Source organism: Ostrinia furnacalis, unplaced genomic scaffold (assembly GCF_004193835.3).
Source record: "Ostrinia furnacalis isolate ACB-3 unplaced genomic scaffold, ASM419383v2 OfSCF5354, whole genome shotgun sequence".
In the NCBI taxonomy this organism is placed as follows: Eukaryota; Metazoa; Arthropoda; class Insecta; order Lepidoptera; family Crambidae; genus Ostrinia; species Ostrinia furnacalis.
This window is the reverse complement of record NW_021135593.1, coordinates 1637-145815: the sequence shown is the minus strand read 5'-3', so window position 1 is coordinate 145815 and position 144179 is coordinate 1637. Positions and strand designations below refer to the sequence as shown.

General features: G+C 37.1%; 8 protein-coding genes and 1 non-coding gene across 9 annotated transcripts; 6 read left to right on the top strand and 3 right to left on the bottom strand.

Annotated features, from left to right (window-relative positions):
- Window positions 1–20994: 20994 nt before the first annotated feature.
- Window positions 20995–21086, top strand: TRNAI-UAU (transfer RNA isoleucine (anticodon UAU)). Its single transcript is given in 2 exon segments — window positions 20995–21032; window positions 21051–21086. It is a non-coding gene; the product is annotated as a tRNA-Ile (tRNA).
- Window positions 21087–68282: 47196 nt separating this feature from the next.
- Ccm3 (programmed cell death protein 10 Ccm3) lies at window positions 68283–72052 on the bottom strand. Its single transcript, XM_028315868.1, has 5 exons — window positions 71981–72052; window positions 71719–71896; window positions 71448–71580; window positions 70600–70761; window positions 68283–69281 (listed from the first exon to the last, which is right to left on the bottom strand). Exons 1-5 carry the CDS (start codon window positions 72050–72052, stop codon window positions 69197–69199), a joined length of 630 nt encoding a protein of 209 aa, XP_028171669.1. The 3' UTR covers window positions 68283–69196.
- Window positions 72053–73556: 1504 nt separating this feature from the next.
- On the top strand, window positions 73557–75289 carry Arpc5 (Actin-related protein 2/3 complex, subunit 5). The gene is made up of 3 exons (XM_028315873.1): window positions 73557–73792; window positions 74249–74321; window positions 74881–75289. The coding sequence occupies exons 1-3, from the start codon at window positions 73653–73655 to the stop codon at window positions 75118–75120; spliced, it is 453 nt and encodes a 150-aa protein (XP_028171674.1). The 5' UTR covers window positions 73557–73652; the 3' UTR covers window positions 75121–75289.
- Window positions 75290–76883: 1594 nt separating this feature from the next.
- LOC114360974 (uncharacterized) lies at window positions 76884–78877 on the top strand. Its single transcript, XM_028315867.1, has 2 exons — window positions 76884–77112; window positions 77534–78877. The coding sequence occupies exons 1-2, from the start codon at window positions 77101–77103 to the stop codon at window positions 78164–78166; spliced, it is 645 nt and encodes a 214-aa protein (XP_028171668.1). The 5' UTR covers window positions 76884–77100; the 3' UTR covers window positions 78167–78877.
- tim (timeless) lies at window positions 78422–103232 on the bottom strand. The gene is made up of 17 exons (XM_028315866.1): window positions 102946–103232; window positions 93117–93226; window positions 92479–93029; window positions 88884–89037; window positions 88323–88573; window positions 87191–87495; window positions 86739–87099; window positions 85865–86056; window positions 85690–85790; window positions 84625–84823; window positions 83859–84076; window positions 82903–83372; window positions 82615–82815; window positions 82227–82410; window positions 81968–82075; window positions 80913–81098; window positions 78422–80188 (listed from the first exon to the last, which is right to left on the bottom strand). The coding sequence occupies exons 2-17, from the start codon at window positions 93211–93213 to the stop codon at window positions 80002–80004; spliced, it is 3765 nt and encodes a 1254-aa protein (XP_028171667.1). The 5' UTR covers window positions 93214–93226; window positions 102946–103232; the 3' UTR covers window positions 78422–80001.
- A 5048-nt stretch (window positions 103233–108280) lies between these two features.
- Window positions 108281–123534, top strand: LOC114360982 (cadherin-87A-like; the record flags this gene model as incomplete). The annotated part of the gene is made up of 18 exons (XM_028315874.1): window positions 108281–108411; window positions 109251–109404; window positions 109823–110020; window positions 110696–110935; window positions 111567–111757; window positions 112667–112853; window positions 113561–113778; window positions 114278–114475; window positions 114784–114943; window positions 115413–115548; window positions 115707–115897; window positions 116873–117049; window positions 117944–118056; window positions 118722–118885; window positions 119325–119482; window positions 119792–119897; window positions 120613–120799; window positions 123376–123534. Coding segments are annotated over 18 exons (3068 nt in total), but the record flags the coding sequence as incomplete, so codon positions are not given.
- An 885-nt stretch (window positions 123535–124419) lies between these two features.
- LOC114360972 (WD repeat-containing protein 55 homolog) lies at window positions 124420–127562 on the top strand. The gene is made up of 5 exons (XM_028315865.1): window positions 124420–124648; window positions 125142–125503; window positions 125821–125938; window positions 126606–126774; window positions 126886–127562. The coding sequence occupies exons 1-5, from the start codon at window positions 124546–124548 to the stop codon at window positions 127382–127384; spliced, it is 1251 nt and encodes a 416-aa protein (XP_028171666.1). The 5' UTR covers window positions 124420–124545; the 3' UTR covers window positions 127385–127562.
- Window positions 127563–135337: 7775 nt separating this feature from the next.
- On the top strand, window positions 135338–137271 carry pofut1 (protein-O-fucosyltransferase 1). The gene is made up of 5 exons (XM_028315869.1): window positions 135338–135511; window positions 135664–136116; window positions 136226–136511; window positions 136592–136951; window positions 137185–137271. The coding sequence occupies exons 1-4, from the start codon at window positions 135403–135405 to the stop codon at window positions 136890–136892; spliced, it is 1149 nt and encodes a 382-aa protein (XP_028171670.1). The 5' UTR covers window positions 135338–135402; the 3' UTR covers window positions 136893–136951; window positions 137185–137271.
- Window positions 137272–141472: 4201 nt separating this feature from the next.
- RpL35 (ribosomal protein L35) lies at window positions 141473–143665 on the bottom strand. The gene is made up of 3 exons (XM_028315870.1): window positions 143555–143665; window positions 143118–143254; window positions 141473–141722 (listed from the first exon to the last, which is right to left on the bottom strand). The coding sequence occupies exons 1-3, from the start codon at window positions 143555–143557 to the stop codon at window positions 141491–141493; spliced, it is 372 nt and encodes a 123-aa protein (XP_028171671.1). The 5' UTR covers window positions 143558–143665; the 3' UTR covers window positions 141473–141490.
- Window positions 143666–144179: the final 514 nt, after the last annotated feature.

The window sequence follows — 144179 nt, the reverse complement described above, 5'->3', positions numbered from 1 at the left end:
TGGCTTAGTTATATTTACAAAATTTGGCAGCAATTTAATTTTTTTTAATTTTTTTATTTTAAAGTCCAAAATGACAATGTTCCGAAGATTTCCGAAATGCGACACTTGGTGATAACATAGCTTATATGTTGCATTACATAATACAAAAGTCAATTTCTTAAGAAAACTTAAGAATAACGAATAAAATAAATATAAATGTTGAGCTCCATACAAAAAAAAAGGAAATTGTCAATAACTTATTAAATAATAACTTTATCAAGAAACGTTACATAACATAAAATATTCCTTTTTGGTAAAGGAATACATTGGCATATTTATTTTTTCAAAATTCGGCACTTGATTTTTGAGCGACGCTAAGTCTATGAAGCTCTAATATCAGCCCACCGTGCGACCGCGGCGATGTTTGTGCTCATAAAGTGTCATTACGGTAACAGTACCTCATTGTTGTTTTCGGCGATGCCCGTCTCCCTATTTTCTCCGGCCGTGTAAAAGTTCGCCGCGTCACGGCGTGTTATAACCCAAATGGGTTACGACTCTTGCGAAACTTTTACGGGCCATCGTCTCCGAAATCTCGTTCCGTTTAATGGCCTTCGAATTTTAAGTGCTAAGGAAAGGTAAATCACATTGACGTGTCTTGAACTTAAATTCGTGATTTGACGAGGACTCGGACTTAACGCTGCGGTGTGTGTACCGGTCATTATTGAAACATAATATTTTACACTTGCATAAATTGAAGCAATTAATGATACCTAATGGCTCTTGTTTAATCAAGGAAAACACGTTAATGGATAAAATAAGACAAAAACAAATATAAAACTTAATTCTGTCTTCAATAACGCCTACTAAATTAGAGGAGTATCGTTTCGTTTTTACCTTTCTCTAGACGGCGCAGTAGAGTCTCTAGCGGATTTACCTAAGTAAACATAGATGAGATGAACTGATGGCAGTTCCTGTTTCTGAACACTACTATGACCTACCTATACAGTAGCAACTGAACAGGTTAAAGTGTGCCCCAAAGCTGTTTCCGGAAGCATCGCGATTATCAAATAGGTAAACCAGTATCGTCATGACCAAGAATCGCCAAGAACTAGTTGAAAGCTTACTCTGATTTATAAAAGTTACCATCAAATTATATTTAACTATCTGCATTCTACATTCATATAATTAAAACAACACAGCCAGTCCAACACTAGCACCGTGTGTGGAACAAATGATATGTGGCAGCAACTTTTGAAGTCAGGTCTTACCTCTTGATTGTATCAAAATGCCTTAATGAAGGTGTTTCCAGAATTCACCTCCATAAAACTGTCGAGAAACAATGCATAAAGGATTATTAGGTAATTGTACGTAATACGATCACGGCTCAAGCATTAACTTTGTTTATAATAAATAATTACATAATCGTTCCATTTCGTTTGCCATTGAACTCTTTGACTTTTATTGAATAAGGGGTTTTGTTTCACAGACCGGTGGCGGAATCGGTGTTAAAATTGATGCCAAACTTGTGCGAGGGTATTTTTTCTTGGTATCCTATATCTGTTTATCATTGCATAAAATAATGATGAATTGAAACATTTTTATTACGTAATGTTTGAACAGAAAATATTTTAATAAATTACTGAAACTACGCATTTAAAAATTGTAACTTACATCCGTGTACCTATTTCTTTTTGAAAATACGCAGTTATGGTATAGGTACCTACTATTACCACATAAATTATTATTATGAAAGAAATTTAAAGTTGGGTAGGTACATTTATGTTATTAAGACGAATTCATGTGGGTAAGTTTTAAAGCTGAGAATGATTTAGTGCTTAATTTTAAACTAATTAAAGAGAGAGGAAATTAACAGTTAATAACACAAAGAACTACTATCTCATATAATAAACAAAACGTTTACGTTCAAACAATGGAATGAAAGTTACGACTTTCTTTATTCGTCCTACGTAAACTCTCATCCTAATAGCTTTCAACGATCGCAGGGCAAATTACAGATTGTAATGTTATTGGCATTATGATTACGGCTATTGTTTGTGACTCATAAAACAATGATTATTGAAAATCATTATGAAGATGTCAGCCACCGATCAAAGTTATAATAACAAACGATAAAATCACGCTTGGGCAAGCAAATATAATGGCCTTAATGATATGAAAACAATGGGTTCCCCGGGCGCTGGCGCTGTCGAGTCGGCTACGCGCGCTCCTATGCGTGCCACTTGACTGGAACTTGACTGGGCGGGCTGGCCACGTCAACGCGCACTTTGTGTTTTCTACGGGAAAATATTATAATATCAAACAATAATATTTACAAAGTTTCATGATAATAATTTCGATGAAATCGATAATCTTAAACTCTTTATCAGGATAAATATTGTCGGTGGGTATAAGATATTTGTGGTTACAGAACTAAATAATTCAAACACTCGTAAATCGTAAATAATTTAGTGAGCACAAACTGTTACTTTGAAAGAACATTTATTTTCTGAATCATATAGGTGGTGTTATATGTATACAGGTAGAGATTTGAAAGGAATAAACCTCTTTCCTTTGAACAAACGGAAGCGGATGCACCGAATGCATACGTTTAAAATGTAACCGAATATCTAAATAACTACTTCAGAAGGTGGAGTGGCAATCGTTTCATTGTCCTGCCAAGAAATTGTGTGCATCCTTCGGAAGTATCCTGGCAGGAACTTTATCAAACAAGTTTCGAATTCAATCATCTTGATAGAGATAGAGCTATCTCCAAAAGCTCTATATTACTTATTATATTAGGAGATCATACTTCACAATATAAAGGGTTGAAACCATAAATCATATTAAAAATATATTCAGGCGCTGATACGGATGAAAATTGGAATAGTCTCTATATTTACTTAAATGTACAGAGATTCCTTTTAATTGCTACCTAATCAGCTACTTAATAGAAAATAGAAACAGTAACTTCAGTCGCTGTATTATTAAGTTCGTCAGAAATCAGTTAACGGTTTCAATTAAAATCCAACAGATGAGTTATTAGTATCGGGTCACATTGTATAGGAACAGGTTGTCCAGGTAAGGTACGCGTTGAATGGCGGTGCAATCAGCGCTATTCAGCTAGTCGTCACCTGTGGAACTCGTATTGTGGGCCTGAATGACGCCCTGGGGCCGCGCCGCCCTGGCTTATTTACGGTAATAAACGCTATATGGAAAAGGATAACATACTATATAAGGATGGTAAATAATGCTTTACTTTGTTTGTTTTAAAGCTTCATGGTCACTGAATTAAGCTCTAAATACTGACATTAACTTTATTAAGTTGTGTCTACGATATTGTGCCACCATTGCAGTTGGTGCGTCATAATCACGTATCAACAAAAAAGTTTGTAGTTAAATTATCATTTTATATAATTTGTATCGTTTCCTTGTCTGTTATTCATTTAATATTAGCACCTTTATTACTTTAATACTCTACTTATTTTCGTTCATAAGTCATTCAATGAAATATCCCAATAACAAATTATTTGGTCAAACACTTTGCACGCAAGTTGCACCTGCACTATTTAACATTAATAGGCAATTAACCTCTAACCAATCATTATTGCAACTTTGGTTCTATTGCAATAAATAGGCAACACGAGTACCCAATTGTAATATAAGTAAGTAGGTAAACAAAAGTAGTATTTTGTAAAATAACATAAAACAAATACGAATTTGACACTTTATTCAAGTGCATCACAAAGGAATATGTGTGTAGAAAATACGATCAATCAGCATTAATTGGTGAACTTTATTTAGTTCTCATGATTTCACTTCATAAATCTACCTTCCTATCAACTACCGTGTAGGTAGTTATAGTTACATGAATGCAATGCAGGATTAATGAAATACCTATCTAAAGCACATAATATAATAAAAGAATACATAAGTATTCAGATGAGTTCTTTTATTAAAAATGGAAGTAGGGCCCGACGGATACGGTCGTCCCCTGACCGGAAACACTTGTTTGCGCACTCACAGGTACGTTCCCATAGTAATTGCGTCTCAGACATAGCCCAAAGAAAACAGCAACTCAACTCGGTCCGTTGCATAAGTCCGTAAAAACCTAAAAGTTCAATGGTGAAATCGGCACAAAAACAATTTTTGCCGACTAAATAACTACGAGTACGCCTTCATTTTTACATATTTGCATTTATACCAAAGTTCTGAAAAATCCTCATCTGTTGAAAAGAAGGAGATCATGATACGTCCATTAGTATTGGAAGAAGCTCAAAATAAAATGAACTTAGATACTGCTGTTTTACAGGCTGATTTTTTTTTTATTAAAATAAGATTATATGATACATATTACATTCCCCAAATATGAGAGAAATCATGAGTAGGGCCTAATATTAAAAGGATGCTAATGATTTAATTCGTACAAGAAACTAAAACCAAGAAAATATATAATTTTTCTAAATGTAATTTCTGACTACCTTCTCATGACAGTTAGTAGTCCCATTATCTTCTCCCAATTTATCCGATCATCTCTCTACCAAAATGTATTGACTGTTTTTGTCTTGCTATGGCTATTGCGCCTCAGTCTCCGAGGACCCCAGCACACGTGCAGTCGTCATACAGGGCGAGCCCATTCAGGCCCGGATCTTATTGCGCCGTGATCATTCAGATTACAATTCAGGAGATGACTCATCCTGGACAATAAATACCCTACTTCCATTAAGCATTATACGAAATTTGAGCAAGGGTACAGAAAAGGTTCATTAATGAAGACTTGACACAGATAAATCTTTAGGATTCTAGCTTATTTTAACTACTTACATCATGATTTTCAGAGTCGTGAAATACAGGGAACTTTGAATCCCTTTAGCCACAATCTTGCTCTTGTATGTGTACCTACCTATGAAAACTATAAACCTATAGCAAGTACCTAAGTATTCATTTTTAAAGGCCACTTTAATACACACATCCATTGGGAGACAAGATGAGAAACAGTTGTGTATCATGTTTGATTCATGGCGCATTGAAGCTGTTGAGATATGTATGAAGCACGTCAGCGTGTCCGCGCATTTACAGATCTCAACCAAATCCAGCCCAGCCCTTACTTCCTGTAACGAAGCTTGCTCTAGCTACCTTTTCTTCTCCACTTTCCACTATTCTACTATCGGTTTTATAACGGAGATAACTGTGCGATAAAGTTAAAATTATCGGCATCATTCTACTAAATATCTAATATTATTTACCCGATATCTAATCGTGATACTAACTGCCGAATTAAAATCTGATAATAATTGCTTGTTAAGTTTCTGCGATGTCAAGCACTCACTTGAAAATACTTGAAGTAGTTTCCTGATATCGCTGAGATTATTAATCAAACAATAGACATTCCGTGAAACAGTGTGTCGGCTAGATGCGCGATAAGGGCCGGTAGCCGCCGCGCAGTCGGCCCCTGGTGCGCCGTGAGTCAGGCGCGAGCGCTACCACTCCGTCTTCATAGTTGAATGGTTCAGAATAATTGAAGAAGTTATTTATAAGTTTCCTCCTTAGAGGCGAATCGTGTGCGCGATCGTAGCCGGATGCCGCCACCCTTCGAAGGGCATGCCTTCACAAAGGCATTTAGTCTATTTAAAGACATCCTGCTTAGTGCGGGGGCCCAAGTCCGCTCGCACGTGCGTCAAGTGTCCTGCGCCCGCGCCGACCTGTCAATTAATGTCACCGTCGCTCACCTATCGCGCTCCTGCAGCCTCCGCTGATACGCTAAATGTATGCGCCATCATCTTGAATCTAATCTCGCCCATGCAGCGAAACAACTTGCATCGCCGCGACGCGACGCGCTGTCACATTGAGGAGTTGACGCCGCCGCTGTTCTGATCTGACCACGGATTTACATCATTTGTAGTAACTATCTGCCGCTATTGTACGTATATCTTGATACAGCTGGGTAGGTAACCAAAGTAAACAAAGTAAATCTGAACCACTTTATAAAATGGAGCCCAACTTTACTTTAAATCTTCATGACTAACCAAGTAGCAGTTCTCAAACTTATTCTTCAAGGAATAATTTCAAATTAAAACAATACAACAAAACGAGTGCCTTCCAATCATGTAAACATACTCCTCAGGAAATTGAGTAGGTATCATGTTCTGCTCAATCAAACATGATATTGCTCCACGACGACTAAATTTATCGGAGGAGAATATCTGACAATATAATGGACTCGAAAACAATACGGAGCGATTATAAAGCGCAGTGGAGCGGAGATTATGAGTCGCGCAAGACGAGCGGCGCAGGCGCGGCCTCCTTGGAGCGCGGCGGGTAATGGCTCGGAGCCACTTGTGGACTCCTACCTGAAACTCCTCAGCCTTGGCTTGTACCCTGCCTGAATGCCAGCTACTTGACTCCTTGTTTACTAAAAGACAAGTTGATTGCATAATCGATCGAATATGATTATCTCTACATTCGTGAGCCCACACTCAATACGTAGGAGTTTCTCTAACCTATGGCACGGTGCAATGGATGGTCCAAGATGTAGTTAAGATTGTAGTTCCAGTTAGATATAATCCGTTTTGTTAAAGTAAAAGTTTACAACAATAACTCCTGTACTCTCTTTAAAGAATCAACAATACAATAAATTAATGAAAAGCGGAAACAACAAAGTAGTAGCGGCTTTGTCATCTGATAACTCCACAATTTCGCAACATAAAGAAAACCAGTTATTTTTTAACGCATTACAAATTCAGTTTCAGCTCCCGCATTTTGTAAACAGTTAATAATTTGTATAATTTTAGAAATATTTGCTATGTAACACAATAAGAATTGCTCTAATTTAGCAACACCAATCGGAGGCAAAGCATAAAATTAACAAGTTCAGATGAAATTGCGTTATTTGTTACTCTAATACTCCCGGTTACATAATTGATTATTTCCGTTGTACTGAACCATCTCGACCTGTAATTATTGCGTCATCGACTATTAGCAAGTTAGCAACAAAAATGGGACTCAAATCCATTAGTCATTCTGACATCAATGTAAATAACTATTATGAAAGGAGTTATTTTATTGTAGTTATTTATTATTATGTCTGTCACGTAAAGGATTCGTTTGGAGCAGTTCTATAATATTAACATACTCGTACGTTACAATAACAAAGATTTGAACCTTTTGTTTTAACTAAGTATGAGGTACTCTACATCGATAGGTTAAGATTTAAATAAGTTTTTAGATTCCAATTCAAATAGAGTTCTTATTTTCGGGTACGTGAGCACAAGAGAGGTAAGGACGTTTTTACACAACCCTCACCTGCGCTCCCGGGGTGCGCCCGCGCCGCTCGACCCTCCTCACATATCTCACGTAACGCGACATTCTCCGACGCACCGGTGACAACCCTCCTTTTCGACTAACAGATCATTGACCCCACAAAGCAAGTTCCCCTCACTCTATTCAAAAATATCGGAACCACATGTTCTTGACCTTCCCCGTACTTTTTCTAAGCAGTTGAGTAATGTCGACTTCCTATCTGCATTTGATTTTAAAACGGATTTCGAAAAAACTAATATCCTTTTTCTTTTTTCGGGTTTGTTTTCGTCAATTAATGTTTATGAAGGTGGTCTTAATTTCATCAACGCTGTCAGTCGAACATCGTCGTAGATCAAAATTAAGACGTAGTATACGTTGTAATTTGTTAAATGAAGTAATTGAACAATACATCTCAATCTAAATGTACAATTGTTAGTTACGAACATTTCAATTAAGTCATTAAAACACGCTCTATTATTAAATTTACGAATAACTAGAGTGAATTACATATACACGAATGGTACGATAGGTGTAACTTGAGTGGTTTCTTATACAAAATTGAAACAATGATAAATGTAAACAATGAACAGTAATTTGTTGTCAACGCTGCCTTTGTTTCCGGCACCGATTACGTAAGCAAATCAATCGAGCCGGAGTATCGCACGAGCCATCTTATTTTCTAGCGAGCCACTTGCATCACTGGAGCGATTTGCGCAGCGGCCGGCCGCCCGACGTCGCGCTGTTGCGCAACTAAAGATAATCGATGCTTTGCCGATGAAACAGTGAAATCAATACTTTACCGACATCAAGTTACCGCATCACTTGCTCTACATTTCATTGAAAGTAGGCCCTCATTATCCATTAACTCTGGGCTATCAAGAAATGATTATGTTATCCTGCACTGTTGTTTTATTCGTAAACGTGAGTAATCGTGTCCCAATGTACTCAGTAAGCCAGCTATTGGAAGCAGGTTCGAGTCCCCAATACGTCATACTATTTCTTTCTGTAATGTGTAACACCAGGTGTTAGCTGACTAACGTAAGAGATTATATCTGAAAAATTATTTTGCTAAGTATCGAAATCACCATAAATCTTCAATGAGAACAACAATACATTTCACTCTCAAACTGCTAGAAAATAGAACACCGATCTCTATCAACTAATTTCAATATAATATTGTGCTGGTGGGTGTGTTTATTATCGTTCGGCCGTATTTAAGCGCAGCGCGCTTATCAATGTCCAACAAAAATATTAATTAGAAACCAGATACAAATGTAACAATGATAGAATAGGCTGTTAAGTTGTAGCGCAGGGTCAGCCGCGCCCTCGGGAGCTGCGCAAGCGCCGGTCGGCGGCGTTATTTCATGATTTAATTGAACTACACTGTGGCCGACTAGCGATGTGCTAATATCGACTGATTCGTGTTTCTGGAAGTATTGCTGTATTAAGGGAAATTATTTTAAAATTTGTAAATTAAACACCGCACTGCAAATCTAATACTATTAACTTTGTTCTAATTTTTCTTTAGTAGACTAGGTATACCTACATATTAGTAACTTCTCGGCCATACTTTTATAATATACGAGCTACTTATATGGATGTAGTAATTTTATCTTCAATTTAATGTTGCAATATATTTTTTTTCTTTTCACCGGTGATAAGCGAGCACAGCACTACGCGGACGTGGCCGGCCGGCCCGCCTGGCCGCGCAATTTCTCGCCACTTGGCATCTACAAGTGTATGCAAACCTACACTATTTGCATGTCACATTCAATCACCTCAGTGCATTCGGGCTCGCTGGCTTGTTATATGCTATTAGAGGTAATTAGACCAATATCTTGGAAGATAATAAATTTCGTGGTAACCAATGTTGCAATCAAAGCGTAATTTAATGCCGAAAACTAGCGTAAGTGATTAGGGTTTTTAGTTTAGTAACTGATTAGGTTTATAAAATGACATTTATCGTGCCACTAACATTGAATGTTCGTTCATGTTTCCTAAGACATTATTTTAAACGCATTACAGCATTGTTATTTCATGATGGCAAGAATTACAATAAGTAACTTCAGGATGTAACTACTCATAGTACGGAACCGGGAAATTATATTGTAAATTGGAAACATTAAATAAATGTAGATCGGCGCTGTGTCCAGCAGAAGATAGCGCACTAATTGAGACACTGCTACAATATCGGGTGCATGTTTATGGCTCCCATATACCGAGCTATCAAATAAATTCCGAACATGCAGGAGATACTGCATCGCGTGTAGCGATTATAAGAGCCCTCATTTTGTTATCTCAGCATCTCATAGTCATAATGTAACAATATACATACACGTTGAGTTCGGACCGGTAGTCCGTAGTACTAAATAGCTCGGAGGTAATGCGTCAGACACTGTTCCGTAGGCAGTAGGTAGTAAGTTATTAGGGTTGCTTCGCGGATTGCGTGAATGCGTCCTCGGGCCGCAGCCTTTGTGGCTGCCGCGCTGGGTGGGCTGATCTATCGCATGCTCCATATTGCACGCCGCAGGTACACCACCACCGCTCCGCCGCACCACACACCACGAACATATTAAACACAGACAATTCATTCTTGTGCAATTTGCTCCGCTTTTGGTCCTGTTTACTTAAAGGATTATGACCGATGAACACGAAACCTTTTCGGGTCTGAAATCGCATTAAATAGTGCGGACGCCTCGCGCGAATGTCGATGAAAGCTCTATCTTGATAGAGCTTCGCTAAGATACATCTTATTGGATAACGCTACGAGACGAAACTATGATTGAGACGTATTTAACAAACTGAGTAGTGAGTAACTATATGGACTTCGAAACTCTAGGATTACTAGACCCAGGCAGTAACAATTTGTGAATAAGCCGCAACAATAGTTACGAGTGAAACTTGTAGGTTGCGAAGGTTAAAACAACTATGAAATATGCTATCGGAGCAACATGGCGTTTTGTCTGAGAAATAAACTAGACAAAGATAATTTCTGTTGTCTCTATAGGCAACCGGTATTATGAGTCAGACGTGATTGTTTAATTCAGTGCTACCAAACACGTCGTGGCGCATGCACCCAGTCACAACAACAAGCTTGATTCATAATACGCGACCGATCTCAGCTTGCATCATTTACTTTTAACTTTGATTAATCATTTGTTCTTTAATGTTTCACAGATCATATTCTCAACTGGCAAGCGATTTTTATATTTTCAGTACAATGAGCATAGTTAAGCCGAAGATTTGAAAAGAAACGAGTGCACGTCATCCAAAGCAGTAGATAATCGCGGGGGCATGTACCTGTTGCGTTGCGCGTTCCTTTCATGGAATATTCTTCTTGTTATAGAGAGCACACGACACAAAGCGGGTTTATCTGGACGCATTATGAGGAGCATCTCCGCTCCTAGATCGCGCGATAATGCTCGTCGTCGTGGAGTCACAAAAGTGTATTCTGAGGCGCGCCGGCTCACGACGCATGCATGGCGCGGTGGCGGCGGCCGCTGCAGCGCTGCGGGCCCGTAAGGTGATACGAGCGGGTTGACCTTTGTGCGCTACGGGGACGGCCGACCGCGCTCGATCGCTTTGTGCCGCGGATCGCTTGTCAGCGTCCTCTCGACCAGGAACTTTGTTGTCTTTCTCCAAAAGAAAGTAGGTAGATATCGAAGGACGCATTGTTCGAGCTTCAAGTTAATTCAATATAGAGCTGCTGTCTATCGAACGCCATTTTTGTTTAACATTTGAATAGGCCTTATTGTGCTCGCCGTTTAAAGCTCTCAATGGTGAACAGGTGCGACTCGGTTAGTTTACGGTGATGGGTTTGATTTGTTCTTCGATATGAATAATGAAGTGAGAGAAAATGTAAGATACTTATCAAGATATCAGCAATACTATACAGTGTTATATTCATAAGAAAAGGCCAAACAAACAAGGATAAACATTATTCATGCATTAATGCACTTCATTTAAAATTCGTATTGCCCGCCTGTTCGGGAAAAATCACTGACCTGAAATATGCTTAAGCCTATTGTAGATGCGTAGTATACCTATATCTACCTGAATTGTAAATCAGGAGTGAACTATTAACACCAGTATCCGATAGAAAGCGTGGCGATAGCTAAAATTGAAGGAAGTTAGTGGACCATTGTGAAATAATAAAACGATAAAATACCGCAGGAGATTATCATTTACGGTCACCCGTTTCAAAATGGGCGATGAGGAGTCGAGATGTGTCATCGGAATTCTCTATAGAGAGCGACATGTTTGTCAAACGCCGAGACTATGTCGCCGTGAGATCGTCGCCGGATTTCGTGGACGCGCATTCGAATAGAGGCTTATTAACTTCATTCACATGCATATCAGTGTAGCCTTTATTTGTATTGAAATCAGAGGTAACATCATTTGTTAATCAATTACCATTATTATTGTAAAGTATGTCATTGTGATATAGGTCGCACATGAAAAAGTGTGGTGTGCCCAAACTCCCGAGTTTATCTACACCTTGCTTTGTTTTCTGTACCTTTGTTCCACTTGGACTAGTTCGCATATGGCGTTATGGCCACCGGCTAGCGGGCCCATTGTAACAGATGCGCCAATTTGGAGCGTGTCACCTCGGCCAGCGAGGAACAATTAACGATCCAGTGTAGGAAGCGGTCAGCTGGTATATTTTTTTAAGTTATCTGGATCAGTTGGCCGCCTTTATGCGTCTGTTGACCCATATGTTTCGCGATCGTAACGGATTTCGTCATACCACCATACAGTATCAACTTATACCTATTAAGTTCTTCTTGGGTAGGTACATGGTGTTACTAAATGGAAATGATTAATTTTTAAAATTGTAATTTAATAGATCATTTGCAGTTATTAATTTATCTACATACTTACAACCCAAATTTACTTATGCAAAAAATCTACAAATATTTGTAAACTATGAATGTCTACTTACATGTTTCTATGTAATAAATTACATAAAAATTATACAAGTGAAATAAAATCATGTAAACGGTGTTATGAGTATGGTCACTTTCTTATTGATACGTGATCTGAATGTGAAGGACATACTTCAGCAAACACCGATAAGTCGCGTATCTGATAAAAACGATCTTTGCTTAGTTAACAAAAACTTGTGGTGTGGGCCGAGCAGATCGAGCTGTAAACATGCAGTGCAGTCTAATCAAATATAGAGAGTCAATAAAATAGCTGCTGGCGCTATCAATAGCGATCTATGTACACTAACGCCATTTTGTATGCAGGTACAGGTATATGTCCTTCATTGTAGATAAGTATAGCAAACAGGAAAGATTTTCAAACTTAACAAATGTGTGCAGTAAGTAAGAACATTACATAATATTACGAATTTAACATTAAATAAACATAACGAATATGATATTAAATTTTCGTTCCGTATCTGTCAGAGCAGGGCTCGGTTTAGGCCCCACCCTGTAAGAGCGCGGTTAAGGCCACTTCTCCGAGGAGCGCAAAGTATTCCATGAATGTGTAATCAGAGAGTTTATTGATCGCGGCAAGATTAACACCACTCCGCATTGTCTGAGTTGGCACGTCTTAAATTTTCCCTTTTTGTGCCAATAACTTAAGGAATTCACGAATTAATTTTTTTCTTCACCTTTATGAGTGTCGCCGTTTATCACACCGGAGAGAATTATTCCTTCTTATGTTGCGCTTTCGTAACCGCTTTTCAATTGTAAATTGTCGTGCTTTATGACTATCGCGCGTACCCAAAATAGAATACCTTTACGAATTTATAAATATATCATTCGTGACCTCGCTGACACGAGGAGGAAGTGCATTACTTTAGAGGGTTTTCCGTATTTTGACTCTTTAGAAATGCAAATAGTACATTGTATGTTACAAAGAAGTTCTATTGACACAAATCGTGGCAAGAATCTGTTTCGGTATATTCAACTAACGGTCTCAATGTAGATACATTTTACATTATTGTAAATGCATATGCTAAATAAGTTCCTACCAACCGACTCGCTAAGTGTATCAAAAATCATTTTTAGAGCAAAAAGGGAATTGACCAACGAATCAGTTTGGCCATTTAGCGCGGAAATAAAGCCAGAATTCTGGGCACCATGTAGCGTTGTTTGGACAGCGATTTGGGACATATTTTTTATTTGTAAATACATAATATTTAGTTTTGCTTAGTTTTCCGTAACTATGGACTCGTAATAAAATTATACCCAATACGGTATAAATCATGAATAACCAAATAAAAAGATGAGAACTATTATCGGATGGTCTCATTGTGGATCGCATAATCTTTTGACGTGATTCTGTCTGATGTCTAATTGCTATTATGGCATGCTAAATATAAAACATTGCGCAATAGCTGACGCAAGTGTATTTCAGGTCATTCACAATTTTATACGCAATTTGTAAGTAGATTTGTACAACGCTTCATAGAGTCATCGATAACTGATCCGAAATTCACAAATCACAATAAGGCAGAGATGTATGTATGTACAAAGCATTTGATGACAATACATAAAGCTATCTATAATATATAAAAAAAAAATTACTCGACAACGCCTGGACCGATTGGTATTCTTTTTTTTAAATGTTCGTTGAAGTCCAAGGATGGTTTTTACGGCGAGAAAAAATCGAATAATTTTCGGGAAAACCCAAAAAACAGTCCTTTTCTTTTTCCCATACAAACGTTTTCTAACTAAAATGTAGAGTCGACGCGTATGCTTATAAAAATAGTTGAATATTCAAATTCACATAATTTTGCTGACACTTACAAAAACATGGAGGACGCTTCTAAATCGGTTCTTCTGCTTACTGGCATATGACTATGAGCAATAGATATACACAAGAATAATCGATGCTATATTTTTTGTGTAATTTAGCGATAGTGGAGGGTGTCCTCGCGCATCGCATCCTGCGCCCGCACGTGCCCGCCACGCGGCCGGAAGCGTCGCGCCATCGCATCGGCACACTTCGCGCGACCTTCCAACTTTATGTACCTCTCCCATACATCTCTCAATCCCCAGCGCTATGTAAACAGACTTTCGCCACTCAAGTAGAGCACGAAAATATATTGTGTACCGGCCGGTGGTCGGTCATTCGTAACCGACCGCCAATGTCACTGTCGATACCTGCCACCGCCATCGGCGACTGCTATAAACAAATTGGACCGCGATTTACGATACGTTGACGAACTCTGATGTTTATTGTTTCCCGCAACGAACATTTCTCGAGTACAGCTTTCTTGCAACATTGGTAATATTCTGCTCTCGGTTTTTATTTCTTATTCCTTCGCGATTATTTTACTGTTCCGAGAAAGAGCTGACTCGTCGCAGGTGCATGCGTATATAAATTTTTACTGCTATGCCATTGTGTTGGAGCAGTCAAATTTCTCAAGTAAGAATTAAGAACACCTTACATTGTACCTTTGGTGTGTGCTTCAGCTACACACAAATATGCTCTTTGACTGCAATAAAACGTCAAATATTTTATTTAGCCTTTTTCGATGGTGTTTATTGCTTTACATTATTATCATCATTTCGCACGGAAACGACTAAACGTAGTCTTACATGCCACTGAATATAAGCCACCTCATTTTTTTTCAGCCGGCCTTCATTCAAATTGGTTCCTGAAACATGGACAGGATGTAGGTATTTTACCTACTTTTTTACAAATAACACAGTATTTACACATATCGATAGCATATTGCACAAAATATCATGTTTATTCAGACAAGGACTTTCGTTTTTCCCGATAATAGTTATGATGTCTTCATGATATTTGCATAGGCCTAAACAAGTTTTGGTCGGGTGATATGATAAGCGACAGGTTGCGGTAATCTCGCAGTGGCTTGGAGTGCAGTTGTAAAAGTTGACCACAGGTTAAATTATTCCGTCAGCTCATTTCACCGCATTTCCTTTCCTTGGCATTTCTTAAGGTATCATTTCCCAGTCCGCTAATTACAATTGCTCTATCTATGGAAGCTACTTTAATGAGTTTTTTCGTTACATACAACACTTTTATGCTCAAAAACAACTTTGAAGATTCATATGTGTAGATAAGTAAGTAATTTAACAGTTCCATAGAAAACGTGTATGTTCTCTTATAGGGCTGCTCTATTTGGGATGTGTACCAAGTGGACTGCGCGGGCGCCGGTCGCCGGACGTGCTCTATCCAAATAACACACATTCGGATCTCTCGCGCTGATCACGATCGTGCCAGGATATCGCCACCACGTGATAAAATGTTAAAAGTGTATTGTTATATTTTAAATAACTGACATTATCAATCGATTAGGAATTTACAATGTAGCCTATGACTTTAGTTTGAACGAAAATACAAAGTAGTTCAAATGTTTTCCGAAACTAGGTAGGGACCATATTATTTTGATGTTCCAATCAAATAAAATATTATAACAGAAGCAAATGTCGCCCTGCGTTTATAAATAAGATGTTACTGATATGTATGATCTATAAAAAAGTTATTTTCTATCCAAAGATCATAAATGATCCCCATTTATTTTAAAGGTACCTATGTAGATAAAATATTTTCTGTGAACATCCCACATGTTCACAGAAAATATTTTAATGCCAAATGTATCATTCGATTGCGATTATGAAATCCGAATGATTTATTTCGACTAGGTTACAGAATTTAGCAAATCCACGTTCCAAAAAACGTGCAACTTATTTTTGCGTTTGTTCTCGCTTGTACTTGAATCAGCAGCGCCGCGGGTCCGGCGCAGACTAAGCACTTGACCGTGCGTGTGTTGCAAAACTGAGCGCACGGGAACACGTGATTCGTTTTGAGTTCAAGCGGCCTATGACCCCAAACTACCTTAGTAACAGTTACATATAACCCACTTCATCTGCATGCATTGAAAACAGCTGAAAGTTCAAGCACCGAGAATATAGAGCATTGGCTCTTCCTTATACTAATGGCTAATGGGTCCAAGAAAATTTTCATAATCCAGAGTTTCATGGGATTCTCTTGATTGGGATCGGGATTGATTTGATTTGATTGACACTTATCTAACTGTACACAAAAACCTTTAAATAAGAAGCACTTGCTGTTTGAACAAACCACATCATACTTGTAAATAAAGAAAAGATGAAAGATTAGTTTTATGCAAATACATGACTTCGAATCATACAATACCTTCGTCATAATCTAACTTCTACAATACAAGCTGTCTTCTGTAACTGCATTATTAATTAGGAACAACAATATTAAGGATAATTACGGACTGAAGAAAATAAAACGGAGCCACAGGTACGCAGTTTGTCATGGTCTCATGGTTAACTGGAAACACAACAGCGCGATTGTTCCTCTCCAAAGCTTGAACAATAACCTGTTCGAGAGCGGCGAGGGATTTTTTCCAAAATCTCCTTTTATTCGTATTCAAAAAGCTTAATGGAATTTTGCATTGCGCCATTCGGCGTATTGTACAACGGCGCGGAATGTGGATAAAATCAACAACGCACTAAATCACACATACCCGATTTTTCAATAGTGGCGAGAAAGAATATTTGCGCGCCGTCTCGTGTAAAAAATTTCAAAGATATATGCATCTCGACAAAAAGAAATTAGGTGAAGTCGTGAAGCAGGTATCGTGCGTAGGGTAGACGTCCTGAGAATTGTAGTGTGGGTTTCGAGTGCGATATAGGAGGTGGAAGTGTGCGGTACAGGTAGTGTTGCGAGACACGTGCATAAATCTGAGGCAAAGCGCGAGCAGCGCCGCAGCTCGGTGTTCACGCCTACGGAGTGCACCGCTCCACGTTCTTTGCATATCTGAATCTGTGCACCGCGGCGGCACAGCACCGCTGCCAGATATGGGCAAAAATTGAAACACGGAACGTACGTATCTGAGTGGGCCCCGGCCTACACATAAAACGTTTCGTGCTTTCTTTATGTTTCGCCCCTCTTTGGTGAGGAAAATAAAATCTTGACGACAATCTGAATTCCTCGCGGTATCAAAAGGTTGCCCAAATCTTCAATTCTTTTTATTGCTGGCGTGACTTGATATGGCACCCACGTGAGGTTTATTTTCTCAATCAAGGACAAAGTAGGCAATTCTTGATTGATTTTATTTGATAAGTTCTAAAAAATCGGTCAGTGTAAGTTCATAGCCGCAAGTACAAAGAGTGGGTTTTTGCGCATCTCTTTACCTGGCTCGTCCCACGGCCTCGGCGCCTAAACAGGTGCGCACCTGAGAGCGAATGCGCTTTTTCATTAGAGCGAACAAACAAACAAAACGAGCGATATGCTCGTTTGAGAATGATGCCCCGATTCATTCATCGCTCGACATGGAATGCTTTTATGCTCAGTCGAACCCGGTTTACATTTATTGTCCCGATCCACCTTGCTTTGATGATATGTGGAGTGAAGAATCGAGCGCTCTGGCTCAGGGTAGACAACTTTAGTAAAATTATTTCACTTAGGATATTCTCTGCTTTACGTATAGCTGTCTATAGAATATCCTATGTACATTTTAAGTCCTAGCAAAATTATATCATAATGCTCTCATGTAATTACATAAGTACTTACTACTAATTGATGGCCGAGTTGGTACTTCATGCACAAATCTTCAATGATTCATTATTGATTACGTGATTCCAACTTCGATTTCCGTTTAACTTATTATTATTGTCGACACGTGACATTTTGGTCTGTTGTTCATTGTTTTAGTTATTTAATTACCAACATCACGTGCCCAAAGCAACCTTGATAAAGTGCTGGTCGACACATTTTGTGCAGGGCGTTGCCGCATACCGATGGACCATTTAACCTGACACTTGACACACGACACTTTGCTGTCAGCTGCCAGAAGACAAAAAAACATCAGCGAAAGTGTAACGATTACTCTTCCGTCTTGCATAATCTTGCATCCTCAAATATTAAACACAATTGAATCATAATGAAGGAAATTCTTAGTTTATACTAAGCAGCAACATTCATTTGAGGTAAGATATGATAGCAATAGGCTGATCACCGCGATGATCTATTAAAAATGATAGATAAAATTATCCCTCTATCATTCCTAGAGTGCTCTATTATAAAGTTCAATATTTAAAGTAACTTTGACGATGATTGCTCTGTTAGATTTTCTGTACTTGAACAAATCAGCACTATTACGTAAATACGAGTAATATACTTAGTAACTTCTTCAGCATAACAGTAACCTATTTCAATGCCAAACGTTAAAACTCTCCTTGACACGTTTCCGTAGAATCCGAACCAAATACAAGTTAACCTTGAACAATTTGGATGAGATAGGTGTAGGTAATGTTTGTTCTAGATATTTACATACTCATAGATATCTGGGGAATATCTTACACAAACACACCAACAAGTCGCACTGTTAGCTTTATACCGCTTTATCGATGAATTTGTTCTTGATTTACAGTGCCCATAAAAGATAAATGCAGTCGTAACCTTGATCTACACACGTCTATATGAAAATGTTGGTAAATAAGGGTGCGTTCCTTCTACGAAACTTTTCAAATGTGTGAAACGCAATGATTGAAGGTCTTGGCTTATTCCGTATCCGAACACCGGCGCACTTTCCCATCGGCCGCGAAATTAGTTCACACGAAACGTCGGATCATTGCTTCAAATTTTCTTCAAATGGATGCACCTTATACAATTTCTTTACCTGCATCAGCTGATTTTCGTTTACGTTGATTTCGTTCTATTGTACAAGATCGAACGCCACAAAAAATAATGGTTAAAGTATTTCTTGCTCTACATCTCGCCAGCTTATTGTATTGGGATGCGGATTGCGTGAAAGTTTCTCCCGGAGGACGAAACAAACGCGTGAAAGGTGATCCGCGTCCATTCAGTTGTTTTTTTGGTTAGCTATTCGACTGTCATCGGTCCTTATTGCGCATCGAATAGGAGTTATGGATTTATTTAGTTGGTAATTAATGTCTGTGTGTAGGTTGATTTAGGCTCACATTGTGGTGTCGGCGCGCGGGTAGCGGCGGTGCGCGCTATCGATATCGGCCGATCGCGTCGTGTTAATTACTTTCATTAAGGGCAATTGTCCTGCTCAATCGGGCTGATCAGTCAGTTTGCCGCCGCTTGATATTTCCACTCGGAGCCATTAGACCGCCTCAAACGACGCGGCTGTTGCATAATTTTGATTGCTTTTAGATAGTTAATATTGAAGTGGTTAATTTAATTGAAACAGATTAATAATGTGCTTCATTTTCAAGCTATCCGCAGACATTGAAACCAGCATGATTTTGATGTGGGCTTTGGATTAATTTCCTTTCTTAGGAGAGCGAAAACTTTAAATAGGTACATATTTAATTGCTTGTAATGTCATTTTCTAACTTTAACAACTAACATTAAATAGGTATCAACTCTAAAGGAACACGTAGAAAACCCGTAGAATAGCCGTATTAATTAGGTAATTAATTACATACTTAGGTAAAAGCTTAAACACACATGAGATTAATATGGGAAAGCTTTTCAGATGATTCAAAGCTATATAACACGAAAGATGAGACTGAAAAGATATCGTCATGGTGTGCAATAGAAAACAGCGTCATTTAAAGTTGAATTTCCCGTGACAAAAATCTGCAAGACAACAATCAATCAACACAGTCTTATCCATACACACGTAACTAATATCTAGGTCCCTACCTATATAAAAGACTGACCATTACAAAATTAATACTCTCTTAATAAATCGTAAGCAATTTATCTACGCTACACGCTACAATAAGCGACCAACCTACACATTTCTCACAAGAACAAAAATCGGAAGTAGGCAAGGCGCAGGTAGGGAATGAGCAGCCAACAATAAGCAATAATTCTCGATAGTCCATTAACATATCATTTGGCTCGCGCTAATCGAATGGCTCCGGGCGCGCCGCTGCGCCCGCGCCACCGCCACCGCGATGCGCCACGTCTGCACCTACAATTAAAAACATCTTCTAATTATATGTTTGCCTTAACCTGGAATTCCAAACATAAATACGAGACGCTAATATAAAAACTTACAAATTACAGATCCCTCGACCGATCCGATGCAAGAACAATAGGCAATCAATAACAGGGTGTTGATGTGATTGTGCTGTGTGCTGTTTATGAGAAGGTGATTACATGCACTAATGATTCGAATAATATACGAGAGCAAAGATGTATTTATTGAAAGCGCATGAATAGAAGGAGGAAACGCTTTTCAGGATTTGCTTTTCAGTAGCTTACCTAAATACGTACGTATCTAACTAGTTGTTTCTTCAATAAAATAAGAGGTAAGTAGGTACTATAATATTTGTGGATTAATACGGTAAGTTATCTAATACGGCGAAGATAGAATTTGAGTACCTACATACATAATTTTCCTTAACTTCTTCAAATTGTATTCATAGCGCCCATACCTACTCATCAATAAACAAAAACGTTATACGATACTTTATTAGTCATGATCATAATGTGACATCATAACAACAAACATTTTCAGTAGATAATTATCCCAATATGCGCGATAATGGTACTATTTACAATAAAATTATGAAGTTAACAACGTACTAACTCGATGTTAACTCGTAATTGTAAAAATGATATACGTTTCATACATAATTTATGGCTTAATGATGGCGGCATGGCTCGTAGACTCGTAGTTAACTTCGTTCAGGCACTGAGGCAGCGAGGGGGCCGGCGCGGCGGGCGGGGCGGGAGGACGCGTGGGTTTGGATCCGTAATTTCGACGACTCGTCCATCGCTCCAGTGGCGCAATTGGTTAGCGCACGGTACTTATAAGACAGTGCTCGTGAGTAATGCCGGGGTTGTGAGTTCGAGCCTCACCTGGAGCATATTTTTTTTGTTCTTGTTTTCTGTCAAAGGTATAATTCTGGTTCTTTTCCTTAGAAAAAAATATCATTCCTCTATTCAAAGTGGGATTATTAAATATGCTGGTAAAACTAAAACTTTTTTTTACAAAACACTTGATTTATAAAACTATACCTAAAAACGACATAAAAACGAACTTAAAAAACATGGCCATGACCAAGTGTTTCTGTGGTTCTGTGTATAAATGTTTATGTAATGCAAAACAAACGAGTGAAGGACAAAAAAGCGTTATTTGAATGCGCATTTATTTGTATTTTGTTTGGTGAACTCTGAAAAGTCCCTGAAAATGATTCTGAAAATCACAAAACGTAGGTAGGTACTTCTCCCTTTTTGTTCATGAATTAGTTACTTTTTAGATATTCGCTGCTATACTGAGTGTTTTGCTGTATTAAGTAGGTACCTATGTATTGGTTACAATATCCGTCACTTTATCACTCCTAACTATCGAGTCAGTTGAAAATTAAGCTTTTAGTAATAATCAGATAAAGAACAAGTATTCGCTACTAGCAATCAAAAGCATGTTAGGAACCAATTAATAACTTTATGGTCTGTTAAAAATATAACTGGTTATTTTAAATTTATGATACATTTGCATACTTCTTGAAGCAGAATAGGCTTTACACAGACCGGACCATTCATTGTACTCACATTCTTTAGCCCCATGTATTTTAAGAAAGTAAGCTAATTCTTGCAATGAATACGAATTCAATTTGATTTATTATGAAGTCTTTGGTACCAGGTAGTTCCCCATTTTAAGTGATTTTCACAATAAAAGCCTTAAATATAAAGGTGCTTTCCCACCACACATAAAGTGATGGGCTAATAATAGATAAACATCAAAACAATCCGTCCAATCAATTTGCAAATAAAAAATCGTTTCTTTTACAATTTGCAATTCAAAATTAGTCACGAAGACAATGGGTAATGTGCCATTAGGTCTGTCATCAGTTGAGCAATGGGTCCGGCACGTGGGGTGCCCCGAGCCAAGGTATAGTGAGCGATATCGATAAAATGTCGATATTGATGTATCGATAATAAAATGTCAATTCGAGACAAATCGTGGTTATTATCACTTTAGTGGCACTGAAAATTCGGTAACTTCAAAGTCCAAGTTTCAATCCCATTAAGGAATAATACATTAACGTTTCGTTTTGAGTAAGCATAATCCGTGGACGTCCGGTGTTTTATGTACGGAATTTGACAGATTTTTGGCGGTTGTTATATTTAAAGAAAGATGGTGCCAGATGGTACCCAGCCTTAAAGTTCACAATCAAGACACAAAGTTATACAAAAAAGTGTACAATGGATTGCTAAAATATTCAAAAGATTTTTCAAAAACAAACATCGACATCATTAATGTTGCCGATAGTATCGATATTTCGCTAATTTGGATAAATATCGCTTATCCCTGAGCCTGAGTGCTGCCGGCACAGTAGCTGGCGGGCACGCCGCGAACCGGCCGCGCCCGCTGACCCGTGATCCCCGTAGCGCAAACATAACCACCAGGCAGCCAGGTTTCTGAACACATTTCGTTGGTTTGCAATTTGAAGTGTACCAAATTGCCGTAAGACCACACTGGTGAAACTGATTAACTCATGTTAAAGGGCTACTTGTTTTATAAATAGGTACATCTAAATTGAGAAAGAAGTACATAGGTACTTCATTGTTAAATAAATAATTCATAAGAGCGATTGTAAAAAATGGTATTGCTTGTAATACTGTAGGTAACTTATTTCACTTTTAACATCACACATATACACAATACACAGTGTTGACTTTTATACACAATTTAGCAATTAATTGATAAACTATTTAATTAGCCACTTTAATTTTTCACGCCAATTCTCTGGTTAAACAAGTTGAGGCTCGTAGCAGCAACAGGTAGAGAGCTAATAATGTAACACGTGTCTTTGTAAAATAACAATATTGAGGGCTACTCATTTCATTCACGTCCTCGTCTGATTACCATAGCAGGCTCAATAACAAGCGTGCCACTGCAAAATGTCCAACTGCGGAAAAAATCATTGATTTTAGGAATTCCTTATTTTTTCACAAACGACCCGACCCCAAATTCCGACCTCAAGTCGTGAGGAATGTAAATCGATGACCGTGCGCGAACAACCCCTGACACCATAACCCTTTGATTTTTTTATCGGTCACCTACGCACGGAGATTGAGGTCAGCGGTACGTGCGTAACGATAACAAAGTGGACGCGTACGCATCCGAAACGTCATCATGTGGTGAACTTTACGATCAAATTCCAACACATGATAAAGCGTTTCAATTAATTTATTTCCAGATTATTTGTAAACGTTTTTTTACTTGAAACTCGGTTTCATGAAATGGTATATTTAATTAAATTCGTTCGTCCGGTCGTTCCAAACTAATGTAGTCTACTGCTGGAAAAGGCCCATGGATATAATTTAATTAAATACCAAACTATTTATGCAAATACGTAGATAAAAAGCATGTTTAGAGCTCTACAAATAGCGTTAGGTACACAAGACTCTAAAAATTCGCAAATGCTATTTTTGTTGCCTATTCGTAGGTATAAAGTGTCATAGTAACGCATTTTACACCTCATTGATATGCAAATAAAAAGGTAATTCATAAAACTTATCTGAAATTCATCAATAGGTTCAATACCATCAGCGTACGGCTTCAAAGACAAAGGCATCAAGCCTTAGTAAGTCAAACGCGATGACCATACAATTGATTCAATCTTAGGTGCGTATATTTTGGTTTCAATTGACATTTAGATAGAAAGCAAACATGAACAGAGATAGAAAGGCAATAAAGATAAAGACCCTGTTGGGATATCATATGATCAGCAATAATGTAGTCTACCAGGGCAGTAAACAATGTTCATGGGATATACGTATTATATTTACAAAACGATCCGCTATAAAAAGTCAGTGCAATTTTCTTAAAATTGGCGTTTAGAATTTAGGACATAGAGTCCTTTGTACTTTTACTTAAAAATTACCCGAAAAATGGGTATCCTCACAAAACAACCCCTTGTAATACTTTCAGTACTATGACTGAAATTGATGTCAGTATATCTGAAAAAAAGTTATTTCGATATGAAAAAACCTAATTCAGTTGCAATGATGTAGATTTTTCAAATATTGGAAATAAAAAATGGAAAAAAATCTCAAACTAACAAAAACGTATGTAAAGAACCCATCCTATCTACACAAGCAAGCCTATAATATACAAGTTACCTACTTACTATTGCTAGAGCAAAAAACATCAACTCACCACGCGCACCCAATTCCTACATACTTTACAAACTCCTTTTTGTGAGACCTTCAGTGATGGTAAGTAGTAATTATCCAATCATGTTAGTTTACCTTGCAGCAAAACTCTTGCAAAATTTGAAAACTCCTGACGATGTTTCTTTTCAAAATGTGTGTTATGATTAAAAAATGGAACGACTACTTTAGACAAAATGATCAGAAATTAAGAGTACCTACAAACGAATTAGAATAACACACGGAACCACATTTGAGTCTCAGAAGATCATGAACTCGATTCAAATAAAATGATTGTCAAAATAGAAAAGAAAGGCTATTATTATGCATAGAATTCTAAAGGTCAAAGCATATGCATTGTTTGCGAGATAGTTGACATAAACCTAAGTAGACACGAGGCCGTAAAAATTCCATCACAAAGAGTGGCTTCATGACGAATTAAAATTCCTACTTAAGTAGCCACATAATCGAGTTGGAGAGATAATCTAGAGACGACTGTGTTTAGCATTGATTTGGGAGCACCGTTGATCACGAACTGGTCTGCTTTCGTCACTCTAAACAAACAGTAGCCGGCCAATTTAGATTGAGTGGAACTTTAAGTAGGTACCTACATACTTATGATAATTCAATACTAGATTCGTTTTTTTTTTTGTTTTTCAAGTAAGTACCCATAACGTAGAGCTTCTCTTGTTTTTTTTTTACCGAGACTGGATTTAAAAATTACATTACCTACAACTCGGGTTAGTGTATCTGATCTACTTCTTTAATTGAGCTAATTATTTTAATCACCACGGTTACTTCAAATTATACCAAAATTATTGCGAAAAACGTAAAATTCAGAGTTTTTCTTTAAACCTCTTTTTGATGGAAGTGTGTTAAAACTGTGATCGAGATATAATTATATATTCAAGTTTGGTCATTTAGTATCTTACGACGCTTAATTTAATATAGATGGATAGGTATCAGAGCTTAACCAACGACGCTGATGAATCAAATGTGACAGCATTCTGACAAACGTAGAGATTATAATTATCCGTACCTACTCGTACACAGTTCCTCTGAATAATGGAGTCAGTGAACTAAAAAAGGTAACCGGTTAACTGTAATTACTTTTCTTTTTGGCACAGATCATGGCTGTCACAATAGAGCAGAGCGCTGACAGTCGGCGGTGCGCGGGCGCAGATCGTATCTGTCAAACGGGAGCGTTTGTTTTGAGGCGCGTCGCCCCGCATCGCGACGCGCGCTCCGGACGTCTCGCCGCCCTCACGTCCACACAATGTCACCTGTCCATCATCCGACACAGCCCACTATCCTCGCTCAGCTTTCTAACGACAGCATGTGCGATCAATTTGCATAAATATTTAGGTAAATAATTATTCGCATCGCAGATTTATTTAGTAAGCACCTACTTGAATGACAATTGTACCGCTCGTGCACGTCAGATTACCCCTATAGTTGGAACAAAAAAAATCCTAGAAAGTAGTCCGATTAGGCTGTGACGCAAAGTGGGTGGGCTGCAACAGTACAAACCTACTTATCTATAAGTCTCGAATATCGATGTCAAATCAAATATTTGATTAGCTTTGTGCTAATTACATCATTATAAGCACTATTAATATACTTAATCATATCCAAAAATAATGTGCCCATATACCCGTACAGCGCAAATTTTCCACATACGCGTACGTTGTATTATTTTGATCGAATTTACTGAACGAATTGCAATTCCAGTCTCCGAGAAAGGCAATATTTTCCACAATTGTAAATTAGTATGACAGACTTGTAAATGCTTTATGATAATATTGTATACTTACAATTTTGTTACATAAGTCCCAGCCGCGGCACTTAATTATGATTCATGTTGATTTTAACGATACCCCACACCTACATTAACCGTAGAGATGCGTCGCGAATCGCTAATACTTAAGAGTTTGCCTAAACCGATTTATCACTTGAGTCCAGCACGAGCCATATGTAATTCATGATCCGGACAAAGAATTGAATCATAAATATTAATCAAGATCGCAATAAAATCGGTGTGGCGTGTACTACGAGAGCGCGCCAAGCGCCGGCCCACTTACGGTCACTTGCTCTGATATACATAAATTACTTTTATTGAGTGGATCCAAGCCCCGAACCTCATAAGGCACTCGGAGACCTGCGAAAGTTTAATAGTGACAAGTGATAGATGAGAAAATATGACGCATCTATAGTTTGGACAGACGCAACCTGACATTTACAAAATCATGTGTGGGCTGTGACTGGTTAATGATCTCGACCTGTGTAACATATTTTGTTACTTAGGTACGAGTTTTTGTATTTGAGTCTTACTCAATGTACCTACTTAGGTAAGTTTTTGTTTGTTTGCAATCACATTAGGAGAGTTTGTATTCGTGTACAAAGCTAATTAATGTACTCTGCTAATGCGAATCTGATTTGCAATATCAAATGATAAACCTTCGTCTTAAATTGGGTCTTACTCTCAATGCATTTGTGTATGTTTAACAGATCAATTAATTAAGCACATTATGTCGTACATGTCTGTCATGTCTAAGAAAAGCAAGTTTTAGCAGTAACGGCACATTTGCGACAAGGGCCGACAGAACAACGACGGGACATTAGGAGGGAGGTCCCGCTGACTTATGGATATTGAGCTCTCGGTACATTATCGCTTTGGTCCGCGCATACGAATGCCTCGCTCGGACATTCGTTATGGTGCAATTACTCAAACAACGCAGATACTATGGCGCGATAAGTATCTGCGCATACCTATTATACACACCTTAACCGGTAATGACAAAACAAATTATACCACAAAAATATACACCGTATATAGGCTACTATATCCTATAGAGTGAACCAGTTGTAAGAGTATGCACCTGTGCTCTACATTCCTATAAACGGTTCGAAGTAGGTCTCGCGGTAACTCGCAGACAAATTGAGCACAAAGAAACTAAGGTTTTCATTGGAAGGAACCCTAAAATTTGCTGATAAGCCTATTTGATTGACTAAGCCTGGCAGAATGGCATGTTTATGTCGTCGTCACCGTGACCAATTCAGACTTTCTAAAGCCGCAATATTGTAAGGCAAATATACGAGCAAACAAACATACAGGAAGTAGATAAGGGTATTAGTAGGAATATTATTGAAATAAACAGTTAGGTACATTGTTATACTGTTGATAACGCACTAATGTAATGTAACCATATTAGCAGCGCGCTCTGACCGATTGTGATCTTAAATGAACACGTGTTATTGTTTAATTGGAATATTTAGTTCTTCTAGAGTTCTACGAACATAAATTAGTTACAAAGTCGCTTTGGTCGGCGTCGGTAAATCAGCGCTGACATTTATCGCCAAACAGTAAGTTCAAAGACAATGCGTTGGCAGATCGTTTGGGCATAATGTTACGGTGATAGTACGTGGTATAATAGGTACAAAGCAGGAGTCCATGAGCATGAGTCAGGCGGTGAGCGGCCGGCGCTGGCGCAACGCACACACGCGGCCGCTGTGCGCAGCCACATCACCTCGGGTCACCCTTGTCCTGTGCGTGAGCTTGCGTCTAAGCTCTGGCACTGCTACAATAACTTTAGTTAAAAGTTTGCTCCGTAATGGAAAGCATCTAGAACTGGGTGCTGGATTTTCTCTAGTTTGCTCATTTTTTTGCAATATTACATCTTGACTTCCATTTGCGATTACCAATAAATGGCTAAGCAGATTTAGGTTTCATTATTTGTACCTATTTGTATTGCTGTTGGTTTTCCTAATAAAATAAAATTGTAAATAAGGTCAATTAGTATGCAATGTTCAACAATATTTAACTAACTAATCAATACTGTAATGAAAACCATACAATAATAAAAAAACATAAAACCACTCGAAAATTTTCCAACCAACAACGACTCTACATAAGTAACCCGTGATCGGCATGAAACAAACAGTTTAATCAATGATTTAATTTTGATTGCTTCTTTAAACCTTTTTTGATAAATCTCACATTCAACGGCATCATAATCGTTGAATTTCCTAATTAGTTCTTCACAAGTCCTACCAAATGTTAAAGGTAAATAGTAATACGGTTCGAATTACACGGTCATAGGTGAGTAGGTAGCATGAAATAGTAGTGCTGAGAAACAATCCAGCGGCCTAAACCAGTATTGTACTCCCATGGCCAGCGGAGCGTAATGTGATATTTATTGATTTCTGTCGGAGCGTCACTTAATGAATGCGGAGCACATTTTGTGATTTCTCACGATACGTTTGGGAACGGGGTTTTTTCTCGTTCCATTTCTCCCGGCAAACAATAGATCACAGCGCGGATGGAGGGTTGGAAGTGCGACTGCGCCGATATGCGCGTGAGTGCGACGCTTAGCATTGGCCACTGTGACGGAAATGCTCTAATAGTACAAAATTACACAACATTGATTCATCGTCATCATCATCATCTTTTCAGCCATAGGACGTCCACTGCTGAACATAGGCCTCCCCCAATGTTTTCCATGTTCGACTGGTAGCGGCCTGCGTTCAGCGCTTCCTTAACAACATTGATTGCGCAATATTAATTAACCTGTTTAAAACAATGAAAAGCTCACAACTTAGCATATCCTTAGGTACTAATATCATTCTATGCTAATATCTTAAATGAAAATGTTCATAAATTCACAATAAATAGTTTTAAGTGTCAATGGGACCAACCGTTCGATATCAATGTGGCACATATGTGTTTTATTATGTAGTTTATGCAAACATTTTTGGGCTTTGAAACTGACTGCAAAAAGTAATTTAGAAAATGGCTCAATTGAAAATACACACAGTTTTTAAATAAATATTACACACAACCAATGCTCACCCGCCACACTACAAGGCACGGCCGGGTCCCATGCTCCCGGTTCCGTCTACTTGTCGCGTGAACCAGTTCCAACGTAACCTGTCAAATTGCTTCCTGAAATGCCCGCGTTAAATATTGCACACACTGCAGTGTTACCATTACCCACTAATTTGAATGATAAAGACGTAATGAAAGTCAATAAGTGTCTTCACAAGGGGTTGGAAAGAAGTTTTTATATCTAGAGCCGTGAAAAATAGTTAACGCCTTTTGTCAGGCCTTTTTTTAAATCGACTGTTTATTCACAAAAGAAAAACAAATAATATTTATTAAAAAAACTTGCACAATGTACATAATTATTTAATAAGTTATTTTCCTAATTAACGTGAAAATTCGTAATCATGTCTTTAATTTGCGAATATCGTACCTGTAGCCACCTGCTTATTTATTTACATAAATAATATATTTTGCTTCTCTTGCTCACGAATGGCATATTAACTAGAGCCTAATGTGCTAAGTTTAGGTATGAATTTAAAAAAAATAAAGACAATACTGTCTAAATAAAGTTTCAACAGTCACGCGTGAGTAAAAAACCTTTATTTTTGGATAGATAAATTGCATAATATGTAGGTAGGTACATTTACATTTTAACAAATACTTAGTTTTGCATGCACATACATTATTATAAATTAAAATAAGTTTGTCATGCAAAACTATTTCATGCTTTATTATTTAAAGCACTATTTTTAATGTGCAAAAAAGTTCCGGGAGGATGAGGGTGCATTGATTAAATCATTTTTTAATATTCATTAACCCTTTCTTGGAAAGTCTTGAGAAGGGGTTATGTTTGGGATTAAGTTTTTGCTCTTGTCCCTTAATCCTTTGTATGCGATCGTGTTAGCAACGAAAGGNCTCAATTGAAAACTAATTATTTTACTTTTTATTTATTTTTGGGAGTAGAATTTAGTAAAAATAGAAAAATATTGTAAATCATGTTTGTTGATTATTCCTAGTCTATTCAAAGAAGCGTTATTTCAATAAAAAAACAAAATCAAAATATTGTTTTTTTGGAACCGAAAGAACCGAAAAAACCGGGGCTCCCGGTTCTTATGACCACCAGACCCGAAAAACCCGGTTCCTCAAACCAGAACCGATTCTGCATTCCCTAATGGCGAGATTTGCAAAAGCCTGATCATAATCGATCTATCAAATAATACATATCGACCCTCGGTCGATGTATCGCAATTCCATTGAGCTCATGCATGTCACCCTACTGAATGCAGGAAATTGCCAGTTCGGCAAATCGATTCCGTTCTAAGAATCGAACCGAATGTCAGCGAGGTCGGCACCGATAAGTCGGCTGTTGCAATGGGTGCCTTTGTCCGCGAGCATCACTGTCGTCCTCGATGCGCGGGCGCAGGAAACAATGCGGACCACATTCGTGCCCTGCGACCGCGCCCGCCGACCCACGGTGGGCTGATATTAGAGCTTCATAGACTTAGCGTCGCTCAAAAATCAAGTGCCGAATTTTGAAAAANTATCCAATTTGTGAGTGAGTATGTGTACGAATCTAACAATCGTGGAATGTTACCTGACCGATACAGTTACAATAATAAGCATTGTAATTATCCCGATGTTCTGATTTAATGCGCAAGCGATTCAGCGGAAGCAGCTACCTGTCTCGTGAGAATCCCGAGCGGATGTTGCGAAAGGTGCCCTTTTTACGAGAGTTTTACATATTGATGGAATGCCGGATTTGGGGGATCTGTCCCCGCGCCGCCTTAATCGGGTGAAAAAACTTACTTGGATAACAAAATTGACTGTCACATAAGAAATGAAATAATATATCAGATCACAATACACGTAACCAATTCTTGCAAAATTATTGCAACTAAAGCACGTAAAGCTTTAAGGGGTTGAAAACTGAAAACAGCAAAACAGTAGGGCTCCCAACCCTACGTTATGTTCGAAATAAACTCTCAGTTTGATCTAATTAAGTTAAATGCTACCTATAAGTACCCTTGGCTTTGTAGTACACACCACTTACAATAAATGCAATTGATATAGGTATTTTGAACAATAAAATTTCAAAATTCTGCAGCCAAATAATTTTCTTAATCGGTTTAAACGTCTAGTTGCTACTAGATAAAATCAAAATTATGGGTTACAATATCATTGTTCCTGAGTTATAATAATAATCATGCTCTTTATCCAAAATACTTCCTAAGCTTTTTTAGTATTGTCCAAGTAGGTAATCTAGTAATTGTTTAAATACACTACAAATAAATTGCATAAAATAAGTACATGTTACTCCGTGTGAAATCTGTATCCCTTACACCTGCTACTGTATCACGTACGAAAAAACTTGGAGCAAAAAACAAACGGAGGAAGAGAAACGCTTCTCGTTACAAATTAAAAAAAAGATACATCCATACACTTGAGCATTTCTTTCCCACAGTACTTAATCGATCATAGCAACGTCATCCGTACTCTATTATGACTACATAAAGCGATAGAAAGTTCAGTAACCTTGATATTGTTATCTGTATCATAATAAGGCTTTAACTCTATAAAAGCGATCTATCATTTGAAATTAATATGATCAGTGATCGGAGCGCGGCGGCGGCGGCAATATCTGCATAGCTGGGCGGAATGGCGGTTAATCAGGTGGCCCGTTATATTACATTGTGCTCTCCGTGACTTCGGACCCGCCGGAACAGGTTGCTCCAATGACAAAGGAGCAGATTCCATCGTCCGCAATCCGCGTCTGCGAGCCGCACGTTATAAATAGTCCGTCGAAATAATCCGTTGTTGCGTGTCACTCCGGCGCCCACCGGCGTAGCCTAGTTCACTTCCACGCTTAATGATATCTAAGGTTAAAACAATTCATAAATAAAAATGCGCGGAGTGAGCATTCTGATTCCGCGCACAGTTTTGACCTCAGCTTGATTAATGATCCCCGAAATTATTAATAGTTTACCCACGTAATAGCTCGGACATCGAATATTGAACAATGTTACTGTGTCATCTTCTCGTTTTAGATAAGCATAACATAATAGATCTTTATGATCACAACACATTTTGGAATGAAAGGTTTTCTCAGGGACAATGTTACGAAGGGTCTAGCGACTGTTGACTAATAACCGTAAAACAGAAACAATCGACTTTCATTTAAAACAAGGATATCTGCGCGCCACCTGCGCCGCAGCCGCGGAGCGTGCGTAGTCGGTGCCTTACTGCGCCCGGAACAATGACTCGAGGCCAGGCCTGCCATTGTTTGTGGAGCACGTGGTGGCAACAGTTCCACAATGTTTGACGGCACCACCTGATTTTAATTACTTTATAAGTGCGTTTCCTTAAATGGGACACTAAACTCAGACAGCGGGACGCTGTTCCGTCGCCGTTCACACGACAACATCTGGCTTAAGTTTTGTCTTTCTAACAAAGATTGCCGGAAATTTCCGAACCTAAAAACTGTTTTCTAAAAACAAATGACTACAACATACTTAATCCTGTTTAAAAATGTTATTGTACTGACTGCTAGTGATAGTCAATTACTTTGTAAGCAATTACTATTTACGGCAGCTGACAGCTAGTATATTAGATGATCAGTAAGAAGATGTTGTCAGTTTTTGGCAAATAAAAGAAATTCACCGAAATGGAAGGCATATTATTCTTTGGTATGAGTTTTCCTTCTTTGGATCATCATTACCACGCGCGTTATATTCGAACATTGTACTTTAATAACCGTCCAAAATACTATTTCATAATTTACACGGTTCGTCATGAGTCATGAATGACGGTCAGAAATCACCTCGGAATCACAGGTGGCGCGGCTGATAGATCCACCAGCCGATTACACACTATTATAATATAAATGCTTGTAACGCCCTGACTAAAAGGGTTAGGCGATGCGGCGGAAATTGATTTAAATTATACTATTAAAATATTAATATGATACAGAAACAGCAGCAACTTTTTGTCCCAAAAACACGACCGCAGACTCTACCATAACGGATTTGGAAACAAAAAGTTAATTGACTACGGATTGTTTTTATTGGACTTAAAAACAAATTAATTAATTAGAGTTTTCTTTGCTTCCTTAATAATTGGAATGAATTCAGAGTTTATTGATTTTAGGAATTTATTGTTTGTTAATAATTATTAAAGAAAGTAACAAACAAAAAATGAATTTAGCTCCTAGGTATTAACTACTGATATAAAAGATGTGTTTACTTAAACATAAATCGATTTAGTACATTTCATATTAACCTTCTTACATAACTTGCATTGCAGGTAATGCCTACTTGCAGAAAAAATAGAGTGGCAGTAACAATTTTTATTTACGGCCATCTAAGATAAATAGAATAGCTACATTTATCAGCGCTAATAATGTCATCAAAACACATACAGCGTGATTGATCGAAAACTCTGACTCAATTAAAACGCCTAAATTGTCTATTGACCTATTTCTAATATTTACCCATTTGTGGATATCATAAAAACTTCAATTTAAAACACTATGTCGGCGGTCAATTACTGACCCAGCAGGCGTTATCCCGATTGTGGTTCAACAGATGGTTGTTTTTTGAGGCAGGCCAGCCGCGGCCGGGCGCTGAGCGGGGGTGCGCCCTATAACCGTATAATTACACGTTGTAGTTGCGCGCGCGCCGGCACGCAACAATTGGCTTAAACGAGTGTTTGCTTTGATGTGCCGACCGCGCGGCTATCCACGTGCGGTCGCCTTAACCCGTTCTCATGTAAACTTATTAAGAAGAAGCTACTCGTTTTACGGTTGTTTATGCAACAAAAAATGCTACTGCAAAGCCGTTTCAAAGGCATCTGGATAAATGCGCGCGGCTAATTCCACTCGCTTAGTTGCGGAGATTGCCTTCTATTCTTAGTCTCAGGTCAGAGCATAAAGTAATCTAATTGTGTCGCACTTTAAGATTCATTTAATCAAATAAACCACGTCGATTCAGCAGCTCGCTAACTATCTGTGTCATCTATTTGTTGGTGTGCCGTTATATCGCACAAATGCCAAGGGCTACATCGATCAATCCAATGTTGTCGCAAGTGATTTTTAATCGACGACCGCAGTCGAAAGTTGAGTAGCGACGTCGTGATGGTGAACTTAGCCTCCTTATTTGCACCGGTATACATCGCGCGTTGTGAAAACGCGTCGTCGAGCCCGCCCGGTAATCTCGGCGACATCGCATAAAAAACAAATTATTAATCTTCCGATCGTGACTAACGTTTTCGGTTCGTCGTTTACACGAATGGAGGTTGAGGATCCAGATTAATACTGAAGCAATAATTTGCGCGGTAATGCTTTCAAATGTCACAGCGGCCGCGACTCGCGACTTGTCCCGGAGCTTTTAACTTTTTACAGTGGATGCCTGAGGAAAGCGGATACTTTATAGAATCAACAAACAGGACCAAACTTTTAGAATTCTATCTACGAGTATGATCGAAGTAAGAATGTAGAGATTCTTGTTAGCGACATCAATAATTTCTACCTACTCATCATTACACAGTAGGTAATAAATTATATTATTGAATTTTTATACTTTTCGTTTTTCAGGAAACTGCAAATGACGATGCCTAACGTGATTGAAAACAAAATAGATTCGAAACATGGTTTAGGTACAGCACTACTGAGAATCGCTACAAAGCCTTGAAATTAAGGCAATATCCAGAAATTTTTTGTTCTTTCTTCGACTTTTCACGTATATGGATCTATACTTAGATATACGTATTTAAACCATTTGCAATTTACAATGCAATTCATTTATTCCATTCACAACACAACATTTAATTGTGGCATGTTTTGGCTGAGTAATTAATATTTGTTTGTAAATATGAACGGTATCAGGCTGTAGAAGGCTAGCGGCCCGTGCGCTCCCGTTGTCATATCGAGTCACGCGCGGCCTGTCGCGATCGACTTCTTTGCAATGTACACTTTTAAGCCACGACGCATTTGCATAATATTAAATACATTTGCTTTAGTTTAAGTAGGTAGATTAAGAAAGCATTTTGGCATATAATACCTACCTACGGTCGGTAAAATGTTAAGCTCGAATGAGCTCAATTTCATTTAAAACATTTCGCTGTCTCAATTTTTTAAGAAGCTTTTTGTTAACGTAGTTATTATTTGACTTTCTGCAGCATAAAGTTGCTACGTTAAATCTTAGGCATTTCCTTGGAACGTTTTACGTATTATCACAGGTATTATATTCATCTAATCATTTATACTGTAGTAACAGTGTTCAATGCTTTTATTTTATGAATTTTCATGGTTTTTATTTTGTTATTTATCCTTATCATCAAAATCAGCACGTCATCACCATGGATGAAAACTCGGATTTCAATATACAGGCAGCTATATTTTAAAAAAAATTGTAAAATCCAGAAACTCTCATGATTTTATTAAGAAAAAATTCATCGAATTTTATTAGTACATACTCGTACATAGCTCGGCTAAGGTTTTTAATTAGCTTTTATCACAGTCATCACTTATAATGACACATTAATTCATCAAACCTCAATCATAATAAACATTTCTAATCACAAGGCCCGTAATACTTTACAGTAAATACATATAAACTACCTAATACTTAGTATATTTTGCATTTTCTTCGAGGAACATTAAAATGATGAATAGCCGCACGACTCTATTAACAGCTCTTTAATGGCTGACGTTTAAACATTAAAAGAACACCCTGTAAGTAAAGCGATGATTTAAAGACCCGATGAATGCGCTGGCACCTCATAGAATATGTTATGATTGGATATCGATGGCAGGTGTTATGGATCGATCGGCACCTTAATAAATAGACGCGATCGCCACTTTGAGTCCGAAAACGCCGGTGATTCTACTTAACACCTTGATTGATCGCTTTGACGGTAGAGATAGTTTACAACGCTAATGAAACGTAATAACTATCGATAAGTATCATGAGGTGGACCTAATGGAATTAATCATGGCCCGTAAACGTTTAGCCCGAGCCACGGCGAGTGCGTCTAATCTGTCAGTGATTTATTTTCACCTGCTACGGATCTTGCTCAGACTGTGTGCGTGCGCTGGTGACGTGCACATACGCAACGATATCGCGCTTGCGTGAATAACTCTAATGCATACCTACTTAGGCTATTTTGGTTCATTAAATCTCTACATTATCGCATCTAAAATGTATAAGTGAGTACCTACATACCATAAAACGATTATTTTTAAATCATCCATGTTGCGATTGATTGATGATACTCAAAACATAAACCTACGAGTACAAAGTAACTACTGAATGCAGCCTACATGAGACTTAAGAAGGTAAGTTGACAACAGTTTGTTCCAAGTATAACAATCTGCAATGTTTGAACTCTATCGCTATCATATACTTTATACCAAATAAATATTTTTTCTTTCTTTCTTTCTTTCTTTCTTTCAAGTGATTAGTATTCTCATATTAACCAATTTATATTTACATCTTACAATTTAATAACCCCGGGTTTATGTTGAAGTTGAACCAGCGTAAAACAAGCTTTATGTGAGGTGAGTGCGCTATTGGCAGCAGCGACTTGCAATCACACCGCATCACTGCAGCATCGCAACATCAGCACCTGTTTACGACTTTCTCTAGACAAAAGCCCGTTAAGTAATTACAAACTCTTCCCATTGAATTGTCTAACTGTTTGCCAGTTCAAGTCTATAATTAAAGGAACTATAAAGATTAAATAAAATTACTTACTTGCATAAATTATATAATATCTTTCTCAAAGTGCCGTTGTGTGATGACTCTGTAATCGATACTAATATTTTATGCGAAAGTTATAACTCTGTCCCTCTTTTACGTTTTAATGACTAAAGTGGCCAAGCTGCGGATGGATGTTGTATGTTTATGTCAAAGCTATGAAAGTTTTATTATTAATATTTTTAATTTTTTCAGGTAAAAAGATTTAAATCGTATAAAGCGCGTTAAAGTCGTTCGAAAAAAGTAAACTGTTTATTTTAGACCATATTGCCAATAGTACTGTAGGTATGTTGTTTAACATCTAGGCAACGTTATTATTTCTGAGAGATCTTTCCCTGAAGGAATCGTCTTTATCCGCTGTGATCACCTCACATACCTTTTCATAATCAAGCAGAACAATATGATAGGTATCAAGATACTGGTTCATTAATCATAAATCGACAGTTACCGAACTGAATATGCGAATTATTAATCTAACACTGACAATACCTATTACGTACATAATCGCAATAAGCATTCATGACAAAGAGGTTGAAATTGCACAACGCATTAATCTGGTTCAATTCAAGTTTCGGTAATCATTCTCTTTATTAAAAGTTTATTGTTTTACGTTTCATATTGCTACATGCGTTATTGAATACGTCCGTATGTAGGCTAAGCGAGATAATGATAGATAATGCGGCACAATGAAGCACGCGCCGCACCGGTTCGTTAGTAACCGTTGAGTCACGGAGAGTCGGAGATCACCTGATGGTACGGCTGACAGCTCACGGGGCACGCACGCCGCCGGCCCTCGACACCCAGTTCTGCTCTATATTCAAGTCACCAGACCAGTAGAGCTCGCCTGGGGAACCACACGACTAACTGAAACTGTACTGTTGATAATTTTCTAGAGTTCACAGGGCGAACTAACTGGCATAAAAGTTTCTCAGCAGCTCTGAAACCACAAAAAAACAGCTTTCTTTCAGTAACAAACAACATGGCATTTTTAAATGACGTATATTTCTTCTTATCCAGAAAATTACATCCTAAAGGTTTCCTCCTAAGCATGCACCCGCGATGATTTAAAGAGCCGACGATATGTCTATCTGAAATAGACTTGTTCGAAATACATGGTATAAAGTCGAGATATAAGTAGCTACAGACTTATCTGTAGCTACTTATATCTCGACTTTATACCATTAGGTTTTAACCCTTAGGTTAGACGATAGTGTGAACCGGTACCCCTGGTATAGTCTAATAAAGCAACGTAGAATATGTTTGACTAATCTGCCCGCGTTTGGCGCCCAGTGGCGAAACTAACTGGGTGGGAGTAAGGTTTCTAGACTTGCTGCCGATCGCTTTCTCTAATCTTCAGTTCGTAGAGCCTTTCTGAAAAAAGCAATGACAGCATAAGCGCTTTGTCGCTATTTTCAGAAATTATGCAATTTAAAATCCTAATTCTGTTACAGAAAACAATTTGTTTACTTCGCTAACTAATAGGCAATACCAATTTTTGCATAAATTTAAAAATTCTAAATGGCAAAATTAAAATTATTTTTTATTTTAAGTAGGTACCTATACGCACTTGTTTTTATAAACTAACTAATTAAATAGTGTCACTTTGGCATAGTAGAACTTTTTCGAAATAATTTAAGCACTCTTATCATTACAGTCCTAAAAATTACCTACATCATTCGAAATATACGTAAAAAAACGAATTTTCTTGCACAAAACACCAACATGAATGACGGTGTATCTAATAAAAAAATAACACTCCGTTGGAATCACCGAAACCGCACATAAATCTTACAAGACCACAGTTTACGTAAGAAACCACGAAAATTCACACCTTGTTATTCTATCCCCAGGTGACTATTATCACAAGGTAGCAATTTAGCGTTTACTCGCTAAAACAAAAAAGCCCCATTAAAAAACCTTAACAACCGAGCATTACCCCATAAAATGAGGTATGGTTTCGGATAACTATGATTGTGAGCGTGGAGTTGCTCAATTATTGGTTATAATGGAATCTAATTTTAAACATTATGTTTAACAACTCAAAATGTTTCTGTTTTAGGATACAGCAGCTCTCTGGAAAGGGCTGTCTACAGATGCTTATTTTGTTATATCACTGTGTTATGAACTTATGGCCCAAAGCTTTAATTCCTCTAAAACACTATGCAATGCAGCCGTTACAAATTACTTCTTTTAAGATATTTGATCATAATATTTTCTGTGCAGACTCCTTAGATCTCTATTATTAATTTCGCAACAATAAAGGTATTTCTCGCTGACACTGGCAAGATCGTTTGACAGGGGCAAAACGATCACCTTTCTCGAGTCGTCTTTATTGCAACCTACTGCGACCTTCGGCGGCGTGCTGCGAGTTCACGACTTTACACAAAGACTGTCAGGAATAATTAAAGTAATTACTGTTTACAGTAATTAATGACCCACATAACGTGATATGGTTTGATTGATCTCGGAACTGTGACGAGATAATTGTGGCTTGCTGGCGGTGTTGCCACACACCGTGTTACAATCAGTTTTCAATTAATGAATACGTAGCACTATCTGCACAATAGTTTGTTGTGAAACCGTGTCTTATTGGAGAGCCTCTTATAAGTATTGCAATTGTCTTAACGCCTAGGTGTTAATAGATTTTACGAAGTAGGTGCAGACAATACATTGCCATATAAGTTAGACTTGATGATTGTTTCGATCAGTCAAATTAATACTGTACCTCTAGTACGAAAAACTTTCGAGTTCGTTTCGTTGCGTATTCAAAGTGTCATCGAAAAATTTTGTATGAAAAATTAAACTGCGCCCCCTATATTATAGCCGCCCTAGGGGGCGCTGTTTAATTTTTCATACAAAATTTTTCGATGACACTTTGAATACGCAACGAAACGAACTCGAAAGTTTTTCGTACTAGAGGTACTGATCAAAGGTCACTATTTCAATGATAAATCAAATCAAGGCAGAATTAGATCCTGTTGAATTGAAGAGTGTTCTATAAACGACAAATCCATTATCCACAAAGAAACTATTGTATAATTGTACCAAGGAATGTAGAGACAATAAATCCGACAAGCAAAACCATATTGGATCAAAAAATTCTTATTGGCAGACTTTTCCAAAAATACTGACCATCACGTGCCTCTACTACTTGTAGAGCCAGAGCCAGCCTCGCTAATTAATAACATCATCCACATAATCCTAATAAGACGCCACAATCAAGTATTTTTTAGTAAATTAATTGTTGTTAGATAGAACAATATTGTTTTGTTTAGAATAGTAATTATCTCCCAAAATAAAACAATGTTAGACATTTTGGAAAGTCAGGTGCGCATACTGAAAATGGTGATTGTCCTTTCCTGATTAAGAAGGCTCTTAAAAGCACGGTGGATAAGGGTAATCGATTGTAATTCCGCGCGAGTATCGACGCGGGCTGCGATAGCCGCCGGCTCTCTTGTACATAGACACTGCATTAGGCTCCTACGCTCGCCCAGCGCTAGGGCTAACATTTAATTTTTAACGGGGATATGTGGCACTATTCTCCTCTCAATTTAACCACAATAATACAAAAAGTTTTTAAGTTACATATGTATGTAGAAAGCTCCTTGGAAAAGCTTGTGTTACTACAACGACATAGATACATTTAATAAATACATATACATACCATAAAGGTAGCAGAAAGGCGCTGGATGTAGGCCGCTACCAACCGTGCGATGTGGAAGTCATTGGGCGAGGCCTATGTATGTTCAGCAGTGGACGTCCTGTGGCTGAAATTATGATGATGATGATGACATACCATAAACGCCCAAGACTTCGGATATGTAACAAAACAAATTGTGTAAAACTTCAGAATGGTTAAAGTATTGTAGTTCGATACGTTCATCACCAAAGCAGGCTGCTGGCAAAAGTTGTATGGTGTTTTGATGATGACAAACCTGGAAGATAGGTAGTCAATGAACAACACTTTAACAGCTTTCACCAGCTAACTAGACGATGTGTCTAACTGCTAGATAGCAGCCCTAGCCGGCGGCTCCTTTGCGCCCATAAGCGCATTTAACATGTAATCTCGCTTGCATTTCTCTTTTGTGTGCGCAAAACAGGAGTTAAAAGAATCACTTAAAGGCAGATAATTATTATGGCGAATTCGAGATTATACTTATTAGACTCGGAATTGCGATTGTTTTAATTAAGTTTGGTGTTCAGGGAATTCTTCCTCTGAAGGTTTGATTATTTGCTTAATGCGAGTAAGCTGGTAGAAATGGGTTCCTCTAAGTTTGTACAATAAATGATAAATCATAACAGTGGAAAATTATAAGAGAATTATCCTTGTGTTATTTATTTCTGCACACATGCACTTCAAAAGTACTTACTATAAAAAAGCTTTCCCAATAAACTTAACTAAATGTAGCTTATCAGCAACGTATTTACAGTAGGTAAATTCTATAGATCTGGTGGCAAAATTTTAGCAAACACAATCTATTCTATTAACTCAAGCCATCACAGCGTTCGAGTAAGCAAATAAATAGCTGCTGTGATACGTACCGGTTCTCTCGCGTATTATTTTAAATTAGATTGTTAAGGAAATCCAGGGTGTTGGTAGAAGACAGCGACGGCGGCGCGGCGGCGACAGAGTGCGTGGGCGGCGGGATTGATTCGTCAGCGCTATCGGCGCACTTAGCGCATGCGCGCCGCTTTATCGCGCCGCCTGCGCAACGAAGATTCACTTAACTTGACACACGCTGCGCAAATACCTCAATCGTAATAACAACGATTCATTGTTTATAAAGAAAGTACTTATATGGCGTTCAAAACTAACAACAGCATAATGTAACTGTTTTATTAGCACGTTGTATAATAATTAAGGTGTACGATTACGTTCCTAATCGGATAATGTAAATCGTTAACCCAACCTCCGTTTTTTTTTTCATCCTTAATTAAGTCATAAAATAAGCTTTAAATGAAAATAGGATGTTTTACTTTACGTGTAAAGGTGGTAGGGCTTGTTCTAAGTCCGCCTGGCTAGCTACCACCATCTTACCTAAGTCTGTCGCCATAACAACAATGTTAACAGCATTGTTGTGTTCCGGCAGTTAGAGGTAAGATAGCCAGTTCCTCCGTGGTTGAGGATTCCGGGTGAAGCTCGCTTCCACCTTCGGCCTGATCGTCACTTACCATCAGGTGAGATACAGGCCAAGAGCTTCCTCGTTGTGGATAAAAAAAAAAAAAACTTTACGTGTAAGCGGTAATTCGTAGCTATGCTACGAAAAAAACTTACGTAGCAGACTTGTAGTTGTGTGAACATGTATGAATAAACATCCGAATGATCAACAATTATCAATTACTTAATAAATTGGACTATAAAGTAGTGTTCCATAATATAAAAGTGCAAAAATGGAATGGAATATAGAGGTACCTTAACTACGTGCCACAATGCACCGGCGGTGCACTTCGCCTCAGATTCTATTCTGGTACTAAAATAAAGCCACTTTCTATCTTTTATTTACCGTCGCAAAGCTCGCCTCTTATCTTATTTGACAAAGAACCGGGTAATAGCCATTTGTGCTCGGCCAAGAATTCATTATAATTGATACAAGTTCTGATCATTTGTTTTCTTTAAGTGGAGCGGATTTTCAATTCATTTGATATTGAACGTAATGTGCAATATAAATTATTTTTAAGAAATGCGTCAGAACACCAAATAACAATCATAATTTGGAAGTAACAAACAACATCTTTGTGTTATTATAATGAGGTACATATAAGTATTTTAAAGTTTATTAACGCTCTCGTGTTACAGTTATGTTTGGAACCTTCAGTGAATAAAAATTGCGGGGTGTTAAATATAATTATATTGTGATTTCAAAAAACACTAAGGCATTCCAATACGTGGAAGAGTTAGGTCGACCCGCAGTAATTACCTTCGGCGTCGAGTTTGGTTCCGCATAATGGCTGCAATTTGCTTTAATACCAACTTGTTTTGTCAATTGGTACCTCCAAATCGCTCTCCCCTGTGAACTTCAAGTGAAACGATTCCGAACTCTTTAAGTTCATGAGAATATTTTTATTTATTTATTATTCAAATCCCCAATTGTTCCCTAATGAGGGGATCAAAAATGTAATAATGGGTTAAGTTAACACCAAACGCACTGTACAATACAAACCTATAATGTTTAAACGATTTCGATACGTAACTCTTTAATCTTCAAAGGAAGTAGTTTTAGTTAATGGTTTCTGTTACATTTATAGCGGGAACATTGTCCTTTAAAATAACTCCGAATCGTGTAGCGACGTGAGACCGTTAACATTCCAACCTTTGATTGTTCAAATTCCAACTAATGAAAATGTGTTTTAATAAAAAAAATATTTGTTAATTTTGTTGTTTTTATCTGTATTCGTTTAATTTAGATATAATGAAATTGTAAAGAATCATCTTAACGTCATTAGTTGATGTAAATAGGAGTTGGTTAATGAAAACAAATTGATTGCGGTGGGAGATCGAAGGGGTGGTCGGGGCAGTGACGTGATGAGCGTGGCTAATCGCTCGCACCCGCCGGCTCACAGGTACGCGGTACAGTGAGAAGCAAAGTTAATCCACCACTTTCATCCTTATATCTTCTAGCATAAAGTAACGAGTAACTCTACCAACACCCTATACTGCACTGTACCTATCTTTACACATGGTCACGCACAAACATCGAAACCTAATTAATTGACAATGCTCTTCATGGTTTACGTGTTGCATGGTAATTGAAACAAAAATACATTAAAACTGATTAGATACGCAAAAAATATTTTCCATAAACGAGCTCATCTGTCCTAATTAATTAATTTGTTTTAAAAAGTTTTAGACAATAGAAATCAACATTATGCGCAAATCATACTAATATTATAAATGCGAAAGTTTGGATATCTGGATAACTAAAATAAGAAAAATAGGCAAAAACTACTGAACGGATTTTGATGAAACTTTACAGTATTATTGTTTTTAACCCAGAATAACAGGCTATAATTTATGATATTCTTTTACAAACTGAATTTCACGCGGGTGAAACCGCGGGTAAAAGCTAGTATATAATAATGTTACAGTGTAGATGCCTAATTAAGAGAGCGGTGTGGTGGACCACTCTCTTCTAATTTCCACGATCTTTCATAACACCATTAGTATAGGTAAGTACATTTTACATGAAGCGATGTGTCGTAAGCAGGCATATGACATTCGTCAGCGATGATCTGATGACGTCACGGGGTCGCCGTCGCCCAGATGTACACGTGCGCACGCAGGTGATTTGCTCCACAGTTTGAATCAGGATTTTTTTCGGCGCGAGCTCTATTGTTGAATATGAACTGTAACGGTTCCGAACACCCGGCTCGGAGTTATAGGCAAAATGCGAGATTTTATCGCGTAATAACTTTTCACGCCTCAATGTTGCCAAATTTTGCACCTCTGCTAAATCAATTTGTCAAAAACTTTAGTAAAATAACGTTTATGTCTTTTATAGTTTGCTTAGATTTGGCTATAGTTTTATTAAGTTTTTAACTTAAATAATAATACTCGTAGTCTTGGCTCGTAGTAAAAAACAATAGCATACCATACATTTTTAGTTGATATATGCCCGTTTTCCTTTGTCCAGCAGTGGACGTCATTCGGCTGAAACGAACGATGCCCGTTTTCACCATCAATCCCTAATTTTTAGGTGACCTCTATAGTATAACACTTATCAAGAATTTTGTTTTCAAAGGGGTCACTTAAAAATTAGGGATTGATGGTGAAAACGGGCAATAGTGTACTTAATTGACCAAAATACTGTGAATTCTTTAACCTTGTTTACATATTTTAGTTTAATTGATTCCTAATCTGACAGTAGATCGAAACTGTATCGGAATTTAAATGAAGACAAACAATACCATTTTATACAATAAAATAATGTACAATGGGCTCTGCATCAGCCTGACAGGCGCTGACCTCCGACCTCATAAATGGATTCTCAGATCATTCCACGTCGCATCTATCAGAGCAAAAGCTCGCGTAAAAAATATTTGCTCAATTAAAATCAAGTTACAATAGATAATGACCAGTCAATTATCCTCAACTACACACANATTTGTAGATAGAAACATGAGTGAACCATGAGAAACGTTACAAGGAATTTAGGATTTAATCGATTTTTAAGTGTTGTACCGTAATCGAGACCTAAAACCAAATCGAGTACAACAATTATGAGTATAATAAGTATGTATTTACAAAAAAAAAAGTATTTAAGTATGTTTATATCCGTTGTCTAGTACCCATAGCACAAGCTTTGCTTAGTTTGGGACTAGAAGCGCAGTGTAAAATGTCTAAGGATATTTATTTATTTTATTATTTAATTACTTTTATGTCCGTTTTCACCATCAATCCCTAATTTTTATGTGACCCCTATGTAAACAAAATTCCTGTTATTTGTTACCATAGGGGGTCACTTAGGGGAATAGTGTAACAACTGCTTCTTAATTTAATTTAGTTATCCATTCTTCGGAAAATTGAGCTTTTAAGCTGGTAAAAATAAAAATACCCCACAGATTGTTCCATCCTTGACATTGTAAGTTTGCCAACTCAGATAACATTATTATGCGTTTTCAGGCCTATAATGAAGAGAAAAGTTGTATATCTCTGTAGGTTTTAACTGTATCAAATAATGAAGGTCTTTTAAAAATCTTTGCCTTTCAACTAGTTCATAGAAAATGGTGTCAACTCAATTGTCTATTTTTTCATAACATTTCACTAGAATTCTATTTCAAAAATCTCTACGCAATTTCTCTACAAATAGGCCCATTGAAAGAGATTGTATTTTAACAGTTTGAGTGTGAGGCCCCCGCTGAGCGTAATATTAGTACTTACGCCCGTATTCACAAACATTACTATGAGGTATCACAGTGCGCGTGGACGCTCAGGGTGACACACGAACCAATCACAGAACTCTATTCAACGTTGTGCGTTTGATTTTCTGCTTCACTTGAGCAAGCATCGTTTGTGAATGCGTTAGTACACTTTGACCGGTAGCTGCGATCGACTTTCTACTCTTAAGTCATGAACACTATTAAATCAAACGACTATGACTCAAAATACATTCACTGTACTTATTAATATAATATTAGAAAAGCTCCAGATTCGCTGAATAAAATCTGTTACATAAGTGCCAAGGTATGTGGACCAAGATAGCTTTATAGCTCTGTTTTGATGAATGGATTTAGATTTTTGTTTTCAAAATAGAGAATACGTTCGGGTTGGGAGGTTGTTTGTATATGATAATAAATGTGAAACTCTCCTAGTTTGATACGGTTACCTGTGAAGGGTTTTGTTATTAATTTATTGAAAAAAAAAATTGGTTGATTCTGAAAATAATGTAATTTTGAGTTACACCTCTTTTCGTCTATGACTTTGATTAATGTTTCTATATTTGAAAAGAATTTTCATTTTTATAAGAAAAAACCATATTATTATTATAGCTAGTATTAATATTATTAGTAGGTATAAGCCATAGTAGTTACGTTGTACAAGATCTACTCGTATTGTAACGTAAAACTTTCCAAATTAAAATATTCATGAACTTCTACATTCTAGAATATAAAACAGTCTAGACCTAACTGTAACTTATCTAACTAGAACCATTAAAACATCTATTAGGTTAACATTTTAAGTAAATAAATGGTCTACTTTTAAGATAAAACTAAAATGTATTAGGTAATAGTAGGTCACAGCTAAAACTTGATTTGGAATTAAACTATGTAGGTCTGTAGGTACTACCTTTGATCAACTAAGTATTATTAAGATACGAAAATTGTGCCAATTGATAGAAGTTGATAACACATTAATCGTTAAGGAGCGTCTATTATCGACTTATTTATTGATAAGTAGCTCGTAAAATTCTTTATTATCATTGCAGTATTGCGAAATATTACTCACTTCTTGCTATAGTTACACAGAACACAAAAAATGTTGGAATTTCCTCAAAGAATTTTGTTTAAACATTGCCTGTAGTTGCTTTATGGTATCGTTAAAAAGATTGACATTTATTTTCACTGTGTTCGAAAAAAGACACATTGTGTTTTTGAGCTTTTTTTAGTTTACGCCAATCCAGCATTTTTTTAAATATATAAAACACTTAATGTTGGTAAGTAACAAAATAGCTCGAGCAAAATCATCTGTCCCAGTGTTATTAGTAATATTTCGCTTTGCAATCAAAAATAGGTCAATTACTTATTAACTCATTCAAAAGTTATTTCATTTTGTTGATTTGCAAGATTTCCAGTTTCTACTGGCAAGGACCAAAAAGTTATTAATGACAAAGATACTCGTACTAACTTTAAGGTAAAGAGTCGAAGCTGGACTTATAATACATTCAAAGTTACTCTATATTTGTCTACAAAATGGAGTGGATACCAAGTATTGTAGACAAATATAAAGTAACTTTATTCATCAAACTCCCATTAGCGTCATGATTGTCACCAAAGGTCATTTTATTGTACATCTACCCACTATTAATATCATTAATCTACAGTTGACAAGTTTACTGTCGTTTGAATCCAAACGAGTCCAGCAAATGTTATCAAACTAAAGGAATTAACCTATTTTAATAACGACTCGTTAGATAAATGTCCATTATCAATGTAAATATGACCAACGAGAATATTATATAAACATAAGAAACTAATATCAATTCAAAAAAGTATAACTGGCTAAAAATAAATTGTTGATAACAGAAAAAGTCTTATTGATTGTGAAATAGTAATGAGTCATTACACTAAAACAAAAACAAACGAATAAAGTGATAAACACATAATAATGCAATCGGAGCATTGCAAATATCGTTTCTTCCCACGGTAAAGCGGACGAAAAACTGGTTTCGATTGCATGCCTTAAGAAAATCGCCTGTGTCCGCTCCATAGAATGCTTAACAACATTGACATACCTTCAACAAACTCGAGTCCAACATAAACAGGGCTCACATAAACTCACATTATTTTTAAACTTCACTTGGTAAAAACATGCGAGAATAACTATCAGTTGTCACTTTCGATTCGAATCACACGCGGTCGCCGGTCGCGGACGAAAATCGGCACGTCCGTCCCCCACCGAACTCGACGCGAAACTGAGCTGACTTTGTTTGTGAATGTGCGCTGTTCCATTCTCGAATACTACAAGATACGGCCATTCAGGTATGCTAACAACCTCGGAGACGCGCATTTATCAATCAAAAATAAACTATAGCTATACCAATATAATGCCAATATTCCTTTAGCAGTGCCCCACTGATAAGGCTGCGTCGATATCAGCGCTGCGTCTAGGACTCCGCCGAGGGAGACAGCAACAGGATTCAGTACTGATAAAAAGGGACGGAGTTACGTAGACATCAAGATGATTGGGGCGTAAAATTTTTATATTCAGTTTGCAGCAAAAGCGCAGCATCTGAACAATAGTGCATAGTCAAGAATGCAAGAATAGCTTTGTCTCGTCACTTGTTCGGCGTTGGAAAGGGATGGAGGGGTCTCATTGTTTTGAGTCGGCTTAAAGGGAACTGTGGAGGTTTAATTGTCATCTTCGTTAGCGGTTCCCGTGGGAGTGAATAAAAATATGAGGTTTTGTCATTAATTATGTATCAGGTTTATGTCAGTAATAGGGCGACTGGGAAACTAAAACAAAAGAACGTCGATACCTGGAGTAACGAGCGGCTTTAGGCTCCATGTAATTAATGACGTAGGTACCTATCTTTTTTTACAATCATAAACTTTTGCTGTTTTGCGCTTCAGCCTCAGAAGACAACTTATTAAATCTTTTTGTTACACCACAAATCAATTGATTTATCTAAAGACTTTCTTACCTAGGAGCTGTCTGCTTGGAGCTTTACAACAAGCTGTCCACTAGTGTCCACCATAAGATTTTGTAAAACAATAATAATTAGTGACATTACTTGTTCCACAACCAAAAACTCGCCTCTATTTGTTTATTTTTCAAAGCAACTATTTACTTAAAAAGAAAAATTTTACAGTTGGGTCACTGAAAAATGAATGTGTCCAACTGTAATTATTTTAGAAAAGATATCTTGGAATTACAGGTTAAACCAATTCCGTGAAAGCTCAATACAACCAAACATATCTCTAATTACAAATAAACCATTAATTATGAACGTAAAGACACCTCACACTTCTAAATGGATTACAATAGAATTAGGGTGGCATTCCCAGAGGTATCCCTGGATAATGTGTTAGAACATTCCCACAAAATTCTCATTAACGACCCTTTTTTCTCGTCTGTAAATTCTCTGAACCTTTCCTTTTAAATACAGTCCTGACATCCCTCTATTTTCACCCTTGTAACCCTTATAATACGATTCAAACTAGCATTGGTGGACTGTACAAAACGCACTACCTGCTAGACGGCGGATACAACTCAAAGAACGATTAAAAAAACTAAACGCCGCAAAGAAATTGGCATTTAAAAGAGTATTGTTAGCGAATAGATTCGAAAGACGCAATCGAAAAGTGTCATTGTAGTTTTTTTTTATGCTGAAAAGTATTGTAATCGTAAGAGATAGTTTTGGAGGGTAATGTTAAAGCGTTTAATGTAGTCTCTCAAAAAAAATCTTACGTACTTAAGCTAATGAAACCGTGTAGTGATTGACATTCGACTATTTTAAATACTAATAAATGTTTGCTGTTTATTATGAGTATACTAGCTTTTGCCCGCGGCTTCCCCTGCGTGAAATTTCGTTTGTAGATCGTCATAAATTATAGCCTATATAGTAGCCTAGTTTCATCAATATCAGTTCAGTAGTTTTTGCGTGAAAGAGTAACAAACATCCAGACATTCAAACTTTCGCATTTATAATATTAAGTAGGATTTCAGTTTTTTCTTTTTCTTTTGTTGCATGCAACTTTTAATAACGAAAGAAATGGATTCCAAGATTACGATAAATTGTTAAATTTTTTCTCTATCACTGAAAATGTAACTAACTAAATAGGTATTCGCTTTGGTCTTACTACGGAACTGACTCTAAATGGACCCTTAATCTTCCAATAGATCGCAATTGATTTCAATCTCATAGTGCAGTGTAGCATAATCGATAGTCCTTCTTGTTAGGTTCGTACACATACTCACTCACAAATTGGATATTAAATACAAATAGTCTGAAACCAACTTATTCACCAATAACATAATTTGCCAATTCAAGCCATCAATCATAGGTACACAACACACTCGTATTTTAGAAGGCTCTCGGGTCATGGCGTTCTAGCCCGCGGTCAACGTTCGAATGCCACAAGGAATATCTTTTTGNTCATCTGCCTTAATGATTTCTGACGGTGCTAAGCTGGGCATAATAAACCCTTATAAGTAACTGAATGCTTACACAACAAAATTCTCAGAAAAAAAACATCTTTCACGTAAAACAAATCCAAATTAGCAAAAGCTTCATTCAATTCAAAACACTCAACGAAACTGTTGATGGGGTAATTTAAACAAAATAATTAAAAAAATATACTGTTGGCAATTAGTTTTTTCATATTTAGAATTAAATTAAAAAATAATATCATAATTAGGCATTTTTTTCCTAAAATAATGATGATATTGATGCTTTTTTTTCCGTTCCTCTAAATCTGCCGGTGTGTGTATAAATAGACCAGATACATTTTCTTATAGACTATTTACTCGGATTTTGTTTGCGTGACAGTCTAGAGATAGTTGTGCTAAGGGCCGGTGTAGCTACAACAAATCATGGTTTGCGTTTGATTGTGATTGCGGATGCTGCGTTTTGAGCTTTAATGTTGCGCGGTAAAGGTTGTGTTTGTCGGTTTTAGTATTGTGAGAGGTAAAGGTAAAGTTGTCGAGTGTAACTAGGAGCTTACTCACCGGCTGGCGGCGCACGTGCGCGCCGTATTGCCGCGGGTGCGCTAATCGTTCCGAGATTAGTGCCTCGCCCAAACGTGTCGATATCTCCAGCGGGTCACTCCACAAAACGATTACGATATTTCGGCTCTGAGCTCCTTCTCACTCATACGAGCTTCCCCGGTTGAGTGACAGAGATGCATGTAACTGAATCGAAACCGTTTTGCGTTTGCGTAATGATGGACAAGTGATAATTAACGTGTGTACTCGCGCGCTCGTAGCGCCTACGACTCAATGAAAAGACTTCAACGCATCACACTCTAACGAGTTAACGCTTTTTTGTTTAAGTGCCTTTGAATAATGATTGGTTAAGTTAATAATCAATACTTGCGTACATAATTAGAAAATCTTTTGTTTGTTGTAATAACTTTTTTAAGGTCTGAGTTAATCGAAGTACCTACATAGAAGTAGGTAAAATAAGTTTGCATAAACTTTTCCGTGGATATTCGTAATTAAGTAGGTATTTTAAGTATATTTATTAATGATTGATGTTACGAAACGTCATTCTTTAATCAATACAAAACAGCCATACTCTTCGTAGTCTTCGTAGCTACAATTTCGTAGTAGTAGTAGTTTAATCATTTATGCACTTATTGGTTAATCAACATTAAAATTATTTATTTTGTAAATTGGATCTTTTTTGTTCCTTTTATTACCTACAATTGATTCGATAATATCGATATTCAACTAGACATCACTAGAGCCGGCGTCTCATGCTCGTAATCGTAAATATCAGACATTTAACACACAGTGGTCTCGCCGGCCGGTGATTATAAATAGATTGTTGCGATACAGACGACGTGTTTACAGGCACTATCTGTCGATTGCCGATCCAATACCGACCACTAACCTCATGCAATTTAATTTGCTGATTCAGAACAAATGATGGACACAATTGACAAGATTGATTAAGCCCGAAGTTAGATTTTTTGTTGCTCAACTTTATTACGTTATGGTTATAATTTTAAATTCTGTTTACATATTGTAGGTATACTTAAACGTCGAATAACTGCAATTCATTACTTTCCTGTCTGGATCGAGAAATAATGATGTAACTGCATAATAGGTATTGTTAGTTGCGTGTAGAGCCGATTGTAAGCAATTCTGCTCCTATTCAAAGGCAGTCCAAGTTAAAAGCTGTAATGTTGGGGTAACTGAGGACTTAACGCTTTAAAGCAGCAACAGCCAGTTTTATTTAACACGTAACGAGTAAGTATAACTTCAAAGATAAATGAAGAAAAAGCACCCTAATATGAGAATCAAGGAGTTTCGGGGTTAACAGTTCGTACTTAATTTCCTCTGATGCTAAAAAAATCTCCAGGATTTAGGTGGAAACGGAACATATGACAGCTCAAAAACAAAAAACTGACTTATATTTCGATAAATGATTTCAAATTCAGCCTTCAACTTGTACCTAATTGAGAACGCGCAGATCGGATCGCGCGGCGCCAGCAGCCGATTGTTCTCCGGCCACGACCGACGAGCGCGACATGACGGCTCCTGCAACTATGCACTAATAGCATAACATTCATTCATTATAAACCAAAAGCTTATAACTCGTTATATTTAAAAAAGTAACCTTGATTACAGTTTTATGCTGCTTATAATCTGAAATTTTGCACAAACTATGCTGTGAATTTTTATCGAGCAACTATAGATAGATGTCTGACAAGGTTTGATAGGTACCCAACTGCTTAACATGCTCTCCGTAACAGGCTATTCTACGTGTTTAGGATCGGAAAATCATGTTAATTTAAGCCTTGCGATTCCTTAAGCTCTACCAAGCAGGGAATTTTTCAAACTATAGAACCCAAGGAGAGTACCTACAGTTTCTAGCTTATTATTGATTTAATTGTTGCTAGCTAAACTAACAACTAAATGAGGTTCATGTTAACACTTTAATATGGCTAATGAATTAACGAAGCTTACGTAGAGCAGTTGCCACTCCAGTAACTCGTTGTAAATTATTTATTAAGCCAGTGGCCGACGCCGCCCCGCCACTTGTTCCATTGTTTGCAATCAGAGCAAAATTGCGGAAGCGGTGTCCAGTTTTGATACTGCTTCAGTATGCGTTCATTATTACTTATAGGTCTCAGTTAAATTATCTTTGTTATGCGCAACTACGCGCAAGATAGCACGAATTACGCAGAATAATAGGTTTACACTTAGAAACGTTTATTAAGCAAGTTTTAGTCAGTGAACTTACTTTGTACTTAATTGACTTAAGAATCGATTTATTAGTAAAGATCAAGTATACTAAACCATTATAGCTGCAAAAACAGGAATAATCTCCCACTGTTACGGTAATTGTGGCAGGATCCATATCTAGACGAATGTGAATTTCGTAAGCCGATTGTGAGGTGGTCAAGTTGATCGATGATGTGAAGCGTGCGGGCTCCGCTTGTCAATTAGGTTAGCTGGGTTCAGGGACTAGGCTTTATCTGCCTCCAGTATCTAACGACGTTTACGCAACATTACGTTAACAAGAGAAATGATATTGCATAGAAACTTCTAATTATTCTTTGTCTCAGTTATCCCAAGATTTACTGATTTGCGGCGGCGCGCTGGCACTCACAAAGCATATTTTGCTGACAACAATTCAAACAAAAAAAACTGGCATGTGCTGCGACACAGGTAGGTAGCTTGATGCGCACAATGACATCGTTTTTTTATTGTACAAAATAAATAAAAGCTATTCACACCGAACCATGGAATACAAAAAATGTCGTAAAATCATGACGACCTTCATTCATCTTTCACGATCCCTTTTATGAAGCTCAATGAAAATAGGATCTGCGGAACATTGCAACATCGGCGCTATCTCGTTCTAACGTCAAATTTATAAGAAACCGGCTGAGATAGATACAGGTATACGGCAATGTTCAGATAGCCATACAACCATAACAAATCTCCGTTTCGGAGAAATAGCGAATGCCAACTCAGCTGATAGATCTAGAGTTGGCACTTCAAATAATGCTGCTTAATATAGAAGATAGTCAAGCCTTTCTGCATCAATTGCTGCAGTCGTACTGTATATTATGGTGATGAATAATGAGTACTGTTGTGTTATTATTGTTAAAAATAGTTCAAATTGTCGCTTGTAACTAATATTGGAGTAAAAACTAATGAAAACGTACCTATATAAATAAATATACATGTATAATATGTATATAGGTATTTATTGCGACAATCAGTCCATTTACAAGCATACACTTGTACAGGAAAGGATGACGATTTGAAAAAAGCACAGCTGAAACTTCTTGAATGGGCTATATCAATTTGTGTGCTGTCGGCGAGCATTGCACAAGCAAGCTCGGGCGGTTTATGTTGCTCTTGTGGAAACAGCTGTGCGCTCCCCTTTACATACCTGAGCATCTATGTGTATGTACTCAGACCTCAGCACGTGTTATATGCCCGCGCCTCTAATGCAAACACTCAGTGTTCGGTGCCCCTAATTCTGACTTTATTTTCTAGGATTTTCCTCTTTTATTTTATTTTACAAGCACCACTTTTCCTATTGAATCTAACAATAACATTGCTTTTTGTTTTATCATCAAACAACTTTCAACATACTATATCAAAACGATAATGAAGGCTAAGCTAATTAAACTACTTATTTTAATTCGCTTAGGTAAAATCCTTAAAATTTAAGTGAAATACGTTACCGTAAGTAAGTAATACAACGCTGTTGTCTGACACCGATTGGCTATAAAACCTGGGTACACAAGGATGTCAATACGAGAAGTTAGAAAAGCTTTCTGTATGTTTTGTTTGTTTGGTGACCCTTGCTAAAGTCAGTTATGAAGTCTTTATATTCAGAAACAAATCAGTAGATAGGCACAGAGAGGACTCTTGTGGTCAATAAGATATCTATCTTATAAATATATTTTGTCTGGATTATTTTTATATTTTATATAAGTTGAATATAAAGAATACCTAAAACGTTAAATTCGTAATGATTTTTATCGTGATAAACTATCTCTCTACAAAATATCGAAGTACACAATGAATCTATTATAGCCAACGGAAAATGGTAACACCGGGCAATAAGCATCTCCGTCTATATCAACACACCTGTCAACAACTTCCTATTGGTTGTTAGTTTAGCAACGTGATCTGTAGTTATGTAAATATGGGGTATATTTCATCCATTTATGTATCAGAGCTGACCACTTATACATAATTATCGCAATAAATTATTGTTACATACTTTTCAATTGTAGAGAAAACTACTAGACTAAGATGCGAGTCTACGCCCGTATTCAGAAACGATGCTTGCTTAAGTGAAGCAGCAAATCGAACGCACAGCGTTGAATAGAGCTCTGTGATTGGTTAAACAACCTATCTGGTATATAGGTAACGATCAAAATTGTAATTTAAATATTATAAAATATGCATATTCACCAGCTAGCAGTTTTGATTCCGATACATCTGGTGAGAAAACCGTTATTTACCATTGTTATTACTATCGTAACGTTTTATGTTAATTTCAATAAATCACGCTGTTAAAAATTCGATCGGTTATTTAACAAAAGGGACCGGATCACGAAACTAGTGCATATTTATATCGAATTAATTATAAACTAGTTTTCAATTGTGTTGTCGGTCGGTGGGTGAACTGTGAACCGAGTGACCCTTCTGAAGTCAAGCTAGCAATCGGAAGCTGCGGGCAGGTGTTCAATCCGTTCCCATACCGACGTTGGTATATTATACGTACATAATTTGTATACTTAGCTTACCGTTTTGTCGATATTTTGAGACTTAATTTAGGTACTCAACTCAACTTAATTATGAATTAAACATTGGTTTGGTCGATGGTAACAATAGGTAAGTATTTAGGGTTTTTTTATGCGTTTATTTCCACGGACTTTAAGAATACCTAAAGATAGTTACTGTCCTGTTTTATTAAGTTATTATTTCACTTCTGTTTGTAACATTGTGCATGCATAAAATTATCGTATATTCGAATACAACATGATATATTAAAACATTAATAATATATCGATGGGTAACAATAGCGCAGTGAACTTGTAAATGCCAACAACACACGAAGTGGGTGTGTGTCCCATTTTCACAATGGACATATCCAGCGCATATAATGATCCCACTCAGAGTTTAACGATGATTGTAACTCATCAGACGCGCCAGAGAGCAGGGATGTTATAGATATCCGTAACCGTAACCGAAACTATCGGATATTCGAAATAAAAAATATCCGTAACCGTAACCGAAACCGATTCAAAGGTTTCGGATAAAGGAGTCTAAATCTTAATGTTTTTTTTTTAATATTTGTTACTTGTCTGGCATTCCCTGGCACAATCTGATATCCCCATCTGTTTTACCACTATCGTAGATGCTGTCGTAGTACATAAAGTGGCTATATGGGTCGCGCAGCATCTTGCTATTTGAATTATACATTTTTAGAATTCTAATATCCGTAACCGAAATTATCCGAAACTTTCGGATAATCCGAAATGATTTCATATCCGTAACCGTAACCGAAACCGGTATAATATTATTCTAATATCCGTAACTGTATCCATAACCGAAACTTCATATCTGTAACATCCCTGCCAGAGAGCACCGAAACGAGAGTCGACCGAAGATCTGTGAATAACTCAACGATCGTAAACGCACATAAATCATAACTTTAATAGGGTGTCGTGTGTTTATGAAATAGAAGAGTATAGTTTGTTTATTTGATTCCTTATTAGGAAATAAACAAGTTAATGTTAAAACAGATCGATTTGCCATATTATACTTTAAAGTTTAACTAACCTTATGAAAAATAAAAAATAGCGAAATAATGAAAACTTTGGCACTCAACGGAAAAATACATTATGTACCTAGGTAGTCACGGAATGAAAAGGTTCGTCAGTTTTCAAATTGATTCCTTCAACGAATCGCGAGCACATATTACCTTTTGAAACTATGTTACAGAATAATCTCGAATTAGAGAAAATAATCTTTAACTGTTCGTCAGTAAAGTTCAAAATTAGTCAGATCAAAGTTGTTGGACGATTTAACTTGTCAATAAGATTATTATGATTGATAAACTAAAACCTTCTTGTTGGTTCAACCTGCCATTATCTATTAAATAAAAAAAAATACATTTTGTAACATTGCACTGATGGAATACAAAAATAAACAAGCAAAACCTTATTCGTTAGCAAACGTCATATTTATTTAAATGTTAGCAGCACTGTTTCTTGTACGGTTATGTTGGCAGGTTTGACTCTTACAGTACCTAGTGCAAGCGAAAACCGACACTAAGGTGACGAAGCTTTTCATTCCGCGACTGTACATACCATACATTTCCAGAATTATTAGTGCTTTTGTTTTCAAGAGTTAGATACTTTGGATTAAGAACACACAAGCTTAAAAGCTCTACAAATATAGTTGCAGTATAATTTGAGATCCTTGCTATATCGCATTAATATGTAGATAACCTAACCTATCCTACTTAATTATTATTCTGTGGTATTAGCTCATAAAGTAATTTCAGCCAAATACATGATTTCAGGTAATCCTGAAAAATATTACCCCGTGCGTCTTCGTAAAGCATATCGTTAATACGAAAATAAATAAAAAACATCCTCGGACATTTTACACTGCGCCTCTAGTCCCAAACTAAGCAAAGCTTGTAATGGGTACTAGACAACGGATATAAACATACATAAATACTATTTTTTGTAAATACATATACATATTTTTTTTATCCACAACGAGGAAGCTCTTGGCCTGTATCTCACCTGATGGTAAGTGAATTAAGTATTATACATAGTAACACCCAAACCCATCACAGAAATTAAAATTCATCATTTCAATTTCTGCCCGAATTTCAAATCTTCACACCAAAGGGTAGACGAGTCAACAAACGCAATGGAAACGTCCTCTATCCCCTTAACTAATTACCTTAGCCCTTATCTTATCAGTTTGTAAAAGGAGCCGGTGTGAATGCCGACGCACATGTGTTTGCGCAGGCGCACGTGTTCATTCAAGCAACTAGCCTCGGCCCTCCTCAGAAGGGAGACTTACTATACGACAGGAGGAAAATACTCTATGACTGCATTGACCAAACTCGCCACAGAGTTGCGACTGCAATAAATGTTATTAATGGAAATAAGAACATGTATTACTTTTTAAATATCGATATAAAATAAATACTTAGCACTTGGTTTCTAGATAGTACTTAACTATCGTGAGTTGTACGCTAACATTTGTTTTGTAGAATATTTTATAGAGTCACGTCGTCGTCATTCGATACTCCCTGAACTGAACATTTTCGATTTATTCTACACGATGAAATGATAGTGTTTCGTATAATTGAGAATAGTTTATAACATAATATTACATATTACTATGTAAAACTGTATGTATTTTGTATACTTTCTGAATACATAGCATGTTTGTGTATTTTTCCGTATGGTACATTTTAAAAAAATGTGAAACAAATATCTCAATCAATCACAAGTGGCAAGGCTGTGGCGTACTTATAACATTTTCAGTACATAAAAGCAAACGTTCGTGAGACCCTCGATTGTCATATCAAGTAAACATTATAATACGTCACAGGCACTGATATTATTAACAAGGAAATCTTTGTAGTATTCCCATGCATAACCTAATAAGGTGTGATAGTATGTGACCCATGAGAACCAAATTGATACCGACCAATTGGGGTAGCTGAAAAGATAAAATGACACCTGTGGGCAGGACAAAAGTATACCTACTTCTACATACTAGTCACATTTTTACATGATTGATTTCTCACAATAATTACATGACCCACTCTAATAGTTAATTCAGGTAAGCAACATCAAGTTATTGTTTTAATACAGTAATACGTTTCCATTTTTGGGGGAAACACGCACGTAACATTAGCAGTAATTTATTCGATAACTGGGGTAGCGTATCAAACATCATTCGGAGTTTTGTAATTGTTACATTTTTGTTGGTCATCCCTACAGGCCGGCAATATGGTGCGCGGCAGTTAATTTCATTAAGAGCTTATTAAGCGGGCACGCGACCGCTGACAGTTGCGCGCGCGCCGCCCGCCCGCGCCTCGTGCCGCGATCTAATCGAAAAACTTATGGCCCGTAACGCCATTCATTTGCAACGCTGATGCTACGAGTTTGCTCTCCCATTACAATTGGGTTATTACAACAATATTTACCCTGTAAAATAAATGGTGTTTTACTAAAACTAAGTATTTTTAAGTAAGTTATTGTAGTGTTACGCGAGTATTTCCACATTGTGTCACATCGCAGACGTAATCGGTGTATTAAGTACCAATCCAAAGTGTATCTACAAACTATACACTAACTAATATTAGCTATTTCAGCCGCCTAACGTTCAAAGTAGAGTTAAATACCTGTAAAATAAAACCACACAATATGATACCATGGTTCTTAACATTATAGTAACACAAAAGTAGATAATAGGTTTTGACAAAGAATTTAACAACGTCATAAATTCGGAAACAATAATTGATGGAGTTACAACATGACACACGACGAATGTGGTCACGCAGAGCTGATCACGGGCGTCAGGTGGTTGTTGCGCTCCCTCGGCATTAATAACACCCTTACTCATCCACTCATTACCGCTTTAGTAACTAGTAATAATGAAAAATTTATGAATAACATTTTTATAAGTATGTATGTATTTAGTTCATTGAATGAAGCTGAAAAAGAAAATGACTTACCGATATACCATAAATACTAGAGTACTTTAACAGGAAAAATAAAATGATTGTCTGATATGTAGGCGATTAGTTGGTCCTAGAAGACCGTCTTTGGATTTAATGGGTCCATATTGGCTCACCTAAAGTTATTTACCCGAAATTGTTCTTCCTAACGATTTAAAATCCGAATGATCACTCTTCCTAAAATTTTTCATCCTAAAGTTTTCATTCATACTATTTGTAGTGCTACTGGCGATGTTCATAACACTCATGTTTCCGAAAATTTTAATTAATAATATCATTAATGTAAATATATTTAAACTCCTACTGTTTTTTATCATAACACTTTTATCCCTAAACATAATTACCATAATATTTTCACTCATACCACAGAATAATAATAAGTACTACGTACAGCAGGTTTTCTTCGCGAAGGTAACGTAAGGTCACAGTTCTAACCTAACCTAAACCAATAATTTTATGAATAGGACCGATTCGTTTCTGGAACTTGACTGAATGACTGGAGCGGGACTCTGGCTTCGCTCGCTCGGCTCATGCGTTGTGGTCACAGTTCTAACCTAACCTAAACCAATTATTATGAATAGGACCGATTCGTTTCTGGAACTTGACTGAATGACTGGGGCGGGACTCTGGCTTCGCTCGCTCGGCTCATGCGTTGTGGTCACAGTTCTAACCTAACCTAAACCAATCATTATGAATAGGACCGATTCGTTTCTGGAACTTGACTGAATGACTGGAGCGGGACTCTGGCTTCGCTCGCTCGGCTCGTGCGTTGTGGTCACAGTTCTAACCTAACCTAAACCAATAATTATGAATAGGACCGATTCGTTTCTGGAACTTGACTGAATGACTCGAATGGTCGCAGTTCTAACTTAAGTTAAACCAATAAAATATGAATAGGACCAATTCGCTATATATACATATTATATACTTCCTCAAGTATATGTGCTAATGCCAACATTGCCAACAAACTTGAACTTGAGACAAGTAATATTATCGTCAAAGGAAGAAATCTAAACAAAAAAGATATGACTTTGAATAATAGTGTAAAAGATGGTTATGTTGAGAAAATATAGGAAAACAAATAAAAGTATATTAGATGTTTATTGCTAATGACATTATGAAGTTGAATGATTCGGAATTATGAACATTAGATACAGAGTAGTTAGGAATTGTGATTGTTAGGATGAAAAATGTTAGGAAGAACATTTTCGGATTTCCAATTTTCGGAGTTCAAATTTTAGGTGAACTTTGGCGCACCCGGATTTAATAAACATTGGACTTGAAAAAACACTGTTGAAATCTGAAACAACTCCTCTCACATTACGCAATTCAGAATAGACATCACAAATTCGCGACTTAAGTAACGGTTCTTCGTTTTTTCCTGTTTTTTAACAATAACAAATCAAAATGGCTCGAATGCATGCTGCATACACCGCTTCCGGTCAGTGTGCATCTATTCAGAGTTACCCATTATCCCACCCTACTCAAGTGCAGTTTGTTTAGATTCGGTGGGGATTTGGCGAATGATATTGTTAATTGAATGGTTCCCACAGCTTCCAGAGGGGTGAGTGCGCGACCTGCCACGGACAGCTCGTTGATTTGTGTGTTATTGTTGACGCTGCATGGTGCGATCGGTTTCCGCACGCACTCCCACGAGCGCGCGCGCAGATGCGGGCCGCTCAGCGCCTGCGCCGCCACAGCGCTGTCACTAACAATATTGTCTCACGAGTGACCCTCGTGGGAGCTCCGGGAATTAATTCCGCCCATGGGAACAGGAGCACTCGAACAATATTGCACAATGGGTTTACCGCTCAGAGTCCATATTGTTACTCGTATTATTATTGTCTAATTTATTTAATACAATATGTTATCATCTGTAACATCAAGCAGTAACATCATTAGAATGTAATATTTGGGTTACGATGTTGGTAATATTTTATGAGCAAAAATAAAATGAAGTACGTACCTACTTGGTACTAGCTCAAAACCAACTACATATTTTCCGAACTGAAGACTGATAAGTATTTACCCTAAAATGATTTTGCAGAGCAAGCCTCCATCAAATACCTAGTACCCAGTGCATAATGATAGCTGCATTTTAATCTTTACAGACGCTAAAATACCGAAACTTCACGAAACTACAAGGAAAACCACCATATTGCACCATTTTCATGAAACAAAATAATTATTATGAGATCGTTGATTTTATTGCACAATTTGAATCTAATCCATTAATGGATTTGACCAATGGATTACAGTGGAATAGGGGATCTTTTCCAGTGCGATACCTCTTACAAGTATTGTTAGTGCAGTTGCAAGTTTTCGTCACCAAAAAACGACAGAACATAATCCTACTTCCTATTAATATCCATAGAAACTTTGGCATTTATAATGCCAAAGTTTCTATGGATGTCTGGATGTCAACATGTTTGTTACTCTTTCACGCAAAAACTACTGAACGGATTTTGATAAAACTTTACAGTATTTCAGTTTATAACCCATAATAACATATAGGCTATAATTTATGACGCTGTGTGACAAAATAAATTTCACGCGGGTGAAGCCGCGGGCAAAAGCTAGTTTAAAAATATTTTTAAAGTCGTTCCTAGACAATTGCCACTTTTTGATCGCTTCGCCAAGTTTTGCCACTTGTCTGAGGGGGCAGATGCCCATAGATCGTAGAAATTCTATTCTAAACAAAGTTTTGGTTTTAAGTTAGCGTAACTAACTATATCACAACTTTAATAAGATTAAACAAATTTATCTAATTCTGTGCAAGTTTCATAATCAAATTCACTGTCTACATGTGTGACGTTATTCTGTAAAATGAAAAACACATCTTCTTTTTTAATCGGCTAAAAGGCTCATATGAATAAAATGTTTTATACATTACACGCATTATTATGTTAGGTGCTCACGTATATTTACGAGACTATTCGCATGCATTTAAGATTTAAAGTTACCATATTTTTTGTTGTTCGATTTTTAACAGAAGAAAAAAAATAGCAAAATGTAGGTAGGTATGTTCAATTTTTATTGAATCTGGAAATGATGTCAACAGGAAAAATAAAGTTCATAAGGACAATTAAATGTGCAATAAATCATATTTAGTAAACTCTTAAAATAAGTAGACGCCTATTACCTAGTACGAGTATTTTAAGTATTTCATATTATTCGTCACTGAAAATTATGAAATTCACTGAAATTGAGAGTATCCAAGATTTTGGTGTAAAATTTTTTTAAACGCAGTTTTTTTTCGAATTTTACAACTGTTGATTATTTAGTCTGATCGTTTATGTTGACTAAACTAATATTGATTGTGTTTTCTCATCTTACTGTAGTGTGAGTTACTTGAGGCATCGGGTTTTAGTGGGATTTTGGGATGTAGGTAGTGTAGGTAGCTGGTAGACATTATGCACTGTATTTGAATTTCATAGCTGAACGCAGGCTGAAATAAAATTATCAGTAATTTTCATTGAATCGCCTCATGAAAAGATGCAAGTTTGAAAGGAAACAAGGACTGGTGGTGGATTATATCAAAGCATATTTTAAGACAAAATAATATCAGAATCATTCTGGCTGGATGTTAAATTGTGATACTTACAACAAACAGACACTTGACCCGTCAAAACAGCCGTCATTATGCAGCGTGTGTCGGATTAGCATCGATTTGCCTGTTGATGGGCGGCATGAGACGCCATTGCACCGCGCCCCGGCCCGCGCGCCCTGCCGGCGCCCGCGCTCAGCAGATGCTCTATTAATATTCTATCACGCATAACATTGGACACAATTTGAGTCCGGTTGCTATACGGTCAAACTTTTCATCGAGACATCTGTCTGCTGATACATGGTAATTTATCACTTCTGAAAACATTTACGGAAATATATGTTCTACCTACCGGTGTCTATCAATATCATCCTGGATGTTCTATTTCATGAATAGAAAATCTAGACACGGCTGAATGTATAATATGAGTCTGTCTAGATTTCGTATTACGTCTCAACGTCTGGTAGGTATAGTCAACAACCGTATTTTTTAGGCTCGTTCTGAATTCATAATGATTTCTGTCGCGGAACTGACAACCTCAATTTAATTACTGGAGTTAACTACGTTACCATGTAACTAGAAACTGAAATAAAATTCCTAATTAAGTACTAATCAACCAATCGAATATCATCTATCTAAATAGTTAACAAAGGCACCTTAGCAACAATTCACAAAGAAAGAAAATGGTGACTGCTTATATTAATATTATTGACGTAAATAGGTACCGTTATTTCATAATACTTATTTTAGAAACATGCGAAAAGATAATTTGCTATTTATAGAAAGCAGCAAAGCATTTTTAAACTGCTTGCATTGCTAAGCACAACAACGAGAACAATCATTATGTCCTCATAAAAATGCTTTACGGGTTAACATCAATTTAAAACGATTGAAGTCTTCATCGCTTAAGATTTATATTCCTTTTATTATTGTAACATAAACTTCTAATGAGTTAAACAAATTTTCATGAAAAATCCTAATTAAAATTAAATTTCAGTGGGTATTTACCATGAATCGCAGGCATTCATTATTTTTATCATCATAGTTATACAGGGTGACTTTGCAATCAGTATCCATTATTTTTAATAACCTCTATGAAACAATTTAAAAAATACAACTTTATCGTAATTAATTATTCTTAATCGTGGGAGTTTTCGGGAAAAAAAAATATTGTTCTAATTCGCCGGTGCCCATGTCTTAAATTTTAAAGGATTCCTAATCCTAAGGCTTGTTTTTGCAGTTAACTGTATATTCGTATTTTTCTATGAACGAAGTAAATTATCCACGTGAGCCAATTTTGAAACCGCGCGCAGCTGATAAATATAATTAGGTAAATATAATTTTTTTTTTTTTATGTATATCGATTAAGTTACTGATTTTGAGTCATTCCTAAAAATTTGGACACTGATTGCAAAATCACACTGTAGATTATTGTGTACATAAAATATGGTGGAAAAAAGTTAACCGTGTATCTCCATGCATCGAAGGGCACGGTTTAGGTTGAGCCCGGCTATTGCAATATGTATGAGTAAGTATTTAGTATTAATTTATTTATCGCAATCAATACTACAACCAAGTCATGTTGTATGGCCCAAATCACCCCACAAATGGGGTAAGGGCCCAGCAGTGGGACATATACAGACTTAGTTTGATGTGTATAATATTCATTGAATAACTTCCAGCATGTAAATGTTGAACTTTAATTCGAATCATCTGTATAAATCACCTCAACAGTTTCGGTTACCGAATGATAATATCTTCAATAACAAATGTTTTGTTTTTGCAACAAGGACCGAGATTGATGTGTAACAATTACAGGATGCTCCAGGAGCATACATTCAAAATGTGTTGCATCGGAAACTAGCTTTTTCTGAAGTCTGCGATGCTAATGTTCAAGTGGTAACAAATCGACTCCGGAGGAGCCATCCATCGTCCCATTTATATGTTATCTCGGAATTGATTCTGCTGCATAAGGATGTACCAATGGAACATTAAGTATACTAAATTGATAACCACCTATTTTTTATATCGAACTAGCAGGATGTTTACCTATTACGTAAATTTTAAATGTGAATAGTAAAGTATAAATCATCAAGGTACATTACCTTCTACGAGTCGTACACTGAAACGCATTTATGCGTCAATTATGAGTTTTAGAGTTTTCTATAAACTACTTATTTAACAATAACATACGGTATCTTTGAAAATAACAAGTTAGAAAATAAACGAGAGCACCTCTATAATTTTAATATGACGTAAGTGCTTAAATATTATGTGAAAAATATTATGTAAAAATAATTACTTTATTCGAAAGTCATAAACAAAATGTAACACAAATACGCATCTTCTATTTGAGAATAGCGGAAAGTAGATACACTTCTAGTGGTTTTGATTCAGTTATGAGTGTCTTACGTGACTCTATTTATAGGGTTTCGTACCCAGAGCCTTGTCTTTCTGTGTCCTTCAGCAGTATTTATTTTATAGAAAGTAAACGTGAAAATCTATTTTTCTACCTCTTCACACTTTGTAGAGCAAAGACCTAATGTTTGTCTCCGACTTTTTAAACTTTTGTATACCTACGGTACCGGAATAACATGTAAGTAATAAGTCATAACATTCTTGATGTGTATTGTTTCGTATTCTTGTACACCCTGTATACAATCTTAGACATATTTTAATATTATATGTATTATGACATTTCGAGGTGCATAATGGCGACCATATCGTTCATATCACACACTTTCATCTACAACACGCGGCGCCTGCGCAGGACCGACGCTTCGGAGTTAAAATCGATTACGCCTCCACTTTCAAGCTATGAATATTTTAACTGATCCGCATGATTGACTCATTGTTGAAGCTCCGTGTCATAAGAAGTAACGTTCCGATTGATCCGGAAAGAAAGTGACCTATTGTAATGAATAAGTAGGTACTTACCTACGAACTTTAGCCGGAGATGGGTATGTATATCATTCGAATCCACCTGATCTACTAACACGAATACTACACGATTAAACTATGAATCTTTTTTAAAAAGTGTACACCATTGTTCTGACGTAGTTAGCGTTTTTTCATTCGATCGTATAAATTGACTCCTCCGATAGGAAGATTCACGTTTGAGAGAAAAAACGCTGTACGCGGAAATATGTTGAGGTCGTGGTACACGGGTACCTGTGTCAAGTGTCACGGACAGGCCGGCCGAGGTGCGAGGGCAGAAGGCACGACCAGCCATTGTCCACGCTCGCACGGCGAGACGAATCACAGCGCGGGCTTCATGACCTATTAAACGCGGTCACGAAATCATTTTACCAGCCTCTTTCACCGGCACCAGCTAGAAATGTGGTACTGCCAAAACATTTCAACGATCGATTCCCACGAACTCACAATACTACTGTGAAATTATTTTGTCACTCCTGCAGCGACGACAAACGTCAATAAACTACAACTAATTTTATGTACAAAAATCGTGCTTTGAGGGATTTGTAAAACCTGACAATAAGAGAATATTTGTATAACTGTAATAATTATGATACTGACCAAACTATTAGATTTTAGGTAACTAATATGAGAACATACATACCTTTAGAGAAGGGGATGAATTAATGTGGTATGGGGAAAGATTACTCTATCTTTTATTCTATTACCTATACCTTCTTGTTTTTACAGTTTTACGTGGTTTTACGGATTGTATTTTTGAACACCTACACGATGATCAATTTAGACCAGTCTGCTCGTGTTTTTACGTTAGAGTGGTTAGAGTTTAAAGCGACTGCTACAATGAAAATTTTACAAATAGTTATAACACTGAATAATAGGTTTATTATACATACAGGGCCGGGACAGACCAAGCATATTTTGTGGATTTCAGTTAGTCCCAAGTTATATTATAAAACTCTACATACAGTTCAAGTCAATAACCTACAGAGCTTATTTGTAAGTCGAAAGAAGACACTGACTTAAACTCGGTTTCCATCAAAGCGGAGCAGAGCGAAGCGGAGCGGAGAAATGTTTTGCAGATTTAATTCCCTAATAATGAATGAAATTCGGTTAGTTAGTCAAAACATTTCTCCGCTTGGTGGAAACGGAGCCTAAGAATTAATTGGTACTGTTTATGAAATTTAAGTTAGCAGTGTTTGTATCATAACAAAAATCTTTCAGCAGACTCAAAAAGCTGGTCGCATATTGACACTAGGTGCGCCAGCGATTTCGTGTCACGCGTACCTAGCGTGAAAATAGTTTGAATATTTTTTCCTGTTTTCGTCCCCTTTTTTCAATGAAGCTTCTATTGGTCTTATATTACTTTATTATAGCCTATAGCCTGCGTATTGGTAGTATACAGTCGGTCCGGCCATGCTTTTTTTTATATCCAGCTGAAATTACCGGAGTTCGGTTTTGCAAGGTACTTAAATATCTATGTAGATTGACATCGCCCAAAACAAGTTGTAAACAAGAACCAGCACTCTCTAAAATATACATTAATTTGTCTGCATATTTAAAATACAGACAAATTAATGTATATTTTAGAAAGTGCTGGTAGCTTCTCGCCATGTAGTGATCAAACTTTAAGGGCGCGAATGTGCGATTGCTACGCGACCGCTCTGGGAATGGGTCGTTTCAGCTCGTAATCGTTTGTCTCTTCGAACAACAATAACGTCGGAACTAATAGACTTAACTAATTTGTTTTGTAGAATAGCTCAAATACTAGTAATACAGTGCAAATAAAACATACTTTAACGACGTTACGTTTTTCTCTGAAGTGAAAAGTCATGTTTTTTTTTTACTTAAATCCGTTCTTACTCTATTAAAATGTATGGGGCTTGTGTCTGTTTTCTACTTCTACTAATAGATAATTTTGTCAGCTATTGTATGATATAAAATATTAGTTTATTATTTTCAACGTGCCCGTGCTGTTGCTTGTTTTTGAAGGAGGAGGTGAATACCAAAAATTTTAAATTTATTCTTGTAATTTCGCGAGAGGTGGGTCAAGCCCGGATTTGAAGTATTTTCGTCGAAAAAATTCCATCCATAGATCACGCCCTTAAAGTTTGGTCACTACATGCCAGGACACACTGTATAATTTATAGCGCTCTTAAACCAAAAAATATTCAAATCGCACCCGATAAACAAATAAATCTTCGTAAAAAAACAAGTACTGACTGTAAAATAGATTTATTAAAATTAAAGCGCTGCATCTACATACAACCTATGCACACTAGGTATCTTTTATTATCCTAAATAGAATTAATTACAACAGACAATATTAGCAATTTTAATTTTTTTTTTAATAGCCTTTTCAAGAAAACAAATTACGCTAGCTACAACGTAATTTTCGTAATAATGGTTAATATGATAATGAAAATCACTATAGTTTAAATGGTAGATGCATATACATAGAATGGAATATTGCTGAGAAAAAAAAATCTAAACAAACTATCCTGAATTTGAAACATGTATGAATTTCATAAAGTGTATGTCATTATTAGTGATTGATTTAATATTAAATTACAGCAGGAAGACATTCAACAAATGCTAACGAATGTTTTAAAATTTCAATGGCTATACAAAATAATTTTCAATATACCCCAAATAAAATTCCTTATGAAGGATGAAGACTATGACCTCTACATTAAATAATAAGTATAAAAATATGGATAAAACCTTTTTAATAAATGGAACTTTGTTTAACTTAAGAATGGGTGAATTAAATTGTAGTAGAATTACAAATTAACCATGATTCAATATGGAATGATACATGTTATAATAAAAAGAAATACTTCTGAATCTATTCAATATAGAGAAAATACTATGATAAAATAAGGGAGAAACACTAAAATATGTTTAGATTTTATTATTATTATAATCATATAGTACACTATGTTTTAAGATCTAAATCTTTAATAATTAATCTGAATAATATTTTTATATTGCTCTAACAATGTATCTAACATTTATAGTAAAATATACCCTCTTTAAATACTCTTCCTAAACAATGGACCTTCCTAAATTACATGGATAACATAATATGATTTAACAAAGGAAATATTATTCCTAAAACATTCAAATAATCTTATTCAGATTTGCTTTTAACTGTGTATAAAATTTGGTTCGTTTGGTGAATCAAATAAAGAGCACTTACAAACACTGCATTGGCCCTGAAAAAGAAATACATGTAATTAACAACTTGCAATCATAAAATCGTTATTTCGATCACTAATCAATCACAATCACTTCCAAAATACGAGGGCCGGCTGATAAGTCCGCGGCCTAAGGAACTTAATGAAATAAAATAAATGGTTTCTATTTTTATTTTTGTAATATAATCTCCCTGAAAAGAAATACATTTCTTAAATCTCGCATACAATGCCTTTTACCCACCCAAAATTTTTTTTTTCAAAATGACGACCAACCGCAGCTTTAATTTTGTTGTCATCTACATAAGTCCTTTTTCAAATCGAAAAACAGGAAAATATCGCTAGGTAATGATAGGTCTTGGCTATATGGTGGGTGGTCAATCTCTGAGAACCAATGTCTTTCAGGGCTTGGCCTCGCAACACGTGCGAAAGATCAATCCGCGTGTCAGTTTCCCACGTCATTTCTGTACAATAGCCTCGCGAACATAAAGAAATATTTTTCAGCTATCTGCCACGATTTAATTCTTTGGTCAGCCGGAACAATATTTGACTTTTGAACGTTTCCTTCACTCAGTATCGTGACAGGGCGGGGGTCGTTTTCACAGGTCTCTCGTCCGTGTTGAAATAGTCGGGCCCATTTTTTAACCATAGTATATGAAGGTCCAGAATCCTGAAGAACCAATGACATCTCTTCAAAAATGTCTTTCGGTCTATTTTCCTTCTTTACGAGGAATTATGTCCGCGGCGCGCGGTGTCGAAATTCCGCAAATCTCCAGATTCGGCGGGCATGGTGATGTCATTTGTTCGATAGAAATTGAACTATCAGTGCAAACTTAATTAGTGATTGCTTTTTATAATACTACTGAGTGTCGCAACTAGTGACATGAGTAACATGCTAATTACTCATAGCTAAGTACCTTAGGCCGCGAACTTTTCAGCCGCCCCTCGTAAAAAATCTAAGGAATGTTAGTGGAATAATGAAGCAATAGGTGCAGTATTATAATCAAAAGAATTCTAATACAAGCAAGATAAATGTTATCTTTTTGTTTTATTAATATCAGAATGATAACTTTATCAAATTGCAAAAAAAATGATTAGTTCACATATTTGGGGTGACAAACTCACTAGGAAAGTCATCTAAAGAACTGGTTATATGTTATAAGTAATTGATAGTTGATGAATGAAATGATAAAACACCTATTAAGATTTAAATGATATTTCTCATTTGGCATGGGACTAATAGATCCAGTAAAGTTACTAATTTGCCTCAATTTAATAATTCTATCAATACAATTAGTTATGAATGAAGTATAAAAAAAATAAAAGAGAATTAACTTACTGTCCTTCCTTGAAGTATTCTTTCAGGGTATTGGAGAATCTCTTAGAATATTTAACAAACTCCCGTTTTCTCTGTTCCAAGACTTGCTTGCCAGGGCCTGGTGTGTAAGTTGAGACTTCATTTACTGCATCCAACAGCTTTTTGATTGCAGAAGCAATCTCTCTGAAAATTATAGAACAACAATTACTGTTAGTAAAAATAATTTATAATACACTATGACATAAAAAATATAAATATTGTCATGTTTTAGTTTTATTATTACATATTGATTTTCAGAACCTACAGCAGTCTCATATCATCGCCTTAAAGTGAAAACCTCAGTAATAGATTTTAATTACTTTTTTTACATTTAAGAGGTTATCACTAAGGAGTCAACATAAAGCTTACTGCTTTCTACTCTACTAAGCAAACACTATTAGGAAATCATTCTCTGAAACCCCAAACAGTATGTAACATATTATGCAAACAGTCATAATATTAACTGTTAAATTATACAATTTTAATGGACAGTGATGACCGAGGTAGCAGAAATGTGGAACATGGCAGCAAAGCTAGTTCACTAATATCACCATGCTACTCGGCAAGCTATGAAAATGAAGGAACTATTTATTTATTTGATAGATAACCAAAATAATGGTCACTTTTATGAAATAGAATAATAAATAAAGCAAGCCTATGGTCTGGCATCAGTGTTGCAGAACTGATAAAAGGTAGAGTTAGCTGATTTTCAAGTGGCTGTCTCTTCTCACTTGATAACATTTATGTCCAAAACTGAAGACACTTAATGATATCATTTTAAATTGAAAATAATGCATTTATTTATCAAATAATAGCAAATTTTCACTCACTTAATTGTTTCAAGGAATGTCTTTCTATCAGTTATTTCATCGGGAATGCGGCTCAATATTTTTTTTAAAGCTGTGGATTTCTTGTTCAGTTCTTGGAATGCCTCTTCAGTTCTATTTAGCCTGAGATCTGCACCTAGAATAAATAAAATACATAATTTTAGAATCATTTATCATCCGTGTATGATCATTTGGTCATGATAAAACTTATGATTTATAAGCCTGATTTGACTTTTTGTATTTGGGAAAATATGGATTGCTAATGTGAACTCACATTCAGCTTCAGTGAGAGTTCCTTGAAGACGAAGCAGGCTTTCGTTCATGTTGACAGGTATATCAGCCCTTCGCATGATACCTGCCACGAGATCATAGTTTAACCCAGGAACAGCTGCTTCTGCTTTTGTTAATGCAGCACGTAATGTTTGGGATGCCCCCAAATCGTACTTTTCCAACTGAAATTGTTAAAAATAGGATTACAACCTTATTGAAATAACAAAAATAAAAAGTAAAAGTGATTTGTAATACAGTGACTGTACCTGCGTGAGAACAGGACGTATGAGAACTGGCAAAACCAATGAAGTGACTGGTAGTTCATCCCCCATTGTCATCGTGGTAATTATTTGTGTTCGGCCTAATCAAAACAATACAAACAGTGAATGATTGTTTAATCAATGTGATTTGCTAAATTAGCAAACAATGACTGTCGCGTAGGTAATTTTACAAATATTTTTTCACAATTTCGACTCCATTGACTTCCATCAAAATTTTTAATGTCAACAATGTCAGTCATGTCAATCAATCAATGTCACAATGACATTAATGACATATTAAACTTTTTTCATCACAAAGATTATACAAATACATACCTTCTCTTAGATAGATAGAGACATCGATGTAGAAAAAGAAAAACGCCGCACTCTGCTCCAAACTGCCACGTTATGGCGACAGACTTATAGTGGTAGCTAGCCAGGCGGACTTAGAACAAGCCCTACCACCAACCAAACCGAACAGAAAAATCTGCCCCCACAGGGAATCGAACCCGGGACCTCTGCGTCTGCTGAGGGCCTGAGGCAGGTGGTCTTACCACTAAACCACAGCTAGAGGCGGTTTGACAGATTCTCTATGAACACATAACGATCTTCTATGGAAAAAAAAGAACACATAACGAATGACACAACTGACACTGACAGTCAGTGACAGCTGTGACAGTGATATAGATGACCCACGCTGAACTGTCCCGCCAAACTCAATGACAGGGGGGCGCTACCATCGTTCAACTTTATGGTTTCCAACATGGCAAAAATCGGAACCAGCGATTCGGTATTGACCACAGATATGGATTAGAGTAGATACAGCAAGTTGATCGTCAAAGCGTGCCATTCCGATATGTCCAAATGGACATACATGGTCGAGTGATGTTCATGTAATCCGATTACAACAATCGGTTACGATGATTTTACGAGGACAGTAGTACGAACACGGTAGAAAGAAGAAATTATTTACGGATTGAGAATTGTAATTAACAGCACAAGTAACATATAATTAATTAGAATAAAGTAGCAGTAGAAGAAGTGTAAAGTAGCATTGTTTTTAATACATATCCTGCGATGTACTCTTAACAGTTAAAACCATGGTCCCTGTATGTGGTGCACTCATACCGATCCCAAGGAACCGTACTTACTCATAACAATAAGACACACACTGATGCATGACGTATTCATGCACTTGACTTTATGTCTTGAAACGCTGGTAGGGTAAAAAAAATAACGAGATTTGTCGATTTGTAAGAATTAATTTATTTTAAAAAGGTAAGTAAAGATGTTTTTGGTTTTGTATTTAACAAATTATCAGTTTTATCGGAATTAATTAATTTTCGAATCGAGTCACACGATATCATTCGATGACTTTGCGAATGCAGTACGATGATACGATTACTTTTACGTTGCGGCAATCACTAAAATTCGCTAAAATGACACTAATGACGTTTAAAAAGTGGCACGCTCGGCTTCATACAATTTTTGACACATGCTGCATCTATCCTTATCTGTGGTATTGACGGTGGCGCCCCGCTGTCAATGTCATCGATAGGACAGTTCAGTATTTTGGAACTATATATTTTGTATGAGAATTTCGATAGTTTGGGGTTCATATTTTTTTAGAAAAAATAGTAAAGTTTTGTTTCCAAACCTGATAAGTGTTTAAAAGAAAATGGCAAAAAATACATCTAGTTCAGCATTTCGTAAAATTGATATCGATCAATACAATGAAGACAATTTCAAGGAAGATGAAGCCGAACAATCAGTGCCCACGGGACCAGACGAAAGCGAAGTTTGCTCTTTGCTGAATCAATATCCTTTTTAAATACCAACTACAAACACTTTTCACTTTTTATTGTTCTTTTGGACATAACAGTTTATTGATATTTATTATTTATATCTTTATATGCCAAAATGGCCAATCTTATCACAGTGACTTAATAAGAATGAGTCACTAGGTACAACAGCAATGTATTTACCTCATATATTATGATGGACATTGCATGATGGTGGTCACCTACCTGCCATGAACTTAGTGAAGGAGGCTTATGTTCAGCACAGTGGAGGTTGACCGGATGATGATGATACTTATTTTTTTCTAAACTAAATAAGTTGTTGATGTTTCATTTACAAAAATGTTTATCTTGCAATTAAAATACATTTATTTATATCTACCTTCCTTATGCGATGGTTATATTTTTATAATATGAATCAATTTATTAATAATAATTATGAAAAACACCCAAAATTTCCTTAACTCCTGAACACAGGTAGACATATTGAAGCCCTCAGATTAGTTCTGAGCAATGCACCGATGGGATCTTTGAATCAACAAATCAAAGTAAGTGCTTACTATTTTAAGGTAGACTATTTAATTTTATTGAAAACAAATTTACTAATAAAAACTTCCCCATATTCATAGTACTTTATTGATAATAATAAAATCTTTATTTGGCACGGGACAAGCAATGACAATTACAAGTGTAAAAAGGTACATTAAAGAAGAAAGATAAAAAACAGTAAACAGTAAATGAATCCAGCCAGACCAGTAAAATCCCAAGCCAAAAAGGTGCCCGCTCAGCGATACTCGGGACATGTCCTGACGCTGATTTTCAGCAAGTACCCTTCCCTAGGCCTCGGCTGTTGGGACCCAAACTGCGTTATTGGTTATGGGTTATATGAAAGCTGTTGTTAAAAGTGAGATTTTTATTAACTGGTTATTTGTACAGATTGTAGGTACTATACAAAAAGATGTTGTAATGTAAACATACATTTTATAATAATTTATTAAAAATGAGTTATGAATGTGTATTTTTAGTCACATTACAGTTTTTAGTCACCTTTATGCAAATCAGAAACCTAAAGAGCCTTTTATACTAACCATAAATTTCTATTTACAGGATAGTGCTCTAGCACTGACACTAAAAGTGCTGCTTGCAATCAAATCTGCTCAAATAGAAGAAGTGGTTGGAAACCTCTCCAGGGATGATATTGATATTCTCATGAAATACATTTACAGAGGATTTGAGTTTCCATCTGAAGGCTCAAGTGGACATCTTTTATTGTGGCATGAAAAAGCATACAACATTGGAGGAACTGGATCCATTGTCAGAGTCTTATCTGACAGGATGAAAGTTTAATGTAACAGACATTATTATTTATACTTAATTAATGTTGTAAGAGCAATATTCTAAAACTTTAAAAAGAACTCTTTTTGCATTTTTAAACTAATCAATTCCAAAACTACTCAAAATGAAGTAGTAATACCCATTATGTTAAAAATACTTAAAATATAGTTACTCCAAAATATTTCTTGTGTTTTAATTCTGTAAACGACAATCTTTTGCATGCAGACCAAAAAATAAACCTTTCGTGATATTTTTTCCATGCTAGCGAACAAAATATCCTTTAACGCACGTCAGGCGCGGATCCACCGTTGTGGGCACTGTGGGGCATGCCCACAACCCTAATTTGCTTGTTTTAATTATGATCTATTGATAAGATCGATAGGCATGTATGTATGTCCGGGCATGTAGAGATCCCACTCTCACTTTGCTATTTTTTGGTGGCTGTGCCCACAACCTTTTTTGAGGGCTGGATCCGCGCCTGACGCACGTCGCCACTACGAACGCGTACAGAACATCATCTATCGATAATGACCTTATTTTGCATAAATTATGAAACCATAAATAGTTGAGGTGGATGGATGGGGATAGATCTAGCTACCGTCTGAATCGGCAGTCTATTAAAATAAAGCACTAATTTCTGAGTTGGAACACCTCATACGTAGGTAGGTACCTATCTAATTTTTCCTTTCCTATTGAGTCCAACGATTCGAAAACGAAAGTTTTTCGTGCTAGAGGTACGGAACTATTCTGTTCGATGCGACTGCCAAGGTACGACGTTAAATGAATAACCCTGATAGTCACGTCACGTCACGTCACCCCCAACCGTCACGTTGACGTGTTACGCGCGTTCTTTCGTCCTTAGGCTATAGCTGAAAATCAGTGGTTTGCTTTTAAGTAAACCAATTACTGAGCTATTGCCGTTTTGCATTGCTGCGACACACATTTCTGTATATAATTATGTGGCGACTAACGATCTACTGTATACATTAGTACTTAGGTACCTAGATTGATCACGAGATAAATAAATATAAATAATAATAAATATCCTTAGACATTTTACACTGCGCTTCTAGTCCCAAACTAAGCAAAGCTTGTACTATGGGTACTAGACAACGGATATAAACATACTTAAATACTTTTTTTTTTGTAAATACATACTTATTATACATAGAAAACACCCAGTCCAATACAAACAAATATGTTCATGCACACAAATGTTTGTACTGTGCGGGAATCGAACCCGCTACCTCCGGAATAGTAGTCCTTTTCGAACCACTACACCAAATACCTACATACATAAACAGAATATACAGACATACCTAAATGAAAACTAGTATGTAGATCGAAACGGCACCATCAGGCGGTCTTATCGCTAGGAAGCGATCTCTTCCAGACAATCCCACCTAGAAACCGGGAAACCCAGACGCTAACTGAAGAAAACAGATTCTTACGAAATCAGGATGTTAAAGCTGTAAATTGCATATTTCCAAAAACAAAGAATACTTACCACCTTACATTGCCCGCGACGATAATTAAGCTAAACTAATTAAATTCTTTCTTGTACTAATTGAAGGACTTTTTCTTATAGGTACCTAAATAAAGTAGGCCTATTTATCATAATTTGTATATGTAATAACATTTAAATTACTTAGCAAGTACTATTCAAGCTTGTTTTTATCGAGGCGGGCAATGTAATGAATGTTTATAGTTTATACAAGCATAAGTTACTGTTTAATTAGATAAGTAGGTATTAAATCTTGAAAGCCTAAAATATATGTTTGGTTACTGCTGGAGGCGCCGGAAGTAAACAACTTGAGTGCAATCCCCGCCGCTGTCAGGTCGCAAGTGACTGCAGAGGAAAGTAATTGGCCAGTGTGCGGCAGCCAGTCTCTCGCCTGAAGAGAATGCGCCATATAAAAGGCTCTCAATACTTACACTTGTCACTCGAACATTTCTTTAAGGCGCCGTGGACGTACGCTCACCCACGACACAATGGAAGTTCCGGTTAGTAAAACATTGCTCTAGCTTTTAACATTTTTTTGTTTTGTTGGAGACTTCGAAGTAACTAGAACGACCAATACTTATGTAACATCAGCGCAGCGTACATTAAGTTTTATAATACCGGAATCGTGCTTTTTTTCTTTCTAGCTTGCAGAAAAAGATTTCTTACGTCAGTGTGTTGCGCTACATTTTACATAACAATATTAATTTGTGTCACAGTTTTATTGTTAACTATTAAATTGTCAATTGATCTCAACTCATACATTATCATTTTAGGATATTTCCTCGTGTTTTTCCCACACCCTCTGTATATACAATTTCAGTACCTATTTCATGAATTCATGCAAAATAATGTAATACCTATTAATTGTTATGTTATTAATATGTTAGGTATGTACTTACATAACATCGTTTTTTTTTACAGAAATTAATAATATTACTATGCTGCACATATTACTGCGTAGCATCGCACCACCAGTCCCACATCATTCCTGTAGAAGGCTACGATACCGAACTGCAAGACCTTGGACAACATGTAGAGATACCTGAAACACCCGTGAAGGTGATCAAAATCACGAAAACCATTGCTGTTAAAGTACCAGTGCCATATCCCGTGAAGGTACGAGAAAAGGTGCCTTATCCTGTTCACGTGGCCAAACCTTACCCCGTGCCGGTCCCACAGATAATTAAGGTACCTCATATCGTTTCACCCAAATCTGGACACCAGCACGAAGGTGGCGATGAAGGCAAAGCTTACCAGGTCCAGGAAGATTCGTGGTCGAACGGAGAAAACTCTTATGCGCCTGAAGGACATTCCTTCGAAGGGGCACACTCAAGACAGGGCCAAAATTATGGCGAAGATTCTTACGGAGGCTCACCGATAAGTCATTATGATTCGCCAGCCAGCAGTTACTACGGACATTCTGGCAATTCAGACAGCAATCTCGGGAATGACTCTGATGAGTCAAAGAGTTATGATCAAGCCATAAAGGAATACTTTAATAAACATCAGCCTAGCGGTGATTCAGGCAGTTCCAACAGTTATAACTACCACTGAGTAAAATCTGTAGATCCGTTGTCCTCTGTGTACCTGAGTCTAACTTATAATGCATGTTAGACTGAATTTAAGTTACCAAAACTTTATGAAACAAAAACCGATACCCAATTGCTTTTTTGTTACTAGATGTGTACTTATGTAATATTGTTAATTTTGTATGTAAGTAATGGTAATTTATTAATAAAAGATTGTTTATAAAATCTATTTATTTCCAACATACACATAATTATATTTTTTTGATTATCACACCTTAACTAGATACTCCAAATAAACATTTACTTATTTCAAATACAACTAATAAAAGATATTCTCAAGAGACATTTAAAAACGAAGTGCACCACTTCCACACTATAAATTTTGTAGTTTTTATCTATTACTTTCATAGGTTACTTTTAGGTTTCCTTTTTTGCTTTTTGCAGAACTTTTGTTGTTTTTATCATTACAGAGTATGGAGCTGATTTAAATTGGAATAAAATTAATAACAGCAGTACAATAAACGAATAATATAAAAAACACAAAAATGTAACATTTAAAATAATTTGTATAATTTTGAAACTTAAGACTTATATAGGTACTTAATTTTATGCATTAAACCTAACTTATATAATATGGGAACTATTCAAGCAATCACTATATCTACCTTTCGCCTGCGATAGGTAATTTTTTATGGTCTTTGCCGAGACATATTATAACGACGGTGGGTATGTACTTCGTGAGAAGTATAAAGAAACAATCCAGTTATAAATAACCTTAAAATCAAATATGAAAATGGAATTTTATTGCATTAATCAGAAAAAAATACAATTAATAATATTAAGCCAGCAGCACTCTTCACAGTGCTTATCTCTCGTCGTTTCGTTGCTTATGGATATCACAAAATATCAAGTTACATAAATTTTAAAGGAAAAGAACATTAATTCGCAGGTCATTTTATGAAAATGTGAAACCAAGGCATAATTAGGCCATAATTGATTTCTAATCAAGAAAATAGTAAGTTCATATTTTTTAAGTATAATAGATTAAAATACTGATGATATGAAGCATAAATTATGAAGACTTTACACGCTACGGGTTTATAAAAGACTAAAAATTATAGTTCTGGTAATAAAAAACGTGCGTTGTATAGAGAATATTGAGCGACGTCTTTCTTTTATAAATATAATTCATTGTATTTGTTTTATGGCTTGTTCTAGTTATTATTAGATTATTACCTCAGAAACTATGGATATAAATGAGATCAAGTCGGCGATTTTCCCTAACGCTCTATGTATTGACCATATTTCAACCGTCACGCGACGTGGTAATTCGATCGATAAAATATCGAGTCTTATCAAAAATATATTAACATGAATAGTCCTCCTCCTATCATAATAATTGCGATGGCCATACAGCCTGTATAAGAAAATATCATTTATTCTTGACCATATTTTAATAATTAATTAATGTATCTATCACTGGGTACCCTGTATTAATATTGTCTGATGATATTAGTTTTTCTGGCTAAGCTATATTCTTGCTTTATAATAAGATCCTCATTATGAAAGTTTTTTATGCTTGGAAAATACTTTGAATACAAAATTCAACTCTGGTTCAGGTTATCCAGTACTTTATACATTACATTTTATTTTTTGATTCAACATAAATCATACTAATTTTGCGCCTTAGTATAATTTGTGTAAGTGACAGGACCTCAGCGATAAGATCTCAACTAAACGAGTTGGTATAAAATGCTTACTTTAAACACATACTTACATCGATTTTTATTATAAAATATATTACGTAATACGTAGCCATTGTTTATATTGTTTTAGTATATTCTAAAGTGGCACGCACATTTATAATGGTGGTGAATATTTAATTCGTGGCCGTTTACCGGGACTCCTGATTTCTGTGTCGCTGGAGTCGTCTGCAGGTTTAGGCTTCACATTTATGATCGGGCGTATCAACACTTCTGGCTTTTCGTCTTCATCTGACACGTACATTCTGGTTAGGTCAGAGGCCACTGAAGCCGTCTCACACACGCTGAAATAAAGGAATAGATTATATTAAACACACATTAGCATTTATCTAAGACGAAAACTTATGATACTAACTGCAATGAACTCTCAGTCCTATCATCCTATCCTAAGTACCTAGTAAGTAAATCCTAAAATTATTAACGAGAGTATAAAAATATCTTAAAATTGTATCTGTAAAGTTTTTCTTCAAGAAAACAGACCACGAGACGTAAGACGAGCTATTCTTAAATTATACATTTACAATTTTTGGTCGAGGGAAGCGCGGGGTGCGAGGAGTTTGATCCGAGCAAACCGAGCGTCATGTCACAAGTCATGTAGTGTGCGTGTGCACTCATGGATAATTTACCGTGTACCGACACTCAAAAATTAACGGAAGAATAGGGGTGTATTTGGGTAAAAAAACTAGTTTTAATTAGTCCGTCAGTTAACTCGGTTAACTTATCAAAAAATACTCGACACGTATTTTTCACTTTTTCAAACTAATGAAAGTTTAAAGAGAAAGCGCGCCAAAGTTAAAAAAAAAATAGCCCCGTGACGTCAATGAGCGTATAAGCGTGACGGCTATAAAGCGCAGCACTTTGTGACGTCGCGCGGAACTTCAACGCACCATAACATTGTAATTATTTATTTGATCGACAATTAAAAAAATACGTGTCCCATATTTTTTAGATATATTTTTTTTTTTAGAAAACTAGCCTATGGTGGGACGCGTCTTATTTGATCTTTACCTGTTGTTATAGAACTCGGTGTCTGCCACGCTCGCGGCGAAGTCCTGCTTGACGGCCAGCGCGGCGGGCAGCGCGGGCGACGGCAGCGGCAACGCGGGCGCCAGCAGAGCGGGCGCGGGCGCCGGCGCCGCCGCCTCCGCCATCACCACATCCGAGCCGCCTTCGTCTGCGTCCTTCAGTATGCTCCTGGAACGACGAAATTAAACATGTTATTAAGTGTAAGTATTTTTGTAAATGTTATGACTTAGGCCCAGCACAGACGGTGAAACGCAACTGCAACGAAACTGCAACTGCTAGTTACTTTTGAGTTGCATCTAAGTTTCTGCCATAGCGTCCGTTGAGGGACCACACATGACGCGACCAGTTTGAAAGTTTCAAGTTTCAAGTTCCGTCTGTTCTGGGCGTTATGGTTCAGAAACGTGGCCTCTCACTATAGTTGCACAGCGTGCTATGGAGAGGGCTATGCTCGGTGTTTCTTTACGAGATCGAATCAGAAATGAGGAAATCCGTAAACGAACTAAAGTCGCTGACATAGCCCGACGGATTAGCAAGCTAAAGTGGCAATGGGCAGGGCACATAGTACGCAGAACTGACGGCCGATGGGGCAGCAAGGTTCTGGAGCGGATGGCCGCGTAGCGGAAAACGCAGGGTGAGACCCACAAGGTGGACCGACGACATCATAAAGGTAGCAGGAAGACGCTGGACGCAGGGCGATACCAACCGGGCAGCATGGAAAGCATTGGGGGAGGCCTATGTTCAGCAGTGGACGTCCTATGGCTGAGATGATGATGATGATTTTTGTAAAGTCCGGTCACCAAGCAAATAGAATATCGTCCAATGACTCTAAGCTACCCATCCTTAATTAACCTTATCATGCGCGGGTATAATAGCAGAGTTCTCAATAATCACATCTTTACAATATGTAGTGAATTAGTGATGTCAGCTTTCAAGGCTGATGAAGATTAATTCTAAAAGTGCCATTTTGACTAGTCCATATTATTTTCCTTTTGTGACGTATTTTATAAGATACCGATATAAAATATAAAAAAACTCACTCGTCAAGGTTTAAATTTAATTTGTACTCTTGTGACTTTTGTACAAGTTCAAACCAATTTGATTTGTTCATATTATCGTTTGCTTCCGTGTTGAAGGACGAACCGGGCCTGGAACAAGTAATAAAACAATAAGTATAATATTTTTAGTACGAAATAGTATCTATAGATAGACGACAACACATGATTTTTTGTTGCAAAATAACACCTATTCACCTATCACAACTTATAGCTAGTTTGTACTTAAAAATTGCATACTTACATTGGAGTGAAATTAACCATGGCAGCAAATTGTTTTTGTTTGTGTATCTGGTAGACGCTTTCGCTTGTTACAATCATGGTGACATCTTTCGTGAGTTCTTTAGCCATCATCATTTGACTGTTTGGCTGCAACTTTTGCACGTCACTGCTATTTGCTATATCATTGATTGAAAACTTTAATTTACCTGCAAGAATAACAAAATAACAATTTAATAAACAAATAAATATATTTAATTTCATCGTATAAACTACAATCGAATCGAAATCAATAAAGGGTTTCAAAAATCGTTCTTAGTAGTAGCACTGTTTACTTGACCGAATTTTATTTTTTATTACATACTAGGATAAAACAAAGGAATGTTATTATAAATAATAATTATAAAACTTACTTTGGTCGACATACAAAATTTTACTCGCAATCTCATACAGAATATCAGCAGACCAGAAATGAGGTATACGAATAAAAACCTTCCCGGAATCGACGGGCATGTTAAAACCAAGCTTATGCAGCAACTGTAAAAACTTCAGATCTTTACAAATCGATGCTTGCTCACAATTCCACGGAACTAGTGGCACAGACTGATTGAGCACTGAAAAAAATAAATATTTTTAGACTCTATCCACAAAAATTGTGTTCTAGAAACACAAGGAATGCAATTCATGAAGTCCGTACTTACACAATGAATGATATGAAACAGGAGATATAACAGGCAAATCGTCAAACTTTTTCTTAATAGTCTGCAATATGAAATCCATTTTCGTAGTATTATCTTTTCGGCATATCTTTGACCTTTTCTCAACATAAATCTTAGCGAAACAAGTCTCCAGTAAGACTTTCTGGACCCATTCTAGGAATTTTAGATTTCCTTCTTGTGTCAGCTGTTCACAAAGTTTAGTTATTTCATCTTCTCTTAATTCTTTGTTCATTTGTAACGTTTTAGCACTTCTTTCATTTTCTCCTTTAGTAAGTTTGTCAAATTCTTCTTTGTCTATCAAGTTCTGCTTTAACAATTCTTTGATAATGGATTCTCTCGTCTTGACTACTCCATCTTCTTTGAACATCTTGACAAGCTCTCCGATAGCATCGGAGAATGCACTGCATTGCATATAATTCCAATTCAAAGATGACAACTCATCATCAGTCCATCTGAAATAAATAATTATGAAATATTAAATATCTTTTAACTGCTAAAACTAAAAAAAGCATGTCTGCATGAACTAAAGTTACAATTAACGAGTGTTTTCGGATATATTCAGTTATATAATTTAATTTCAGACTAAGTAATTTAAGAACTCGTAATTTTATAAGTCTATTCACGTTTTAAGATAAGTTTTCGAATTTTAATTGAAAAAAAATCATATTAACTAAGAATTATTTATTTCTGACCTCAAAATTACTATCTATCTACTATATAAAAATAAGTCGGGTTTTCCTCCCTGACGCTATAACTCCAGAACGCACGAACCGATTTCCACGGTTTTGCATTCGTTGGAAAGGTCTCGGGCTCCGTGAGGTTTATAGCAAAGAAAACTCGGGAAAAGGGGGTAAAACGGGATCCACGCGTACGAAGTCGCGGGCGGCCGCTAGTAGCTATAAAAAATAAAGACTGAATATAAGCATAAGTCAACCCACCTGTCTTTCGACGAATCATTATTCCCACCGTTCGTTTTCTTCTTAGCATCAGCTTCGGTGGTTTCATTTTTGTTGGCGTTTGTAGGCGCCAGAGGCTTTACAAAAATTTTGTCATCGTCAAAGTTCTCCGTATCCAAGCGGAAATTGGAAACACTTTGTAACGTATGAGGTTTCTTCAAGAACGTATTTATAATGTACTCTATGAGATCAGACCAGTCCTAAAATGTATTAAAAGAATATTTATCACATGGTTTTCAAAGTTTAATAATGAAAAAGAATCCTACAAGTTTGTATGTCATACAAAGTCATTTTAATTGTACATAGTCTGACCATTGAAACCAATTAAGCAAAACTTGTGCTGATATCAACACTGGATTTAATATAGCATTAAACAGGGTGTAAAGGACGGTTTGACGGTTCAGCAGTTTATTATTAACTAGATATTCTAAATTTCCTTAACATCAGTGTAGTTAACTGAGAAGCTAGTCTACAATGAATGTTAAGTATAAAGCTATCACTGACTTTGTTGCGATCGTTTTCTCGATTGTCGGGTCCTTTCCATAAATCGCAACACAATATAACACATGAATAATTCACCACATTGACAATATCTACAACTAACAAGTGGATACATTGAAACTCTGATGTTAACGCATATCAATATGCGCTGACGCATTACGCCAGTTAAAAAGTGCTACAATATACGCAATTACACGGCTGCCTTATTTAAATAAGCATAAGTAAGGCAGTGTTGTTTTTTACTTACATCACATATTTCAAATTCTGATTTCCAGATAGAGGTAAACGTTTTTAATATCTTTGGTTGAAAAAGAGTAATTAGACTTTCTAGTTCTCCGCCGACATGGTGCATTATTGTGAAAATGCAATCATTCACAAATTCACCATTAGCTGTGTAATCTTCTAGCAGCAAACCATATTGATGCATTACTTCTGTGGTGGCAAATCTATTTGAAAAATAAATAAAAATCAATGTTTTGAGCCCACCCTGAGAGATGGTCGAGAACCGTCACCTAATATCGGAGTGGAATGACGATTTGAACAGACTCTCAGGATTTACACAGTTTGGCCCTGAACAGAATTTAAATTTGTTAGAATTATAAGAAGCACGTTTCGTACCAAATATGCGCGAAATGTTTTTTGAATTATGAGATTCAATTTTTGAATATTTTATTGGCTGATTTTAATGCCCACAACACACTTTTATCCTCATTATTTGTATAAAAGTTAGCAAGTTATTGAAGAAAACAGCCAGCAACATTAATCTATACTTATAATAAATCTGTAGAGAGGTCAATTCTGTACATGAAATATATTTTCAAAATAACTATCAGGGGGTGATTAGTGATCGATACTGATGCCAAAAATGCAATCAGTAAAATTTTTGTCTGTCTGTCTGTCTGTCTGTCTGTCTGTCTGTCTGTCTGTCTGTCTGTCTGTATGTTCCTTATAGAAACAAAAACTACTCGACGGATTTTAACGAAACTTGGTACAATTATTCTTCATACTCCTGGGCAGGTTATAGGATACTTAGGAATTCCCACAGGACCGGGAATTAGCGGGAAAATCTTTTTGTATGAAAAATCTAAACTGCTTAAGTTAGACGGTTGAAATTTGGCATGCAGGTACCTTAGTAAACTTAAAGCTTAGTTACAACAGGATATTGCAAAATTCCCACGGGAACGGGAGTTAGCGGGAAAAAACATTTGTATGAAAAAATCTTAACCGTGTAAGATAGATGAAGGGGGTAAAACGGGATCCACGCGTACGAAGTCGCGGGCGGCCGCTAGTTTTTAATAATTAAGAAACTTACTGTTTAATATGATCGGGCATGTTAGTGGATCCATTGTACTCTGGCAACTTCATAACATTATCTATAAATGTTAATAAGATATGATTTGTTACCACGATGTCCTGAAAAGATACAAAGAAATATTATAATAAGAAAAATAAGTCAATTTACAAAGGTATTATGAAATGAATATTACCTGTAGGTACTGTTTTGTATGATACTTGGGATTATAATGTCGTAGTAGTAGAACCAATAAAGAACGAAGCTCTTCAGTTTCACACATTTTAATTTGCAATTGAATAAGAGCATCTTGATCATCCTTACACATGTGTGTGAACTTCTTGTATACTTCAATGGCTTGTACAAACTCCCGGATAGCAGTTACAACCTATTAAACAAATCATCTTAAGAATACGGTAAAAATTGGCCTAATATAAATTAGACAAGTCAGTGCACAAAATTATTACACATAATATGTGTGTACTCGATAGAAACATTTTATGTAAGGATTTAAGTGCTAAGTGCAGCATTCGAGCCTTTCCCGCTTGAAATACTCGTAATAGGGTGTTTCGAATAGCAGTGTCCAAGTGGTGATTCGGCGATAGAACACCTCTAGCCTTATTATCACCTTCGTGAAAGCCTACGATTTTTGAAACTGTGACATCTTGTAAAGTTGAAATAGACGCTACTTTGAAAAAGCATTCTGATGTGCTATCAACTGTACTTAGGTAAAATAATTAAGTAAGTAGGTATATTAAAGTTCTATGAACTGAGCTTCGAAACAAGCATTAAAATCGTTAATTATAACTTGAACACTGAAAAAAAATCTATGAAGTTGCTCGATTTTCTGTTCACTGCTTGACACCTTGTATATTTTTTCCAACATAATTAACGCCAATCAACATACGACAATGCGTAACACTGCAAAATAATAATGGCATTGCAAGCAAGAAGGACACCGGCCACTACAACGCACGTTGATGTACGTCAGACACATAAAACGTGATCGCAAACACGTGGTTTGTTATGTAATCGAACACTTGACATAGGTAAACAATCACTTAATTTACCAAGTGCAATCTCCGTATGCTAGGCTTCAGATCATTTCCGTCCAATTTGATAGCCAGTTCAAACTGCTCACACAGATTAACGCCTTCCGCAGTCAAATACGTCACTATATCAAACGAAAGCACAGAGCAAACGTGTTCCAAGTCCAACTCAATTTGAGTCGCAAATTTAAGAAAATACGTCACAAGCCAGAAAAAATGCGAAGTATCGATTTCCAACTGCAAGTTTGTAAGAATTTGAGTGTGGAGAGTCTGAACCAAGGAATTATATCCCTTCAAAAGGAAATCTACAGTAAATTCTTTCAATATGTTAGATATATCGTCATCAGTTGGAGTCTTATGCAACAGGCCTTGCACATTCATACTGAAAAAGAAAAGACACGCATAAGAACATGCTCGATTTAGTGCATATTATTATTATGTTGGGTTTTAATTATTTTTAGGTGGTAACTTACACGTTTGCCTTTCCTCTTTTTACTATTTTCTTTCTCTTTCGTTCTTGTAACGTTATTCCAGTTCGCCCCTTATTGTTTATTCTTTGCTTTGAGTTATGGGGCTTCTGATGAACGGGTTTCTTGGTTGGCAACTCGTCTTCATTACTGGATGTTGAAATAGACTCTTGGTTCTCTATCTGTGTTCCATATCCACAATCAGAATTTTCAGATATAATGGTTTTCTTTTCTTTGTTACAAGAAGACCCTTGATCACTGCTTTTGTTCTGTTCAGATTGATTACCGGAATCACAATTCATGGCTTCATTCTGTAAAAAAATTACATCAAAACCTCCAGGATTGTATGAATAAAAGAACGGTATTCATTTATAGCCTGACCAGGAACATAAAAACCCTGGCATAGAGGCGCGTTAATTGCATTTGATAGTGCAACACTGAGTACAGTCGTACCTGTGTTAAATTAATAGGCTAACTTTATGTATCAGGATTCAGGATTACGGGCTAATTTGATATTTTCATAAATTAACGAAAAAATATTATTATAGGTAACCTGATTTAAATAAATTAAATGAAACCATCAATCGAGCTAGAAGAATTTATTTTATTATTCATCAATAATCAAATTCAGAACTTGAATATTCAACTGCAATGTCTGCTCATGAACGCTTCAAACTCGGTACTTCTTTCCCAATCCCATAAAATTCAACACTTAGAAAGTGACAAAAAAATTTAAAATAGGTAGTTGAAACAAACCACAGCTAATTTTCATAGTGGACTGTACTATACGATAAACATGTCAGTCAATTTGACAACCTTTGTCGGAAACATTAATCAATGAAAATATTGTCCGAACCCTTAGTATTTCTCTTCGACAAATACTTTAACACATTGTGAACCACTTTTCTTTCACGACTATAAAAATATTTTAGCAATTTAATTCATAAAACCAATTGCGCACATTTAAAATAAAGTTTGTTTACACTTTGACAGCAATAGACTGACATGCAAGGTGACATGTCAATGAAGTTTTCAGTTACTGTTGCCATTAAAAGAAATTAGTACCATTAGTTTTCCGCAACATGGCGAGGGTTTTTATGTTCCTGGTCAGGCTATAAATTAATAGAGTCACACACACCTCAGGGTTATTATTAACAGATTTTTCACGGTTATTTTTTTTAAAAGAGTTTGCATTGTGCTGTTTAGAGTTAGGTGGTTTAAATGGCTCGTTTGCGTTTTCATTGTTGTTGTTGTTCGTCACTGAAGAGCCATTCCAATCATCGCTACCAGAATTTCCATTTGGCTCATCATTGCTTTTTCCACTTCCGCCGGTATCGGAAGAGTCGGATGTAGGATCTGACGTCAACATCGGTGATGAATCTTCACTGCCTAGGGCGTTAGACAAAAATATTACTAAAAAAAATTGCCACAGACAACAGGACGTCAAGCTAAGCACTGTGGCATCGTAGATTGAAGTGCTGTCGACTGACATTTTTTTAATGTATTTCAAAAATATCATTAGCCGAAAATGTAAGTCTACCTTAAATGAGATCGGAGAATAAATAAATAAAAAGGTTAATTATAAAATGATTTTGTCTAAAATGGAGTAATTTATTGTATTTCTCATCATTTTTAATAAGCCTTTTGGTTGAACAAAAAGAAGAACGTATTCGGTTACTGAGCTACAACTAGAACCAACCTCTATCTGGAGGAGAAGTGTTACTCTCATTATCCTCTGAACTTTCGGATAGAGACGCCTCGAGCCACATATTAAGAAGTTTATGTAACGTAACCACATGTTGATCTTTATATAGCAATGCGATCAATTGAACCATAGTTACACCCCAATTAGTCTGAAATGGAAAAAAAATACAAAACACACATCTCGACTCTTGAACAATTTTGGAATATCTGAATGTACAACACACACATGCGAAAACGAACACTGAAACAAAGCATTCCCCTTCAGAAACCATAAAATGTAGAAGTTGTTAAGTACTACGACTGACAAAATATTTCGACATTCTAAATTATTATAAGGTGTTTGCCAACACACAGACGTGTAAATAAACGAAGCCAAGTAAAATCTAATGAAAGAAAAATAAATAAAAAACATTTCACTTAACATCAGGTGCGATTGTGGCGCAAAAAATGCCATACGTATAAAGATTATGTAATATTAAAGCAATAAGTATAATCGTAATCAAATACATATGATGTCACAAAGTGGTTATAATCACATTCTAATTGACCTACGAAATAAATTTGTATAGGCAGGTTTACAGATATTTAAATCTCTGGTAATTTATTAACTTCAAACATAAACACAACCACCTAGGTTCACAATTGTTATTTTCATATAAACGTAACATTTATGTTATCCGATTACCATAAAGCCAGCCAAAACTTTACTTATGATAGATTTCTTACATTTCGTAATAGTCTACCGTAAACGTCGGTTTGTGCCTTTACGACATTCTAAATTTCCACAGACGTTTTATAATTCAATTAATAGTCAAACGAACTTACCTGTACGTGAAGTTCGACTGTAATTATGCGAAGTTGTTGTCTCGTCCGAAGATGATGAAAGATAACTAGTGTNATAATTAGGGTGATTTACTAACTAACCAGTCTCATACGAACAACAGCAGTAAGATTCAAACAAGTTTGATCCATGATGCCGCACGACTATTGTGTGAGCCGCCCACCCGTAACCCAAGCTTATTTAGCTTAACACAAGGGGCTGGACGGGACTATTAGTAATTTGTGCAATACAAAGTGCTTATAATCTTTTAAAAAATATTTTTATTGCTGTATTTAACCTTCCTTTCGTATACTAATTTATGCGTCAGTGTCAAGTCTGCGATTTTTATTCTTTGAAATTTTCGTAAAATGGCTGCCGCCGCGGTGACGCCTTGTAATTAACAAATTAAAATTAAATTAGTGTTTTAAAGTGCATAAATGTACAACTTAATGGTAAAAAGTCATTCCTTGATTTTTACTTAATATGTATCTGGAGTTATTTGAACAGTATTTTCGTCTATAGGATGGCATATTTCAAAAAACAAAACTGCACTCAAGCGTGTTGTCACAGCAACCGCTGAGCACATACTAATTGTATTTCGGTCCGTGGACCTATTTACATGCCAGAAACAGTCTAGTTGACATGTCTTCTCTAGTACGTAGTACATTATAACTCAATGCAACCCTCCTTCTGACACAGTTGGGTAATAAACTAAATGTATCAAAACATTTCAGTCCAACTTACTGTCAACTCGACGACGCGCTTTAGAATCAAAGATCGACTTTGAATTATGCCTTATTTTACAATTCACATTGAAAACAATATGCCTTGCTTGAACTTTTTCGACTTTTTCCCAAAAATAACAAATAGTCAAGAAGAGATTACAAAAAAATTGCAGCGGCTGACAGATTTCATAATTTTCTTTGACAGGTGACAATTAAACCATAGACAATTGCCATATGAAAAACACACTTTTCCAATATTTTTGTTTGCCATGAGATTCTGGTACACCTATACGTAGATCTACGTACTTTTTTTTCTGAGTCAAATGAAGAGAGTAGGGGTAGGTAAAAGTAATAAAACGACAATTTATATTACCCTAAAAGTAGTAAAGTACACTTTTATTGTGTATCATTTTCAGACAAATTAAATTTATACATAATTATATTTGTTGGAAAAAAGGAAGGAAGTTGAAAAATATCGAAATACAACAACACCTTCGAAATCTAAGCACAATCTTAGTTCGAAATATTTTTATAGTGTCAGTCGTAGATAGAGAAGTGTCAGTGACATTTACAGGGGGGCGCTGTACAGCATTTTTTCTAGGGGAAATGTCAAAATAACATTAGTTCCGACTTTTGCCACATGCCAAATAACCGTGATCGGAACCATGATCGAACTTTTTCGCGAAAGTAAAGGAAACGATGCCCATTCAGCCTATTTTGCAAATTTGATAGAAAATACGTAGATTCTGGGACTAAAGTTCGTAGGTTTGCAAGGAAGGCATAAAATACGTAGATCTACGTAAAAATACGTAGAGTTGGCAACCCTGGGTGGGACCTAGGTACGACTGCGTTCAGAAATATTTTATTTTAGCTTTAAAATTGTGTGACGCCAGAGGATGTAAGCCGGGACTACACTAGTTATCTTTCATCATCGAGGACGAGACAACAACGAGCATAATCGATAAGAAAACCGTCTAAGTGCGAGGGTAACTTGCCCTACGGTTTTATTTGTAATAATGACGTAACGGGCATTTTTATGGCATCCCGTGATTGCATCAAATCAGCATCATGGAGCAACGCTTATTAATTTTGAATCAGTTCCATCGTTACATTTGTTAAATTAAATTAATAACTACGTGTTTTTTATGAAACTCCGAATTAAAATAGTTGACATATACACGGTGTTGATTTCAATACTCGCCATATTTATTTAGATGATCTATTATGACTTATAAACGCATTATCCACCAAAAAAAAATACAAACAAAAGTGGAATTTTTAGCGAATATTTTCCGTGTGACATCAACCGTACTGTGGGCTGTGGGTCACAATACTGCAATACGTTTACACTGCGGCACCATCGAGCTACGCGGATTGCTCGCTTATCATGTAGGATAGCCTACTGAAGCAAGCCACGTAAAGTAGGTAGTGTAAATAGGTATTTTTCTTTGTCTAACTAAAATTAAAGTTCGTTTTAAATTTTTTCGAAGTCAATTTTTTTACTGCTTCGTGATCAGAATAAGCTAGTCAGCTCCCTAAATATGGCGAGGATTGAAATCAACAACCTACTTAAAGTACCTACCAACACAAACAAAAAAATTTAAGTCCATAAATCCAAAATGACAAATCAACAACATTACACAAAAATCATAAGCAACTACAATGGGTCTAGACAAAGTGCACATTATAATCGCAAACCAGTCGAAAAGACTTTTTTTGTATGGAGTTTTGACAGATTCGATCAAAAAGTGCATTTTGTCTAGGGGGCAGTATTAGGCAAAGCGCTTTTATAAATTTTGCTAACTGTTCAACAACTTCAAAAAAACTTAATATTAAGTTATTTTAATTAAACAAACATGGAAATACATATATATATTACCTTGTTGTCTTAGGTGTATTTTGGTTTAGGGCTTGTACTTTTGAGAGGTTTCTTGGTTGGGTTGCGTTTTTACCATTTACAATATGTGCATATTAATAAGAAAATATTATAATATGCACGAATGCAAGCGTGTAGCAATAAAATAAATAAAAAAAACAGTACTAACCGCATCCGGAATTATCATCAACTTGATCAAAATCTTGTCAATGCCTTGACTAAATATATTCCAAATAATTTGGTTCTGGATTGTGCGGCATGGACCATTATAATTTGGACTCTGACCACTGTTTTCCTCCGGTATGTGCAAAATATTTCTCAGTAACAACAAAGAATTACTTATGTTCGTACACTGTTCAGGTGTCAATCTTGCTTTTTGGTCAACATCCATATTTTTCTTTAAAAAATCTATTATTACTTTAGTTGCCCGGTGATCAGTGAAAGCAACTTTAGTTGTAACTAGTAAATTATTTATTTCAAATACCGTGAGTCTCCCAAAATCTGTTCTCGATATCATATCCACGGAAAGTAAACATTCTATTGGTATTGTTAAATTTACTAATACTTGAGTTAGTAATTCAATTGTTTTGTCTTCTTTAGCGTAAATTAGAAGAGGTATAAGATCTTTTTTAATGTTTTGTCCAAAACTAATACTTCGGCGATATGTACGTAAATATTTGTCTTCGGTTAATATATTGTGCAGAATAGTTTCCAATGCAGCTAAAAATAAATCAAAAATTGTACAACTTTCAAAATTCATCCAATTAAAAAAAATATAATAGAATATAAATAAAACACGTTTCATACCATTGCAATTCTCGTTCACGTGATATCCATCGGCTTGTGCATATCCAAGACTGCCAAATGTACTGTGTATCTGCGGACTTCGTAGAACCCACTCCATCTTCTATCTGAAACTAATTGTTAAAATTAAGAAAATAAATTATTCGCTTAGTGAGAGGTCAGGGCATGATCATATTGTACGGATCATAAATTCTAAAACAAAATTATTCTTGCCTTGCATCGCCTGTTATATCAATAAACATTCATTCTAATAAGTGTCCTAGTCAAGCACATTATTATTATGTGGTCACGCGTAAAAAACTTCATAAATTGAAATGAGGATTCTTTTATTTTTGCCATCCCTAAACAAAGCATTTTTTAAATGTCAGCTTGCTATTTCCGACATATCGGTAAGGTTTCCCGAAAACTTTTTGAACAAAATGGCTTTCATAAAAATAGCGTTTAAAGTTAGTAAAAGAAAGAACAGAGTTGTATTGTCTCTTTTTTGCCAAAAAAGTTTAAGTCAAAACTGAATGGTTACCAAATTATTCGACTTTTCTGAAAGGATAGTGCCAGGGTCTGGACCAAGTGCTGCCCAGAATCAACCCATAGTGCATTTTGTTCCTCAGGCCAATATAGAGATGTGCCGCTGAGAAAGTTCTCGTTCCCGGCAATATTCCCAGTGAGAATATTCTCGAGAACCGAGAACGCTCCCGGGAATATTCTCAGTGTTCTCGATAGAATACATTTAGTTTTAATTTTAATTTTGTTGTTTATGTGATATTATTTGTAATGTTTCGAAACTGGGCGTTAAGACTAGTCGTTATAAACAAGGCATGACACGTGTGAGTGAGATATTGCTGTCTTGCTCACTCTTTTCGTGGCGAACGCGTACCGCGGCTTTAGGACTCGGCTATGGTATTTGAACATCAGTGTGCCTCTGAGTTTTAAGGCCCTTGCCACCCTAGCGGATTGCAAGCGGATTCAAAGCGGATTTAAAGCGGAGCGGCAACGCGACGGAGACGCCGCGTGAAAATATCGTGAAGCTCCCCGAAGGCTGCCCAGCCGAGCTGGATTCGATGATTGACCTTTTTTCGAAGTTGAACCTACCTAACTGGACTGTTTGTCCCAGGTATACATTATTGTCAACAACTTCGAGTGTAGAGTCTCCAGCTTTTAGAAGAGTGGGTGCAACACGGTCTTTAGACATGATTTTTAAATCTTGTCCATGTTCATTTTAAGACCCACTCGTTGAGAGACTTTATTGAGGCCATCGAGCATTGTGCCTAGATCGTCCACGATCTCGGCCATGACTACGATATCGTCTGTTGTCTGGGTGATGTGCTCGCCGTTGATATTTATGCTGAATAGGTTTCGGGTCCTGGTCTTGAAACGGACTGTCACTGTGGCGTATTTGTACAAGCCTTTCAACACTTTAATGTATCGATAGTCAATTTGGCACAGTTGGAGAGACTGCAGCACTGCCCATGTCTCAATCGAATCGAAGGCTTTCTCATAGTTCACAAACGCAAAGCGGCTGATTATACTCATTGATCTTCCATATAATCTGCCATAGCGTATATTGTACAGTCGACAGCACATCAAGCTATACATTTTCGTTGCAAACTCGCCCCTATCGCAACTACGTAAGATACCGCAGTGTTTACGTTGACGTGCTGTCGACCGTACTAAAGCTATCTATGGTACTAAAGCCTTTTCGGAAACCGTCTTGTTCGGGGGGCTGAAAGTCGTCGAGCCTGCTAACGTGATAATTCGTAATGACTATCGAAAACAGCTTGTAGACATGGCTCAGAAGCGAAATGGGTCTATAATTCTTCAACAATGTCTTGTCGCTTTTTTTGAAGATGAGTATCACCATACTTCTTTGCCATGCCGTAGGCGTTATGCCCTCGAGGATGACGGAATCGAGCAGCTTCTGAAAAGCCTTTAATGCCGGCATTCCGCCTCAGCTCAGCCGTGATTACGGTGCCTTGCTGTTTTTCAGCTGTTTGAGAACCATTCTAATCTCGTACAGACTAATGTCTGGGATATATTCGGTAAGTGTCGGATCAATCTAGCTAGCACGTATTTTCTATAAAAATGTGTCAAATGATCCGTCAGACAAGCTATCCACAACTTATCCAGAAGTGGCGAAACAGGCCCTTACTAAGCGATTGTGAAATATGTCCTTAATGTCAAATAAGAATAGTTTAAAAAACTAAAAACACGCTTTTAATTACTAACAGCACTAAAAGGCCAAAAATCATCAGAATCCTGGACATCATCTAGCATTAAAGTGCTCAAAAAGACAAATCCAACGAACCCAACTCGATGAGTTTCCACCGTTTCGTTTAGGAGTTTCTATGGCCACCTCCTGACTCCATCATTAGGACCCTGGACATTATCTAGCACTTAAAGATCTCGAAAAGACAAATCCAATGACCCCAAACTCGATGTGATTCCGCCGTTTCGTTTAGGAATTCCTTTGGCCACCTTCCAGTCCCATCATCAGACCAGCTGGTACCACAATATTGTATTTTCATCTAATCCCATCCCAACTAATATTATAAATGCGAAAGTAACTCTGTCTGTCTGTCTGTCTGTCTGTCTGTCTGTCTGTCTGTCTGTTACGCTTTCCCGCTTAAACCTCGCAACCGATTTTGATGAAATTTGGCATAGAGATAGTTTGAGTCCCGGGAAAGAACATAGGATAGTTTTTATCCCGGTTTTTGAAACAGGGACGCGCGCGATAAAGTTTTTCTGTGACAGACAAAATTCCACGCGGGCGAAGCCGCGGGCGGAAAGCTAGTCTACATTATAATTGTCAAGTTTCATGATGATACAAGACTTAGAAGTACGTGTAATTCAGATTCTAAGATTCCATTACATAGTTAGTTACATACACGACGACCTAATAAAAGCGTGTTTAAAACGAAAAAATGGACAGTTACATTATTTTATTACGTGTAAAAAGAAATTTCTGTCATCTTACATATCATTAAAACGACATTTCACGACTAAAAAAATAAAATATAATAAAGGTGCAGTTGCCGAGAATATTGCCGGGAAAGTTCCCGAGAATATTCTCGGGAACACTGGGAATATAGCCTTTCACTGCAAATAGAGTGTATTGTTTAATATACACTTATCTGTCGACTTAATTTAATACTAATTTACTTAAGAAAGTTTGTTTATTTCCATTTGATAAACATGATTCTCAACCTTTCTCACTTAGGAGAACGCTCCCGGGAGCGCTCCCGAGAATATTCTCAGTTGGGAGAGCGTTCTCGGGAACGGCACATCAATAGGCCAATACGTGTAAACCGAAGCGCACTGCAATCTATCCCTGGAGTTATGAGAAAAAAAGAGTTTTGTTTTGAAATATTTACTTACAAAATATCATCGATATATGTATACGTACTACGCATAAGATTTCGTGATTTTGGCATTAAATAACACTCGCTATGTTGAACTTAACCATACTGCATCCGTACACCTTACTTTAGTGCGACTTATGCCTGTTTTCACCATCAATCCCTGATTTTTAAGTGACCCCTATGGTAACACATAACAGGCATTTTGTTTTCATGGGGGTCACTTAAAAATTAGGGATTGATGGTGAAAACGGGCATTAGACATTCTTTATAAGCGATCTAGCGCTGTTGCAATAGTTTGGTTAGTTGACAGAAATCATTATTTCCAAAATGAAGCAAGAAGTTTTAGTTCTCTATCCTTGCGAAAAATCAATTTATTGGTGTATTACAATCGATTTTATTGAAGTTATTGTAAGCTAAAACTTCTTGCTCCATTTTGGAAATAATTAATTTCGTTCAACTAACCAAACTACTGCAACAGCGCTTGATCGCTTATAAATAATATCGAAGTCGTACTAAAGTAAGGTGTACGGATGCAGTATGGTTAAGTTCAACATAGCGAGTGTTATTTAATGCCAAAATCGCGAAATCTTATGCATAGTAGGTATACATCGATGATATTTTGTATGTAAATAATTCCAAATAAAACTCTTTTTCTCTCTTAACTCCAGGGATAGATTTCAGTGCGCTCCGGTTTACAAATTAGTATTGGCCTGAGGAACAAAATGCACTATAGTTTCATTCTGGGCAGCACTTGGTCCAACTTCCATACATGGATTGGCACCGTCCTTTCTGACTTGTTGCCAAAAACCATTAATTGTGTATAAACTACTCCACTCTAAACATTGAATTGATACTTTTCTGAAAGCTGAATAAGATATCAAAAAGTGCTTGCCCATGACTTACTACATAATCTCAGAAATAAAAGGTCATCAGTAACAATAATTTTTATTTTTCGATTTTTTCCGAATTTCGACGTAAGGTATTGGAAAGAACAAACTGTACATGATAGAAGTTGGCTTACAAATTAGTAAACAACTAGCGATATTCATAAGCTTTCTAAAAAGTTGCAAAAATTTTAACTTTCCTTGCTGTTTTAAAAAAAAGCAGCCTAAGAGCGCAGTAGGACAAAAATTTCATTTTGATTTGTAAATTGAAGAGTTTAGATCGAAAAGGCAATAGAACATGAAGGACTTAGTGTATGTTATTGTGACATACATTGAAGAGTTGAGGAAGAGGATGTTGGTAGCTGCTTAACAAATAAAAACTTCACTTTCAACGCGAGTGACTCTAGTATAATTATTTTCAAGGAATATGTCGAGTTTCCCTGTCACCCTGTAGAGGTCAGTGGGTGCTAGCTTAGGTACGGCTATTATACAATTATACATAGTAACACTCAGACCCATCACAGAGATTAAAAATCATCATTTCAATTTCTGCCCGGCCGTGAATCGAACGAACCCGGGACCACTCTCTATAGTAGTCCGTTTCGAATCACTACACCAACCGACATAGTAATATCAAAATCTATACTTTATATCTTTATATCTATACAATATACAGGGTGTCCCGTAATGTAACGTCAAGCCGGAACTGGGTGTTGAGGCAAGTTGTGCTGGTTATCAGAAAAATATAAAAAAAAATCTATGTGGCATATTTTCAAAATAATAGGCATTTAAAAAAAATCTAAAAATTCTACTCCAGGTGACGGTCCTTTTACTCGTGTTGCCACAAATCTTCACTTTTTCCAAATTTTTTTTTTGTTATGTAACACTGAATAATGCTTCTCTAAATTGTTATCAAAATTACAAAACCAGCTGCTCCAGCTTGGATGAAAAAAATACATTATTCCCAAAAAAAAATTCAAAATAAAAATTTTGCCTAGTTTAAACTGACTGTACTGAAAAAAAATTGTACTACGAGAGTGTGGCAAGTGACGTCATAATTTGGGGCATTTAATAAGGATTCCAAAATGGTATAACACTTGGTAAATTATTGCTGTAATTGTCGACAATTTTTGTTTTTTTTTTGAAATAATCCCGGTTTTAACTGTATCTACCTTGGTTAAAAATTACACTGCACAACAGCATTTTTGTTGCATGGAATGTTTTTTATGGATCTAGTTGCATTTTCTACCCTGATTCCAAATCTGTACTCAGATTTTCGCTAGCAGCTCTACTTTTTGAGATGTGAAGAGTAGCTATTTTTATCAAAAAAACATTTTATGGTTTCCTGTCATATAACAATTTCTTTAACTATGTAATTAGAACAAAACTTTCTTTTATGTGACTTTTTTGAATGAGTTCGAGTGCTACTACTATTCTGGATAATCCAACAGTATTCAGCCATCATATTTTCACTCCAATAGCCCTGGTACCGCTCCTCTACGGCGCAAATATCCTGATGAAAGCGTTCTCACTGCTCCTCGCTTAAATCTCCAAGATTTTCAGGAATTCGATCAAGGTGGCTATGAAGGAGATACATCTTAATGCTCATGTTGTATTCAAGTTGCTGAAAGTATAGTACTAACTGATTGACGTGGTCAGGAAAATTGACGGACAACTTATTTCCCAAAAAGTTTTTTACGAACCAAACAAACTCATTCCAGGCATTTTTTTTAGCGTTTGTCATACTTTCAGTAAAATTTACATCGTTTATTAATATTTTAAGTTGTGGTACATCGAAAATTTCACTTTTTAACTTCTCAACACTCAATTTTCGTAACGATCCATTCGTTGAACATTTTCATGCGGACGTACTGTAGTACAGTACCTGAGATGTACATGGTTGGGGTTTTAGTGTATCAGTTGAACGCAGGACAGGTCTAGTAACTAACGGCCTATTAGAATAAACCCACTTAGAATGATTTGAGCGGTTAATTCCTGTTATGTTTACAACGCAGAAATAACAGTCGTCGTGGTGGTTTGACGGTTCCCGCCAAGTCATAGGACTAATAAGGTTCAAGGGATCCCTCTTGTTATTTTTCCATAATCGTAAAGACTCCACACACGTTTTACACACTATATTCGGTATCCAGGGCTTGTTATTTGTTTCCAACAGCCGTTGAAAGTACTCCAAATGGGCATTTTTCACGAAGTCTGACACATTTAAACAGGTTTTTTTTAATGTATATCTGCCACAAATGTGACAATTCTATTTGGATTGTTTACACAGGTCCTTTTAGACGAAGTCATTGCAAAAAAAGAAACAGAAACTAGTAAGACGTTGACGATAGCGATATCAGCAGACAAATGGAGAGTACATTTTAAGAGGGTACCTGTATCTCATAAACTAGAGCTGCTAGAAAAAATCTGAGGGTATATTTAAAATCAGCGAGCCTAAATTAGTAAACAACAAGTGAAAAATCTCATGCAACAAAAAAAAAGTTCGATTTTGTTGTGCAGTGTTATTATTCTAATGTGCCCAAAATTCAAGTTTCTGTGACTGACTATCGTACAGTCAGTCACAGAAACTTTTGTCACCATGACAGTAATTAGTAGTTGACATACTGTGACAAAAGTCACCCGTGCGCGCGCGCCTTTACTACCTGCTCTGCCTGCACTTGTACTTGGTAACAGGGATAATAAGAATATGAAGTTTTGGTTATGGATACGGTTACGGATATTAGAATAATATTATACCGGTTTCGGTTACGGTCACGGATGTGAAATCATTTCAGATTATCCGAAAGTTTCAGATAATTTCGGTTACGGAATTATTAGAATTTCAAAAATGTAGGTATANGAGAAATGCCCATATAAAAATCAGCTGCTTTTATGGTATATCGTACGCCTAACTTTTACGGTGGCCTTTGCTGTATACGAGGGTCGAGGGGTGTTCAGAAAGTAATGAGAATGGGATATTTCTAGCCATCACAAAAATCTGAAAAAAATTGGGCAGGTAGAAACTGGTAAAAAATTCATTTAAGTTCACCATGGCTTTTAAGATTTACATTCATCTAAACGCGACCAGTCGGAAAGACCTTGTTTTCTGTGGCGCCCGTTCACAGCCCAGAGTTGGGGTGGCACAGCCAAAAAAAAATGCGTTTCAAAATGGTCAAAAACCCATCATATTCTCTAGATACTCTCAGCTACGTTAATAGCTCTATTGCCATGAGTCTGCGCCGAGTATAGCCCTTTACCCTTATGCCTGTTTTCACCATCAATCCAAGTGTCTCCTGTGGTAACACATTAACAGGAATTTTGTTTTCATAGGGGTCACTTAAAAATTAGGGATTGATGGTGAAAACGGCCATTAGTCTACTGAAAGGGTGCAGACATCCACTAAGAATGGATTTTACGAAACTCCACCAATATAAGAGGGTAACACGGGGTCCATGCGTAGGTACGAAGTCGCGGGGCCGCTAGTATGAAATAAATAAGACCAACCGCAGCTCTACATAATATAAACTCTATAAGTAGATAGACATCTAGCTAGAGCCTTTTGAAAATGGATGAAGGCTGATAAAAATCGTTGCAATTAACTTTAAATTATTTCGAAAATCTGGGAATACAGTTATAATAAAGACTAAGTATCTTTCAGAAACATTTCCTTACGAATTGATTCAAACGGAATTCCAACTGATCTTTGGAGGATCGGGTCTAGTAAAAAATATATTTAAGCCAAATAAAATAATTAAATGAATTAAAGAAACACCTACTTAATTAGTTATTGATTAGGGAATCGCGGAATCTGGAATCATCTCCGCCTCCGCACCACGTGAGTGCGAGTTCGTCCTAAGAGTCAATAGTAGGTCACGCTCACCAGTCGCGTGTACCGGGCACGTGCGCGCCGCTCCCCGCCCGCGCTCTAGCTTGCGAGGGGTCGCTACGACGTACAAACGCACACCACTCCATCCGCCAACGCGTCGTTTCGTTCGCAAACAAACATAACCATTGTTATGAAATTAATAGTAGATTTTAGAAATATCTACCAGAGATCAATAAAGGCTTTTACTTAGCTTCAGCATTTAGGTACAATAATAACTGACTGAAACTATCATGAAAATACTTGTCCCATATTGAAATTAACAATTGAAGGTACTATTTCCACATCGTCAAAACACTACTACTAGGTATCTTCAGTGCCATATAAATAAATTTGTAGTTATATTAAAGCAAACTTGATGTCATAAATAAGGCATTCTCTGCCAGTTAATCTAATAAATAAACAAATAAATCATACCTATTGTTGTTAATTGTCTTTGTGTTTTAACAGGGTTCGAAAATATGCTTATGAACTATCCTTATGTTAACTTCTACACAATTTATAAGCTGTATAACTTGTGTGCCAGATGCAATGCAGTGACATTCAGATTCTTTATTGCATACCTAATAGGGAACATAGGTACAGGTGCAGATACAGTTACAGGCTCAAGTGCTTGTTCCCAATGAGCCACACCCAAATAAGTAACACTGTTACACATTGGGAAACAAATTCCCATCCAGTCGCACTGGTACTGAGGTGGAATTGTGTAAAGCAATCGTAATCATTTGACAGTTCATAACATACAATTATTCTGTAAAACGCTTTATTTAACTGACTTTATCGTATGTTATGAACTGTCAAATGATTAAGATTGCTTTATGCAAATCCACCTCTGATCACACACATTAAGTAAAGAAAAGAATCATACATAAATATACATTAAAAATTAAAATAATAATCTAAAGCTTACAGTAAGAAAACACAAGTTAATGAGTAAGGGTGTGAATGGATGGGATTTTTGTTTAAGAGTTAATTTTTTTGGATGCGACTCATTGGGAACAAGCAGGCTCAAGTAATAATCCATACTAATATAATAAATTTTGTCTGTCAACTAATCTAATTTCTAGATTGGACTGAGAAGGACATAGGCTACTTCTCATTGCCAAAATAAAACTTGATTGCAGTTTCTTTTATAACAAATAAATAATTGTTCTTGAACTGTAAATACAAACAGACTTTCTGACACAGATCAAAGTACACTTGTGCAAAGCTATCCACCTAACAAAAGTTAGGTGCTAAAAAGCAATCCCTCAAAAAATGACATGTTAATGAAAGTGATTTTTCTGTCTACCTTATCAAAAACTTAAAATTCGAACATGGACTGTATTTATGGTAGACATAAGTGGGTAAAATTTCTAAGGGTAGTATTGTTTGTTTTGACTATAATAAGAAATTTAAACAAGCATTGTGATTGCTGAGAAAGACACTTGAACACTTTTATTGATGCACATTATGCATTGGCGTATCTATGGTCATTATTTAGGGGGGCCTGACCCATGACATAATATTGTGGGTTGGGTATCATAGCATAGCTCATGAACTAACTCATGAACGAGTAGGTTCGTGATTGATTAATAAATAAGCCTGATTGTAAGCACCTACCTATTTTATCACATAGAGAAAAACAACTTAAACAACAAATACAAACACTTAACGTACACCTGATTCCAAGCAGTGCTGAGTCTAAGTAAAGGTGATTTGTTTGTACTTACTATTAATCCGTATTAAACAGTATGTCATATGTGCGCAAATGCACTAGAATCCACATAAAATATTAAATCCAACAAACACGGTACGTTTAGCGCAAGCACTCATTTATCACCAATTTGGTTCCATTCGTAAATTTACTGTTTTTAACTACACACACAAGTTCACATGTACTAAAAATTATAAAAATAAGATGATTGTTCTTGTTATTCGTGATGACAAAAATGACATTATCAGCAGCAACTGGCAGCAAATAAACCGATTGACACTGTGTGACATGACAACAACACCACAGATTAGAGAGTAAACAACACTGACTGACCATGAAGCTACAGATAAAAATGGAGGGCAAAGTTGGGAACAAAACTTGAGTCAAATACCTACTTATATCTATCTCGCTCTCTGTGGCCCTACCTCTCTTTTTAGTGTGAACTGTAGTATTGCTATCTTCTTATTTAAATCTCCTTGTAAATTCTTCGAAATAGCCAATTCACTAACCAAATAAGAAGTTAAATAAATAAATAATTAATATTTGAAACTTAGATTACCTAGTTAAATAAAAAATCACAAAATTGTCGGCCATTTAGGCTTAATGTGTTGGCGAATCAGGGAATTACAATCCCAATTTCTGAGGTATCGGTAATGTGGCAACATCGGCCGAATCCGGCCCATCATGGCGGTTGTTTACTATGCAGTTGATTTCGTTTGAGATTTTTCAAGGGACCTTATCATTGTTTTGTCTGAAGAAATGGTGCAAAATTGTATAGTGCGTGGTTGCGGTAGTTCGTGTTGTCCTGGAAGTGATATAAAATTCCACGCGTAAGTGTTTATTTCGTGATTTCTGACAGTGGATCATTGTTAACATATTTCTTTGTATTTTCACAGTAATTACTTCCTAAAACGTTTTACCAGTATTTAAACTTATTATTAAATGTTACATATGTCAAGAAAAAGAAGATTTTACATTGAGTTTCATTGACTTTGAGCAAATTTAAAATTTTTGTTTCTATAAGACATTTTGAAGTAGTATGACCATATTGAGGATATATCTGGGACTTTCTGTGGGACCTTACTTATCTAATTTTGCATAATGTTTTCTACGGCCGTTTACTGTAATCAATCCATATCCAAATCCGTCTGTCAACTGCCAAATTAAAATCTGTTTTCTATCAAATATCCACAGTTTTCGATGCCTTTACACTTTCTTAATGTTGTAATTCATCTTAAAACAAAAACATCGAAAACCTTTTTTCATAATCATATTAAGTGCACTTTATCAAGACACACTGTTTAAACGTAAATCAGTCTTTGTCGTCCTGAGAAAAATAAATAAAAGGTTACCCTACTTAGAAAGAGAGAGCCTGCCCACAGAGAGCGAGATAGTGATACATAGGTTGTGCTTCAAGTAGGTATTCTAAGTCTGGCCTCCATTTTTATCTTTAGCTTCATGTGACTGACTGACGCAAAAAGACCCGCAAAGTAATATTGGAAATAGAGAGCCCTCTCCGCCGTCAAATTTTTGAACCTAATAATTGACTAGTGCTGCTGCCTGGTGTTAAAATCCCTGTACTAAACCTACGTAACGCACACATATATAAAGTCCACGCACACATACACACAATTCACGCACACTCATAAACTTCAAGGAATTATTGTTTTTATGATGTACAATGTAGATTTTTTTCAAATCCTTTGATCCAATTATTTTGAAAATATTTATCTTTATGGTGTATGTATTGTATTATTTTCAAAACAATGGATTTGGATAAATTCTAAATTGCACATGGAAATGCAAATAAACAAAAACTTTTGAATTTAATCATTTTCCTTGCGAAAACTTCCCAGCGAAAAGACGCTTTTGGTGTTATACAGTGTGAGTCACGATAAAGTGCACATATGAAAATAGATGAAACTAGACCTATTTTTATCGACAAAAAAGAGGTCAAAAAATTATTGTTTTTTTTTTTTATAGAATTTTTTTTTTCCAATTGCACACAAATGTTTGTACTGTGCGGGAATCGAACCCGCAACCTCCGGAATAGTAGTCCGCACAGATATGGATAGATGCAGCTTGTCAAAAAATTTGTATGAAGACGAGCGTGCTACTTTTTTAACGTCATTAGTGTCATTTTAGCGAATTTTAGTGATTGCCGCAACGTAAAAATAATCGTATCATCGTACTGCATTCGCAAAGTCATCGAAAGATATCGTTTAACTCGTATCGAAAAAATTTATTCCGATAAAACTGACATTTTGTTAAATTTATAGCTAGTCTGACTGTGGATTAAAATAATTTTGTAGCGTTAAACGTCATTCTATATTATTAATTTTCTTAATAATTTGCAAATAATATTTTTATTGTGCTTAATGTATATCAAAGTAATGATCGTTATTCCATTGTGTTAAATAGTACTATTAGTAATTCATACCTACCTAATTTCATACTTTTAAATATCCTAGTACTTGACCTAGTTTCATAAAATAAAGACTAACTCAGGGTTTTTATTTTTAATAAATGAAAAATGCGTAGTTTTGCCAATACGTTTTGTTTCATAAAGCTAAGTCAGGTAACTAGTTTTGAAGATATTTCTAAACGACAAAATCCAGTGCCGTCGTATACATAGACGTATACTGCGATCACTGACCTAACTTCTTGATTTGTATAATTTCGATGTTAAACAGTGCACTCTGTCTTCCGCGATCACTGATCTAACTTGTTTTATAATTCTTCTACTGCTACTTTATTCTAATTAATTATTTGTTACTTGTGCTGTTATTTACAATTATCAATCCGTAAATAATTTCTTCTTTCTACNATAAGGAAATTAATGTAGAACAAATTTTATATTAACTCCCCACTAAACAAAATAATAACCATAAGCTAATTTGTATACCATTCTATGCACCAATCAAATTATTTTGTAAATAGTTTATCGTGAAATATTTTTGCCTAATGAAACATTTGGCAAACCATACTTTGCCAAACAATAATTTGCTAAACAATAATATGCCAAAAAAAACATTTGCGAATTAAAAGTTTGCAATAAGTTGCTTTGCCAAATGAGAATTTGCCAAATGAAAATTTGCGAAACGTTGTTTGCGATGTGATAATTTGGGAAACGTTTTTTGGCCAAACATTAGTAATCCGGCTACTTCATATAAAAAATCCAGCCCGGGGACATGAGGGGGACATGACTAGTTCCTGGTCTCGCAAATACAGAAAAACGTGAAAATTACGAATTTTCATTTTATTTCTACATGTATCTTAATTAATTAATAGGCTTTAGGAATATTTTTTTGGTTTAATATGTAATACGTACCTTCTACTTCACGATCCATAACAAAAATTTTCACAATTGTATTAGAATTAATCAGGAGACACTGATAATTATATGGGGAATTATAAAACGAGCGACTAAAAAAAAACTTTGCGACTGATGATGGCATACTGCTTTAATACCTTGAGCGGTATGAATTTGAGTAAGCGAAAAATTTACCAAAGTAACGACGAATATTGATCAATAATAAAATCCAGAACGAGCTTACAAAATGTGGGTTTTGATTATTACATTTCAGACATAAAAATACTATCCGGGCGACTAAATTACTAAGTGAGCGACTAGAAATACAGAGAGGGCAACTTTAATATGAAGATACATTAGATTTTTCTAATTGAGGTTTTACTGAACGAACTACAAAAAAGTTAATTCTAAGCAAAGTTTTGTGAGCTGCTTTATTAATGATTATTGGTTACTGATATTATATTTGAGTCTCATGTTTTTTATTTTGATACGCTTTATTAATGAAAACTACAGATTGTTACAGCGCGCGAATTCGAATGGGGGCGGGGCGACTGTCCCGAATTTTTAACAAAATATGTATGCAAACACGTTTTGAGTCTAGCAATTCGGCTCAAACTAACAACACCGCCACTGGAAGCAAAACTGATACCTATTGGACAAAAAAGAAAACGAGGCCGGCCCGCTAAGTCCAAGCCAGCACTTATCATACAGTGACGATGAGTAGGTAGAGCTCCTCAATCCTCATAGGTACCAATCAATGAACCTTATTAATAAGATTACTTTTTTTTGGGTTGACAGAAGCGACTTATTTTATTTTGTTTTTTTTTTGTTGATTCGATTTAAGAAAATACAAATTTATTTCATTTTTCGTAATACATTGTTTCATTTGATTACCTACCCTTAAATTTTAATGATTTATTTTTTTCGCTACTAGAATAGTGTTCCGTCAAATATTTATTTCATAAGATCATTTTTTATTTAAATGTGGGCTCATAATACGCTGCTCATAATAGTATTTTTCAAAGTAGTTTTTGCATTCGAAACACTTCATTAAAGTTAAAAATACCGCTCAGTATAAAAAAAGCATTTGCCAAATATTGAAAAAAATGCAGGACCTAACGTTGACACTCAATCAAATATTAGGTCGCTCAAATATTATGAAGCTTCTCATTTTGTATTTTAAGGAACTCAATTTTTTTTTGTAAGTTGCTATTCTTTTGATTTTTCGTCACTCGCACTCAGTCGCTCACTTAGTAATTCTTTAGCCCACATTAATTATTTTTGACACTTACAACATAAATTTACAGTCACTCGTTTAAATACTACCCTAATTATATCAACCTCAAGAAAGTGAATAATTTGATCGTAAAATACTCACTTGTTCAAGTTCGTCTTAAAATTACTAAATTATCAGAGGATAGTTGCTAAAAATAATGGCTGAATCGTTACCTCTGGTTATTACTTGCTATCGTTTTTGCTAAACGAATGAAAGATATGCGATGACCCTTTTTGTCCAGCTAGATTGGGGCTTTTGGTTCATAGTGCGATGTTGCCACATGGTACCGATTTCCCAGGAATTGGGATTGTAATTCCCTGATTCGCCAACACATATAGCCTAAACGGCCGACAATTTTGTGATTTTTAATTTAACTATGTAGGTAGTTCAAATATTTATTTGTTTAACTTCTGATTTGGTTAGTGAATTTGCTATTTCGAAGAATTTACTAGGAGATTTCAATAAGGAGATAGCAATACTACAGTCCACACTAAAAAGAGAGATCGGCCCACAGAGAGCGAGAGAGAGATGTAGGTATTTGACTCAAGTTGTTGTTCCAAGTTTGGCCTCCATTTTTATTTTTAGCTTCATGTGTAAAGCCAAAAACGGAAAAAAAAAAGTCGATGCTGCCCATGAAGCTAAAGATAAAAATGGAGGGCAGAGTTGGAACAAAAACTTGAGTCAAATACCTACTTATATCTATCTCGCTCTCTGCGGCCCTACCTCTCTTTTTAGTGTGAACTGTAGCACAGAATAAGTAANCCGACGCTGAGATCGGAACTCAAGTCCACAACCTCATAGCGGTGGATCCGGATATCACGGATAACGGATTGCTGGTCTATGAGCTCCTGAAGGATCGACTGATAAAGGCAGTGGATAAGAATGGAAAAGAGGTAAGTAACTGATTTGGTAGGTAACTTGCTGATCCTGATATTGGTACTCAAGTGCACAACCATATAGCAGTGGATCCGGATATCACTGATAACGGACTGTTGGTCTATGAACTGCTGAAGGATCGGCTGATAAAGGCAGTTGACAAGAATGGAAAGGAGGTAAGTTTCTTAAGTAAGAGTATACCTACCTACTTCAGGCCTCACTCCTAGTGGGGTAGTTAACGTTTCCCAAGTTTTCCTCACATAAATAAAAGAGTCCATTACTCTGGTTCTTATTACATTGCACTCTATATTGTTTTTAATTTGTCCACTTGTCACAAAGTACAGTTAAAGCTCGATTCACACATATCAGTGAAGCCACAGTTCCGTCACAGTGTCCGCTCAGTTCAGTACCTATCAGTGCTACAGTGTTGCGTCAGTGAAATATTTTGAATATTTTAAAATGTCAGAGAGCTGTTTCAATATTCTTGTTCAGAAACTATGAGTTATTCTGTTTTTAATGATCCGACAAAAAATATCGTCGTAAACGAATACGTCCGTATTGCCGGTGTCGGCACTGACACTGAGAGCACTGTGTCGTCACTGAAACTGACAAGTGGGGATGCGTTCATAGAAACAGTATGAAATAATATTTCGCACTGTGCCGGTACTTCACTGATATGTGTGAATCGAGCTTTAATCTTCTAACCTGATTTGCCTGAATGGAAACGATGTTTTAATTTTGGCCTTAGCAGATTTCCACTACATTGAAAAATACTTTTTGATCCTTACCCACTTATCTTAAATTCCAAAATCATTAAAATTTCAACATGCTCTGAAACGTGTCATGTCCCTTTCAGGTATCAAACGAGGGCATCTTCGACTCCTGGTTCTCAATCCAGCCAAACGGCACCGTCAGTGTCGCTCAGCGGCTTGACCGCGGCCGCGCAGCCGTGCTGACCCTACCCGTAGCTGTTACGGATGCTTCGGCTCCTACCCTGCAGCAGACCGAAGGTATGACAGAATATTACTATCGTAATTCAAGGTTAACACTGCCTTTTGTCTCTCTCGCTTTTAACATTTTGAGCCGACAGAGTCCTTATTTTGTATCTATCATTACCATACCACCTTTTGTAACATTATGGATGCAGTAAATTATATGAGTATTCTTCTAAGCGAGTCTCTTCTATTGTTTTAAACTATTGTGACTGGTTCCGGTAGAGTAGAATGGGACTATTCACACCACTCTTCACGTGGATGTCCTAAGAGGCGTTTGAGGGTGAAATGTGAGAACATCAAGCCTCCCCAACCAGTCTTGTCAGTGTGGGAAGTGTAAGCCAAAGCTTCTGGTAAATTAGAGAGGGTTGTTTATCTGTAGTGGAGACTAAATGACCTGATGATGTTATAGACAATACATTATCTCTTATTCCAGGCGAACTAATTATCAACATAGTGGACGTGAACCGCCACGCTCCAGTATTCTCGGAGCCAGCTTACCACGAGACCCTGGTGGAGGAGCAGCCTTTGGGCACAGTCCTGAATGTCTACACCGCCACTGACAAGGAGTCGCCTATAGCTGCCATCGTCATCAGCCCGCCTAATCCTTACTTCGAGATTGATAATGTTACGGGTAAGTTGAGGGTAGTTTGTATGAAGGCACACGTGCGCACAGAGCCGGTATTCAGGGAGTCGCCCATTGCTACCATTGTCATCAGCCTGCCCAACCCTTAAACTTCGAGTTTCTTTTTATAAGGATTATTAGTAATTTGTATTTCTCCAATTACTAATAGTCCCGTTAGCCCCTCGTGATAAGCTAAATAAGCTTGTGTTACGAGTGGGCTCACCACACTAGTCGAGCGGCGGTGGGATTCGAACCCGCGTTCCTCGGATCTCGAGTCGGCCAGTCCGACCCATTCACCGTTCGGCTATCGTGGCTATGAGATTAATAACGTTACGGGTAAGTTGATGGTGGTATGAAGGTACACGTGCGCTCAGTCGGTCCTCTCCAAGCTGGCTTATCACAAGATCCTGGTAGAGAAGCAGCCTCTGGGGACAGTTCTCAGTGTCTACTGTCTACTCCGCCACAAAGAGTCGCCTATAGCCGCCATCGTCATAGGACACAACTAACAGTCAAAAGAGCTGAGATGGTACTTTTAATATGTTGTCAAAACACTGTTCACCTACAGCTACTATGAAATTATGGAACCCGTATATTCTATTAGCAGTAGTCTATTCAGCAGGCCCTAACATTTGGACTGTTCTCATATCTATTTCCAGAATCATTAATATTAAATTTTGTTCCCAGGAATCGTCAAAATAATCCAGCGCATAGACTACGAAAAGATCCACTCCACAAACTTTACTCTCGTGGCGTTTGATTCCGGCGTTCCCCAGCTATCCACTTCAGCTACTGTCACGATTGACATCGTGAATGTCAACGATGAAGAACCAGTGTTCGCTGCCACTGCCTATGACGCTGTGGTTGCTGAACACTCTACGGCAGGAACTAAGGTCTTGACTGTCACTGCTGTTGATAAGGATGAAGGTGAGTGAATAGAGTCATCATGTCATCATCATTATAATTTTTGGCAGTGGCAGTCCACTGTACGTCTCTCCTTAGGAACCCTAAAGTCATAATTAATTACTAGTTACCTTCTAAGGTCGTCTGAAAAGACGTGGGTCTAGTCTGGATGTCCCATACCCTTTAACTGGTATAGAGAAAAATATTTTTGGTTAGTTTTGTACACTGTTTTCTCAATAAGGTTCAAAATAATATTATGGTGGCAACAATTCTGCCACTACCAGGTAAAGGTTGAATGACCCATATTTGTAACCATAATACTCCAACGGTTTTCCGAAAGATATTAGTCACCCACAACCATTAACATTCTGGCCAGGAAGAGCGAGCATTAATTTGTTTCTAGTGTACTAAAGAGAGTCGTTCTCCTGCTTTGGAAACTAAATGACAACCATCATCAATGAGAATCATTTTATTTTAAACTCTTATAATCACAACTAATTTCCTCTTGCATGCTGATAATATGATAGCACATGCTGAGTGGCTACCATTTTAGTTCAAATTTAACTACTTAAGTAAGTAATTATATTGTTGTAAGTAGTCTAAGGATGTTTGGACTAAATAAAAATATTTTTCTTTCTTTCTTTCTTGTTTTCAGGCGAATTCGGCGAAGTCACCTACAGCCTAACCGGCAACTTATCATCCCTATTCACCATCGACCCGTCATCCGGGGTCATCACCGTAGCCGATGGTGCTGTGATCGACCGCGAGACAACCAGCGATGTCTATCTCCACGCCATAGCCAGTGATAACGCGCCGAAGCAGATGCGCAAGAGTACTAGTGTGCCTGTAAGTGGATGAATTTTTACTTCTTTATTGGTCAGCAAGGTTTTAAAATTGAGGCTACTTACCGACCACCCATAAGGTGGACCAATGACGCTGAGTACTGAAACGTCCTGTGATTGAAAAGATGATGATAATTTATTTAATAATGACGCGTTTATCTAAATATATACAGGGTGTTAGGTAAATGGGTATATGAGCCGACACTAGCCCATGTTAACATGGGCATATAAATGATATGGTGAAGTGAGAAATTTGATATCATCATTTTATTTTTTTTAAATTTCCATACAAAATATTTTTTTTTAAATCCGATTTGTATGACAAATAAAATAATTGAAATGAAGATATCAACTTTCTGACTTCACCATACCATTTATATAACCATGTTAACATGGGCTAGTGTCGGCTCATATACCCATTTACCTAACACCCTGTATAACTCGAAAGGTGACTGACTGACTGACATAGTGATCTATCAACGCACAGCCCAATCCACTGGACGGATCGGGCTGAAATTGGGCATGCTGGTAGATGTTATGACGTAGGCATCCGCTAAGAAAGGATTTTACGTAATTCCACCCCTAACGGGGTAAAACGGGATCCACGCGTAAGAAAGCCGCGGGCGGCCGCTAGTTTATCTATTATCGTTTTTCACCATCGACCCCTTTTCGAGGGTCATCACTGTAGCCGATGACGCGGTGATCAATATTGACAATTATAATAATAATAATAATAAATACTCTTTATTGTACACCACATAAAAAGAAATAGAAAGAAAAGGAACACATAAGGTACAATTAGGCGGTCTTATCGCTATGAAGCAATCTAAAAATTGTTAGTGTAACTCCTACACGAGGCAGTCGAATTGTTACCTTTCTGAAACAGGATTTATTGATAAATTCCTCTTTTCAGGTCCACATAAAAGTCCTAGACATCAACGACAACCCGCCGATATTCACCCAAAAAGTCTACAAGAGCACCATCGCGGAGAACCTTCGTCTGGACCCTCCAGCGGCTATCATGCAAGTATTGGCCGAAGACAAGGATGAGGGCATCAATGGCAAGCTGGAGTATAAGATTGTGGAACAGAGTGAACCTGGTAAGTGCTATGCTTTTCAAGGAGAGAGTGAATAGGCACCTACAGGGTAGATATTATGTACCATCCTAGACTGCATCCCACTTAACATCAGGTGCGATTGTGGTCAAATACCTGCCTTGTTATGCATAAAAAAATGTATTAATGTATTTTGCCGTGTGGTTCTGATAGAGTAGAATAGGACAAGCCCCACTCTTAAAAGGCGCTATGCTCATAGCATGGGGAAGCTCCGAGAGCACATCTAGTCAGCATGGGAAGTGTAGGCCTTATCTTCCATGTTGTCTGCTAGATTAGACAGGATGTGCTCCTGTAGTGGTTACTAAATGACAATAATGATGATAAAACTTTATTTTATAAACGTGATGATGATCAATTTAGTCATTCATGGTAATGAGGGCTATCGTTTTAGCGCTCACCAGTTAGCGCCACTGTAGAGTTAGGTCCTGTCACTTGCTAGTAGCGAAGACAGTGGCACCAACTGGTGAGCGCCAAAGTGGTAGGAGGACTATCGCATTTGCGCTCATCAAGATGGCGCCACTGTAGAGTAAGGTCCTGTCAATCGCCAGGGGTGCCAACTGTTAAGTATAAAAACGATAGCCCTCATTGAAGACAAAGTTTTAATTTTATTTGGTTTTCTGTAAAATTGTTAATTTTAATCTTGGTTTAAGTAGGTGAAAGTTAAAATGAAATAGAAAATTATGTTTTTCCAGGAGTGTTCTCAGTAGACCCCAACAACGGTATCATCTACCCAGCTAAGCCAGTCACTGGCAACACCACCTACCACCTCACTGTAACCGCCACAGATGAGGCAGGCCGTGGAATACACTTTGACACCGCCAAAGTTGACATCTCAGTGCTGAGCGTGAATAAGCACAGTCCGGTGTTTGTACAGCCTCCGCCAGAGCAGAGGCAGCTGGAGATACCAGAGGTAAGAAATCCTTTAGGGTTGTAAGAAACCCTTTAGGGTTGTAAGAAACCCTTTAGGGTTGTAAGAAACCCTTTAGGGTTGTAAGAAACCCTTTAGGGTTGTTAGAAACTCCTTAGACTTTCTGGAGCTGGAGGTTATTACTGACATAATTATGCAATAGATTATTATCAGTTAAAGCAGCCCACTGCTATACTCTTTCTTCATCATATGGGTCGCATCCATCTGCCAGCGACCTTTCACTTATTATAGATTTTAGTTTTTTGAATCACATCATGAACTTCATGCTTCATAAACCAATTCACATTTGAGAGTGAATTGGTTTATGAAGCTTTCATCCTTTGCGAGTCTCTCTTGCGTAGTGTTTTTAACACAATATTATCATTGAGATTATATTCTTTGAAGTCCTATTATCTGTTTCAAAATAATAAAGTTCAATTAAAATTTCTTTATCTTCTTCTCAGAATCCCTATTCGTAATTCTGATAACTTTCCCAATCCAGAACGCTGCCCAAGCAGACTTCCTGATCACAACTATCAAAGCCACCGACGAAGACAGCGGCGAGAACGGCCGCGTGTCCTACTACCTTAAAGTGGACAACCAGAATGTGGGAGAAACACAGGAGTTCAGTCTGGATGCTGACACTGGAGAGCTGAGGACTAAGACCTTCCTGGATAGGGAGCATAAATCGGAGTACCAGGTTAGTTATATTCCAGCCAAGAACCCTACCCAAGCAGACTACCTGATCAAGTGATCACAACTGTAAAAGACACCAACGAGAACAGCCTAATCAATTTCCTGGTATGATCACTAATCTTATCAATTTTATACTTTTTGTGAACTCAAAACAATTCACCTATACATTTTGAAGCCATTAATGTCACTATTTCGCTAACTTTTTGAGAGCTATGATGGTTTTTTTTATGGGACAGGAGGAATGATCTTCAAATACCTACTTACCACAAACAATCTAAACATAGACCGTAAGTTTGACCTCCATTGTTCCAGCTCGTGATAGTGGCGGTAGACAACGGCACTCCAGCGCAGTTTGAAAGCCTTCGCTTATTGTCTGTGGTGCTAGCTGATGACGACGACAACGCTCCACGCTTCCCGCAGACCTTGCACCAGTTCAGCATCAAGGAAAACCTACCGGCTGGCGTTATTGTTGGTAAGCAAAGATTTTCTTAGGATTCAATTTATTGTGGGATCCAAAACAGTGATTATTTCTCCAGGTCTCCTCAACCTTAGTGGGGCACATAACTAGTAAAGCTGATGGCCGTTGGGGCAGAAAAGTTCTTAACCGTGATCACGGACCAGTAGACATATGTGTGGGTAGGCCTTTCACTAGGTGGATCGACGATCTGGTGAAAGTTGCGAGAACTGCCTAGATGCGGACAGCGTGGGAACGGTCGTTGTGGAAATTTTGGGGGAGGACTTTGTCCAGTAGTGGACGTCATTTGGCTGAAACGAATGAACTCAATCTTCACTGGTTGGGTTCTTTAGAGGAACAACTGTAGATCTTGGATTTACAGGAGTTGCATTCCATTTAGGAAACTAATACAACTAAATCCATTCTATTTAGGAAATTAATTTTTATGTCATAAATAGATTTACAAAGATACTTTTACAATTTCCAGGTACCGTGAAAGCCACGGACAAAGATTCCGGTGAACACGGCAAGGTGTACTACCACATTCTGGAAGGCAATCAAGCGGGAGCTTTTACGCTCGATAGGACGCAGGGCATCATCAGAGCTAATATCAGCTTCGACAGGTAAATGAACTTCTAAATGCATGTACTAGGTTCTTTTAATCTTTTCTTACAGCTATTTTATCTCAGAATTTCTAGATCTTGCAAATTAGACTAATGAAAAATAATATTGCCTTACTTCAACTATGTCCTTAATTTTAATCTCTTTATCTCTCTTACAGAGAAAAGCAATCGGAATACTCTCTCACGATATACGCGAGCAACAGTCCGATACTAGAGCATGCAGCAGCGATCCTAAACTCTTTCGACAACAGCACTGAGGGTCAAGATCCGGCTGTGGCTATCGTGAGGATCAGGATCCTGGACGAAAACGACAACGAGCCGAAGTTCCAGCAGAAGGTCTATTACGCAGGTGAGATACATCTACAGAGAGAAACACTTTCTCCTGGGCAAACTTGACCTTCACTGGTAGGGTTTTTATGCCAAGCTATACATCCTAGCTACACAGGAGTTGCAGCGGTGGGAACGAGAGGTGGGAATAGTTCCGTACAAAGAGAAGTAATAATACTCCCTCACGATATACTGAAGTCTATCGACAACAGCACGGAAAGCCAGGACCCTGGTGTGGCCATCGTCAGGATCAGAATCCTGGACGAAAACGACAACGAGCCGAAGTTCCAGCAGAAGGTCTATTACGCAGGTGAGATACATCTACAGAGAGATTTACTATCCCTTGGGACGAACTTGACCTTAACTGGTTGGGTTTTTAATGACGTTTAAACTGTAGATTCTAGCTACAAAGGATTAGCAGCGATTGGGAACAAAAGATGCGAATAGTCTCGTTTAGAGAGAAGCAACAATACTTCTCACGATATAGAGGAACAGCTTCATCTCATTCTTGAACCCATCTTAAAAATATCTTATATTATTTTACCAGAGGTCATGCCTGAAGCATCCAGATGTGGGCAGCTTAGGACCAGTCGTTGTGGAGAGACTTAAAGCTTCAACCACACCACGTGATGGCGTTCTGAACGCGTTGGTATTTATGGTTGAAGCATGAGAGAAGCCTTTGTCAAGCAATGGACATATGCGTCTGTTGATTGAAACAAGTGCTTCAAGTTTCATCTATCTCCATACCAAATTTTTTAATAATATTGGTGGAATTGACATTTCGAATATAAATTGTATAATTTCTAATCTAAATGTAATAATATTGTATAATTTGTGAATACGCCTGAAAAGGTAGAATTTGGAGCGTTTCTATTATTAAGCCATGTGTCTGCTATTGTTTACCTAAATTCACATTCACAATAAAGTTCATTTTCATTTTCAATTCCTCAAAATTTTCTCATCGTCATTTAAAGCCTCACTCAACTATTTTGTTCAGGTATAAAGCACACAGCGCGAGTGAACGAGCCAGTCATATCAGTAGTGGCTGAAGACCCTGACCTGGACGAGAACGGAACCTTGATCTACATGGTGGCAGCCTCCAACCTGTACAAGTTCGGCGCCTCGCAGTCCAGCGGGAGCGTCGTGCCGTCTCCCTTCAACATCAGCCAGGACGGTAAGAGGCAATAGAAAACACATTAGAGATTATTTATTGTAAAATAGGTACCATTTAATTACCTACTCTTGAGAAAAGTATTGACATTGAAACTGGCCCATTTCTAACTGAAAAATAGAAAAAGTAACATTTGCAATGTGGTTTCTGTATGGTGTTGAGTAGGTAGATATACTGTCATCATGAATTTTGTCTACTACGTTTTCTCTACAATTAGATTCAAATTACTCGAGTGGAGGTGTTATTTTAAAGAAGGTGGATGTTGTGCTGGTGATGCAAAAACTTAGGACACTCACAATTTTCCCAATTTCTTGTGTAACCATGTTAACGTACTTAGGCTGAGGTGCACCATCTAACTTTGACCGTAACTATTGCGATAACCGGTGTATTTTGTATGAAGTTTAACAGATTTTTGACGTTTGTTAAAGTAAGATGGTGCAACTGAGCCTTAGTGTTCAGTGTGCTTACCATGAGTTTACTTTAGGTGTGCTCGCTAGCGACTGCGTAAAAAAATGACATTTAATTGTATGACATATTGTGCAGCGCCCCTAGTGGCTACTTTCAAGAAACAAAATCTTCAATAGAGATTTTTGACGTACTCGCTAGCGAGCGCACCTAACCTAAACTCATGGTAGGTACACAGTTGTCACTGAGAAAAATGTTGCTATTTTTATGGCATTTGATAATGATAATCAAAGGTCTTCTTGAAATTGAGTTAGCTAGAGACTTCGTAAGAGGTCAAAGTCATAATGTCTACCAAACTGACGATGTTCATACTAAGAAAAGGGAGTCATATTTCTCTTCGGGCAATCGCATTATTTACACAGTAATGCAATTAAAATTTAATGTTCATTGACTTTTCGAGCCATTACGGAGGCTAATTCTGGAACTTTCCAGGCGTGCTGATGACGGCGCACTACATGTCGGAGTACAACCAGGACCGCTTTGTGCTGGACATCATCGCGCAGGAGGCCGCGCCGCCGCACAGACAGGCTAAAGCACAGGTTTATGTGAGTACCCAATACCCATGCTATAGTCTGGTCCGGGAGCACGTAGAATTTTGTCCAATGACCCCAAGCTACCCATCCTTGTCGCTCGCGAGTAATTATGTTGCTGTCGCGCTCGCACACTCACTGCGGGCGCCCGTCGCACAGTCGCGACAGCAATATAATTACGCGCGAGCGATAAGGATGGGTAGCTTGGGGTCATTGGACAAAATTCTAGACTACAGTATAGTAGCTTTATTTTGGGAATTAATTCATGAAAAACATATGGGGTAGCAAAGATCTAAATATCCAAGCGCAGAGGAGGACGTAAGCCTGGAATCATTGAGTTCTCTCAATGCCTAATGTTCAGTTGTGGGTATCCTGGGACTGAATGAACTGATGAAAGAGTTACCAATTTAGTCAACCGGTCATTTTTATATTGATATGTTTTCTAATAAAAATAAACTGATAGCTCTGTCGAATTTACTAGACTAGTAAGTAGCAGATAAAGCTACTCAGGGAACAATTATTATATGAAAACATCAGGCCTCCCCAACCCTTCTGTTCGGAATTGGAGAATTTAGCATCGAATTACTTAAAATAATAATGTAGAAGATAAATTATATTTATGAAATCAACAGTTTCTTAGCGAACTGTAGAACAATAATCTCCAACTTCTACATACACAGGTGTGGATAATCGACCGATCGTCGCTCATCCGCATGGTGGTATCCCGAAGCTGCAGTGCGCCGGTAGGAGGAGTTCAAAAGCGATTGGCTACTGCTGGAAATGTTCTTTTAGTCCCTGGCAGAAGACTACCGTTGGTGCAGGCTGACAGGCGGTATGACGACTGGTGAGTCTTCTAGCAACTCTTTACACTTAAGACAGTAAATAGATTATTAGTTATAACAATAAAGGCACGGAACCCGCTGGGAATGTTCTGCTGGTACCAGGAAGGGACATGCGTGCTGACAGTCAGTATGATGACTGGTGAGTCTTCAGGAAACTGCACAGTTATTTGGTTGGTGGTGGAAGGAGCTGAGAAGCGGATGGCGACCCTTGGGAATGTTCTCAAAGTTTCCGGCAGGAGGATACCGCTAGTGCAGGCTGACAGGCGGTATGATGATTAGGAACTGTGTTCATTGCATAAGGAATCTAGCATTGGTCCTTCGAGCCGGATTTGAATACTTAATGTTTTGTGAAAAAATTGCAACATGTTACAACTATGACTCGTTTTAGTTCAAAAGATAATTTATGGAAGAGCGAGAAAGATAACCGATTTTTTATTGTAGGTGCGAAATCCACCTTTTGGCGGTAGACCCTACCACGTACCAGGTGCTTCCAGTAGAAAGGGTGCTAGAGACCATCGACTCCAAGTTCGACGACCTCAAGGACATCTACCAGGAGTTTGGAGTCGAGACGCTTATTGCAGCCAGCGCTACTTCTAAAGGTTTGAAATATATTTAGACTTTTGCAACGAGAGTTATACCTTTTTTGGAAAATATACACTACTTTTATCGTATACGTTGTAACGTGAGATTACATAAGAAATTTTTATTTATCAGCCTTCGCCTTTGAATTGGCCAAACTGCTAAATAAAGCCATGCGGTCTGTAATAATTATCACAACCAAACTGGAAACAAAGTAATGGAAATCGAGCCTCGACCTATTTTTCTAAAGTTTACCTTCTACCACTGAACACTGATTTTAAAATTATTTTTTTAAACTAGAAAATAATCTCAATCTTTGCATATTGCAGCACCAGACAGCTTCGACCCAGCTCTAGCGGCGCTAATAGCATTGCTGATTGTACTTTTCACTGGCATCGTTACTTTCATCGTCGTCTGCGCTTGTCTCAAACATTGGTAAGTCCCGAAAATGAAATAATTATTGCACTTTGTCACTACTAAAAAGTGCCTAGTACAACTGCACGCAGGAAGATTTAATGAATGCTGCTGACAACGCCACTTTTGTAGCGGAGTTTTTGGCTGACACTGTATAAGTGGCCACCACGAGCCGGAAGACGTAGCGCGGGCAGGCCTCCCACTAGGTGGACCGACGATCTGGTGAAGGTCGCGGGAGGTACCTGGATGCAAGCGGTGCAGACCTGGATGCCTGGACGTCTTTCGGCTGAAACGAACGAACTGTATAAGTTTGTTGTCCACACGACAAGAAGAAGTGCCTGTATTTCAAAAGCCTTTAGTTTCCTTATTATAGTCAACGCAGCGACGTTAAATCAAATATTTTATGTATAGTTAATTAAAAAACTCATTAAAACTCATTTATTTCTGTAAATAGGCTTAAAAAAAGCACTTTTACACGTCCCCAATACTAACCCTACCACTGCTTCAGGACAATAAATGGGCCAGTGCTGAGAAGAAGCAGCGCAAGAAACTCAGTCACTACTGTCAGCCTCTTTTTCAAAGGTTTACATGCTTTAAAATGTACAAAGTTATAAATATTTATGCGAGCTAGGCAGTAACGTATCCCAAACATTTTTATCTTTTAAATAATCATCGACTTTATAGTAGCCCTTTTTCATTAAGGTACTTTTAATAATCATTTTAATTCCATTTCCAGGGTGATACCTCCCCCATCAATGCAGTCAAGCAAAGGCGACAGCCTCGCCCGGCGTCGGATCCTGGAAGAGCTGAGCACTACGGAGAACCCGCTGTGGCTGGAGACCAAGCTGCGGCCCTACGAGGAGCAGGAGCTTACCATGAACGTGTTCGGCGACCAGCCCGACCAGCCACCTGATCAGGCGCCGGTGAGTGTCTCTTATAGGCCAATAAAGGAGACAGTCTAGCTCGGCGCCGGATCCTGGAAGAACTGAACCCGCTGTGGCTGGAGACCAAGCTGCGGCCCTACGAGGAGCAGGAGCTTACCATGAACGTGTTCGGCGACCAGCCCGACCAGCCACCTGATCAGGCGCCGGTGAGTGTCTCTTATAGGCCAATAAAGGAGACAGTCTAGCTCGGCGCCGGATCCTGGAAGAACTGAACCCGCTGTGGCTGGAGACCAAGCTGCGGCCCTACGAGGAGCAGGAGCTTACCATGAACGTGTTCGGCGACCAGCCCGACCAGCCACCTGATCAGGCGCCGGTGAGTGTCTCTTATAGGCCAATAAAGGAGACAGTCTAGCTCGGCGCCGGATCCTGGAAGAACTGAACCCGCTGTGGCTGGAGACCAAGCTGCGGCCCTACGAGGAGCAGGAGCTCACCATGAACGTGTTCGGGGACCAGGCCGACCAGCCACCTGATCAGGCGCCGGTGAGTGTCCTATGTAGGCCAGCAAAGGAGACAGTCTAGCTCGGCCCGGTGAGGCCGGGTTCCCACTATGCCGGACCGGCAGATCTCCCGGTCCGGTAAAATCGCCGGAAGGCCTAGCGGCGGTACAAATTGTATGAAGCTGTTCACATTATCCCGGATCCGGCTTTTTCGCCGAGCCCGGCATTTTTACCGAGCGTTTTGTCGCTACAAAATTCCGGCAAAATCACCAGACCGGAGTAATCTGAACGAGTTGCGGCCCACCCCGCCGCGCCCGTGCTCCCCGCACTTCATTCGGCTCGGATTTTGGATCCGGTGATCCGGTGTAATGTGAACACCCTTGTCCGATGTCCGGTTTCCGGCAGAAATGCCGGTCCGGCATAGTGGGAACCCGGCCTAAGTGTCCCATGTAGGCCAGCAAAGGAGACAGTCTAGCTCGGCGCCGGATCCTGGAAGAACTGAACCCGCTGTGGCTGGAGACCAAGCTGCGGCCCTACGAGGAGCAGGAGCTCACCATGAATGTGTTTGGTGACCAGCCCGACCAGCCACCTGATCAGGCGCCGGTGAGTGTCTCTCGCCGGTGAGGGAAGCTTCGCCATATACTCACGTCCGAAATACCGCAGTGTCTCAAGTCGAAAGTATTTGACCAATGTGTGTTGCCAGTGATGGTATACGGATCTGAGACGTGGTCGCTTACTATATATGAAGGGGCCTCATAAGAAGGCTCAAGGTCACCCAAAGGGCGATGGAGCGGGCTATGCTCGGAGTTTCCCTGCGTGATCGAATCAGAAATGAGGAGATTCGCAGGAGAATCAAAGTAACCGACATAGCTCGCAGAATTGCTAAAATCAAGTGGCAGTGGGCGGGGCACATAGCTCGTAGAGACGATGGCCGTTGGGGCAGGAAAGTTCTCGAGTGGCGACCACGGGCTGGAAGACGTAGCGTGGGCAGGCCTCCTACTAGGTGGACCGAAGATCTGGTAAAGGTCGCGGGAAGAGCCTGGATGCGGGCAGCGCAGGACCGTTCATTGTGGAAAACCTTGGGGGAGGCCTTTGTCCAGCAGTGGACGTCATTTGGCTGAAAAACGAAAAAAAAGAAAAAAAGAGTGTCTCTTGTAGGCCAGCAAAGGAGACAGTCTAGCTCGGCGCCGGTGAGTGTCTCTTGTAGGCCAGCAAAGGAGACAGTCTAGCTCGGCGCCGGATCCTGGAAGAACTGAACCCGCTGTGGCTGGAGACCAAGCTGCGGCCCTACGAGGAACAGGAGCTCACCATGAATGTGTTCGGTGACCACGCCGACCAGCCACCTGACCAGGCGCCGGTGAGTGTCTCTTGTAGGCCAGCAAAGGGCAAAGCCTTTATGCGCAAATTGTCAAGCGGTCGCAATCTGCCAAATTCGCAAAATGTCAAATGCGCAAATGGTCAAGTTCGCAAAATGTCTAGATTTAAAAATGTCCAGTTGTTTAGGTTTAATAATAAAAGTCAAGTAATTAATTGGCAGAACTTTTAATCATTAAAATGTTAAATACGAAACCACATTATAAAGACATTTTTAAAACTTGACATTTTGCGAATTTGGCAATTTGCGAATTTGACAATTTGCGCATATAGGCAGCAAAAGAGACACTCTAGCTCGCCGCCGCATCCTCCAGAAACTCCAGCCGTCATTTAAATAATTATTCTACAGTGTCAATCATGTCACTCTCACACAGTTACATAAAGCCCAGAGACAATACTATCGGAATTTTGATATTTTTTGAGCGTCGAAATAGGAAACAGTTAATCTAAAACTGCCTCAATCATCATCATCGTCATCATTTCAGCCATAGGACGTCCACTGCTGAACATAGGCCTCCCCCAATGCTTTCTATAATGACTGGTTGGTAGCAGCGTGCATCCAGCGTCTTTCTATTACCTACTTATTTATATTTTTTATTTAATTTTATTAGGGAATAAAATAATAAAATCTATAATAACTGGTTGGTAGCAGCGTGCATCCAGCTTACCTTCATGACTGCCTCAATAGAATAGTTAAAAAGTATCCAATAATATTTATTTATTTTATTGAATAATGTCTTACAGCCTGACAACACCTACGCTACTATCCAGACGTCACGCACGGCGGAGCGGTTCGGTGATTACGCCACGCTGGGCGGAGACTCGCCCACGCCGCTCGAGGCTGCCTTAGGCTTCCAGGTAATATTCCTTACTTATTCACTACTGTACCTTCTCGTAGTGTAGATAAGCCTTTCCCTTCATGAACCAATGAGTTGATGAATATCACGGGAAGCGTATCATTTCACTTCATTTTACATGGTAGAGGATTTAGACATGAGTCTTATTCGACTTACGGGACAAAAAAGATCGGAACAGTGAGACCAAGAAATCCGGTATAGAGGCCTTCCACTTCATAGGCCGACAACTTGGAAAATATTGCAGGAAACGTAATCGCACCCTCAGTANCTGAGAGGTTTGATGACTCTAATTAGGCTTTTATTGATGGTATACTTGGAATTGCTCTAGGGCCAATGAGGAAGTTGGAGACATTCAGGTCGTAAAATCATCGTAACCGATTATTGCAATCGGATTACATGAACATCACTTGACCATGTATGTCCATTTGGACATATCGGACCATGTATGTCCATTTGGACATATCGGAATGACACGCTTTGAGGAGCAACTTGCTGTATCTTCTCTAATCCATATCTGTGGTAGTCAGTTTCGAACAACAAGTCAACCTCGACGTGTTTGGCAATACACGTCGAGGTTGACTTGTTGTTCGTCATCATCAAAAAAGAAGAAGAAGAAGACATTATAGATGACCCACGCTGAACTGTCCCACCAAACTCAATGACAGGGGGGCGCTACCATCGTTCAACTATATGGTTTCCAACATGGTAAAAATCGGAACCAGCGATCTGGTATTGACGGTGGCGCCCCACTGTCAATGTCATGCATAGGACAGTTCACTATTTTGGAACTATAGCCTGATCCTTCAAAATTTTCGCTCTTCCCGGGTATTTTCCTTTAAAATCCGTTTCCCAACCTTTACACCTCGTCATTGGCAAATGCACAAGCCGTGCGTGCCAGAAAAAAAAAAAAAAAAGAAGACATTAATGACGTTTAATCAATTTTAGGTTATTTTTTAGAAAAGCATGTACGAATCCTGTGTCCGCCGAACACGTAAAACATACACGTCTTTTATTTATTAATTATAACAATACACAAGTGAGATCAAAAAACATTAAAATGGGGGAAGATTTCCGAGATTATGATAAAAACTCTTCCGACGATGACAGTGATAGCAGTGAAATCAGTATTGATGAATTTGAACACTCCGAAACAGACAGTGGTAAATATCTAAGATGTTTGATGATATGTCATTGGTAAATATGAGATACTGCAATAAATTAATTGATTCTTAGTAGGTAGTTCTATTGAAGCATCTATCTATTGAAGAATCTTCTATCTTGCTAGTCAATTTTTATAACGAAACAGATACACATTGGAGTGTAATAATTAAACTTTACACACAAATCTTTAGACACTGCAAAGACTACATTTTATAGGTAGTTGGGTTTCTTATGAAGAATCAGCCGATACCAAATCGGTGTAATGTGCACACCTCCATACCTATATAGCCCAGCCGCAGACCACCGACTTTTTCTTGGCCGATAGTTAGGTCAGTAAAGCATTACATCGACCGATTCTTCATTCATAGTCTGCGGGGTGTCTTATTAGAAATGTAATAATGTTATTTAATTTAGTTGCAATTAAAAAAATCTTTCTTTCTATGAAATTATTCTTTCTTTCAATGTGATTTTTTACTAGTGTTTTATTTTTAGAAAATGAAGACAATAATATGAGTGCTTCGCCAGATCAAGCAATAGAGAAGGAGGATCAAAATAATAAAGAAGAAGATGATGAGGATGATGATGATGATGATGAGTTAGTCAAAGCAATTAAAGCTGAAAAAAATAAAGCTCGGGATCACCCTCCAACCATTAACTGTGAAGATTTCATAGTGAATATCTCTTTCAATCCAGTAAAAAATTTAATTGCTTTAGCAAATATTGTTGGAGATGTTTTATTGTATGAATATAGTAATGAAGAAACTAAATTGGTTGAGACATATGAAGTTCATCTGAAGGCGTGTAGAGACATTGAATTTGATGACAGTGGCCTTACTTTATATTCCACTTCAAAGGTTTGTATTTCAATTGTTTATATTAACTTGGTCTACATAAACATTATTTTGTAGTTTTTGGTTAGTGAGTGACTGATTTTATCAGTGAGTGACTGATAAAATGTGTCAGATAAACCATAAATTTTGGTTTTCTACTTTCTAGGTCTCATTTAGACTTCAGAATCTGGCATATTGTTGGCAATAGACCAAACTATTAACTATGGAATAGAAACTTAATAAAACCTAGCTGAATCACATTTAAATAACTCTTATTTATTCTGTCTGTCTATAATTTTATGCATAGGATTAATAAAAGGTTACTTTCTGATCTTTTACAGGATAAAACTATTGTAGCTACAGATGTTGAAACAGGAAAGATGAAGAGGTGTTATGAAAATGCTCATGATGACCCAGTGTATTCAATGATTAGTTTGGGTGGTGAAAAAATAGTTACAGGTAAGTACCTACTTACTTCAGCAAATAAATATAACTTTCGTAAACTATTTTTTTTAATTAATCTAATAACTTGAAAGGTATTGCTTATATATTTTGTTATTTTATAAAATCAAATCTTTTTTAAGACTATGAAACTTGAGAAGAAGTGTAAAACAATATTTTGTTTATGTGAAGTATACATAATTATGTCGCAGTCAGATTGTATAATCCGCCGTTTTACATTACGGCCAGCCATTTTAAAAAACAGCGCTGTTTTGTAATACGGCAGTTCAACGATTAGTCATTACGATACATTCTTCAATACGGCGGCCCACGTGTAGCCGCATCGCATTTAGATTGTAGGGTGACCATACCCCCATAATCGGGTCCCGTACGTAGTGGCGAAGGTCGATTTAGCGAAGTACGTTTTAGCGAAAAACATTCATTGTGGTACGCTGGAGCGAAAGGCCACTGAAGCGAAACACTTGCGGCCGAAAAAATACTTTATCTTTTGGGAGCTGCCCTAAAAAATTTTTTTTCAAAATTTTATTTTACCGTTTTGTCGGCGTAATTAATTACATTACATAACAGCGCTGTTTTTGAAAATGGCTAGCTGTAATGTAAAACGGCGGATTATAAAATCCGACTGCGACACATATACAGCTAACTTTTGCTTATTCCACTTTAGGTGATGATGGTGGTACTGTCAAAATGTGGGATATGAGAAAAGCTGATCCAATATTTTCTATAAAAATTGGTGATGAGCATGTTTCGGATATGATTACAAATGATGCACAAAAATATTTAGTTTGTGCAGGTGGCGATGGAGTTTTGACTTGTCTTGATTTGAAAGCTAGGTATGGACCTATGTTAAAAATATTCTTACTACATATTTTATTCAAAATATTTTTAAATACAAATATCACGGCACGTTTGTTCGTGTTTAACGTAATTTAATTTTGTTTCAGTAAAATCTACACAACATCTGAAGAATATGATTCAGAGCTAACCTGTATGGGGCTTTTTAGATCAGATACAAAACTACTTGTAGGTGCTTCAACAGGAAAGATGTATTTATTTAACTGGAAAGAATTTGGATTTCATAGTGATGAGTTTATTGGCCAAAAACATGCTATACAATGTATGATGCCGATAACTCAAAATATTGTTGTTACGTCAGGAGAGGACGGCATGTTAAGAGCAGCTCATATGTTCCCACAGCGTCAGCTAGGAATCGTAGGTCAACATAGACTACCAGTAGAATGTCTTGATATAAGCCATGATGGTCAATATATTGCCTCATGTTCTCATGATAATGATGTAAAGTTCTGGAATATTTCATATTTTGAATCCATAGATACTCTTATAGGTGTGAACCACAAACAGAATAAAAAGCAGGACATGATAAACAACTTACCTTCCAGTAATGTGAAGAATGCATCAGATTTTTTTTCTGGACTAGTTTAAAGTTATTTTAAGTTTAAGGCAGGCACATCAGAAGGCGCGCAGCGGCGCGGATCGTGAGGGAGACTGCGGCAGACGGCGTCTGTTTGTTGTTTGGCCAAAACATGCCTAGAACTCTCACACACCAGTCAGTCTTGAAAATAATTCCTACCGTATTGACGTGTCATAATTTTATTTGAAAACTAGCGGCCGCCCGCGACTTCGTACGCGTGGATCTCGTTTTACCCCCCCCCCCCCTTCATCTATCTTACGCGGTTCAGATTTTTTCATACAATTTTTTTTCCCGCTAACTCCCGTTCCCGTGGGAATTTTGCAATATCCTGTTGTAACTAAGCTTTAAGTTTACTAAGGTACCTACATGCCAAATTTCAAGCGTCTATCTTACGCGGTTTACATTTTTTCATACAAATGTTTTTTCCCACTAACTCCCGTTCCCGTGGGAATTTTGCAATATCCTGTTGTAACTAAGCTTTAAGTTTACTAAGGTACCTGCATGTCAAATTTCAAGAGTCTATCTTACGCAGTTTAGATTTTTTCATACAAATGTTTTTTCCCGCTAACTCCCGTTCCCGGGGGAATTTTGCAATATCCTGTTGTAACTAAGCTTTAAGTTTACTAAGGTACCTGCATGCCAAATTTCAAGCGTCTAACTTAAGCGGTTTAGATTTTTCATACAAAAGGATTTTCCCGCTAATTCCCGTTCCCGTGGGAATTCCTAAGTATCCTATAACCTGCCCAGGAGTATGAAGAATAATTGTACCAAGTTTCGTTAAAATCCGTCGAGTAGTTTTTGTTTCTATAAGGAACATACAGACAGACAGACAGACAGACAAAAATTTTACTGATTGCATTTTTGGCATCAGTATCGATCACTAATCACCCCTGATAGTTATTTTGAAAATATATTTCATGTACAGAATTGACCTCTCTACAGATTTATTATAAGTATAGATGGAAGAATCTGACGTTGTTTTATTAGCAACTAGCTTTTGCCCGCGGCTTCACCCGCATGAAATTTAGTTTGTCACAGATCGTCATAAATTATAGCCTATTATGTTAATCTCGGTTAAAAACATACTGTAAAATTTCATCAAAATCCGTTCAGTAGTTTTTGCGTGAAAGAGTAACACACATCCAGACATCCAAACTTTCGCATTTATAATATTAGTAAGACTAGCTGTGCCCGCGACTTCTTAAGCATAAAAATAGTTCGAATAATATTTCCCGTTCTTGCAACATTTCTTTTTACTGCTCCGCCCCTATTATTGGCTTTAGAGTAGAGATGAAACGGATATCCGGTAACTATCCGGTAGGCCGGATATCCGGCCTAAATTTACTATCCGGCCGGATACCGGATAGTAACTCACTATCCGGCCGGATACCGGATATTAAAAAACTACGACAATTTTCTATTAATAAAATGAAATACATTAATCTTTGAAGTAAATATCAATAAAATGGCTTATAATAATGACGGTTTTTGTTTAAAGTCCAAAAAGTTACAAAAGCCATATTAAGGTCTTTCAAAAAACTAATTTCTCTTTCTGGGCTATTCACTCTAATGACGAATACATAAATAGTAAATATCTGTTAGTGTCGAAATATTGCCAAATAAAAAAGGCGATCTTTTTTTCACTGATGGTTTGATGACATGATGCATGCAGTTCAGTCAGATTACGCAACAAGTAAACTAATTTAATTTTCGCTATTCAATCACGCACGATAGCAACCGAAATCGCCTGTTGATCTGCCCCCTAGACAAGTGGCAAAATCTGACATTCTATTCGGACGGATTCGATTTTCGAAAAGTGTGACTAGTCTAGTCTACTAATACCCACTGATCGCCTTCGAAGCACTTGTGCGGCGCTAAACTCGTCACGACATGCAACGAGACAATGGGCCAACTATCCGGCCGCCGGATATCCGGCTATCCGGCCTAGCAGCTGGCCGGATATCCGGTATCCGGTATCCGGCCAAACAACTATCCGTTTCATCTCTACTTTAGAGTGATGTTATACAGGGTGTTGATTTCAATACTCGCCATATTTAGGGAGTTGATTAAGTAGCTTATTCTGATCGCAAATCATTAAAAAAATTGACTTCGAGAAAAATTTAAAACGTAATCAAAGAAAAATACCTATTTACACTAGCTTCATTACGTGGCTTACGCGTGGCTTTCTTCAGTAGGCTATCCGACATGATAAGCGAGCGATCCGCGTAGCTCGATGGTGCCGCAGTGTAAACTATTGCAGTATTGCGAGCCACAGTACAGTTATTTCGCACGGAAAATATTCGGTAAAAAATCCACTTTCGTTTCTATTTTTTTTGTGGATAAATGCTTCGTTTGTATTTTTTATGACTTAAATAATAGATTACCTAAATAAATATGGCGAGAATTGAAATCAACACCCTGTATAGCCTAAAGCCTTCCTCGATAAATGGGCTATCTAACACAAAAATATAAATTATTCAAATGGGACCATAGTCCAGTCACTATATTGGAAAATGCTGCCTATAATAGCAGTTTTTTTTATTATTTTCAAATAATTCCTTTCGTATAAATGGCAATGCCAAATGGCAATGCCAGATTTTGTATGGAAGGTGGCGTCTTTTTTTTTTCGCGCGGCTATCGACCAAATTTTGTTTTTTGATTACAAAATAGTGTAATAAACCAAACTTATTATGACATGTATACCTCTCAACTCAGTCTGAACTGAGTTACGAGCTTTAGAAGTTTGATGATTTTACATACTAGATTTGCTTTTTGCGCGCAAGTTTTGTAAGAAATTGCAACAAAATATTGCACTATTTTTTTATTGCGCTGATTCTGCTCCACACTGATGTCTGGAGCCTATAATGGATGGTATTGTTTGTTTACACATACAATGTCACTATTTTGTTGCTATTTCTTACAAAACTTGCGCGCAAAAGCAAATCTAGTATGTAAAATCATCAAACTTCTAATGCTTGTAACTAGAGATGTGCCGCTGAGAAAGTTCTCGTTCCCGGCAATATTCCCAGTGAGAATATTCTCGAGAACCGAGAACGCTCCCGGGAATATTCTCAGTGTTCTCGACAGAATACATTTAGTTTTTATTTTAATTTTGTTTTTTATATGTGATATTATTTGTAATGTTTCGACGTTTTATTAACTGGGCGTTAAGACTAGTCGTTATAAACAAGGCATGAAACGTGTGAGTGAGATATTGCTGTCTTGATCACTCTTTTCGTGGCGAACGCGTACCGCGGCTTTAGGACTCGGCTACGGTATTTGAACATCAGTGTGCCTCTGAGTTTTAAGGCCCTTGCCACCCTTGCGAATTTCAAGCGGATTCAAAGCGGATTTAAAGCGGAGTGGCGACGCGACGGAGAAGCCGCGTGAAAATATCGTAAAGCTTCCCAAAGGCTGCCCAGCCGAGCTGGATTCGATGATTGACCTTTTTTTCGAAGTTGGACCTACCTAACTGGACTGTTTGTCCCAGGTATATTGTCAACAACCTCGAGTGTAGTCTCCAACTTTTAGAGGAGTGGTTGCAACACGGTCTTTAGACATCATTTTTAAATCTTGTCCATGTTCATTTTGAGACCCACTTGTTGAGAGACTCTATTGAGGCCATCGAGCATTGTGCCTAGATCTTCCACGATCTCAGCCATGACTACGATATCGTCTGCTGTCTGGGTGATGTACTCGCCGTTGATATTTATGCTGAATCCGCTCGCTCCAGCCCAGAAGCTTGAAAACATCTTCCAGGGCGGTGGTGATGACGTCTCCCTGTCTCACCCCTCGCTGCAACTGGATAGGTTTCGGGTCCTGATCTTAAAACGAACTGTCACTGTGGCGTGTTTGTAGAAGCCTTTCAACAAATTCAAATTCAAATTATTTATTTGCATAAAACATGTTTCATCGACATAGCGATATGCAAACATTTAGTCGTCATGCAGTATTATTATTAAATTATTAATATTACATGATCTACCTCCAATAGAATTCAAATGTCAAAAATATTTATTACAATGCAATTACAATATCAATTAAAACAATTAGGTAATTCAGGTAATTAAAATTTCGGATGTCACATAAATTATAATAAATTAAACAATTTTATGATCACAATAAAACGTGAGAATACAATGTCAGTATCAAAATTATAGGAATGTCATAAATTAGCAATTCGCATATGGTTACCACGGCAGAATTTTGTAAATTCATCTATGTCATAAAAACAGTTTTCAGTGAGAATTCGGAAAATNCTACTAGCTTTCCGCCCGCGGCTTCGCCCGCGTGGAATTTTGTCTGTCACAGAAAAACTTTATCGCGCGCGTCCCTGTTTCAAAAACCGGGATAAAAACTATCCTATGTTCTTTCCCGGGACTCAAACTATCTCTATGCCAAATTTCATCAAAATCGGTTGCGAGGTTTAAGCGGGAAAGCGTAACTAACAGACAGACAGACAGACAGACAGAGTTACTTTCGCATTTATAATATTAGTTGGGATTTTGTCATCAAAAAACAAGGTTTGGTCGATGGCCGCGCGAAAAAAAAAAGACGCCAATTTCCGGTAGTCTTTTGATAAAACATGCTCAGGGAAACTAAAACTAGAGAAAATTTCCTATTTGATATCTACTAACCTTTTTGTGAAATCAATAGTTTTGTCGTGGGAGCGCCGCAAAGTATACTTCTTCTATTTATGCGTTTTGACCAAAAAACATGGCATGTAATGCCATTTCCTCTACCGCAATTTCTGTATTTACAAAGCCGCAGAGGCTCTGCGGCTTTGTAAATACTCTCCGATGTTCTCCGCTGCGCTGCGCGCCATTCGCTGTTTGTTTTCTGTGAATCTAAGATGGGAATACACAGCATAACGTGGTATAACCTACCCGTTCGCGCTAAGTTTGCCGGTCCGTGGAATGCGCGCGTCCCCTCTCCCAACCGCAATTAAACGCAATTGGTTAGTGATTAAACGCAATTAATGTGTCTTATTTTATGCAAATACACAATTTTTATCAATACCTAATAATAAATAAAAAATAATTTAACTAAATATAGTTTGTTATAGTTATAGACGATTCCCTTCGAGTGACGTCATATCGCCAGCGGGAAACTTAAAGCGAACGGATAGTACCTACACACTCATTAAGATAAAAATTGAGGAAAATACTAGAAGAGCAATAACTATGATGTCTGTCTGCGTGCATACAAGAACCCAGAATAACATCAGATTTGTACACTAATTTCTACGAATCCAATAAAATTAACGCCTGGACCATGCTTTAGTGTTCAATTACCCTACACATCAACTTCGTTTGAACTAACTGTCAAAACGATACCGCGATACCACACGTTCGTCATCCAGTCGCATTGCAGTTGTTTTGTGACTAGAGATGAAACGGATAGTTGTTTGGCCGGATACCGGATATCCGGCCAGCTGCTAGGTCGGATAGCCGGATATCCGGCGGCCGGATAGTTGGCCCATTGTCTCATTGCATGTCGTGACGTATTTAGCGCCGCACAGGTGCTTCGAACGCGGTCAGTGGGTCTATTAGTAGACTAGACTAGTCACACTTTTCGAAAATCGAATCCGTCCGACGAATAGAATGTTAGATTTTGTTGTTAGACTTTTCTAGGGGGCAGATCAATTCGGGCGATTTCGGTTGCCATCGTGAGTGTGTGATTGAATAGTGAAAATTAAATTAGTTTACTTGCTGCATAATCTGACTGAACTGCAATATGTCGTCAGACCATCAGTAAAAAAAAGATCGCATATTTGGCTATATAATATATTTATGTATTTGTCATTAGAGTGAACAGCTCAGAAAAAAAATAGTTTTTTGAAAGCCTTAATTATGGCTTTTTTGTAACTTTTTGGACTTTTAATAAAAATCGTCATTATTATAAGCCATTTTATTGATATTTGCCTCAAAGATTTATGTATTTCATTTTATTAATAGGAAATTGTCGTAGTTTTTTAATATCCGGTATCCGGCCGGATAGTGAGTTACTATCCGGTATCCGGCCGGATAGTAAATTTAGGCCGGATATCCGGCTTACCGGTTAGTTACCGGATATCCGTTTCATCTCTATTTGTGACTTTTAAATACTACGTCAGGGCATACGAATTAAAACTCGCTTCTGGTCACCGCCACTACGTTTTCTGCAAAAAAAATCAAAGTTGTGCTTCAGTGTGCTGTCTACAACCTACTATTTTTTGAAGCTCACATAATTATGTGGCTACTTCGGTATCCTTCCGTTTGGCCAAATTACTTTTCGCCAAATTTCACTTCGCAAACAACTTATCGCCAAAGTTTCATTTCCCAAATGAACTTTTAGCAACTGTACTTTTCGCAACTGATTCATTTGGTCAAATTATCATTTGGCCAAATTTTACTTGGCAAATGTTTATATAGCAAATGTTTTATGTTGCCAAATATTATATCCCAAATAATTTGTTTGGTCAAATTGACACTTCACATACTTACCCACCGTTACCCACAAATCAAAGCATAAGGCACATGATCATGGTTTTCACAATAATTTTATGTAAAACATTACAGAAAATAGTATGGTTGCAAAAAGTAGGTATTGCAGAAAATAGTAGGTTAGGTTAGGTTAGAACAGTGACCCTTAATGCGCGAAGGCGAGCGAAGCGTGCCGCGGCAGCGGCCGCCGAGCGNTATTATTAAATATACAAATATTGCTGCTGCTGATCTGTTGATACCAATGCCTTACTTTTGAATAAATGGGAAAGTATGAAATTCACGATAGTAATTTATTATCTCCTCATTATTAGGGAGTAATATTATAAATTAATTCAATATATTGAAATCAAATCAAAATCAAAAATATTTATTCAGTTTAGACCACAAGTGGCACTTATAATTTAATTAATCAGGTTGTCATGTCATGGATGAAATTACACTAAAAACTAATTAAAACAAAAAGGATGGGGAAAATATTCCATTATTCTGTGGTAACGCTAACAAAATTAACGCGTGAATTTTTTATAAGTAGACAAATGTAATTCAATATAAAAAAGTAGGGTAAAATATTCCGTTGACCTGTGGCAACACTTACAAAATACAACCGTGATTTTTTTTGAAAATTATTATTTAATTAAAATGAATTGGAAATGTGCTACTTACGGATAAAACATGATCCCATGCACTTTCTTCGTAATTCCAGTAGCATTCTTACATGTTGGAACGGCACAAGACGGCATAATTTAATTATAAAGTGTCAATCTGACGGATATGTAAACAATGCGCGCGCCGGCCATTGACTGATTGCTTTAAAGTCAAAGTAGTGCGATTTGGAGTACTTTATATGAATACACATTTACGCCCGTTGACGGTTTCTGGTTTGTTTCGTATTCTGAGTTCTTTCCCAATTCCATAAAATTCAACACTTACAAAGTGACAAAAAACTTTAAAATAGGTAGTTGAAACAAACCACAGCAAATTTTCATAGTTGACTGTACTATACGATAAACATGTCAGTCAATTTGACAACCTTTGTCGGAAACATTATTCAATGAAAATATTGTCCGAACCCTTAGTATTTCTCTTCGACAAATACTTTAACACATTGTAAACCACTTTTCTTTCACGACTATAAAAAGATTCTAGCAATTTATTTCAGAAAATCAATTGCGCACATTTAAAATAAAGTTTGTTTACACTTTGACAACAATAGACTGACATGCAAGGTGACATGTCAATGAAGTTTTCAGTTACTGTTGCCATTAAAAGAAATTAGTACCATTAATTTTCCGCAACATGGCGAGGGTTTTTATGTTCCTGGTCAGGCTATACATTGGTTTCATTGAATTTGAGCAATTTTATATTTTTTGTTTATTTAGAAAGAGCGAGTCTGCCCACAGAGAGCGAGATAGTGATACTTGGTTTGTGCTTCAAGTAGGTATTCGGAGTGTGGCCTCCATTTTTATCTGTAGCTTCATGGCCGCGATGTTTGTTAATTTGTTTGTTTAGGTTAGTGGATATAATTTTAATTGCGGTTTCGCATAATGAACTTCATTAATATGTTTTTAATTTTATTTATGAACTCTCTACTTAAATTCGTAAGTACTGTGGAATATGATGTTAATGGATACCTCGTTTATTGTCCGTGTATGGGTAAGTTCAGTCTTATAACAAAACATTCACTTAATTATGTGTAAATTCATAATAAAATAGCGTTTAAGATTACATTTCTGGTTTCAGAAAATTAATTTATGTGTTACAGGTGTTACAATTAAGCTCACAGATCATGATACTATTTTTTGCAGGTCGGTTTGGTAACCAAGCGGATCATTTCCTAGGGGCATTGGCCTTTAGCAAAGGTTTGAATAGAACGTTAATTCTACCGCCATGGGTAGAATATAGGTATGGTGAACCTAAGTCAATACAGGTTCCATTTGATACATATTTTAGAGTAGATGCATTAAAAGAGCACCACAGAGTTATAACAATGGAGTTATTCATGGATGAAATCGCATCTGAAATATGGCCATCTGACAAGAGAATATCATTTTGTTATACTCAAAGAAGTGGTGAAGAAGCACACAGTTGCAATGCAAAATCAGGAAACCCCTTTGGACCATTTTGGGATAAATTCAATATTGATTTCATAGGATCAGAATTTTATGGTCCTTTGAATTATGACTTCCATAACCAAATAATGATGGAAAAATGGAAACAAAAATACCCAGCTGGTAATTGGCCAGTTTTGGCTTTTACGGGTAGGTAAATTTATAAGGTTACTGTAATAGTAACAGAAATCAGTTATCAATAATTTAGATGTGCCTGAAGAGTTAAGTAAACTATAATGTATTAAAATCTGGTTTTCAGGTGCTCCAGCAAGTTTCCCTGTTCAAGAAGAAAATTTATTTTTACAAAAATATTTAAAATGGAGTGAAGATATTGTCTATAGAACTAAACAGTTTATCAAGAGAAATATGAGTGGTGGTGGATTTCTAGGAATTCACTTACGAAATGGACAGGACTGGGTAAAAGCTTGTCAACATGTTCCTGATAGTCCCACACTGTTTGCAGCTCCACAATGTGTAGGATACCGCAGTGAAAGAGGTCCACTAACTGTGTCCATGTGCCTTCCACATAGAACAGATATTATAAAGTATGTAGAACCTTTGAAAACACCGTGTTGTATCTAGTGTATAGTTGTCTTAAACTTTTAATTTGCATATTTATTTTCAGGCAAATAAAGAGAGTATTGAAAAAGCTCAATGGTACCAAGTATGTGTTTGTAGCATCTGATTCAAATCATATGATAGATGAAATAAACACAGCTGTTCAACGTTTAGGTGTAACTGCCATCAGACAACAACCTGCAAACCCACATTTAGATTTATCAATTTTAGCACAAGCCAATTACTTCATTGGAAATTGTGTGTCATCATATACTGCATTTGTAAAAAGAGAGAGAGATGTAAAGGGACTACCATCTGAATTCTGGTCATATCCACAAAGGAAAAAGCAAAAGCATGAAGAACTTTGAGAACTTTTTGAACTAGATAGATTTATTTAAGACGAGAAAGTACAATTTTATGTTTGATACTAGCTTTCCGCCCGCGGCTTCGCCCGCGTGGAATTTTGTCTGTCACAGAAAAACTTTATCGCGCGCGTCCCTGTTTCAAAAACCGGGATAAAAACTATCCTATGTTCTTTCCCGGGACTCAAACTATCTCTATGCCAAATTTCATCAAAATCGGTTGCGAGGTTTAAGCGGGAAAGCGTAACAGACAGACAGACAGACAGAGTTACTTTCGCATTTATAATATTAGTTGGGATGCATAGATGATATGGTACCAAAAAAGTATTATTTTGGAACATTTAAAGATATATTCAAATAAAGAATGACTGGTTTTTTACCTAAATACTGTTTTTATTTCATTTAATTTATACCTAACTGGAGTGACTGACGACCTTAGATTAGAGATTTCCTACCTCCCTAGGACCCTAGAGAAAATGATGTGCGTCAGTGCGCGTGGACTGAGTGATCTTTTCAAAAAACTCATCCAACCACAAGCAACTATTTAACGATTAGAAGCAACTATTTAACGATTAGAAGCAACTACTTAGTAGCAACTTTCAATATGTTTCGATGTAAAATATGGGTAGTGACCGTCCATTCTGGACGCACACGTCTGTCCACCTTGCGGGTAGAGATGGGTAGTGGGTAAAAACCCATTTCACCCGATTGGGTTAAAACTGGGTGATTTGGGTAAAAACCCGGTTTTTACCCATTATCACCCATTCTGGTGGGTGAAAACAAAAATAGCGTTCTAGTGTTACGTAATGCAATCTGGGGGAGAGGAGGTCTTGAAAAACGTTACAATGCGTTACAGTGGCGGAAGGGCGGTTTGATTTCAAGTTTTTAAGCAGAAGTACTTTGTAGTTGGTGTTGTTATTTGTAACTTTATACCGTAATGTCATCAAAGAGAAAGTTTGGCATCTTTGGCTCTGGCTCATATTTGTATGGGTGGAATCTTACAAGCTGAATTAAGAACCACTTCCAGGCAACCGATTAAGCTGAAATTTCGCAAACACATGTGATTTGGATGACCATGCAATATTATGATGACATGGAGCTGATCTGATGATGGAGCTGGAAGGTGGCCATAGGAACTCTATAATAAAACGACTTAAATGCATCGAGTTTGGGCTCGTTCGTTTTGTATTGGTGAGTATTTTAATTCTATATAGTAATCAGGGTCTAATGATGAAGCTGGAAGGTAATTCGCAATAAAACGACACAATCNTGGCCATAGGAACTCTATAATAAAACGACTTAAATGCATCGAGTTTGGGCTCGTTCGTTTTGTATTGGTGAGTATTTTAATTCTATATAGTAATCAGGGTCTAATGATGAAGCTGGAAGGTAATTCGCAATAAAACGACACAATCGCATCAAGTTTGGGTTTGGTTCAATTTTAATTTCTGTGATGGGTCTGGGTGTTAATGTGTATAATAAGTTTGTATTTACAAAAAAAATTTATTTAAGTATGTTTATATCCGTTTTCTAGTGAGCGGACACTGTGAATGTACGTCACGCGGGTTCACGTGACCGTCGGCGGGACTCAATATTTAAGCGAACTTTGAATGCCTATAAAATCATAATTACTGGGTATTTTTGAATGAAATAAAAACTAATGTATTTGTAAATGTAAAAGCTTAACTTTAACATAGGTTTCAAGTGATTTTGCATACCTAGTAACATTCTCAATTATAAAATTATTTGTTTTCACCCGGTGTAAACACAAACACCCACGGGTGGAATGAAACGGGTTTTTATTGGGTTTTTACCCTCATGTGGGTTTTTACCCGGGTGGAAACCCATCTCTACTTGTGGGTGGACGTCCCACGCTGTTATCCGATACGTGGCCTCCACTCCAGCCAGAACCTTGCTGCCCCATCGGCCGTCAGTTCTGCGTAACTGTGTGTGCCCTCCTGCCCATTGCCACTTCAGCTTGCTAATCCGTCGGGCTATGTCCATAGCACCACATAACACGCTGTGCAACTTTGAGCTTCGAGGCCTATTCTGGTCCACTTGAAAATTGAAACTTTTTTGTTTTATTTAAATGTCTTATTAATTAACAAATCGCACACCTAGATCTAAACTGAGACAACTCAAAAAAGGGCATTTTTCAGGAGGCGAAAAAAACGTATTACTACATTTTTTGTTAGACTTGAATCAGTTTTGTCTGGACATTTTGAGTTCTCCTTTTCCACTCTTAGAATTTTTATATCGTACCGTTTAACTTGATTCCGATTTTCGTCTAAAGCCAAATTAGTTGCCCACATTTTTTGCAAGATTTTAGTGTCATAAAACTTTTCAAATGTCATCTCTTCCACGTTCTTTGGTCCTCTGTATTTCAAAATTTCAAGATGTGGCTAAGTCCTCTTCCTGCACTATTAAAGTGGTTTTCATTGAATGTTTCGATATCCTTAATCATCAATTTAGGAATTGTTTGAGAAAACAGTTCTTTTTTAACACGATTTGGATCAGCATAAGAGATATAAATGAAGATTTCATGACATGATGAACATGAAAGTGTTTGAGTTTCTTCAGCCACTTTTTCTTAGCATCAGCATATGTATTCTGTGGCATCAGTCGATTGATATGTTTATTTATTATTTATTTACTTATTATAGACCTTTATTCTACATTATTTTTTATTTCTACATTATAAAGAAGGTTTTATCTCTTGTGCAGACAACAGCATATCAGACTATACACTTGTATTACAACTACATTGTTACTACAGTGTTTAACTTGAAGTGCCGTCGTCTGTACATTGTCATTTTAACTATCTTTACAATGTTCTCTCAAAATATTTAAAAGAAAACGACCTAGCATATTTTATTCGGAAAATAAAAAAATATCCACTGTATTTTTTACTTATCCAACAATAGTAAGTTAACTCAAAACACTCTTCTCAAACACAACAGTTGAACAGTTTGAATAAAACTAACTTTATTTAGAAGCAGGGATTATCATACTGTACCTGATTTTAGGTGAAACATGCAAAACTACGCGTTATGTATAGAAAAACATTGAATTGAAAGAAGAACGGTCATCTGTGACCCAGGCCCGACAGAAACGAGACATACCTCAGTTTTTTTGTCATGTCTCAATTAGTTAAATTATATATTTTTTATATTCGAAATCTATGTATAACACCAAAATATTGCCCTTTGTTTTTGTTCAGGCGTTATACAAAAACTAATACAAAATGCCTATACATATATCACCAAAATTTGTAAATGTATGTACTTAAATGTCTATTACAGCTGCTATGGTATGTATCTAGGTGACCTGGAAATACAGCCGGATTATACAGGGTGGAAACGAGAAGTTACAAAATCCAAAAATTCAATGTTACCAGCTTCCATAATCTGTAACCTATTATTGGTACCATCTGAAAGAGCTCGTGAAGCACTTTCAGAATCAGTAATTAGTTTTTCGATATCTTGTATAGTTTAGAAATAATCGAGTGAGATCACTTATCATTCCATATGTATAACCACCCTGTATAATCCGGCTGTATCTCCAGGTCACCTAGATATATTCCATAGCAGCTGTAATAGACATTTGGGTACATACATTTACCAATTTTGGTGTTATACATAGATTTCGAATATAAAAAATATATAATTTAACTAACTAAGACATGACAAAAAAACTGACCTATGTCTCGTTTCTGTCGGGTCTGGGTTTTTTTGTATGGAGCGTGACCGTTCTTCTTTGTTCCAACAAAACTACGCCAACTAGAAATTCACAAGTTGATTCATCAAAACAAACTCAACTCAAAATAGTAACAAAATATAAGTTACTTTATCAAACAAAACTGGAACAAGTCAAAATGATCTGGTTGACTATTGCAGAACAATTCATCAATACTGTTACTACTCAAATTAACTCATTATATATTTTCTGCTTAACTGTAACAAATCTAAATATCCGCGTTTTCGTTTATTTTAATACGTGCACTCTCTGATACTAGCGAAGGTCAACTGACAAAACGCTTGTTTAGGTGGAAGAGGTTGACAAGCGTCGATTCAACAAAAGTAAGTTATCGCCATCTAGCGGCAAATGGATCAAGGCTTTATTAAACCTGTTAAGTTGGAAAGATGCGTATGATAACCGAGTGTTTGAATACAAGCATAAGTCAAAATTGGCAATTTTTGAGTTGTCTCAGTTTAGATCTAGGTGTGCGAAATAATAACAATTTATTACGATAAATGTAGATAAAAACCTCAGAATTGAGAAAATAGCCTTAAATTTTTAACAACGTTTTGGCATAAGATTTTTGCTTCACTTTTGACGATGCGTTTGTATGAAGACTAAAGCCTGGTCCGTGAGCACGTAGAATCCCGTCCAATGACCCCAAGCTACCCACCCTTATCGCTCGCGCGTAATTATATTGCTGTCGCGACTGTGCGACGCGCGCCCGCAGTGTGTGCGAGCGACAAGGATGGGCAGCTTGGGGTCATTGGACGGGATTCTACGTGCTCACGGACCAGGCTTTATCCATCTAATGTAAGTATGCAGGCAAAACAAGGAATAAAACAAAATTACTGATCAGTTTTTATTCAGGCTTTCACAGCATACACTCTGGGTGGGAAGATCGACTTCTTTCTTATTTCTTTCCTTGTTTTTATTTTGGCTTCGTGCTTTGTAAGAGCCTTGCGCATGGCGCGGGTTTTCTTGGGTCTTAAGTCCAATGGTTTGTACTTCTTGTTTTTATAATGGTTGCGTAGGTTAACCTTCATTTTCTGATGATAAACAATATACACACGGGCAATTGCTTTTCTGACTACTCGTCTGAAATAAAAAATATTTATTTGATTAGGATATGGTCAGTGATGATTATGTATAGTGCATGGAGCTTATTTTAGGTGAAAAATAATAAAAAATGTTTTCTCTTAAAAGATCATTCTATATGTTACGTAATTTATGCGTGTATAAAACTAAATGGGCGGCTTAGGGGTGGCCCAAGGGCCACCCTCGCCGCACCTTAACCTATTTTAAAAAATAGTAAAACGTTTTATTTAACAGTGATTGTATGTTACATGGTTTGTAAATTTCATACTTTAGAAGTCCTGTAAGTTTTAGGTATGATTCCTTAAGAAAATTCGCTAAATTTCGAGTAAATGCAGCAACAGTCAGAACATAGAGGCAAAATCTCGTAACGCCCGAAACGCACACTTTTTGATTCATATTTTCGTTATCCTACATTCTAAGCTGTACAAACTTTATTATTTAAATAAAACAACTAAAAACGGACAGATTAAGGCACTAACATTATTAAAATACTATTTCAAAATACATTAAATTGTTGAATATGTGTGTACGAACGTAACACCCGAAACGATGGAATGACCCAGTACTAAGGTTACATTATTAAATAATCACTGATAAATGTAATTCATTTATTACTTTTACCTCAACTGCCGGTAATTATTCATAATAACCGGCGATTATTCATAATTTTCAATTTATCACATTAACCGTAACATATAGATTAAGTAGTTCTTTTAAAAGTACTACTTTTTTCTTTGTTTAATAACATAAAATAATGATGGATTAGAATTTATAAGAAGTAAAGTAAAGATTCATGTTAATTATAATATTTATTAAACTAAAAATCAGAATGTTTTCATAGTAAATAATTTTTCTCAATTATTATCATACATTTAATAGTCCAAAACTCAATCCTATCTCAATGGAAAAAATATTCAAAAATAAATCTTACACCATCAAGACCAAATGTTACTAGCAAAGAACTATTATTTTCTAAGAAAAATATCTTACAAAAGTACTTCAAACTGGTAAAAATGTTTTTTTTTTATGCTTGTTTCGCAGTACATATTTTATATTTCACTCACACTAAATAACATGCTGGGTACACATTTAAGAGATAATGAACTGCACTGCGCTAGTAGCCAATGTGTTAAAGTTGACTACTGTACATGAAGTCCCTAATAAGTAATAAATAAATAACAAAAATACGTTTTAGTCAATAATTTATAATGTAGTTTCACCCCAATCCGGAATTGCTATTTATACAGGCCACACAGTATAAATGCATCATCTGATGAATAAGAATTTAATTTTGATCTTTATCACTAGTAGTTGTCTAACACTGTGTAACCTGGTCAACTGAGTGAGTGAGTTCCATGGTAGTTAAAATCAAAGTTAATCGTACATCATACTCACATTTTGGAGAGTTTCGACGCCACTCCTCCAGTCACCTTAGCCACTCTGAGATTAGTTAACTCAGTTTTGAGCTCTTCTAATTGTTTGAAGAGCTCCTTCTTATCTTTCGTCCGCAGTTCTGAACACTTAACCTTACCCTGAAATCATAGTAAAAAAATACTTTTTATCCAAATCCATACTTAAAATTACATGAAAGAAATCATGTTCAAGAAGGAGGGAAGGCCCTACAGTCATGTTTTAATTTATCAAATAATTATGAATGGAAAAATTTTAACCGCAAACAACACATTTGTGTGTTTTGTAATATCAGAATAAAACTTAAAAATATTGCCATTTAACAGAACGTTTAACACTTTTGATTAATTCACATTCTCCTCGACACATTTAGTAATTAGATTCAAGAAATATTAAGAGATTTTAATAAAATTATTTCGTACCATTGTGAAAACAATCTTTTGACACCACAACTTTGACGTAAAGAAAGAAATACAGATTGTGACATCACTTGACAGATAGAGACAGATTTAAAAAAACACCAATACGTTTCGGCCACAAGATTGAACAGTTTCGCCAATTGTCTGTGCTCTTTAACCCTTAACTAATGATTAAAAATTGAGTTAGGTTCTTGGAATCTTGGGTGAATTTTGTGCATTTATAACCCTAAATCAAATACGGGGAAACATATTCCCACTTGGTTAGGTTGGACAAATGTATTTTTTCCCCTGAATAACAACACCTAAATAGATGACCCACGCTGAACTGTCCCACCAAACTCAATGACAGGAGGGCGCTACCATCGTTCAACTATATGGTTTCCAACATGGCAAAAATCGGAACCAGCGATTCGGTATTGACGGTGGCGCCCCACTGTCACTGTCATGGATAGGACAGTTCAGTATTTTGGAACTATACTCTGATTTTAATTCGACGGAATTTTGACATTTCAGAAGTGTTGCCAACATTGAAACATTCTAGAGTTGAGACGTATTTACTAGAACAGATCCACACACTAGGTATTTTACAGTACTAAGCGGCACCTATTCCAATTTTTTAAATACTTGA

Coding starts and splice junctions, on each gene's coding strand:
- Ccm3 (XM_028315868.1), bottom strand. CDS start 72,052: ATGACAATGGGGGATGAACTACCAGTCACTTCATTGGTTTTGCCAGTT. Junction 71,897..71,980: donor TACGTCCTGTTCTCACGCAG/GTACAGTCACTG, acceptor TAACAATTTCAG/TTGGAAAAGTACGATTTGGG. Junction 70,762..71,447: donor ACATTCCTTGAAACAATTAA/GTGAGTGAAAAT, acceptor TATAATTTTCAG/AGAGATTGCTTCTGCAATCA.
- Arpc5 (XM_028315873.1), top strand. CDS start 73,653: ATGGCAAAAAATACATCTAGTTCAGCATTTCGTAAAATTGATATCGAT. Junction 73,793..74,248: donor GTTTGCTCTTTGCTGAATCA/ATATCCTTTTTA, acceptor ACTCCTGAACAC/AGGTAGACATATTGAAGCCC. Junction 74,322..74,880: donor CTTTGAATCAACAAATCAAA/GTAAGTGCTTAC, acceptor TTCTATTTACAG/GATAGTGCTCTAGCACTGAC.
- RpL35 (XM_028315870.1), bottom strand. Junction 141,723..143,117: donor GCGTCGAAACTCTCCAAAAT/GTGAGTATGATG, acceptor TTTTTATTTCAG/ACGAGTAGTCAGAAAAGCAA.
- LOC114360972 (XM_028315865.1), top strand. CDS start 124,546: ATGGGGGAAGATTTCCGAGATTATGATAAAAACTCTTCCGACGATGAC. Junction 125,504..125,820: donor CTTTATATTCCACTTCAAAG/GTTTGTATTTCA, acceptor GATCTTTTACAG/GATAAAACTATTGTAGCTAC. Junction 126,775..126,885: donor TGTCTTGATTTGAAAGCTAG/GTATGGACCTAT, acceptor ATTTTGTTTCAG/TAAAATCTACACAACATCTG.
- pofut1 (XM_028315869.1), top strand. CDS start 135,403: ATGAACTTCATTAATATGTTTTTAATTTTATTTATGAACTCTCTACTT. Junction 135,512..135,663: donor CGTTTATTGTCCGTGTATGG/GTAAGTTCAGTC, acceptor TATTTTTTGCAG/GTCGGTTTGGTAACCAAGCG. Junction 136,117..136,225: donor GCCAGTTTTGGCTTTTACGG/GTAGGTAAATTT, acceptor TCTGGTTTTCAG/GTGCTCCAGCAAGTTTCCCT.
- tim (XM_028315866.1), bottom strand. CDS start 93,213: ATGGAGTGGGTTCTACGAAGTCCGCAGATACACAGTACATTTGGCAGT. Junction 84,077..84,624: donor CAGAATTTGAAATATGTGAT/GTAAGTAAAAAA, acceptor AATACATTTTAG/GACTGGTCTGATCTCATAGA. Junction 83,373..83,858: donor AATGATTCGTCGAAAGACAG/GTGGGTTGACTT, acceptor TATTTATTTCAG/ATGGACTGATGATGAGTTGT.